At 40.1% G+C, this 134,293-nt stretch overlaps 1 protein-coding gene across 5 annotated transcripts; it reads left to right on the forward strand.

The window, feature by feature from the left end:
* Window positions 1–23,201: 23,201 nt before the first annotated feature.
* On the forward strand, window positions 23,202–107,987 carry GOLIM4 (golgi integral membrane protein 4). Of its 5 annotated transcripts, none has more exons than XM_021702600.1 (16): window positions 23,202–23,775; window positions 68,860–68,934; window positions 70,485–70,534; window positions 71,840–71,893; window positions 73,209–73,359; window positions 77,245–77,327; window positions 77,855–77,938; window positions 82,014–82,169; window positions 84,990–85,322; window positions 86,978–87,225; window positions 87,944–88,026; window positions 95,442–95,551; window positions 98,115–98,282; window positions 98,614–98,682; window positions 105,886–105,966; window positions 106,280–107,987. In XM_021702600.1, exons 1-16 carry the CDS (start codon window positions 23,589–23,591, stop codon window positions 106,427–106,429), a joined length of 2,082 nt encoding a protein of 693 aa, XP_021558275.1. In that variant the 5' UTR covers window positions 23,202–23,588; the 3' UTR covers window positions 106,430–107,987. The 5 variants fall into 5 exon arrangements, with proteins under 5 accessions (XP_021558275.1, XP_021558276.1, XP_021558277.1 ...); XM_021702601.1 differs by having other exon boundaries at window positions 87,944–88,023; XM_021702602.1 differs by lacking the exon at window positions 77,855–77,938.
* Window positions 107,988–134,293: the final 26,306 nt, after the last annotated feature.

The following is a 134,293-nucleotide window of genomic DNA, read 5'->3' on the forward strand; positions in this document are numbered from 1 at the left end:
AATTTTGTTTTGCTTTGTTTTGTTTTGTCTTTACATGGCCAATCTGGAAACAAAAAAACACATCAGTTTGACATTGGTGGAACATAGGTAGGTGTTAAGTAGAACTTAAAGAGAAGGTTGAAAGGTGGGGACTAGATTATGGATTGCCTCAAATTCCAGGCTAAGAAATATGGACTTTGTTCTGTGTTTAATGCAGGGAAATAATTGGGGAAGCCATTGAAGGATTTTGGATAGAATAGTGAAGTTGTGGGGTGCCTGGGTGGCTCAGTCGTTAAGCGTCTGCCTTCGGCTCAGGTCTTGATCCCAGGCTTCTGGGATCAAGTCCCACATCGGGCTCCCTGCTCAGCGGGAAGCCTGCTTCTCCCTCTCCCACTCCCCCTGCTTGTGTTCCCTCTCTTGCTGTGTCTCTTTCTGTCAAATAAATAAAATCTTGAAAAAAAAAAAAGAATAGTGAAGTTGTAGTCAGTGTTTCAGGTGAATTAAATTTAGACTACAGGTTGGGGATATATTCAAGGAGCAGAAACTAGCAAATAGCAAACAATTAATAGATCATTTGAGTAGTGCAGAGAAGATGGACCGTAAGATAGAAAGCAAAGGAGAGATTTGGGAGGGTTTTGTTTTGGTTTGGTTTGGTTTGGTTTTTAAAGAAAAAGAAGGAAAGGCAAGAAAGAGGGATTTTATGAATCTCTTATGAAAGAAATATGTGCCCTGGGACCTATTATTATTATTTAGATAGAGAATAAAGGACAAAAATTACATTTCCTTCAGATCACTCCCAATGACTTTACTGTTGGCAGTTGTATAGCTTTTTACAGTAATTTCAAATATATTATTCCATTTGGTTATAGATACTTCTTGAAATCATGAAATTAAACAATGTCCTAAGCTTATCTGAAATATAGAAATTGCAATTCATTACCTAAAATAGAGTACAGTTTAGAATTCTAATGACAACTCTTCCTATGTCTATTTGGACCAGAAGAGAATGAATGGTGAGTAGCACCAGCATGTCAAAATCAGACTTTTCATGTGTTTTGGATCCCATTCTTCTTCAGGGAACTTGTTCCCTATCTTTCCTCTTCTCATCACTGAGTTGCCCTTCAGCATTTCAGAAAAACATTCTTTAACCACCTGGGGTATCTCCTCACTTTCCAACAGTCCAAGCTACTGGTACAGAAAGTGTACATTTCATGTCTCGTTCTCCTTTGCACTCAGTCACTTCTCAGTCCATCCCACCTCTGCAACCTTTCTCCCTGAAGATAACGCAAACCTCCTATTTGTTATTTCTGTTGGACAATTTTCAGTATTTACCATCTTTGACCTCTCTATAGTGGATAATAGTTTTCTTTTCCTTCATTCTTTAAACTCCTGCCTTGGGTTCCTGGTCTCATTCTGTCTAAACTGTGTTGCCTCTATGCCCTTGACTTTCTCCTGTGCTTTCATGTTAATAATCCTCCAGGATTCCATCCTTCACACTCTACTCTTTCTCATTATATACACTTTATCTGGGGAATTTCATTCACTCCTAAAGCTTATATACTGATAGCTGTCAACTCTATATCTCTAATCCAGATCTAAAGCCATGTATTTACAATTGGATGTTCCACACATGCTCCACAAAACATGTCTAACACTGAACTTCTTACCAGTACAAGTCTCTTCCAGATTTATGGAACCACCATTAATGCAAGGGACTATGATAGAAAACAGAGTGGTCCTTTCTTCTCCATCCTCCATGTGATAGTTAGTTTTATGTGTCAACATGATTGGGCCACAGGGTACACAGATATTTGATTAAACATTTCTGGTTGTGTCTGTGAGGGTGTTTCCAGATGAGATTAACATCAAAATTGGTAGACTTAATAAAACAGATTTCCCTTCCCCTATCTAATCCATGAAAGGCCTGAATAGAATAAAAGGCTGAGTAAGAAAGAATTCTTAATCTTGGCCTTAAGGTCTTCAACTTGAAACATCAGTCTTCTACCTTCGGACTCAAACTCAGCCTGAGACCTACATCAACTGCTCCCCTCGTTCACAGGCCTTTGGACTCAGACTGGAAATTTACCCTCAGTTCTTCTGGGTCTCCAGCTTACTGATTGCAGATCTTGAACTCAGTCTCCCTAATCACATGAGACACCTCTTTCTATAGAAAAGTATATATATGTATATATATACTTTTGGTTTTCTTTCTCTGGAGAACTCTGACTAGTTCAGATTTTGGTACCAAGAATAGATCTAGAGGACCACAATTTTAAGGAAGAGTAGTTGTGAGGTTTCTGAAATTGGTTCTCTAATCTCATTAGATTGAAAGATGGTAATGACCCTATTTCCAGTAGTGAAGAAAGCGCTGATAGTCCCTGGCAAGATCTGGCAATAGAGATATGCAAAATATCTTCGTTAGATATTCTAATCAACCACTTTAAGAAGTAAGGAGCTTGGTGACTGCATATATGATACTTTCAAATGTTTTTGCAAATCCAGTGAATTTAATGAGGTTGGTTGGTTGCTCATAACTTTGCTGGAGAAAGTGATGAAAGAAAGGATGAGCTCAGGGATGTAAATTCTCAGTTCCAGTGTCACATAAATGACCTAAACACTTCTGTGTGTGCCCTAAAGTAGACCCTTATCTCCTGGAGCCTCAGGGCTGAGATTGTTGAAAAGCACAGAATTTCATCCTACAGTTGGCTGAATTACAACACTAGTGGAACTCCCAGCTCTACAGGGAGTCTACTGTTCAAATGAGGGCATTGATTGGGAAAGAATAGAATCCTGTAAATTGGAATGGGGACCTGTAGGAAGAGCCTGATGAGGCTGGGGATATTAAGCCTCTGAAATCTGGCTAGTCTTCTTTCCCAGTGTAAGTGGCCTCCTCACTCCCAGTGGTATTGGCTTCTCCAGCTCCCCCTTAATCCCCATTGGAGGGAATTCTGCGTTACCTGAGGAAACTGTAACGGTATGCAATACAAAGCTGATTCTCCTTAGGACCCACATCTACTGCCCCTCTTTGCTTCTAGACCTATAACTAGACTCAAATTCCAGAAGGTCCCTAAGGATGAGATACAAAGTGTGACCTATGAGGAGGTGTGCTACACTCCAAAAGAATTATGTGACTTTTCTAATTTATATAGACTAAAATCTGGAAAATATGTATGGGAATGGATACTGAGGGCATGGCATAATGATGGAAGAAGCAGAGCTGGATCAGGTTGATATTATCAATATGGGCTTACTAAGCAAAGATCCTGGATTTAACATTGTAGCTCAGGGAGTTGGAAAGGGTTCTAACAGTTTTAGTTGATTGGATGAAACATGGACCAAAAAGTGGCCTACTATGAGCAAACTAGAAATACTTGACCTACCTTGCTTAAATGTAGAGGGAGGGATTCAAACGCTTAGGAAGTTTGGGATGCAGATTTGTCAAATTAGTGGATTTGTCAGTTAAGACTTACCCACTCTGAGAGTCCAGGTGACATACCAGAGTCCAGAAGACACCTTTCACCACTACTCTGAGAAAAAAAATTGTGAATAGAGCCCTAACATCCTTAAAGAGCTCTGTAATCACTCTTCTTTGTAGGCCAGTCCTTAGAGTGGGGACTACAGTCACTGAATCAGGACACCTAAATGCAATGGGAGTAATTGGATCCTGGGGTAGCAACGGCCAAATGGCAGCATTCAACCACCAAAGGCAAAGTGGGCATGGTTACCATAATGGATAGCAGTCAAGCAGCAATCAGAATAGTCTGACTTGCACAAAACTGTGGCATTGGCTGGTTGATCGTGGTGTTCCAAGAAGTGAGATAGGTAGGAAGCCTGCTATATTCTCACTTGATCTATCACAACAGAAAAGTTTTAGGTCAAGTAGCAAAAGTGTAACCTGAATCATAAAAATAGAGTCATGGCTTCTCAACCAATTCCTGGACTTGATCAATTTTTAGGCCCAGAACCTGTTGAATAGAGAAGACACTGAGTCCCCTTGAGACAGAGTCCCTGTATACTGCCAAAAATTTATAATCTTTCTTCAAGCCTTCACCGAAAGGACCTCCAGGCTTTTACCAGGGTAATTGGGCATTGAGGAAAGAAAATAATGAAACTTTTAGGGATTACTGGACATTGGCTTTGAACTGACACGCTAATTCTAGAAGACCTGAAATATCACTGTGATTCACCTGTTGGAGGAGGGGCTTATGGAGGTCAGGTAGTCTGGGGACTTAGCTCAGTTCCCTCTTACAGTGGGTCCGTGGATCCTTGAACCCATCCTGTGGCTATTTTTCCAGTTCTGTGATGCATAATTGGAATAGATATAATTTAGCGGCAGGCGGACTCCCTGCACTGGCTCCTTGACCTGTGGAGTGAGGACTATTATGGTGGGAAAGTCCAAGTGGAAGCCTCTATAACCTCCTCTAACTAGGAAAATAGTAAACCAAAGCAATATTACATCCATGAAGGGACTGCAGAGATTTGTGCCAATATCAAGGATACAGGTGTGGCAATTCCATGACATTCCCATTCAACTCACCTATTTGGTCTGTGCTGAAGACAGATGGATACTAGCGCATAACAGTTGATTTTGTAAGCTTTAACCAGGTGGTGACTGACTACAGCTGCTATACCAGTTATGGGTTCAAATTGTTGAGCAAATTAACACATCCCCTGATAGCAGATATGCAGCTATTGATATGGCAAGTGCTTTTTCTCCATACCTGTTAGTAGGAACCAGCAGAAGCTACCTGTCATGAACTGGATGTTATCTGACCCACCAAGCCATAAAGTTAACATGTACAACAGCACTCCACCAACAAGTAGAAATGGTATGTATGTGGTGTGTTTTAAATGTACTGAGACTCATTTATATCTCAGAATATGGTCCATTTTGGTAAATGGTCCATAAGCACTTAAAAAGAATGTGATTCTGTTGTTGAGTGGAATGTTCTATAAATGTCAATTAGGTCTTGGTTGATAATGTTGTTCAGGTCTTTTATATCCTTACAGATTATCTGGCTACTTCTTTCATCAAGTACCAGGAGAAAAGTGTTGAAGTCTCCAACTGTAGTTGTGGATTGGTCTATTTCTCCTTGTTCTATTAGTTTTTGCTTCATGTATTTAGAAGGTCTACTATTAGGCACATAATCATTTTGGATTATTAGGTCCTCTTGATAAATGAACCCCTTTATCATTACGAAATGATCGTCTTTCTTCTTGATAATATTTTTTTCTCTAAAATCGACTTTCTCTAAAAAAATTAAAAAATAAAGTAAAATCTCCTTTCTCTGTTATTAACATCACCACTCCATCTTTATTTTGATTAGCATTCTCACAGTCTATATTTTCCCTTTTGGGCATTTTTAACACTTTTTATTTTGAAGTAATTTTAGACTAACAGAAAAATTGCAAAAATCATTCTCCTTTACCAACTTCCCCTCACACAGAATGTCTCTTCAATCTGCCAGGGTTTTTGTCTCCTGTTGGGGAGATGGCCATGCTCCACCTGGGCTCCCCCTTCTCTATGCAGCAGCCTTCTGGCCAGACAGTCGTGAGAACAGTCATTACCTCTTTTGTTTTCTCTCTCTCTAGAAGCACTCTTTCCAGATGCCTTATGGATGAACCATTGTATCATATATTTTGTTCAGTTTTTTAGTTAGTTCAGGCTATAGTGCAAATCTGGTCTCCTTATACAGTATTTTGTATCTTGTTTTTGTTTTTTTCTCATTTAGCATTCATCATATCATGGTCTGTTCTTTATGAACACAGGTTAGCAGATATGTCACCGCCCCATGCATATTTGCTGGGAAACCTTTGCCATTTTCCTTCCCCCCCCCACCACCCCCGGGCTGCTGGTGTGCTTCACTGCTGTGGTAGCCAGTGTCTGGGACTCGGGCTGCTGTGGCCATTTTGCTGTTTGCACAGAGGACAGGGAAATTTCTGGGACTTTACGCCCCTCAACCAAACCCTTAATTAATGACTCCATGGAGCAGTGATATAAATATGCCAGCTCTCTTGCTCCTTATGGGAACAACTCTGAGTATGATCTAAACTTTTTCCAGAGCTCTTCTGAGTGAGCAAAAGTTCCTTTGGGATTGCTCATTTGCCATCCTTCCTGCTATCCTGATTTTTCATGAGAATTCTTCCTAATAACTTTCTTCCACATGAAAGCTTTCTTCAGGGTACCTTTCTGAAGGTTCCAAGCTAAACAACTAGTTTTAATGTCTGCTTAATATTTCTTTTAGAGATTCTGGACCCAATTCCAGCGTGGGGGTGTGTTCCTCCCACCCACAACACCAAGCAATTCTTGGACAGCAGCAGGCAGTCCGAAAATTCAACTCAAGTCTGATCCTACCTAGGGGCACCTGGGTGGCTCAGTCAGTAACCAATGGTAAGCATCGGCCTTCAGCTCGGGTCATGATCCTGGGGCCCTGGGATCAAGCCCCTCGTCTGGCTCCCTGCTCAGCCAGAAGCCAGCTTCTGCCTGCCACTCCACCCTGCTTGTGCTCTCTCTCTCTCTCTCTGTCAAATAAATAAATAAAATCTTAAAAAAAAAAGTCTTGGGGTGCCTGAGTGGCTCAGTCCTTGGGCATCTGCCTTCGGCTCAGGTCATGGTCCCAGGGTCCTGGGATGGAGCCCCATATCGGGCTCCCTGCTCTGCAGGAAGCCTGCTTCTCCCTCTCCCGACTCCCCCTGCTTGTGTTCCCTCTCTTGCTGTGTCTCTCTCTGTCAAATAAATAAATAAAATCTTAAAAAAAAAAAAAGTCTGATCCTATCTATCCAGAGATAGCATCAGATTTCACAGGTTGAAGGCTCAGTCCCACAAGACTATACCCCGACTCCCAACCCTTCAGACACTTGTCTCAAGCTGTTACTTGTGCTTTTGACCAACCTGTTACAAATTGGTGGTTCCAACAATCTCCTACTTAAATCTGACTAATTTGCTAGAGCGGCTCACAGAACCCAGGAAAACACTTACTTACGTTTACCAGTTTATTAGAGGATATGATAAAAGATACAAATCAACAGCTAAATGAAGAGATCCATAGGGCAAGGTATGAGGAAAGGTAGGGAGCTTCCATGCCCACTCTAAGCATGCCACTCTCCCCAAAGCTCCACCTGTCTACCAACCAGGAAGCTCTCTGAAATAAAGGACCAAAAAGCTGTCTTAGGTTTTTCTGGAGGCTTCATTACATAGTCATCATTGCCTAAGTCATTGCCCATTGGCTGATTCAATCTCCAGCCCCTTACCCTGACATTGGAGGATGGGACTGAGAGTTTCAATCCTTTAATTACACGTTTGGTCCTCCTGGCAACTAGTCCCCGACTTTGACCTCGGGCCGGGTCCAAAAGTCACCTTCATTCTTAACAAGACACCCATTTCACCTTTATGGCTCTGAAGCATTTTCAGGAACTGTGGATAGAGACCAAATATATCTGAGAAATATATTTTGGTCATCTGAATGACTAACTGTATATTTCTTATAAATCATTATATTGCAATGTTCTATTCTTTTTTTTTTAAGATTTTATTTATTTATTTGACAGATAGAGACATAGCAAGAAAGGGAGCACAAGCAGGGGGAGTGGGAGAGGGAGAAGCAGGCTTCCCACCGAGCAGGGAGCTCAATGTGGGGCTGGATCCCAGGACCCTGAGATCATGACCTGAGCCAAAGGCAGACGCTTAACCGACTGAGCTACCCAGGCGCCCCTATACTATTCCTTATATACCATTTATACTATAATTTATTGAACTATTTCCAAATAGTTCGGCATTTAGTTTGTTTCTACTTTTTTTACAATAACTAATTTTGTGATAATCATCTTTGTTTTGTTGTTGTCATTGTTTTAAGTTTATTTATTTATTTAAGTAATCTCTACATCCAACATGGGGCTCAAATTCAGGACCCTGAAGTCAAGAGTTATATGCTCTACCAACTATATTTCTACAGATAATTATCTTTGCAAATGTTTTCTTGAGTTCTAGACTACTTCCTATGGATAGATTCCTAGAAGAGAAATTATTGAAAAAAGGTATGAATATTTTATGTCCTTGATCTGAATTGCCAATTTGCCTTCCAGAAAATGTATCAATTCATAGTTCCTTTTGCAGCATATCTTTGTTTAAAATATTTTGACCACATGAAGCCAATCTTAATGTAAACTTTTTAAAAACCCTTGCTATTTTTATTAGTTATAAGATTATTAGTATTGTTTTCATTTCTTTGATTACTGATATTGAATACTTTCTCACATATTTACTGGTTGTTTACCTGCTTATGAACTGTTTATGAACTGTTATCTGTTTATGAACTTTGCAATTTTTTATTATCTTAGTGTTTTAACAATATGCATACAATTATATAAAGTTGTTAGATCTATGTAATTTATGCAATCTATTTAATCTATGCAAATATTCTCTGTATATGTCTGCTTTTAAACTTTTTAGTATTGTTTGAAGTGTGACAATTTTGAATTTCAAGTAATCCAATGTATTTATTTCTTTTCATTTCTGATTTCTCCTAAGGCTTCCCTACTTAGAAACTGCACTACATTTAAAATCAGATAAATTTTATTCTACATTTTTCCCAAGATTTTTTTCTTTCTTTCTATCTCTTTATCTTGTAAACTCCCCTGTTATTTATTCTGATCTTTGTCAGAGAACAAAAATAGATTTCATTGTGTGCTAAGTTTATTCACTCACTCACTTAAATGTGTTCAGTGTTTACTAGGTACTAGGCGTAGTGCTAGAGACATTGTTGGTAAAGGCAGATGTTGAGAGGGACACTGAAGTCACATCTGAAGCTGATGTGACTGGGTCTGGCTGGCTGGGTCTGCGGGACCCAGGGGGTCCCACAGGACCAGCCAAAAAGGTCCTTGACTTTGTGCACTGGATAGAAATCAAACGTGAGCCAAGAGGAAGTGAGAGCAGAGTTTATTAAGAGAGAGAAAGAGTGTAGAGACAGAGCATCTGAGAACCTCAGAAAGGAAAGAAAAGTGAATTTTGTCTTTGCTTGGGGCCTGGGGTTTTTATTGGGGGTTGTGGTCTGGTGTGCAGTGTCTTCTCAAGGATCCAGGAACAAAGATGAGGGTCTAGGTGCTCTCCATAAGTCACTTACGCCCTGGAGCCAAGGGTCTTGTTGAGTCAGTGGTCTCAGGAAACATTCATGACAACCCCACCTAGTCACTCTTAGATGTTATTTATTGTGCTGGAAGTCTCAAAAAAAAAAAAATCATTAAATCCTTGACTTTCACAAAGAGGACATACACTCTCTGTTTTATAAGGCACGTGTAAGGTGGGGTGTAGGTCCTAGCAAACATAGAAGCAAGAGGGGGAGGAGCAAGATGGCAGAAGTGTAGGAGACCTAAATTTCATCTGGTCTCAGGAATTCAGCTGGATAGGGATCAAACCATTCCGAACACCTATAAACTCAACAGGAGATTAAAGAAAAGAATAGCAGCAACTCTCTGAACAGAAAAGGGACCACTTTCTGGGAGGTAGGACGTGCGGAGACGTGAATCCGAGGTGATATTTGGGAGGATAGACGGAGGGGGACAGGGCCTCTGTTGGCCACTACCCGCAAGTGATAAAGCAGCGGAACACAAAATCAGAACATTTAGAAGTCGGCTCCACTGAGGGACGTCGCTCCGGTGGCTCAGCGGGGGGTGGAACCCTGGTGGGACAGTGTGGACTCAGGACCCTCGGGGTCACAGAAAGACGGGGGTGCCTGAGTGCAGCAGAGCTCCCAGGTATTGGAGCAGGGAAGCCAGCTATAGAGACAGAGCCGAGGCGCAGGCTCTCAGCTTGGGGTTGCCATAAACTGTGATCCACGGCACAGTCGGGCCACTGCTCCTCCAGCAGGGACCCAACAAGTGGCAGATCCGGGGAGACTCCCCTTCCTCCCCCAGGAGGAGCGGTGTGGGAGCACACTGCAGGGATCTTCCGGGTTTGGAGACTCCACATGGGGTCGGGTGCCAGAGATAGAAATGCTTGGTCACAGGCCAGGTGAGCACGGAGTGCGGCCAGAGACTGGGGAGACGGGAGTGATTGACTGCTTTTCTCTGGGGGTGCACTGAGGAGTGGGGCCCCACGCTCTTGGCTCCTCCGAGGCGGAGACTGGGAGGCCGCCACTTTCACTCTCGTCCTCCAAAGCTGAGCGGGAAGCTTGCAGGGAACAAAAGCTCCCGAGAGCAAACCCGAGCAGATTACTTAGCCCGGACTGGCAAGGGCGGGGCAATTCCACCTCCGGCAAAGACATTTGGGAACCACAGCAACAGGCCCCTCCCCCAGAAGATCAGCAAGAACAGCCAGCCAAGACCAAGTTTACTGATCAATGAGAACAGCAGAACTCCAGCACTAGGGGAATACGGCACATAGAATCCATGGCTTTTTTACCATGATTCTTTAGTCTTTCAAAGTTAATTTTTTTTAACTGTCTTTTTTCTGTTGTTTTTGAATTTTTCTTTTTCCCTTTTTTAACCACATCTTATCAATCCCTTTTTTAAAAAATATTTTTTATTTTTCATTTTTAGAATCATATCCTATCCCTTCATAGTAGTTAACCTTATTTTTGGTATATATATATATACATATATATATATAAGTTGCTCTCTCTTTAAAATTTTGGGATACAGTCTCTTCTAACAGACCAAGCTATACCCTAAATCTCTAGTGTATGGCTTTGTTCTAGTCTCCTGACTGATCACATTCTCTCCCTTTTTTTTCCTTTTTTAAATCCTCTTCTTTCTTTTTTCAACCAACATCTTATCAATTCCTTTTATAAAATCTTTTATAATTTTCATATTTACAGTCATATTCCATCCCTTCATCGTATTTATCCTTATTTTTGTACATATATAAGGTTTTCTTTCTTTAAAATTTTGGGAGGCACTTTCTTCTAACAGACCAAAATATGCCCCAAATCTAGTGTGTGGCACTGATCTATGCACCAGCCTGATCATATTTGATCATATTCTGTTTTTTTGTTGTTGTTTGTTTGTTTTTATCTTTATCTTTTTCTTTTTTTTTCCTCTTTTTTCTTTCTTTCCCTTTCTTTTCCTCTGGTTTCAGGTCTCTTCTGATTTGTTTAGTGCATATTTTTCTGGGGTCGTTGTTACCCCGTTAGCATTTTGTTCTCTCATTCATCTATTCTCCTCTGGACAAAATGACAAGATGGAAAAAATCACCTCAACAAAAAGAACAAGAGGCAGAACCAACTGCCAGGGACCTAATCAATATGGACATTAGTAAGATGTCAGAACTAGAGTTCAGAATGACGATTTTAAAGATACTAGCTGGGCTTGAAAAAAGCATGGAAGATATTAGAGAAACGTTTTCTGGAGAAATAAAAGAACTAAAATCTAACCAAGTCAAAATCAAAAAGGCTATTAAGGAGGTGCAATCAAAAATGGAGGCTCTAGCTGCTAGGATAAATGAGGCAGAAGAGAGGATTAGTGATATAGAAGACCAAATGATGGAAAATAAAGAAGCTGAGAAAAAGAGAGATAAACAACTACTGGATAATGAGGGCAGAATTCGAGAGATAAGTGATACCATAAGACGAAATAATATTAGAATAATTGGGATCCCAGAAGAAGAAGAAAGAGAGAGAGGGGCAGAAGGTATATTGGAGCAAAGTATAGCAGAGAACTTCCCTAATTTGGGGAAGGAAACAGGCATCAAAATCCAGGAGGCACAGAGAACCCCTCTCAAAATCAATAAAAATAGGTCAACACCCCGACATCTAATAGTAAAACTTACCAGTCTCAGAGACAAAAAGAAAATCCTGAAAGCAGCTCAGGAGAAGAGATCTGTAACCTACAATGGTAGAAACATTAGATTGGCAACAGACATATCCACAGACACCTGGCAGGCCAGAAAGGACTGGCATGATATATTCAGAGCACTAAATGAGGAAAATATGCACCCAAGAATACTATATCCAGCTAGGCTGTCATTGAAAATAGAAGGAGAGATAAAAAGCTTCCAGGACAAACAAAAACTAAAGGAATTTGCAAACATGAAACCAGCCCTACAAGAAATACTGAAAGGGGTCCTCTAAGCAAAGAGAGAGCCTAAAAGGAACATAGACCAGAAAGGAACACAGACAATATATGGTAACAGTCACCTTACAGGCAATACAATGGCACTAAATTCATATCTTTCAATAGTTACCCTGAATGTAAATGGGCTAAATGCCCCAATCAAAAGACACAGGCTATCAGATTGGATAAAAAAACAAGACCCATTGATATGCTGTCTGCAAGAGACTCATTTTAGACCCAAAGACACCCCCAGATTGAAAGTGAGGGGGTGGAAAACCATTTACCATGCTAATGGACACCAAAAGAAAGCTGGGGTGGCAATCCTTACATCAGACAAATTAGATTTTCAACCAAAGACTATAATAAGAGATGAGGAAGGACACTATATCCTACTTAAAGGGTCTATCCAACAAGAAGATCTAACAATTTTAAATTTCATAGCCATCTATGAAAAACCCACAGTGAATATCATTCTCAATGGGGAAAAACTGAGAGCTTTCCCCCTAAGGTCAGGAACATGGCAGGTGTGTCCACTATCACCACTGCTATTCAACATAGTATTAGAAGTCCTAGCCACAGCAATCAGACAACAAAAAGAAATAAAAGGCATCCGAATCGGCAAAGAAGTCAAACTCTCACTGTTTGCAGATGATATGATACTTTATGTGGAAAACCCAAAAGACTCCACCCCAAAACTGCTAGAACTCATACAGGAATTCAGTAAAGTGGCTGGATATAGAATCAATGCACAGAAATCAGTGGCATTCCTATACACCAACAATAAGACAGAAGAAAGAGAAATTAAGAGTCGATCCCATTTACAATTGCACCCCAAACCATAAGATACCTAGGAATAAATCTAACCAAAGAGGCAAAGAATCTGTACTCAGAAAACTATAAAATACTCATGAAAGAAATTGAGGAAGACGCAAAGAAATGGAAAAACGTTCCATGCTCACGGATTGGAAGAACAAATATTGTGAAGATGTCAATGCTACCTAGAGCAATCTACACATTCGATGCAATCCTTATCAAAATACCATCAACTTTATTCAAAGAAATGGAGCAAATAATCCTGAAATTTGTATGGAACCAGAAAAGACCCGAATAGCCAGGGGAATGTTGAAAAAGAAAAGCAAAGCTGGTGGCATCACAATTCCAGATTTCAAGCTCTATTACAAAGCTGTAGTCATCAAGACAGTATGGTACTGGCACAAAAACAGACACATAGATCAATGGAACAAAATAGAGAGCCCAGAAATGGACCCTCAACTCTATGGTCAACTAATCTTTGACAAAGCAGGAAAGAATGTCCAATGGAAAAAAGACAGTCTCTTCAATGAATGGTGTTGGGAAAATTGGACAGCCACATTCAGAAGAATGAAACTGGACCATTTCCTTACACCACACACAAAAATAGACTCAAAATGGTTGAAAGACCTCAATGTGAGACAGGAGTCCATCAAAATCCTAAAGGAGAACACAGGCAGCAACCTCTTTGACCTCAGCCGCAGCAACTTCTTCCTAGAAACATCACCAAAGGCAAGGGAAGCAAGGGCAAAAATGAACTATTGGGACTTCATCAGGATAAAAAGCTTTTGCACAGCAAAAGAAATAGTCAACAAAACCAAAAGACAACCGACAGAATGGGAGAAGATATTTGCAAAGGACATATCAGATAAAGGGCTAGTATCCAAAATCTATAAAGAACTTATCAAACTCAACACCCAAAGGACAAATGATCCAATCAAGAAATGGGCAGAAGACATGAACAGACATTTTTCCAAAGAAGACATCCAAATGGCCAACAGACACATGAAAAAGTGCTCAACATCGTTCGGCATCAGGGAAATCCAAATCAAAACCTCAATGAGGGCGCCTGGGTGGCTCAGTTGGTTGAGCGACTGCCTTCGGCTCAGGTCATGATCCTGGAGTCCCTGGATCGAGTCCCGCATCGGGCTCCCTGCTCGGCAGGGAGCCTGCTTCTCCCTCTGACCCTCCCCCGTCGCATGTGCTGTCTCTCTCATTCTCGCTGTCTCAAATAAATAAATAAAATCTTAAAAAAAAAAAAAAAAAAGAAGACATCAACTAAATACCACCTCACACCAGTCAGAATGGCTAAAATTAACAAGTCATGAAACAACAGATGTTGGCAGGGATGCGGAGAAAGGGGAACCCTCCTACACTGTTGGTGGGAATGCAAGCTGGTGCAGCCACTCTGGAAAACAGTATGGAAGTTCTTCAAAAAGTTGAAAATAGAGCTACCATACGACCCAGCAATTGCACTACTGGGTATTTACCCCAAAGATACAAATGTAATGATCCGAAGGGGTACATGCACCCCAATGTTTATAGCAGCAATGTCCACAATAGCCAAACTATGGAAAAAGCCAAGATGTCCATTGACAGAGGAATGGATAAAGAAGATGTGGTATATATATACAATGGAATTTTATGCAGCCATCAAAAGGAATGAAATCTTGCCATTTGCCATGACGTGGATGGAACTGGAGGATTATGCTGAGTGAAATAAGTCAATCAGAGAAAGACATGTATCATATGATCTCACTGATATGAGGAATTCTTAATCTCAGGAAACCCACTGAGGGTTGCTGGAGTGGTGGGGGGTGGGAGGGATGTGGTGGCTGGGTGATAGACATTGGGGAGGGTATGTGCTATGGTAAGCCCTGTGAATTGTGTAAGACTGTTGAATCATAGACCTGTACCTCTGAAGCAAATAATACATTATATGTTAAAAAATAAAAAGAAGAAGATACCAGGAAGGGAAGAATGAAGGGGGGGAAATCGGAGGGGGAGAGGACCATGAGAGACTATGGACCCTGAGAAACAAACTGAGGGTTCTAGAGGGGAGGGGGTGGGGGATGGGTTAGCCTGGTGATGGGTATTAAAGAGGGCACATAACTGCATGGAGCACTGGGTGTTATGCGCAAACAATGAATCATGGAACACTACATCAAAAACTAATGATGTAATGTATAGTGATTAACATAACATAATAAAAAAATTTAAAAAAAAAAGAATAGAAGCAAGAAAAGGAGCAAAAACAGTTTATCATTGGGTTGCTTTAGCTTCCCTGTCCCAGTCACTCAGTGAGACAGTTCACTTAATTCATTACTGATAATGGAAGAGAGAGAAGGAAGACGTGTGTGGAATAATGCCTGCCCAGGGCTGAGTATTTTACTCTCCTTTTTCATTGTGTGATATCAACTCACTCCTTATAGAAAAACAGATCTTATGATCAGGGATATATTCAACAATTTTAAAACCAGCAAATGAGTAGAAAGCATCATTATCCTGAAGAGAAAAGATTTTTATGAGTTATTGAAAATATCCACCTTTTCCCCGTCTTAATCTAATTACTTAAAAGTAGCAATATATAACAAATTATTTTTTCCATAAGCATTTTAAGATGATTGCAATAATATTGTTTATGCAATTTCACATTTTCCTTTTTTCATTTAATGTTATGAAGCATTTGTAAAAGTCATAAACTACTAAGTAAACATATCTAACAGTTATACATAAAAGGTTTTAAATGGACCAATTACTGTTATTCAAAGCGGAGTCCATTTTTCTTTCTAAATAAATACATACTGTTTTACAGATTCTCTATTTGGGATATTATCATACAACAGTGCCCATTTTGGGGGGTGTGCACATTTAATCAGAGTGAATTAATACAAGTACACACCACCTTAGGCCCTCAAACAAATTTCTTTTTCAATTAGCCAGGCAATCTTTTCAATTCTCTTCCTCTTAGTGACTCTTAAGACCATTCATTCCATAATTTATTGAGCCTCTAAAATGGAAAATGAACTATAATAGGGCACTGCCTTAAGAAGTAACGTTCCAGACATTCCAATGTATTTAATGTGACACTTCAAATCTTTAACCTATCCCTCTCTACTAGCTCCTTGAAAAAATTCTTGTGTGTGCTAATCCAAAAACAAAAGCCCCCACAGCAAACTTTCCCTCAACCCCATTGTCTCCCCAAGCTCCACCCAATCTATCTTCCTTTGCAGGCAAACTATCAAAAGCAGAGTTCACCCTACTACTCCTCTTCCCTTATTTACCTGTCACCCATTTATTCCCCAGCCCACTGTAATCTTCCACCCCTCCCCTAATCAGTTCCTTCTACAGCCTCCTTGTAGTCTTTATCCCAACTTCCTTTTGGTAATTCTACCAATAATGCTCAAAGTTCTCTTCTTAATACCTTTGGTTTCCCTGTTACTTCTTTCACATACCTTTTCTTGATCACCAGTTCTTCCTTTTACCTCACTAGTCATTTCAACGTATGGTAGAGGCCCTTAATTCCACTTAACCAACTCACTGGATGACAGGAGGCCTTCCCCCCTGCGCACTTCAGGGCTGAGGACTCCTGGCACTTAAACTAATCTCCGCTTGGCCTGTGTTTGCCCCCTTTACTGAATGCTTCATAGAAACTAGTGGTTTGTTCTAAAAGCTGTTTATGCAATTTCACTTGCTATTTTAATTATGTAATTTAATCAACTGTTATGTAAACTAATGAAATATGAGAGTGAAAAAAATGAAAGAGTTGTTTCTATGAAAATTAAGATAAGTGATTTGGAAAAGCTCCATAATGGCTGGTGTCCGAAAGAAAAATTGCAGTCAAATTAGGTGAAAAACAAAACCTTCCTTTCTCAACGTATTTCTAGAAAGAAAAATCTCCTTCCAATGTAGACGTATTTACATTGAATGAGTTTACCGTACAAATATCCTGAAGATCTTGCCCCACTCAACGAAGCTGAAACTGGAATCTGAACGATGTTCTTTGGCTTAAGTGGCTAAGCTGAGCTCCAACCAAAAACAGATCCCCACACAAAGCCAAGGCCTTGCCCTTCATCAAAAGAGAATGAAAGCAAAGTAACATTTCTATGTTTGGAGGGGTCTATGCATCACTTTTCTTTTTCCCAGCTTGAACTGCCTCTACTGATTAACCGATACCATTGCTTTCTCTAACAGGCCTCCTTCTCTAGAAATCATGATTACATCATGAGGCCTCCTGTTCTCTTGCTCTGTTCTCTCCTTGCGTAACTTAATTTCCAACCAGAGCTCCAATTTAGCCTTTAAATCAACAAGTACCAAATACACAAGCTCTTCACCAAAACGGTCCATGGTTCATTCATCATTATATCCTCCACCTTTCATTTCCCTCCCCGCATTGTGCCTTGCATACAATAACTACTTGAGAAAATTGTTGACATATAAAGCCTAATGAAAACATTAGTCCAGGGGTGCCTGGGTGGCTCAGTCGGTGAAGCGTCTGCCTTCGGCTCAGGTCATGATCCCAGGGTCCTGGGATCGAGCCTTGCTTCGGGTTCCCTGCTCCGCGGGAAGCCTGCTTCTCCCTCTCCCACTTCCCCTGCTTGTGTTCCTGCTCTCTCTGTCTGTCAAATAAATACATTAAAAAAGAAAAAAAGAAAGAAAACATTAGTCCATAAATTATAACCCAAGAATTAGAAATCTAGCTTGAATAAGCGGATTACAAGAAAAGTCCCCTAATGTCATAATTCATCCCTTCTCAACTATTAAAGAAGCTCAATTAATAATTATGATTGGAAAATTATCATTCTAAAATGGGTAGCTGATTTTTTTTTAATCAACTGTTAGTTTTCCAGAAATGTACAAATTTAGGTCGACAGTGACAGTATCACTACAACATTCAATTTTATTTCAATGAAGTCCAGAGTTTGTCTTGTTCTCTTGAATCCTGTGGGTTTATTCTCTCTGAAGCTAGCCAGCACAGATATGATTATCCCTTGCATTTTACAGATGAGAGAATTAAGGTCCTAACAGTTCCTGACTTACTGTTGACCTCATAGATAGTTTGTAACTTAAATGGGATTTGTATCCTGGCAGTAGGCATCTTGAGTCACCTTTGAATGTTCCTGAATCCCTTTACAAGTGGGCAGGAGAATCAGGGACTAAGTAGCAAAAAGTGAAACTCTTCTATCCATAATTATGACTCATCTGCTCACCAGCCTGTCTAGGATTATGCCATTAGAGTTCAGTCCTTTGGCTTGATATATTTTCTCACAAAATTCTTGAAAGCAATAATAAGTTAATAATTCATCTGTTAATATCTTCCTATTAATTAATGTATTCAATTTGCTTTCCTTTGAATAACTGATTACTTGAAGGACAGTAATAGGTGTTTTGAGGAAGATTATTTTAGATTTTTGTCCTTTGTCTTCAAGAAGGGAAGGACAATGTATATGTATGTGGGTGGGTAGTAGGGAGTGAGGGTCATAGTCCTAGACAAGGATCCTGGGAAACAAAAGGAAGCTACATTCAAGGTATTCTGTTTTTTTGATTACTGGGATGTTGGATGCCAAGATTTGAAGAGTTGCACTAGAGAGTAGAATGAGGAGGAGCAGAATGAGGGAAGACATGTGTTTTTATTTCACAATTTTAATATGAGCTGAACTTAATGCTGAGGTAACTCGACTCATGATCTTTTTCTTTTTTTGAAAGTTTGCTCTACTTTATTTCTGAGTAAAACCATTGATAGTCCCTTTGTTTTGACTCAAAATATTCCTGAAACTAGAGCATAAAAAATATTTATGGAGCAGATTATGATTTCCCTTAGGAATAGTTCTGAAATTGAATGTTGAATTTCTGACCCAGGACTTAGCATTGGATACATGATAAATATGATCAGCCATGTCTCATGACAATTAAGAAATTACTACACATACCTATCATATAACATTAAAATTTTAATACCGATTCTATAAAATGGTCATGGATAAACCAAGCACATCTTTTATACAAAGCAATCCAATAAACTATACATTTTGGGGGGAACGTTAAAAGTGTCATGTTTCATTGACTACTGATCTTCCCACCCTTTGTTTGTCTGAAATCTCTGAGTTACTGAAGACAGTGAGCTGGTGAAAAGCAGCCTGAATGAGTCAATGGAAGATTTGGGAAGTCCAGTTTACCTGAGTCTCACATATGGTCCTTTTCCATATATTCAAATATTCTATGAAACTAAACTCTTTTCAGGACGCCTGGGTGGCTCAGATGGTTAAGCGTCTGCCTTCGGCTCAGGTCAAGATCCCAGCGTCCTGGGATCGAGTCCCACATCGGGCTCCCTGCTCCGCGGGGAGCCTGCTTCTCCCTCTGCCTCTCTCTCTGTCTCTCATGAATAAATAAATAAAATCTTTAAAATATATATATGTTTAAAAAAAATAAACTCTTTTCTAAAAGTAATATGCTAGCTATAATAAACATTAAGCAACAAATTCAAAATAATCTCTTATGCCACCTTAGAATTTGGAAGAGTTTATGGTATGCTAGATTGTCCTGACTTGGAAGGATGTTAAAGACATTTGAAATGAGAGTTCTTATTTCTTTAGTCTAGCTACACATCTACACATTTAGGGGCTCCTAAGTAATTTTCATTTTTTAATTATGAAATAATTTTCATACTTTGTTAATCTGCTAACAATTACCACCAGGTCATTAGCAAAATTTTGTGGAAAAGGAGTTTCAAAACATCTCTCACAGAGTCCTCAAAAAAACAGAATACCTTGAATGTAGCTTCCTTACCTCTCAAAACAGAGTATATATAAGTGGCAAGCAGGAAGCCTTGTGTTAATTAGGTGATAGCAAATGGGTGAAGTGGCAAAAAGGCAGAGATGGAGAGTGTAGTTTTCTACAGAGGAAAAAGGATAGTTGATTTCTGCAAGATTTACATGAAAAGGTTAAAGCTGTGCTTTATTAATACTGAAACACCATTTACAATTTTATTTTTTTACTGATATATAATTGACATATAACACTATTATTTTTAGGTGTATGAAATAATGATTCAATATAAATATTTATTGCAAAATGATCACCACAATAATTCTAATTAACATCCATCACCACACAGCTACAAATTTTTAAAAAAATTATTTAACATTCATCACCTTTTCTTAGGTGTTGATGTCTCTTGCAAACTATTGAATTCAATTTGTAGTAAAGAGATTTAATTTAAAAATTTCACAGACAATGGAAACTACTTACTCTAGGGTGGGTCATCTATTTTTATAAATTATACACCTGCAGTATCCCTCAACTATATTTTTCTTGCCTTCCCCTATTTTGAAAATGAACAAATTTTATTGAAATGATAAATTTAGTAAAACTGGAAAGAATGCTAAGGTTTCCAAATATTACCTTAGTCCTTCTCAAATGTAAGACCTTGAATCTTTAATTTCTTCCTGCCTTAGAAATAAAATATTAAACTGGTGAAATACCTCAGGATATATAATTTTAAAATTATATATATTGTTAAATATATGGCATATAGAAATATAATTATATAATACTATTTAAAAAATGATAAATAAAAATAAAATAGAACTAACAATGGACCTCACAAGACCAGTAGAAATAGCTCATCTATTACAAGTTCTACCCAAAGGCAATGTTATGTAAATTAAATTTATAGGCCCTGGATAGCTTCCCCAATGTTGGCCTCTCAAAAGCTTTATACTGATATTTTTAAGAAACTAGCAGCATACTTCACCTTGGAAAAGTAATTTTATAAAGACACTGCCATTAGTGATTTTATATACTTCTGCATACCCTTCCTGAATTGGAAATAATGGATAAGTCCAGGTAATTATTTTTGTTCTCTTTCAAATTTTATGACTAAAATATTGAGTTGTGTTTTATGGCCTACATTTATTATATTCTGTAGAGTCAGCCAGCAGCTTTAGGCAAAGAATACCTTTGGATTCTGAATCAGATGCAAAGGAATCAGATTTTTAAAATGAGTAATCATGTATCCTAGAAGCATAGGATTTTCCAAAGATTCTGAAATACAACTAAATATTGCATACTGTGTAATGTAGGAGTAATAATTTTCCAATCCTCTGTACAATTTCTTCCTTCCTTTCTCTCTCTCTCTTTCTTTTTTCCTTTGTCTGTCTTTCCTTCCCTCCCTCCCTCCCTTCCTTCCTTTTCAGTTAAGGTAATTTTCTCTCCTATTATGGGCCAGGATTGTTGCTATAAAACTTCATTTCCAGAGTAGTTTTGGTAGTACTTTTGGAAGAAGTGTTTATTTAGCAAATTGTACACTGATAATACTAAGGACTTTTTATAAGGAATTTTAACAAGGTTGCAGGAATTATCCAGTCTCAATTTTTAAGAGTAAAACTGAACGAGGGAAATTTAAACAGTGGTAGATTGAATAATGAGTAAGGCTATATAATATCTGTATGACAGAACAAAATTCTAAAACTTCCTTAAATAATTTTCTTTTCTCATTTTAACGGACCAGACACAGTTTGTTAATATCATTTGTTTAAAAAGAATGAGAACTTGGCTTCCACAGGAGAAAGAGATAAAAATAGCAGGATTCTAACCTAGATCTACTGCTGAACTCCTTTCTGCATGTGGAATGTAGGTCCTAGAGCTATTACAGTCCCTTTAATAAACTTTAGTTTCTTTACCAAACTGTGAGGCGAATACTTAATCTGGGTGTGATAAGTGAGATAGTGTATTTGTAAATGAAAGCATTTTGAACAATTATTGTTATATTGTAAGTTATTGTTTATTAGGGAAAAGCAGATGCCAGGCAAACTTAGTTTTCATGGTAGTATAAATGTCATAGGCTTGCTAGGTTGTAATGAGGTTTATTTTATGGTTTAGCATTCTCTAATTTCAGAGTCTACCTAAAAAAGTTCTGCACCAGAGACCACCTTTATGTTTAATTGGCTATGCAGATCTACCCTCATTTTGAGCACCCATTGGCTATTATTGTGATAACTAAAGTCTGGTTAGAATATCATAAAAATTATGCAGCATAAAATAAATTCCATGACATTTCTGAGGCATTTGAGAAATAATTTACTTTCTTAGAAGTCAGGTCAAGAGCAGAAACAAAATTATCATTTATGCCTAACCTCAATTTTTCCCCCTCAAGTACATAAAAAGAACAAAAGCACTGTTTTCTTTGAATTTGATTTTCTTTGAAGAGGTTTGTGGTTATTAAGTTTTACTTTTACACAGGGAACCTTTGTTGGCCTTTAAAATGTAATTTAGCAATGTAACTGATGTACAATCCAGCAAATACATATGACAAAATGTATGCATACTTATTTCAGCCTCTGAGATCTGTTTTTAAATTATTCTGTTCGGAGCCCGGGGAAGAATATGAGATCATTTCTTTCCCCTCTGCCAAAAGCAAGCTGATTTCCCCAACCCACATGGACAGTTGAGCAGTAAGTCTACCGTGTTAGCGTGGCTGACTCTCCCGACTCGTGTCCTGCCATCAGTGAGCACACACGCATTCACGCTAGCACGCGGGATGGGGCAAGAGTCCATTGGCAAGACATCGCCGGTTCGGCTACGCAGCTTATGCTGACGGTGTAGCTATGCTACGTGTCTGCCGCATCTGCCCAGTGGCTGGGGTAAGAAAGAAAGAAAGGGTATTTGGTAGAGTGTAAGCAGTTGCTCCCACCCACTCTCTCCCACTTATATACACTGTACTCCTCTCCCCACGTGCATTCCGAGTGCTGGGTCACGCACACACTCACTTGCACTCTCACACACGTGCGCACCGTAGCTCGCCCAGCCGCAAGCCGGGACACGTCGCCCGGGCACCCCAACCTCCCCGCCCCCGGTTTGGCGACCTCTCCCCATCCACCCGCGCTCCACGTGGGCGCACCCTGGCGCCAGGCGGCCGCTCTGCCCACGGAGCCCCCCGCGGGCCCCCGCGGTGGGAGGGAAGGCGCGGCCCGGGGTCGGACGGACAAAGCGGGCGTCCAATCGAGCCCCGCACTGCCTCCCCGAAGGGAGGGAGCGGCGGCTCGGACGGGCCCAATGAGCGGGGAGCCCGAGTGGGACTTCCTCCCGGAATCCCGTTGGCCAGAATAGCGGGGCCGTGGGTGACACGTAAGTTGGGTGGGAGGCGGCGGCGGCCGAGGTGCGGCAGCCCCGTCAGTGTGACACCGGCCCGCCGTCCCCCAAACCCAGCCGGGCCAGTCGGCCCCCGCCCATCCACCTACCCCCGCAAGCCGCGCACGGAGGCGCCGCCGGGAGCCGGGTCCCTTTGTTGGGCGCGCACCCCCTCCTTTTGGTGGCAACAAAGTCGCGCAGTGGGGAGCCGCCGCGAGGGGGCGGGGAGCGGCCGGGGCGGGACTCCGAGCGCCGCCGGGGGCAGCCGAGCCAAAAAGTGGGGAGGAGGAAAAAAGGCAGGCGGCGTCTGGGGACCGGCGCGGGCAGAGCCCGCTCGGAAGTATGCGGAGGGCCCACTCTCGGGCCCGTGCACTCGCGGAGAGCCAGCCTCGCAAAAGTTTGGCGGCCGCTGCCCAGGCGGCGTCGATGGCTGTGCGCCCCGCGGCGCGCGGGGGCTGAGCGGGCGCCACTTCCCCTCGGGCCCCGCTTTTGTGTCTCGCGTCTTCTCCTTATGCTGCGTCCGGCCACCTCCTGCGGCGGCCGCTGCTGAGGCGCTCCGCCCAGGCAGAGGGGAGGAAGGGACGGCGGCGGCGGGGGCGGCCGCGGCGCGGGGTCCAGGCGGGACTATGGGAAACGGGATGTGCTCCCGAAAGCAAAAGCGGATTTTCCAGACGCTGCTGCTGCTGACCGTGGTGTTCGGCTTTCTCTACGGCGCGATGCTCTACTACGAGCTGCAGACGCAGCTGCGGAAAGCCGAGGCGGTGGCGCTCAAGTACCAGCAGCACCAGGAGTCCCTTTCCGCCCAGTTACAAGGTACGGTTAACGGGACGCGCGCGGCCGGTGGCCAACTTCGCCCCGCGCCTCCCGCCCCGGCTGGAAAAGTGGCATTGGTGAAACGCTGGCACTGCGGGTGCCACTTCTGACCATCACGGACATCAGAGGCGAGCCCTGCAGGGCCGCCGGGTCCCCGAAGTGTCAAGGGAGATGACATCCCCACCTCCCACTTCCTCCGGCGGTTACGTTTGAAATGGGTAGCATCAGCGGCCGGGCGCGCCGGGCGTTGGATGGGACGGTGCCCACTGAGCGCTTTACCCCAGCACTTGTCAGTGGCCCAGCTGTAGTCTGGGCAGGCCGACCAGTAGCCCTTCCTCCGTTTCTGCCAGCCCATCCCGGGGTGGGGCGGGGGGCATGGTCTCCGTTGCTGGGTATTCGCTTTGAGTTGACTTTGTCAATAGCGTAAGAAATGGAGATTGGCCGTGATTATTCAAACTATGCTGTTTTTTCAAGGGAAATTTAGCCATGACCTAGCTGCCCAAACCAATGGCCCAATCGAATGGAACCTAGACCTGCTAGTTTCTGTTAACTTAATAGGGTGATTTTAGCGATGTTGGAAGTGTTGGAAAAGCCCACACTACTACTGTTCACCATCCTGCAGGTATGTTTTTTGCGGAAAAAAAAAGTTTGTCTTCCTGAGTAACTTTTAGTTTATCGCAGAGGTAAGGGTGTCTGTGTGTTGTGTATTTTACAGTTAGCCTTGAGAAGTCCAAGGGGAGAAACACAGTTTTTCATTCTATCAGATACAGTGAACACAACTTGAGCAAGACCTGCAGAAAGATTTAAAATTCCTATCCTTCTATTTTAGAATCTCATTTAATGTAAATTTCAGAAACATAAATGATGCAGGACTGCAAACTAAGCACCATGTGGTCTTAAGAGCATTGTCATCCTATACATATTTTTTTGAAAGCTTTTACTTGTACTTGTGTCTAGTTTTCAGCAGTCATGCAGTCTTCTCCCCAACCAAAAAAAATAATACTAGAAAGCTGTGAGTAGTGAAAGGTTGACAGCCTTTGCTGATAATGCAAATATTGCTTATTTCATGTTACTGGGAAGATACAAGCTGGATGGATGTTTGTGTCAGGGTATGTGTATACAAATGGAAAACAGATGCCTTTTCGTTGCTTCAGCTATTTTGAGTGTTTTCTAGTAAAAAAAAATTAAAATGAGAGAAAATGATATGCGGCTGATTGCTTGGTCTTATTTTCTCTTCCCAACTTAGAAGAAAGGGAAGTATTTTTAGCTTACTGAAGCTGCATAGCCACAGGCAGTGAAAATATGTGAGCTGGGTTTGGTTCAAAAGGAAGACCTGTTTTGATACAGACTTCGGTTAAGAAAATTTTTCTTTAAACTTGTTGAAATTTACCCATGACTTACTGTTGGTATACAAATTTTGGGTATTTATGTATTTACTTATTTTACTTAGAAGACATTAGTGGTTTCCCTATGAAGTTCAGTACAGTTAGACAAAGGGAAAAAATTTGCCATCTAATACTACAAGGGCAGGACTGGATTTTCCCACATGTGGCTGGAAGGGGCGTGTATGGTGGATGATATGAGGTTGGTGCCTTGGTGTCTTAGTTGAGGAGACCCAAGCAAACAGACATGGTCAAGTTCACCAATACATCCTCAGCAGTGCACAGTGCCTGACACTCATGAAGGAATCAATATATATTTATTCAGTCAACAAACGAGCTAGTTATCCTGAACTGTGGTGAGAAGATTAATTCTGCGCTCTTTTGTCTGCTTTCTCAGGCTTCACTTCCCTGTTTCTGCTTTTTGAAAAGCAAAACAAAACAAAATAATAACGAAATATTTTGCCCAAGTAGAGCTTCTGCCTCAGCAGCCAATGCTGGAACTGACTGACTGAGGCCCTGATTTCTGAGTCATGGCCTGTATTTGCAGTATTTCATCTTGAAAATCAATCTCAATTTCTTTTCTCCTTTTATTTGCCTTCGTTTGGTGGTGGTAGTGGGGGAGACTGGTGGCAAGTGGTAATACAAGGCCATTAAAATATACAACATTTGTTTTGTAGCAGGAGATGAAAAAAATAGCTAGTTTGAGTGGACCTAACGTCCGTTTCTTAATGTATTTTGCCATTTCCTCTTGAATTGTGCTGCAACAATTATAATACGGTTATGCATGAAGAATTATTTCCTAAGCAGGCTATAGTTTCTTTTTTTAATGGATTCACGATTGACTTCTAGAGCATGTATTTTGTATTTCGCATCTGCAGGCCATTTAATGAAGATTTTTCTGATGGTATGCAGCTTTTGCTTCCCTTTTCAAATGACAAATGACACTTTCCTCGGCAGCGCTATGTTGTACCATGTGCATAGATTTGTTTTGAGGGCATTAGGCTCTCCATTCTTAGGAATCGTTTAGTTAAGTGAGATCTCTTGACCTGGGTTGGATTAAGATCAGAGTTAATTATGAGTGGCCTTCTTTAAAAATATATATATATATATATGTATATATGACTCTTGAAATGTTTAAGTAGTTTGGCCCTGTAATTTGAAGGTATACATTTGTTAAGTGAGCATATTTAGGTCATCTTCCGTTTAAGAATGGGTTGTACTCCAGAGATTATTTTGAGAGTAGGTTACGTCTAACTGCACGTGCCTTTTGTAGTAGACCTGTTCCATAAATAGGAGATGGTGAGGGGTGACCTGGGGCAAGTTCCAAGACTAAGCAACGTCCTCTCCAGTAAAAACAAATGTCTGTCTGCCAGCCAGTATGTCTCTTTCCTCCACTATCTCCCGCTTCTGCCGCACATTAATTCTACTGAGTAGTGGGGCAGAGGTTACGTATAGGTGGCAGAGGCAGTGGTTACAACCTTTGACCAGCACAGTGTTTAGTTAACCTCTTAAATTTTTTTTTAAAACTGCTTTCAGGTGGGCCATGCCCCACCCTCTGTGTCTATACACAGTGGTTCTTAGCTCTGACTGCCCCTAAGAATCACGTGGGCAGCTCCCAAACTCAATCACTCAAAATCTGTGGGGGTGAAACCCACATGGTGTCTTCCCCAGGTGATTACAGTATGCAGCCAAGGTTGAGAATTGCAGCCCTGTAATCTTAAAACTGAGCCACTTCACACATTTACTTTACTTGCTTGGCCGCAAAGACGTCCGAGGGTTTTATTGTTGCTTTTACCCCAGCATGTGATTCAAATTCTAGTCCTGCAACTATCTGGGTGAACTTGGCCCTCATTTTTCTGATTTAGACGATGGAGATTAGAATGATCTATTTCGTAGGGATAATGTGAGGATAAAATAATGAATACCTATGAAGCTCCTAGCACATACCTGGCACACACTAGGTACTGCTCATTAAAGATGATCTGTTATTATTATCATCATGGTCCCTGTTTGAAGTAAGATAGTTCACATCTTTCTCTTCCCAGGTTTGTCATGGGTAAAAGTTTTAAAACTGACAAAATTTGTTTTTATAATTAGCTACCTCCTTTTATTGTACCTGATTGAACATCAAAGGAAACAGGTAAACGGACATGAATCCAAGTACTTTCCTCTGGAGAAGGGACCTTCACTGACAATTTGAACTTAAAAAATTAAAGTAGGGTTACTGATTAACTCTCTTCTGTGTCATATCAGATAAGAAGAAGGTGTAACTCCTAGGGTAGGCAATAACCTTGTGTAATAGGATCTGGAATAGAGATAGAACTATTTAAATTTTTTAAAAGTAGGGGCAAATAGCCCCTCATTCCTGAAACACTGTATTACATTTTTGCAGTGCTTTTGGTCCTCCCAGTGATGGCCAGAAACCATTAAGAAAAGGTTTATATAATGTTTCCTACGCTCCTGTTCCAGATAAGTGTATTACAGCTATTTAAAGTAAAAAAAAGTGGGCGCCTGGGTGGCTCAGTCGGTTAAGCGTCTGCCTTTGGCTCAGGTCATGATCCCAGGGTTCTGAGATAGAGCCACCTGTCAGGCTTTCTGCTCATTGAGGGGGAGGGGGTCTGCTTCTCCCTCTGCCCCTCCCCTGCTCATGCACCTGAGCTCTCTTTAAAAAAAAAAAATTAAAAAGTTTGGTGCTTCTAAGGCTCATACTGTTATTTAAGTTAGTTGTCCCTAGCATTGTGTTCTCCTAACACAGGATGGCACGCTAGCCTGAGCGTGAACCTATCACATTGGAACTGGTGACTTCTTTGTTTTTAACCTACCCTGAATCTGCTTAAAAAAGAGTTAAGAGTCTCCTTCAGCTCAGGGCCAGGCTTTCTTTCATCTCCAGTGCGTGCTTCCTGGCATATAGTAAGCGCTCAGTAGAGAGTAGGTCTGTAGCTTCGTGGTATTCTCTGCTTATGAATGTGCTTCTATACAGTGGGCAGGGAAGTGTAGTGGCTACAGGCTGAGGGGTCAGAATACTTAGGTTTCAAGTCTTGCTGTCTTTTTTTTTTTACCGTCTGTATGATCTTGGGCAAATTACTTCTCTGTGACCCACTTTTATCATACGTAATAATCAGAATAATAATGCTTGTAATAGGTTGTCAGGAGGATCAATCATGTTACCCGGCATACAGTGCTTGGAAGTATAAGGCTTACATTTTGGACGGTACAACAGAGTGGTTCACAGAACTCAGTGATTTAGACCCAGGAGTGTGGGCTGTATGTGGTTAGGTATACTCATTTTCAAGTGCAAAGTTAGGCCTTAAAAACATCAACTAGATACTGTTCATTACATGAACATTTTCATCTAAAAAACAGAATTAAATATTCTTTAACTTCAGTAGTTTTTATTTATATGTAAACCCCTGCCTTAAAATGCGCTCCCTGAATAAAAGATGAAAGCTTCTAGGTACTTTGTGAAAATCTGACTCAATTAAGCGTTCTGTTAAATATATATGATTTGCACAAATTTGTAAGATTCTACATATTGTGTCTGCCTTAGTCATCTGTATAAATTGGAACATGCCCATATTGGTTGACCACATAAGAGGATTTCTCATTATTTGTGAGCCTTTAGTTTAAGTCCCAGATAAACTGGAAGACTTACCTTGACTTTATTCTCTTCTGCCTTTCCGAGGACAGTTTCTTATAGGGCTGGGGCACAAGACAGGTTTTAGCAACTGTCAACGAATGAGTGACTTGGCGTTGGAGAACTGATATGCAACAGATTTGAGAGAAACTAAAAGAAGGGAAAGAGGGAACGGGACTGCTATCAGTTTATGACTTTTCAAAGCACTGAGGAATATTCTTGCTCACGTGTTTATGTCTAAAAAGAGAGAAACGGACTAGTGAAGGGAGGTTGGTTTTGGCATCAAGTACTGTTTGAATACAGCTCTGGTGTTCACAGGTAGAGGCCTTGAACAGGCAAGAAACGCCTCTGGACTTCAGTTTCTTCATGTTGAACTGGGGATAACAATGTCTATTTTGCACACTTGTATAGATTGTAAATAATACATCCAAAATGACTAGCACAGGTCCCGGAGCACTACTACATTTATTAGGTGACCAGGACTGCTGTTGCTGGATTAGCATTGGACTGCTTTTTATTTTGCTCATTGTTTACTGCATCTAGTAGGCAATAGTGTTATTAGTTGTGGTCTAAATGTGGCTCTTTTCAGAATTAAGTGCCCAACTTGGCTGAAACTTTTATTTAAGACATTGTCACTCTGTCTTTTCTGCCGTATTGACCCTTTCTTTTCTTTTTCTTTTTCTTTTTTTTTAAGAAAGAAAAGGCCTGTGTACACTTAGGTGGTATCAATTAAGAGCGCTCTTTTTCTTTTTGACAAATAAGTGTTTTTATTTTATCATTGAGGACAAAATGTTTTTGCTACTTTTGCCAGTCAGTGCTTTATGGATTTTGTAGCTTCGGAAGTAAAAGTTATATATAATACAACTTTATTATAAAAGAAAAGTGGCAAACTATTTTTTTTTTCCCTTTCAAGCCACTGTTATTTAAAGGGAATGTATTTTGATAGAATTTTGAAAATTTATTTGAAGAAATTATTTTATTTTTTTATTTTTTTTTTTTTTAAGATTTTATTTATTTAACAGAGAGAGAGACACAGTGAGAGAGGGAACACAAGCAGGGGGAGTGGGAGAGAGATAAGCAGGCTTCCCACCGAGCAGAGAGCCCGATGCAGGGCTCGATCCCAGGACCCTGGGATCATGACCTGAGCCGAAGGCAGATGCTTAACGACTGAGCCACGCAGGCGCCCCGAAATTAAATTATTTTAAATACATAATATTTGTTGAATGTCTGCCAGGTTCAGGTGCCGTGTTAAGCATGTTACATGCATTTTTTTTCTTTTAACAGTGACATAAGCACGTTAATGTGAGTGAGCATTCTGAGGATCAGAGGGGTTAATTAACTTGCTAGTGTCAAGGTCAAATCTAATGAAACTGAGCTTAGAACCCTAATGTAACTTCCCAGCCATGTTCTTTTCACAGTACTCCATTGCCCTCAAAATTATTTTCGTGTGTCTCATGACAATATCGATGGCTTGGGAAAGTAGGTTAGGTGGGTCGTATGAAGAGTCAAGATAAAATTTAGAATCAGAAGTAACAGGGTGATTATTTGATGCAGAGTGTAGGACATATGCTGCTGTTACAAAAGGTAATTTTGGTTGACATGGAGTTGATTTTGGTTGGTATGCAGATGCTGCATTAAATAACATTGAATCATATAATAAAAACCTTAAGCCCTTTTGATTTCCCTTTCACTGTTTTCTTGACAAGTCAAGGAGAAACTCTCAGTTTGATGCTAGAATCTCTCTCTTAGATATAGTTACTCATTTGTTTTTCTCAGAGAGCTGAATAAGGTCAGCCCACAGTTTGATAGCTGGAATTTAATAATTGTTTGTTGTTTTATTGCATTTTAAATTTACAGTCACTATATCCATTAATACCATATAAATCATATTTTCCATTTACAAGGTAGTAGTGTACAGGGTTTTTTTTTTTTTTCAGAAGTTTGTTTTAGGGGAAAAAGTGAAATTTGGCAATCCATAGTACCTGTGCAGGTTTTGCATGCATAAAGTAAGAAGTCCTGTTTGAGTACCTGCATGTCTGTAGTTCAGGAATGCGTTAACTGAATCTGAAACAGACATTGAATTTTATAGCTAAAGAAACAGTTCTGAAGCGGATTAATCATTTATCATATATCTCAAGTCCACGTATCCTGACTTCCAAAACAGCATAGCATTCCTCTACTGTGCTCTGCCCTCTCTGGAGACCAGTACCCTCTTCTCAGTTCCAGCAGAAATGGGTGTTGCTATTTTTAAACAATGCTATGTATTTCTGAATGGCATATTTGAGTTCTTTGTTTTTATTGGCCAGTGAGTGCTTATTCAGAGGACATGCCAGTCATTGCCCTTCACTAATAAACCTCACTAAATAGACTCATAGCCTGGAGGGATGTGGGCATGAAATAAATTGTTCTTTAAAACAGTATGACATTTTAAAAAATATTGCCTTAACTATTTTTTTCATATATAAAAATGTCACAATATGATAGATTGTGAATAGAAAAGTAAAAGATGGCCTGTCATTCTGAAAGATAAGGCATTATAGCACATTTGAATGACACTATTTCCTTTCTGTTGAGAGCGAGTTTAAGAAAAATATATAATCATTTTAGGAGAGTCGAACATTTTATTTCCCATTTCACATATCATTTAAACCCCTTCTTTAAGTGGAATTTTTATTACAAACAACAACAAAAAAATCTGCAAATCAAGATATTTAAGAGAGCTTTGACATTGCTTGTATGATCTTAACAATAGCTATGATGCTATATAGTAGATATTCTAAGCAGATTAAAATTGGGTGGCTGTTAATTACTTTTTTACTTAACTTTGTTATGTAGAATAGTTTAAGTTTTACATTAGTGAGATTAAATCTATAATCTCTCAACCTATTAATGCATTGATTTTTAAAAGAATTTTATATCCTTTTTAAAGGTTTGATGCTATAAAACACGTTAATTTGCACTGATGTCAAGCATCACTTTCATGAGAAGATGAAAAATAACTTGTCTTCACTATGTAGGTGAGCATCGGCTCTAAATCCAGAAGTCATCTAAGTTTGATCTGGGTGTGGGTGAGGCTCCTTGGGTATAGTTCTCAAGTACAGTTCCTTGTCATCTCTATATCTGTGAAACTAGAGTCAAGATACTGACCTCAATACAAGCAGCCTACAGCAATGAGGCTGGCATAAGATACCTACGTGTTCTTGTTCAAAAAAGGGTAACATGCATGGTATGTAGGAGTCACTGGTCCATAGCAGTTCTGAAATCCAGCTAGGCAGATGTTCCTTGACTAAGTTTCCAGACCTGGGGATAATTCTCCATGGCTTTTGATTCTACTCCTTGGGCTGTTGGCTCTACTCTCTGAGTCATCTTTCCTTTTTTTCATGAAAGGTAGCATGTGTTTTACAGCCGAGTTTTCTCAGCCTGCTGCCTGACAGTAGAATTGGGGGTTATATGGCCTTTTTTCATTTAGTACAGTCTCTGGTCCTTTCATTCTAAACCGGCAGGGTTTCTGCTGATCAAATCCTCTCAAAACTTTTGTCAGTCTCCTGTGAAACTTGGGGTTTACTCTGTTAGACAAAAACCACACCCACATATTTTTTGGAGATAAATCCTTCTCTACCTGGGGCTTCTGCTGAGACAAGGGATAGGCAGTGACCTTTCCCTTTCCAAAGGCCTGTTGATAGGCTCTCTGTGTCATAACCTTAAGCTTTTAGGAGACTTACAGTCTGACTGAATAGCTCTTTAAGAGGCCACATTTCTGGGGCGCCTGGGTGGCTCAGTCATTTGCACCTCCGATTCTTGGTTTCGACTCAGGTCATGATCTCAGGGTACTGAGATCGAGCCCTGTGTCAGGCTCCATGCTGGGTGTGGAGCCTGCTTGGGATTCTCTCTGTCCCTCTGTCCCTGTCCCCCCCCAACTTGCACATGCATGCTCTCACTCTCTCTCTCTCAAAAAAAAGGGGGGGGGGCACATTTCTAAGGTCTTAACAAGGATTTCTGAAGCCACATCTTCTGTCTCATCTTTAGACCATGTATTCTCTGACAATTTTCTGGAATTGATCTTTGCGTGGAAGCTGTTTCTTAATTTCAGCATTGTTTGCTGTCCAGAGACGCTGAGAATTTTCAAAACTATCAAGTCCTGCCTCCTTTTTGTTCAGCAGTCCTTCCCTCAATTTATCTTCTCACAGTTTACTATAATCAGCAAGAAGAAACCAGGTAGCATCTTCAGCACTTTGCTGGGAAATCTTAGCTAAATTACCCAGTTCATTCAGCACATTTTTTTTTTTTTACTTCTTATATAGCTGCAAGTGACTGCAGGTTATGTAACTCTGCATAAATGTGGGTATTGTTAAACCTTTTGCCACTACATAATTTCCAGTTTCCAATAAAATTTTCCTCATTTTCATTTATGCCCTTCCTCGCAATCTCTTCAAAGTCCAAAATTCTGTGAATATGGTTAAGGCACTTTGCATGTTGACTCACACTCTTCTTAAGGCCCATTGCACAGTTCCAAAGCTGTTTACCTTTCAGATTTTTGTGATGGCAGCACCCTATTCCAAAATCTGTATTGGTTATCTTATTGCAGAGCCAATTATCCCCAAACTGAATTGGCTTAGAACAACAAATGTTATCTCACAGTTACTATGGGAAAGTAACCTGGGCTTAGCTGGGTGATTTTTTCCAAGATCTCTCATGATGTTGCAGTCAAGCTGCTGACCAGGGTTTTAGTCATCTTAAAACTTGCCTGGGATTGAATGATCTGCTTCAGAATTCACTATTGTGTTTGTTGGTAGGCCTCAGAAGATCCGCTTTTAATCTCAGTCATCTGGGCCTTTCCCTAGGACTTTCTACAGTTCCACCGGGGAACTTAAAAAATGATAGCGGGCTTTCCTCAGGGCAAAAGATCCAAGGGAGAGCTAAAGAGAGAGTATGCAAGAACCTAAGATGAAAGTGAAAGTATTTTAATAACCTCAATCTTGAAAGTGATAACCCATCACTTCTGCCATGTTCTGTTCATTAGAATTGAATCACTAAGTTCAGTCCATGCTCAAGGGAAGGGGTTTGTGAGGGCCCGAATAACAGAAGGTGGAGGTCATTGGGGTCATCTTAGGAGCTGCCTACCACAAAGTGGCAGGTAATAATGTCATTATTGTCATTGTTGGCAGTATCATTACCAAGGTCATCATAAACTAACATTCACTGAGCACTTGCTCTGTAGCAGGCACTGTTCTAAATTATTTTCTTGGATGATCCAACATAATACTTTCGTAAAAATGTGTTACTACATATTTTAATGTGATTTATTATTTAATTTGAAGTGTATTAGCAAGAAGTGGCATTTGAAATCATGGCACTTTAGAGAGAAATTATCTGGTATTTAAACCATTTGACCTGTAAAGATTGAAATTAAGAGTCCCATGCAACTCTCTGAAATATAAACCCAACTAGTAAACTGCCAAGGGAAATCCCATAGTGGAAAGGATCATGTCCTTGAGGAATTTCAAAATCTATTGGCAATATGTGAAAAGGTCTCACTCATACAATATTTGTATTTTTTTGGCAAGTACATAAGAATGCAGTGCAGTGTGTTTGTTCATATAATATTTTTACTTCTGACTGTTCCTTCTGATTTTATAGACTGCAGTCCTTGGTGAAGACCTTGTTATTTGATGGTCAGAAGATAAATTTGGAAGGGATGGGTTTTACTGGTCTTAGAAAGATAAATATCTTTGATTTATTTATTTATTTATAAAGATTTTATTTATTTGACAGAGAGAGACACAGCGAGAGAGGGAACACAAGCAGGGGGAGTGGGAGAGGGAGAAGCAGGCTTCCCTCAGAGCAGGGAGCCCTATGCGGGATTCGATCCCAGGACCCTGGGATCATGACCTGAGCCAAAGGCAGACGCTTAACGACTGAGCCACCCAGGTGCCCCAATATCTTTGATTTAAAGAAAGAACATTAATTGCATGACTGGTGATTTCAACTTGTTCATTGGTCTCTTTGAAAATCAAGTTTAAAAAATTACAATAGAAGAGTATTCTTTCATAATATTAATAAAAATAGATTATAAGAGCATATTATGAAAAAGACATTAAATGTTTTCTAAACAATTGGTATTCCAAATTCATGATACGACCTCACCCTTCTTAACATATTTTATAATTACAAGTAATTTAGAAATTACGAGTAAATACGAGATCAGTATTTCTCACAACCCTGAGATCAAGATGGGAGCTGTGATCAGGAGTCAGACAATTAACCAACCGAGCCCCAAATATTTCTGTTTTCCATTTGACTTCTGTTATACCTTCCTAAATAAATTTCTGTGAGAGATAGGATTGGGAAGTGGATAGGGAATATCTTGTCAAAATGTGTTTGAGGCCATATGCCATTCAAGAATCAAGAAGAGTTCTCTCCTTGTCAGTGAAAAGTTGCTGTTGAATTTCTGTGAAATTCTGTGAATTGCTTCTTTCTGCAAAGGAAGATGATTCTCTTCCTGCCCCACTGATACCTATGTGGGTGCCAGATTGCTGCCATCATATTCACTGATACTCTGGGCTGCTGTGGACATCTTTTCCTTTGTGATATTCACATGGATACCATTAAGTCCCTTGTGATATGTGGTCATGTTACAGGATTTCTTTTCCTTTAGTCATGCCACTTTGAAGAATGAAGAGGTAGACCAGACAGAGTGGTGGGGAACAAAGCAAAGTTTGTTGAGTGATAGTACAAAGCTCCTGAAGAGGGAAGGGACACAAGAGAGTTGCCACCGGAGTTTCTAAGTCTAGGAATTTTTTTTTTTTTAAGATTTTATTTATTAGTGAGTGAGAGAGCACAAGCAGGGGCAGAGGGAGAGAGAGAGAGAGAGAAGCAGACTCCCCTGCTGAGCAGGGAGCTCGACGCAGGGCTGGATCCCAGGACCTTGGGATCATGACTTGAGCCAAAGGCAGATGCTTAACTGACTGAGCCACCCAGGTGCCCCAGTCTAGGGGCTTTTATGGGCTTGTTGGGCTGGTTTAATCCTGTTAACCCTCCATGAGCCTGTTACCCAATCAGGTTTTTGTCATCTATCACGTGGGAAAGGGTGGAGTTCTCCTTCCAGGGTGTCATAAAATCCTTTTAAGGGTGGTTTCCTCTTAGGGTTGGGGTGGGGTGGGGCAACGGGAGGGCCTTGTTCCTGCCTGCCTTTCTTCTAGCTATCCTTCATCAGTCTTCATTCTATGTCCCCAAAACCAAAATGTAAAAAATTCTCTACATGTTCTACAATGCAGTATTAACATGTGCAGTGTGGTTCTTAGGGAGACTTAATAGGTTGCATAATTTTTTTTCTCATGTATCTTTTGCTCCATTGGTTGATTAGTACCCATTCGGATTAAGCTAGAGGATGTACTCTGTTGTTAAACTGTCCAAGGAAGTAGTAACTACTAACCCGGTTAGCTAGAATGATGCTTTTGTGAGTGATTATCAGACTCCTTATTTAGACCCTAAGAAGTCTTCATCTGAGGGTCCCATGGTAGCAGTACTTTGAGTAGAGGCTGAGTCTTTAAAGAAAGACTACTTTGTTTTATTGTAGGCCTCCAGCTGTTCTCAAAACTGCCTTCTACCCAGCAATAGCTCATTCCTAAGGCCATATTGTGTGTCTCATCTGTGACCCTCTCTTCTTTAAGGGTGGCATTTTCAATTTGGGATCCATGGGGGTCCATGAACTTCCTGAAAATATATGTCAGCTCCTTAAATGTGCCTTTTTCCAAGACAGAAGCCATAGCTTTTATCAGCTCCTCAAAGCATCAGTGACCTAAAATAAAAAAGGTTATGGTTTAGGGCAAATTCCTTTTTCTGAGGTCTTTTTAAGTCCATCTTGGAATTTGAGCTCCCTTGGTCCTACCCCATGAATCCTCTAGAAAGTGGCTGAATTTGTAATGGGGTAGTCAGTGGCTATTTCCCTAAAGCCCTAATCTACTCCGCCCATCTCAAATTTGAGATTCTGATTAGGGACTTAAATGGCACTTTATATACTGCATTCCTAGAATCCACTAGTAATTGCTTAGTAAATAATAAAAAATACCTTGTAATTACATGAGAAATTTATATCTTCCAAATTTATATTCATGATATCATTTGGTCCTGGAAGCAAGATATAGAGAAAAGCAATACGCTGTATTATTACCATTTTAAATTTGAGGAAACAGAAGTCACACAGCATGACAGTGACACACTTGGGATTAATGTTCAAATTGCTTGAATCCTAACTCAGGGCCCTTAGTTATCCTTGGTTTCCAAGGTCCTCTCACCCTGGAACCAAAATGAGGTTTTAACAATATTCACAGAACAGAGTTTCTGACTTCATCTCTTCAGAGGGAACTCTATCCTTTTTCGATTCTGCTAAGCAGTTAAAAATATTCCCAGATGGTGACTCACCTGGCTAGAGGACTGGTCTCCTTGGAGTCCACCTGCCACGGTAGCCAAACCAATGAGAGTTTGTCCACCTGATACACAGCAAGCCAGTACAAACTGACATTGGGCTTCTGCAGTGAAGAAAGATAGGCTGTTCATTGGTGTGGCACCACCCAGGAGAATGGAAAACTAATGCTCAGAAGCCTGGAACTCCTTGATTGCTTGCATGTGAAGGTTTTTAAGGACAAAATTGGGGACAGAGGTCTTCTGAGAAGGTGGATGCTGTTGATTGGAGGCCCATGGGGTCATGGTAGCACATGTTCCTTAATAACTTATGGCGCCACTTCATCTGGTCCCCCCATGGTCTGTTCTGTCTCAAGAGACTTGGAATCTGAGAAATATCTTTGTTCCATATGTGAGAGCTTTCATTAGTGCTGATTAATTACTTGTCCTACAGGTTCCTTTGAATGATAAGCAAGCATTCCTATCCCTTGAGCCTAGGCCTATGTGTTCCTTGGTTGTCAGGTCCTTCCTGGGGGTGATAGGACCCCTAGTGTTCATTCTTACATCTGAACTGGTGAATTCCAGCTCCACTCCCTGCCCCTCCCCGCTTTGTCCACAGAAGGTACCAGTAGCTGCCCAAGCTGCTACTTCCTGCTTCACCTCTGCAGCTTTCCAAAGTCAGTGGCAAGTTTACCTTTTTTGTTTTTTGGATCTTACATGCCCTGGAGGATCCAAGCAGGCTCCATAGGGACTGGGCCCCAGGGCAAGAAGAGTGATATTCACTGTGATAAACTTGGCTTCATTACCCGTTCCATCTATCTCTGGCACATTGCCCTTGACCCAGAAAGTAGGGTGTTAGGCTGTCCCTTACCTTAATAATAAGTAATTCTTTTTTTAGACTCCTCTGCATCCTGGGGTGTAGACAGAGCTTAAGCTCACACTGGGATCCTGCTTTCACCAGAGGCTGTCACCTCCTGCTAGCATCTGTAGCTTCACCTTGACTTCACAGGGGGGGCTTTGAATCTCACCACTCAATTGATTCTCCAGCTGTGCTTTTTAGCTTCCAGATGTAGAAGTCAGATCACTCCTAAATAAATCATAGATTGGTAGAGCAGGAAAGAATGTTTATAGAACCCAGGTTGCAAAGAGTAGCATATGGATATGTTTTGGTTTGCCCCACACAGTGCTCTGAAAAATTTCACAGGAATTGTCTACACGGAAAAAGAAAGATATTTTATGTAAACATCCACATTTCTGACTGTATTTGAAAAGGCCAAAGATCCCTTGACACTGGTCTGCATTCCTGCATGGTGAGTGGCCCACATTTTGATTGGGGCATATGGGCTTCAGTTGGCAGAAATTCTCACTGGGAATTCTGTATGTTGGACAATAACTTCTTTAGTTGATCAATGAAGAAAGTGAAGCTTCAAGAGATGGAATGATCTGACACTTGTGCTGTCCAATATGGTAGCCCCTGGTCATGTGTGGTAGAGCATTAAAATGCAGCTGGTATGACTGAGAAACTGAATTTCAAATTTTAGCTAATTTAAACTCAGTAGTTAAAACTAAAGCATTGTTGGGGTGCCTGGGTGGCTCTGTTGGTTAAGCATCAGGCTTCTGATTTCTGCTCAGGTCATGATCTCGGTCCTGAGATCAAGCCCTGTGTCAGGCTCCACTCTCAGCGTGGAGTTAGCTTGAGATTCTCTCTCCTCTGCCTGTGCCCCTCCCCCTGCTCGTGCTTGCTCGCCCTCTCTCTCTCTGAATAAATAAATAAATAAAATTAAAAAAAATCACAAAACTAAAGCATTGTGAAATATTTTTCTGGAAAACACGACCTTATTGTTTTGGTGGCACTACATTTTGGCGAAGTGCTGTGTCGCATTCGATATTATCGGTATATTACAGTGAACATATACTTCTTACTTTTTAAAATGTGGCTACTAGAAATTTAAATATCACAAATGTGATTCACAGTGTATTTCTGTTGGACGGTGCTGATCTGACAGAGTTCACACAGACCCCCCAGTCTGGAATTTGTCAGCAGATATCCACAGTTCTAACCATACTTTTTCTCCATTTCTAAAGTAGTGTCCTTTTTTTTTTTCCATAATTCTCAAAACCTTTTTTCATTATAACATATACTCTCACAAACTCCTATGGGAATTTGTTTTTCCTAATTTTTACATGGTACATAATACAGAAGTGATTTTATATAAAAGAAAATTTAGCTCTGTATATTAACAATTTTATAATAAAGCTAACTTTAAAGATAATAAAACTAATATTCATGACATATAAAGACTATTTTCAATTTTTTTCTCATTGTTAGTGACACATTTTCTCTGAATTATTTGTGTTAGAAAACATTTTTTTCAGAGGACAATTTTTAATACATTCAAAATAATATTGTGTTTGATTTTGGCACAGGTGTATATTAACATGTAGTCTAAAATTAGTTACCTATTGTAACTTTAAAATAAGGCAAAATTACTTTTAGACCTATTATATTTTCTTATATTTGACATGGTAAGAAAGAATCAAATACTTTGCATATAAAACATTGGGCATGTGAATAGCTCAGTCAAATCTAACACTTTTTTTTGACATTTTAGTTATTGAACCATGAATTTTAACTTATATACATAAAAATGCACAGATTGTAAGCATACAGCTTCGCAAACTTTCACAAACATGTTTGTGTAACCAGCAACCAGATCAAAACACGTAGCAATATCAGCAGCAGGTAGTTTTGTTGAGCCCCTTCAAGTCACTAACTGCCCCTCCCTCTGTGGATAATCACCGTGGATTAATTTGCCTGTTTTTGTACTGTACATAAACGAATTCAAACGATAGATACTCTTGTGTCTGGCCTCTTTTTTTTTTTAAGATTTTATGTATTTGCGAGAGAGAGAATGAGAGACAGAGAACATGAGATGGGGGAGGGTCAGAGAGAGAAGCAGACTCCCTGCTGAGCAGGGAGCCCTATGCGGGACTCGATCCCGGGACTCCAGGATCACGACCTGAGCCGAAGGCAGTCGCTTAACCAACTGAGCCACCCAGGCGCCCCTGGCCTCTTTTGTTTAACATTGTTTGTGAGATTCATCCAAGCTGTTACATGCAGTAACAGATTGTTCATTTCTCTTAGTATGCCATTAGAATTTATTCATTCTTCTATTGATGGACATTTGGATAATATCAATTCCTGCTGCTATGAATGCTCCGGTTCTTTTGCCTTATTTAGGACTAGCAGCTTCTCGATGTGCTTGATGACTATTTTGAGTAAGATGATGCCACTTAAGGACTATTTTGAGTGTATTTGTAAAGTCATTATTATTGCCCCTCTACTAGTGCTAATTTAATATTCTTACGCATCTTGTCTACAAATGCTGGTCTATTATCAGTACAGATTTAAAAATATAACCCAAGTAAGAACAACTATAACTTAATGTTCAAGACACAAGCAGTGGTATCATTGTTCTGCCAAGTATACGCTGCCCATGGGACTGCCTGGGTATGAATTGGCCTATCGGTTCTCGTGTTAATTATCATTCATGCTCATTTGGTACATTTTTTTTCCTGTTTGTATTGTGTAAAGGGGTCATCTAAAATTAATTAATTTTTTTTTAAAAAGTAGAAATTACAATAGGCCCAATTACTGCCTTTTGCTAAATTAATTTACTGAAACATAGTGGCAATCCCACTAGTTTGGAAACACTGCCTCTCACTGGAAAGGTCCAAAGTATAACCGAGCATTCCGGAGGAATGGTATGGAGTTAACTCAAATATCTGGTGGGTAATTGAACTAACCTTAAAATTCCTTCTAAGTGGGGCGCCTGGGTGGCTCAGTCCTTAAGCGTCTGCCTTCGGCTGGCTCAGGTCATGATCCCAGGGTCCTGGAATCGAGCCCCGCATCGGGCTCCCTGCTCGGCAGGAAGCCTGCTTCTCCCTCTCCCACTCCCCCTGCTGTGTTCCCTCTCTCGCTGTGTCTCTCTGTCAAATAAATAAATAAAATCTTAAAAAAAAAAGATTCCTTCTAAGCTAAAATTTTGTGATTTTTAAATTCTGAGATGCTAGCTTAAGTGAATAATAATGAAAATAATAATTACCTGTAGTGACTCCTACTTACTAATACACAGTTTTCACAGTATCGCCTTGCTTTATTATATATAAATGGCAGAAAGGGCAATGACATTCTTGGAATTGATCCCTGAAAATCTCATTAATATTACTTTTATAATGTGATAACTGAACTTCATTCAAATTATGACAGAAAAAATTAATAAAATATCTGTGTAAACAAAAATCTGCCCCATTTTTTAAAACAACAGATTTCTAAATCCTTTAGGAATATGAAAAGATATCCTCCTAACCCAAGAATTAACAGATGATTCCCTTCTAGTTTCAGGCAGGCCCTGAAAGTATTAGTCCTCAAAAGTAATAAAATTGCACATACCAAAAACTTCTTCAAGACTTTTGCTAATTCATACTAGCTTCTCCTCCCAACATGAGTTAGTTCGCACATGAGGTTTTGAGAAACTGCTCAAACAAAACAAAACAAAAAACAGGCAAAAAAGTTCTAGAGTATATCAGACATTTAAGGAGGTGCTTTATGTTCAATTCACTTGGAGGACTGCTTGGTAAATTAGAGAAACATCTGAGGTTACAAAATTATAACTTGAATGTCTTAAAATATAGTTTATTCAGTTTATTATAGTTTATTTCTGGAAATTACACTTCAGTTATAGAACAAATGTCTTTCTATGACAATGTTTTTCTTAAAAAAATTCCTTTATTAAAAAAAATCTGATTTTCTGAAATGGAAGATATAGCCCAAGAAAATGACTGTTTGGGATAGGTAAATCACAAAGGTGTGGTTCAGAGCAACTAATGTTACATGAGTCGTCGTGTAAAGATACTGAGAGTCAGTACACTAGTTTTTGTTTTGTATTGATTGCAAAATCTTAGTGTCTTATAATAACAAACATATTCATGTTGAAGTTCTGCAGTTTGGCTGTGGTTTGGCCATCAGGGACTGGGCTTGGCTGGGCCTGACTTGTGTGAACCTAGGCCTGGGCAACAGGTTTTTGGTTAGTTTCAAGTAGACTCTGAATGCCTCCTTTCTACAGCCTGCTAAAAGGATTCCATCTACCTGGGGGTGCCCTCCTCAGTGGATTACAGGAGCACAAGAGGGTGAGTGTTAACATACAATGCCTCTTAAAGCCTGGGCGAGGAGCTGGCGAGCGGTCAGTGTTGTCCACTTCCCATTGGCCACAAAAGTCACGTGGTCAATCCCAACATGAGTGGATTGGGATGCAGAAGAATCCCCTGCCTGTGGCAGTAAGTGCATAGTAGGGTGTGGATGTAGTACAGTAGTAAGGGATGAAGGATTTAGAATAATGACTCCATCTACCCCATCAGTCAATTTCAAAATTGGTACAATGTGAGATAAAGGAAGAAAGCTGCTTTTATTTGAAGAATCATTTTGCAGTGATTTGATGTAGACTTTTTAAAAGAGTAACGTTAAATAACAATTTTAGTTATTTTTGTGTATTTCTTAGAAAAGGATATGTTTAGGGGCGCCTGGGTGGCTCAGTCGTTAAGCGTCTGCCTTCGGCTCAGGTCATGATCCCAGGGTCCTGGAATCGAGCCCCGCATGGGGCTCCCTGCTCCGTGGGAAGCCTGCTTCTCCCTCTCCCACTCCCCCTGCTGTGTTTCCTCTCTCCTGTTTCTCTCTGTCAAATAAATAAATAAAAATCTTTAAAAAAGAAGAGAGAGAGATAGAATGTATGACTGATCATTCACTGACATAGAGTAAGTAGAACTTCTCTACCAAAGCATTTCAACATTTAATATAATGATTTTAGCAGCAAAAGCAGATACGATAAAACATAGAATTATTTTTATATACTAATTTATGTGGGTTAAAAAAACTAAAGCAATTTAGAACATGGCCCCATGAATAGGATTGGGCATTTTAATTTTTTTTGTACACTCCTTATGAACATATGTAATACTTTTTTTTTTTTTTTAAGATTTTATTTATTTATTTGACAGAGAGAGACACAGCGAGAGAGGGAATACAAGCAGGGGGAATGGGAGAGGGAGAAGCAGGCTTCCCGCGGAGCAGGGAGCCCGATGCGGGGCTCGATCCCAGGACCCCGGGATCATGACCTGAGCCGAAGGCAGACGCTTAACGACTGAGCCACCCAGGCGCCCCCATATGTAATACTTTTTTAAAAAAAAATTTGGTGCATATTCACTGAGATTCTTTTGTAAAAAAAATTAAATGAAAAAATATTCAATTAGTATTTATTTAAAGGTTCTAGCACCCACTGTGGTAACCATATATGTTTATACCCAAGGCCTTGGGAAAAAACTACAGAAAATTCATACAGACAAATGTTCTTTTTTGTCTTTCTTTTAGAGAACTTACCTGATTTTAAACATTTCTTTTAAAAAGTTGCACATTCATGGGGTGCCTGGGTGGCTCAGTCCCCTAAGTGTCCAACTCCTGATTTTGGCTCAGGTCATGATCTCAGGGTCGTGAGATCAAGCCTTGAGTCCTGTGGGGAGCCCTGTGTCGGGCTCTGTGCTGGGCATAGATCCTGCTTAAGATTCTCTCTCCCTCCGCCCGCCCGCCTGCTTTGCTGGCGTATGCACACGTGCTCTCTCTCTCTCTAAAAAAAAAAAGTTGCACATACTTTCCATTTAATGTGAGATTGTGTGTGTATATGATTGTATATATGTGTGTGTATGTAATTGTTAATTATATTGTCCTCTTCAGTAAGCTAAGCCTAATAGCAATTTGTTTAGGTTTTTACTTTTTAAAGCTTGATTTTTCATGTCTCAGCCTAAGAATATCAGAACTCTGTACTAAAAAAGGGAAGCTGAAGGCTGGTCCCTAGGTATACAAATATGGCCTTGATTTGGAAATGGATATTTCCTGTGAGTCGTCCTGACATGCTTTTTGTGCACATAATAGAAGAAGCAGTAAGAAGAGGCAAGGTTTTTTTCTGACAAGTTCATTTATGTACTTTTTGTGGACATTGCCCGCTCAGAAAATTTGCAGAGTAGGAACATGTAGATTCTTGTCAAGCTCTAATAAGTAAAGCTCTAAGGCTCTATGAAACCACTGAATAGTCTGCAAGTTACTAGTTTAAGTATTCTCTTACTTAAATACTTTTCGTCATTAACTTTGTTCCTTTGGAAATACGTTGATGTAGAAGGAAAATCAGGCTTTATTTTTGGTCTTCCTCATCTCTTGTTTTATTACTTTTTTTTTTTTTCTTTTTAACCTCACTAGTTGATTGCTTAAACAACTTTTTTTTTTTAACAGTCTGGTTGGCACCAATCAGAATAGACACTGAAAAGAACATTTCAATTGACTGCTTAATTCTTTCCATTTCTCACTAAATTTTAACTCCAAGAGGTTAGTTTTTAACTACCCCACCTAAAATTATTTTTTGAAATTTGAGTTATATTTCAAGTAGGTCATATCTCCGTTACCCTTTTTCTTTTTTTTTTTTCTTTTAAAGATTTTTTATTTATTTATCTGAGAGAGAGAATGGGAGACACAGAGCATGAGAGGGAGGAGGGTCAGAGGGAGAAGCAGACTCCCCGCCGAGCAGGGAGCCCGATGCGGGACTCGATCCCGGGACTCCAGGATCATGACCTGAGCCGAAGGCAGTCGCTTAACCAACTGAGCCACCCAGGCGCCCCTCCGTTACCCTTTTTCTGGGGGTGGTTCTGGTTTTATCCAGGTCACTCAAAAACCAGAACCTATTGGCATGGTGTAATCTACATGGATAAGTTTTTCATATAGTTGTGCTGACTCTTCTTTCAAAATATATATCCTGAATTGTGGGGCGCCTGGGTGTCTCAGTCAGTTGAGCATCCAACTCTTGGTTTCAGCTCAGGTCATGATCTCAGAGGTTGTGGGATTGAGCCCCACATTGGGCTATGCGCTCAGTACAGAGTCAACTTCAAATTCTTTCTCTCTCTCCCTCTGCACTTTCCTGCTAGTGTTCTCTCTCTCAAATAAATAAATAAATAAAATAACTTATATATATATTATATATATATATATATATCTCCTGAATTTTACCAATCTAGAATATTTCTAACATCCTAGTCTGACCATCATCTCTTAACTGGACTAATTGTAGTAGGCTTCCACCTGGTTTTCTTACTCCCACCCTTACGTCCCACATAGTGGTCAGTAGTTTACAAAGGTTATTTATTTATTTATTTTTTAAAAAGATTTTATTTATTTATTTGACAGAGAGAATACAAGCAGGGGGAGTGGCAGAGGGAGAGGGAGAAGCAGGCTTCCTGCTGAGGCTCCATCCTAGGACTCTGGGATCATGACCTGAGCCAAAGACAGACACTTAACCAACTGAGCCATCCAGGCGCCCCAAAGGTTATTCTTTATAAGATATAAATTATGTAATGCTATCTTTCATTTCTCTTTGGAGAAATTTCACCTCTTACTACTTTATTGTACTTTACTAACAAAATTCTAGCCACGTGGGCCTTTTAGCTATTTGAAGTGACACTGCAAGCTCACATTCTAATTCTTAGGGTCTTTATACTTGCTGTTTTCTCTGTCAGGAATATTCTTCCCTGAGATCTATTCTTCACTAGCTCCGATTTATTTAGGCCTCAGCTCAGATATCAAGTACTAGAAGGGTAGCTGTATTATCTGTTGCTACATAACAAATTACCCGCAAACTTAGCACCATTAAGCAACAAGCATATAAATATTAGCTATTTCACAGAGTTCCCTGAGGTCATGAATCCAGGAGCAGCTTTGCTGGATGGTTCTGGCTCAGAGTCTCTCATGAGCCTATAACTAAGCTGTTGGCTGGGCTTCAGTATCTAAGAATCAGTTGGGGAGGATCTACTTTCAAGCCCACTCGCATGGTTGTTGGTAGGCCTTAGTTTCTCCCTATGGAATACCCTTGCATAGATTGCCCGAGTGACCTCATAACCTGGCAGCTGGCATCCCACAGGGTGAGGGATCTAAGAGAGGAAGAGCCCAACGTGGAAGCCATAGTCTTTCATAACCTAATTTTGGAAGGGAGATAACATCGCTTGTGCTGGATGCTATTAGTCACACCGACCAACCTACTACAGTGTTAGAAGGGAGTACACAGGATTTGAGTACCAGGAGGTGGGGATCACAGGAAACAGTCTGAAAGCCTGCCAACTACTGCAGCCCTGCCTCCCATTGTGATTTCCCTGGTTACTTTCAAGAAGCCTGCACCCTTCATATTTTTTACCTCTGAACAATCTATAGAAGTTGTAACTACCTCTCTTCCTTGATATAAGGTAATACCCCATATAAGCAGAAAAATGATAATAGTTCTTCTACCCAAGTACTCTATCCCATTATTCTCCATGATTTTCTTATTTGTGCTGATGACTATCTGAAATGTTGTATCTCCAAGTTGTCTGTCTTCCTCTGTAAGATTATAGGACCTTGAATTCAGAACACTGGTATTTCATGTCTGCTGTTTTAATCCTTGAGCTCAGAATAGTGTCTGAAATGTAATAGTTATTTGATAAATGAACAATAGGTTTGCCTTTTCAAGCCCTAGAAGTGTTTTTTTTTTTTTTAAGATTTTATTTCTTTATTTGAGAAAGAAAGAGAGCGAGAGAGCACAAGTGGGGGAAGGGGCAGAAGGACAAGCAGACTCCCCACTGAGCATGGAGCCCAATATGAGGCTCGATCGCAGGACTCTGAGATCATGATTGAAGTCAGATGCTTAACAGACCGAGCCCCCAGGAGCCGCTCAAGCCCAGAAGTTTTATGTTAACCATTTTATATGGAAATGTTTCTACATGCCTCCCTATATTCTAGAATTGAGTATATTGTGCATAAATTTCACTAGTTTAATATTTGCTGAGTTTACCTTACGTAGAAGGCACTGTGCTAGATACTCTGAAGTTACAAACACAAGTAAGACATGGTCCCTGCCCCCACAAGAGTCTCGTTAGTAAGGAAGGGCAGACTGTGGTGTGGGTCATATGAGAACAAGTAAACTAGAGGAGAGGGAAGAACTGTAGGGCCGAGGGAATGATGACACTTGGAGGAGGCTACACAGTGGAATGCCCTGTAGGTGTCTGAGGGTCAGTCCAGTTATTTTATGCTGTAATACTATGTTCCTTTTAGCACATTCAGAAGGTAAGAAGCAAAGAGACCATATTTTTTTTTTTAAAGGTTTTATTTATTTATTTGACAGAGAGAGACACAGCGAGAGAGGGAACACAAGCAGGGGAGTGGGAGAGGGAGAAGCAGGCTTCCCGCGGAGCAGGGAGCCCGATGCGGGGCTCGATCCCAGGACCCTGGGATCATGACCTGAGCCGAAGGCAGACGCTTAACGACTGAGGCACCCAGGCACCCCGAGACAATGACAAATTGAGAAATAGAAATAAATAGAAATGGTAGATTTATTTATGTATTTGTAACAATCATCTTGCTGAAATGACTAAAAATATATGGAATTGTGTTTCATTCTGTGTGGTCATATGTAGAGCAGTGTGCCTGTGCATCAGGTAGCTCTAGACCAGTGTATCTGTGGAATTAGTTCTCTGAATAGTGATTATTTTGATAGTGTTCTCTGCTGTTAGCGTGTTCCTGTCATCCTTCTGTCTCTGTCTTCTTAAAGTTGCTTCACCTCATTGCTGTGGATTTGAAAGCCCAGTAACCAAACTTGATAGAATTATATATAAGAAGAATAAATAACTCTCAAAGTTTTCTTTTCAAAGAAGTTTTCAGGGAGGTGTTAATTTTTAGTTTAACCATTTGTGGCCCATTTTTACATCTTTCTAGTACTCTCCTCGTTCAGTCCCACTTCCCTTAATAGACAGGAGGTTATCTTACCTTAGGTTTTCTCTTAAACTTTTTGTCTCATGCAGTATATCAGAGTTGGTTAAAGTCAGACTGACTCCTAGTTCTGCCAGATTTTAGCTTTATGTCCTTAAGTAAATGTTGGATCTTTCTGAGTTCCATTAAAAAAAAAAAAAAAAAAAGTCAGATCTTCCTCACAGGGTGAGTGTGAAGAGTAAATGAATATGGCCAGGCCCTAGAATGTGACCTAGAATGTGGCAGTCTGTTTCCTGCTTTCCTCCTTTGCCAGTTATTTCCCAGCAGGTTGAATAGGTTTCACACTCCATCACCTAGTGCCTCATGACAGATACCTTGGTAAGCAGCATCCATAATGCATGATCCCTTTCACAGGGATGTCCTGGCTTATCTCTGGCAGTGTAGGGCTGGGCCAGGAAGAGCAGGCCTGCAGACACCTTTGTTTCCTAAGATTGGCAGCATAACTCAGGGAGTGATCCAAGGTTGAGGTTCACAGCAGAGTGGTACCAGTGACTTGGCCCTATAGAAAATCCAGTCTGAGACTGGCCATAAAAGTAAACATGCTCTTTAGGTATCCATCAGAGATTTGATCCCCATAAGCAGGTTTAACTGCTGTTTGGTATTTTATTCCCTACCCTGGGTTTACAGCAGTGGAACTCAGAGGCATCTCAGCCTTTGAGAAGAGTAAGGCCGTGGAGGTTTTATGGGAGGATGAATCACTCACGGTACATACTCAAAGTTAACAAAGCTTTCAGAGCAAGGAATTTTTTAATTAAAGTAAGTTCTACAATATCCTTGTAATTACTTACATTTTTCTACTGCCTCACATGTTTTCTCAGCTTACCCACCCTTGTGACTCATTCAGTAGCAAAATCAGTGAAATCAGCATTCTCTTCTAGTCATCAAGCAAAAGTGGGTCATCTCCCTGGCCTACTGGATTGTCTGGTATGCCCCAGAGAAGCTCATTTCAGCTGAGCCTCTCCTTGCTTCCATGTTTCCTTGCTTTCCGCTTGGACTGGCTTCCACCGACCATCAAGAACTCCTCACCATGGCCAGCTCCTTCACTCCAGGTTGCTCTTGCCTCAGTGTTGCATTTCTTGTATTCATTTACCTCCATGCCCTGAGAAAACTGCTCAGATTCAGCCTTTTTCTTGTTGTAAATTCAGCTGAAATTCATTGGGTACCTATTACGTGCCACACGCTGAATTAGGTCCTGATACTTACATTATGGATTAGAAGAATGAGGTTCAGAACGGTTATGTGTCCAGAATGACAAAAGTAATAAATGGTAGAAGGAATTTGAATGCAAATCTGCTGACTCCAAAGGCAGTTTTACTTCCTTTTAATTTAGCACACCCCCTGCCCCCCTTTCCTCCAGGCCAATGTTGAGAAACACTGATGATGTGAGCTGGAAGACTTCATTAGGTCATGCTTGAGTCTGTACCACTGGCCATCACCTCCTGTCCAGCTTTGGCAACTGCTGTAAGCGGCATGTGGCAGGTGTGCAGGGGCTAGGTCTATAGAATGGAGAGAAAGATAGCGTCACCATTGATTTGAAAAAAAAAAGGTTGGTCTTAAAAGTAGATTTAGCAATTCAAGATAGAAAACCTCCACTCACTAAGGAGAGTAGACTTACTAAATTTAAAGAAGTTGGGAGAACTCCTTGACTTCGGTTTATTCAGAATATGGATTTAATCTTTAATCAGAAAAGTAGAAAGGTGTTACCTGTTACATTGAGTAAGCATTCCCTTTCAAGTTTTAAAGCGATATGCCTCTGTCTAGACTGGTCACAGAAATTGTTTTTTCTTTTTTCAACTTCTTACATAACCTTAATGAAAATGAAGGTGGTTTCTATGAGTTGAAAAATAGGTAGTTATTGATTAATTGTATTATTGGAGGGCAATATTAAAGATAATTCATTTTGGGTTTCACAGTGTGATTTTTGAGTTTACCTTAGAATCTGTATTTGATGACATAGAAGATTACATCGGAGACTTTAATGAAGCCACAGTGTGAACACCCAGCTCAGGAAGATGAGGAAACTATGCACTTCCCCAAAATTTGGAATGAATATAAACCTGGGTTGAAATTTGGACTCCATAATTAAATACTTGGATGACCCTTGGCAAGTTACCTAGCCACTTGGGCTGTTTCATTTGCCTATTCAAATAAGGGCTACACCTGCTTGCTTTCTGGAGTTAGGAGTCTGATGAAGGCATCTGTCTTGTGCCTAGTACATGGTAGACATTGCAAAAGTCCACCATTTTGATTAGTTGATAAATGACAATTACTAGAAAAACAAAGTATTTGGCTTACTAATGGTGAGTTGGTAATTTCATCTTGAAGGAAAGGCTTCATAGTTCAAAATTTGCTACATTACATCAAAGGTTTTATGTAACACTAACTTAGGAAGTGAAAATAGAGACAGCCTAAAGCTCTAATGACACCCTTTTAAAATTCCCATTAAGGAAAGTAAGTTTAACATAAGACATGATGTTTTTAACAGGCATTTTTATTTTTCTCAGGAAGTATATTTTGGAATGATGTTTGAAAGGCTTCCATTTCAATCGTTAATTCATTTTACTCAGAGACTTTGAACATCAAAGTCCCAAAACTCAATTAAGTGAAATAGTCAGGAACTAGAATATTCTGGTGAATTTAGTTGTCAGTGTTAAATAGAAAACTTATTATATTCTCCACCCATATGATTTCTGGTCTCTGTATTTAAATCATTCTGTTCAATTTGAGTTTATATTGAAAGGTCTGTGGCAAGTTTGTTTGTTTGTTTTTCTGGACAAAGGAAGGGAAATCAAAGAAAATCCTTTTTGTTTCAAGTTATATTACTGAAAAGCATTCCAAAATACACTGATTGCTTTACTTCATTGGTAAGAATGGTGACCATTGGAAACATCAGTTTTCTTCCAGTGCCAGAAATATAGATTAGATATAAAGAAGATTCAACTTAAATGAGCATAGCAATGAACTGACTTACCAGTGAATTTTTATCTTTCCTTTCCTTCTGGAACTTGAGTGCCAAAAAAAAAAAAAATCCACTCAGTTAAGTTACGGTGAAATGAGCATCAGCATAATTAATCGATAGGCTATAGACTTGAAAGAGTAGCTTATGTTTGTGTAGAAATTTGGAAAGTGCAGAAAATTTTTAAGAAGCAAAAGAAAAAAGTCATTGATAATCTCAACAACCAGAGCAATCTTGTAATACTTCAGGTTTAGTCTTTTTTTTTTTTTTTAAGATTTTATTTATTTACTTGAGAGAGAGAACACAAGAGCAGGGGAGAGGGGCAGAGGGAGAGGGAAAAGCAGACTCCCTGTTGAGCAGGGAGCCCGACGTGGGGATCGATCCCAGGACCCTGGGATCATGACCTGAGCCAAAGCAGGCACTTACCTGACTGAGGCACCCACGTGCTCCCAGGGTTTAGTCTTTACCTATAGAATAAAGGCAAATGGATGTGCAGTTCTTCTTCTTTTTTCTTTTTTTTTAACAAGTTTAAGTTTTTTTAAACCTGCTTAAGTTGGTGTTTTGCTTTATGTATTCTTATTTCTGAGTTTTAAAGAAATTATAAGAAAAAATGGATGAAAAGAGCAGGAATAAAGCTTTCCTTTTATGCTTAAAAAAAAAAAAAATCTGTCCTTAATCAGCATTGCTGTATCTTAATGGGTATACAGAAAAAGATAAATTATTTTTAAAAGTTTTTTGTTCTGGGGCACCTGGGTGGCTCAGTCGGTTAAGTGTCCGACTCTTGGTTTCAGCTCAGGTCATGATCTCAGGGTTATGAGATGGAGCCCTGCATCAGCTCTGAGCTCTGCAGGGAGTCTGCTTAAGATTCTCTCTCTCCCTCTCCCTCTGTCCCTCCTGCTCATGCACACTCTCTCTCTCTCTCTCAAATAAATAAATGTAAAAAAGTTTTTTGTTCTACAAGAAGTTGATATGTAAGTAGTAAATCATACACTCCTTTCAGAATTCAGTGGGAAAAAAATGTTCTAAAAAATAGGAGCATTCAGAACCCAAATTTTAAGATTTTTTGTTTTATTTTGTTTTTTTGCCTTATTTTCTTCCTCAGAGTGTTGAATGAATTGTTTCATCATAGTAATTTTTTGTTTGTTTACTTTCAAGGTTTTTTTTTTTTGATAGTAGGAAATGTAAGCTTGACAGAAAAATGCATCCATGAATTATCAATATATCTTAACATAGATTAATTCCTGATCATTGACTTTGTGAGGAATATTTTGTGAAAGTTATTCTAATTCTATAATGCAGTATTATCAGATATGTATTTTTATCATATATATGTAGTGATATTTTATAAACTCATTTAGATTTAGAATAGAAATTAAGCTCATGGCAACCATTATTTCTTAGTTCTATAGTTAAGGAATTATAAAATTATTTTTGTATATTCCTGGTGAAATAGCAGGCCAGAAAATAATATGCTCTGTAAGATTTCATCTGTGTTCTTTTCAGATTCATGGAACTCTGGAAGAAAGATGATAGAAATACTCACTTTCTGCACTTCACATAAATATCATGTATATTTCCATATTGATAATGTAGAATTGTTCTTTTTACCTTTTTTTTAGAGTCTTGGCCTTTTTTTCATTTCTTGAATGGCTGTGTTGTATTCTCTGGTGCATTTAGTATGGGGATGATTTACTGAATTCTGTCAGTTCCTTGGCAACTACATTTCAGATCAGAGGTTGTTTGGTTTTGGTTTTGCTATGTCACTTGTGTGTGTGTTTGGTAGCCTTGGAGGAAAAGCTAATAACTATTTAGTTCTGTTTTTTGTTTGCCTACATATACTACTAATTATATATTTATTTAGGTAACCGCTCAATGTGTATTCCTAGGTTTATTGCTTTGGATCAAAGGCTAGAATTCTTAATTAATAAATTTGTGGTGCTGAAGGCATAGGCTACTTGTAAGTACTGTAGTTTTCCCCCCCCGCCATCGAGTAAGTAATAAAGTAGGCACACAATTATCTTCGTTGAAAGTAGCACTCAAAAATGGGTTCTTTAAATGTTAAACAAAAAATTTACCTAATGTGTTCTCAAGATTCTAAAGCAAAGATGAGAGAACCGAGGATGAATATTAACTAAAAATTGTCCTAATTTTTCTGTGATGATTTGTACTCAGCGTAATTACAAAATTTTTTTCTTTTATCTATATACTTCTATTCATACAGCTTGATGGGGGCCTATGTTGTATAAACGATTTTAAGGTAAATTTAAAGATAATAGTCTCTTTTCTTTCCCACAGTCTCTTGGATGACACCCACAAAATTACCATAGTAAGTGGATTCCTTTTCTAATGAAGTAACTCTTAAGGAATTCAGAATAATGGAACAAGACTATACCAAATCACCAGAAAGTTTAATACTTTTTAAGTAAATGCATTTTTAAATACTGTAAATGTAAGATGAACTAATGGCTAAAGAAAGGTCACTGTATCTTCTAATGAATAGATGGGAGTAATTTCTTATTAGCACCTTGTTCCCTCACAAATTACATGTGATTGGATGTAAAAGCTCTTTGTATATAAACTGTAAAGGGCTACACAAACATAATTTGTTATGATTGCTATGAAAGTAGGTTTTAAGAGACCTTTCTTCCCCCTGAATATATGAACACTCATTTACAAATATTTTTAACCTCTTAGTGACAGTTTTATTTACAAGATGATAAAGAATAGAACTGAGATCTTTAGGAAATAACTGCTCTTCCTGAGAAATTCTGATTTACACTTTGTCAATGGAGAAATAACATAAAAATGAGAGGCGAAGTGTCTAGTATGCTAATGAGTTTTATTTTAAGGGCTGTGGTTATAATTAGTTTTGTTCTCTACTGCTTGAAAAAAACTATTATTATTTGTAATAATAAATGTCAGTTACTTAAGTCCAAAGTATTATAAATATTGAATTGGTTGAATCTGGAACTAGTGAGGTTATTCTGTGCCTGAACTTCCTGTTTTCACCTACCTCCCAATTACTTGCAGCTGTCAAAATAATTTTAATCATTTTCAGATACTTTGCAAAAGAAAAGGGTCTTAAGCCCTTCAGCCAAAAAGGTGTTGCCCCTTCTCTTCTCCTCTTCCTTTAGAGCCCTGCTGGGTCCCTCTGTTGTAGTCAGGCCAGCATTCTTTCTGAACATCACCATTACGCTCTAAGATCTTAAACATTTATCCAGGTCATTCCACAGTTCTGATCCCGTGTCCTTGCCTGCTCAACCACATCAGAGAATCAGAATTTTAGAGCTAGGACAGGCCTTAGTAATCAGTTGGTAAGCCCTCTCATTTTGCCAATGATGAAACATAAGACATTAAATAAATACTTCTCAGATTAAAAATTAAACCCAAATCTCTGGACTTCTAGCCTTTGGCCCCTTCCACCATCACCTGTTGCCTGCAGATAAATGCAAGTAGGCATGAACAAAGTAACACTAGCAATCTCCCATCTCGGTGTCCAGGCTGTCCACCAGATATGCCTGGTTATGTCCCAGTATGTATAAGAGCTATTTTGGGGATTAAAAAAAAAGTTATTATGGGAGACCACATTGAAACATATATTGGGCAGGGGAAAAATGAGCAAGCCCACTTCTTAGATCAATTTGCGATTAGAGTAGCAGTTGTATTTTGCTGCTTTTATTATTCATTCATTATTATTCATTCAGTGTCAGAAAAGGAAAACGTGTTTGTATTTTTCACAGCCAAATCTATGAAAAAGGAGAGCTCCACTATAGGACACCTTAAGTATGGCACAGGGTCTTAGCTTGTATGTATATTTTCAACTTTTTGAAAATCGTGGGAAACAGATAAATCTGCAGTTGTGTTCTTCTGTCAAAAGCTTTTTCCTAAAAAAAATCAGAGCCTTTCTCAGCATTTTGCTAAACTGGGTCCTTTCTCGCTTGTATTTAAATTTAATATATTGAAAATATACAATACCAATTTGAAATGATTTATGTATTGTCAGTGTCACCACTCTTCTAGTAATTACTGCAAATACGCATGGTTAGAATTTTAGCACTGGAAGGACCTTGGCCACTCAACTGTCCAACTGCATTTTATTGCTGAGGAAACAGACTTAGAAAGGTGAAGTTTCTTGGTTGTGAGCATAGAACTGGTTAGTGTCAGGTAGCATGGATCTCAGGAATCTTGGCTCAGGCCAGTGGTATTTTCCCTAAATTATTTGAAAAATCCTCTAAATTATCTCTTGTCTCCATCTAATTCTATTTGTCAGCCTGTCTCCTTTTTCTTTGTTGCCTTTGTCTTTCAGTAGAATTCATCTCAGTCCTCTTTATTTTCAATGGATTTAATCTGAATTCTAACTATGGAATGAAGTTGAGAAGAAAAATCGGAAGTCTGACTCTAATTAGAATGCTGATACCATCAAAGATTTTTTCTTTTTTTCTTTCAGCATCCAGTCATGCTCCTTACTACAGATCAGGACTGTTTATTGACTTTTCTGTGCTTTCAAAAGTCCCCATGTACTTTGTTAATTTAAACAATATAGATATATTTTTTTCTACCTTTGATAGAGAAACTTTAGAGGTTGCCAGTGAATTCCCATGCTTCTTTTGGTGCAAGTCAGCTGTATCAAATTTAAAGTGTCTTAAAAGAGGGCTCTTGGAAGTCCACCATGATATGTAACCATAAGGCTTTACATACATAAATTTTATGGAACAGTTGATATGCAGAGTACATTATTAACATCACGTGCAGCCTTCGACCCTGACATTCATTTGTCTGCATTAGTTCAGTCACTTAATAAACATTTAATAGGTACCCATTTTGTACCAGACCCAGGCTAGTGTCCAAATAATAAAGAGACCAACTCTCTCATAAGTAATCCACAGTGCAATAGAAGTGGCAAATCTATATATAAAATGATAATAAGACTGTGGGTAGAACTATGCCTAGGGCCCTGTGGGAGGGAGAAGGAAGGGCATCCATACTGCTCAGAGAGGCCTCCAGGGATCACAGTGAAGGCAGATGCTGATCATCTTGAGGGTTGGGTGTCATGTCATGCATGACTTTATTTACATGACGCAGACCAGTATGATGGAAGTATCCCAAGGACTGCTCACCAGGATATGCTTTCACAAAACCCTCTATATCCTTCTTGCATTATACCATCATCAAAAATCTCTCACTGTCACCCTCAAGCCCACAGCTCCTAGTAAGTAGTGTGCCTTTTCTTAAAGGATGAAGAAAGGATAACACTTTTATATTTGACCTTTGAGGGTCTCACCCAGTGATCCCAGCCCTGCTCTAGTTTAAGGACTTCTACGTAGTGTTCAGTGATTAATGACTAAATGGTAACTCGCTGCTCCAAGTTGGGCAGTGCCCAACATCTCAGTGCAGAAGATATTCCTGTTGAGAGCCACATGTGTTCTTCTTAAACCACTAGGAAAATATTCATTTTCTGTAGCAGAAAGTATAAGGAAATATACTTAATTATATTTTTATCCCAAAGGAAAGCTTAAAAATGAATGGCCAAAAGTGAAAATAGAATTCAGGCTATCAGTAGGAATTCCAGTGAAACTGGTAAAGTAACTTTTAGACATTGAGTGCTGACTTTATTCCCACAGTCCCTTATTTTATTATTATTATGTAAGTTCCCTCCGTTGTAACCATAAGTACTCAGGCCATTTGTTGGCAGTAGGACAAAGACATGTCAGGAAGAGTAGGATTGGCTGTGGGGAATAGGCTGAGGTTCGCCTCAGAGGATCCTTGTGTTGGCCTTAGACCTGTAAGAGATGGTGAAATGGCCCTTCCCAGCAAGGAACTTCTCTCTGCCAGCAACATGGGAGTTTCTTAGATTACTCTTTAAATTTCTCTGTGCTATCTGGATATTCCTATCAAACATTAAACATGTCTAACAGGTGACACATGATTTGCCCCACCCCAGGCCTCCTTGATCCTGGACCCATCTTTCACACGGTAGCCTAAGGCAAAAATATTTGTACCATCCTTGGATCCACTCTCATGGTGCACTTTGAATCAGTCACTCAGGCATTTTGATTTGATTTCCTTAAATATATTTTGTTTCTGGGCATTCCTTTCCCTGTGTCAATGATTATTGCATATGCTTGAATATTATAACGCAAGGTTCCCTTCATCCTGCAAAATTACTCCTCAGAAAAAGAGGGAGTGTTGTTGTATTGGAGTGAACACAAAGCCTCTGCTATTTCTGGGTGCGTTCCCAACTGCTTTATTTTAAACAGCAGAGTACTGTGTGAGGAAGACACATTAGCCCAAAATGACCTCGTTTGATGTGGTTAGATATTTATGGAAGGCACCTGACCAATTTTTTTTTTTTTTTAAGGATGAAATAGCACTTAGAATGGTCTATTTATTCCCAGGACTGTGTCCTCCAATTGCAAATGCAAAATGTTTTTATAAACAAGCCTTTTTACTACCAACCCCCCAAAAGCACTGCAGTACATTCGAGTTAATGATACAGAAAGCATGAATGTACACCTATAGGACAAATGAAACTATCAGCTCTCCTAATTTTTACCAGATGTCTGCAGCTTAGGATGTTTCCTGTGATAGCATCAGACCGAGATTCCACAAATGCTGTGTCTCCAGTGAAGTTGGGTATGCTTCAGAAAACTCAGAGGACTAAAATTCTGACTTGTGATACTACAGACATGGACGTCAGACAAACGCATGAAGAGTTTGAATCATGGTGTTTGGAGAGATGTGGGTCGAAAAAAAGTGACATATCTAAATGTGTTTTATATTTCATTGTGACTTGAACTGAAAATAAATACCCTTATATAAACAAGTATACATTCAGAAAAGTAGAGGAATCATAAGTATAGAGCTCAGTGGATTTTCACAAAGCAGACAGTGTATCCAGCACTCAGACCAAGAACCGGAACATTTCCCTCACCCAAAAATGCTCCCTCTTGTTCTCTCCCGGTCCCTGGCTGCCCGCCTCCTCCTGCCATATGCGCACTGTGAACAGCATCCCATCTCCTAGCACCACGGATTAGCTTTGCTTTTTGAACTGCTTATAAGTAGAATTATTTAGTAAGTACCACTTTGCTGCCTGGCTTCTTTCCTCAACATTATGTCTGTGAAATTCATCTATGTTCTTACAGTTAGTTTGTTCACATTGCTGAGTGATACTTAATTTTTTTCAACAACCGCAACCTATTCATTCTCCTATGGTAGGTGATTGTGTTATTTCCAGTTTGGGACTATTATGAATAGTGCTGCTCTTAAGACTCTAGAGCTATGTGACTTCTGGTTAACTAAATTAATGTATTTGGTTGGGGACATGCCTAGGCATGGGATTTATTGGCCACAAGGTCTGTGTTCGTCAGCTCTGGCAGGCACTGTCAAACAGTTTTCTAAAGTGGTTGGACTGACTCACACATCCATCAGCAAAGTCTTGCCAACCTTTGGTATTGTCTGTCTTTTAAAATTTTAGCCATTTTGATGGGAGAATGGTGGTATTACATTATGATTTAATTTGATTTCCCTGATGATTAATTTAGTTGACCACTTTTTTGTACATTTAATCACTGTAAGAATATCTTTAATCACTTTAGAATATCTGTAAGTGTTAGAATATCTTTCACTGCTCTAAAATTTTGTATATTCCAGTTGGGAAAACAATCAACTTTTTAAAATTGGATTGTCTTATTGGCATAACTGGAGATCATCTCATATTCAGGCAATATGGAATTTTAACCTTCATGTTACTTTATTTTAGGTTATTGCAATGACCTCCTAAACTAATCCATCAACCTCGACACTCTCTTGGATTCTCTATCTTCTGCACCACCCATAAACTTATTTTTTGGCAACCATGCAGATCTGATCGAGTCAATGGCAGCCCTGCCTCACTCATTCTCTCCCCACCTGCCCACTTTCCTATCATCCCTATGCTAAACAGCATTTCCAGAACTCCCTTATAAAAGCACATGGAGGGGGGGGCAGGTGGTACACACTTGCTAGATATTCAGATTCTTGGGTATCTTCCCTGGAAATTCTGATTCAGTAGATGCAGGTTGGGCCCCAGGAATCTGTGCTATTAAGAAAGTTACTCTTATTCAGTTTGAGTAATACCATAAACAGATTTTTTTTTTTAAATCTTATTTCTTTATTTGAAAGAGAGAGAGAAAGCAGAAGCAGGGGGAACAGCAGATGGAGAAGGAGAAGCAGGCTCCCTGCTAAGCAAGGAGCCCAATGCAGGGCTCGATCCCAGGACCCTGGGATCATGACCTGAGCCGAAGGCAGACGCTTAACCAACTGAGCCACCCAGGTGCTCCCAGATTTTTTGTTTTTGCCTCAGTGCTCTTGCATGTTCTTTCTCCACTGTCTGTATTTTTCTGTCTTCTTTCCTCCATTGTCATCTCTCAACATCCACACAAGATGTTACTTGTAGGAGTCTTTCCTGCAGGCTGAGTAAATCACTCTGTAATCCATAAATTGCTTATTCCAGATCTTCCTCACAAACCTATTTCACTAGTAACCTTCCCCATCTCAGCTGGTAACATGCACTGGTTTTATTCTCAGTATAAATGCAGAATCTGCCATAGCCTGCACATTGGTCCTATTCTCCCATTACCTCATGCCTGGATTACTGCAGAAACCTGCTAATAACTGCTTTCCCTGCTTGCATCTTGCACCCATGCGGTCAGAGTGATCATTATTTTAAGATCTAAGTCATCACTCTGTACTCCTGCTCAAACTCTCCAAAGCGTTTTAGAGTAAAAGCTAGAGTCTTCACTAGGTTCTATGAGGCCCATCCCAATTTGTCCCCTTTCCCACCTTCGCCCTTTGATCTTCCAGCTCACTCTACCTCAGCTACCCTGACTTCGTACTTTTCTTAGAACATCCCAAGTATGCTTGCCCGGTAGAGCTTTTGCCTTGCCCATTCCTTATATCTAGAACATTTTCCTCTAGATGTCTGTAGTAGTAACTTGCACTTTTATCAAGTCTTGGCTCAGATGTCTTCTCAGTGAGTCATGCCTTGAATACCCGATTTAGAAATGTGACCCATCCTCCCCATACCTCCAGTCTCTTTTACCCTGTTCCCAACTCCTCCCCCTGCCGCTGACACTCATTAGCTCCTAATCATTTATATATCTGCTGGAATATGAGCTCCCCAAAGGCAAATATTTTTTTTTACTGTTGAGTTCATAACGTATTTCCCAAATATCAGAACCAGTGCCTGGTACATAATAAGTGTTCACTGAATACTTGTTTGATTTGTTGAGTGAAGTATTCAGGATGCAATAGATATGTAACCTTAAATAATATCTCTGTATAAGCCAGATTTTTATGAAACCTTTTCCAAGATATATTGCATAATTTCACATCTTGAGGTGAAAATGTGACATTGGGAGTTTGGATGAAGATGGGGTTGCTTGTGTACTGTTGTGTTGATTTGAAGAAGTCAGTTGTAGCCTGGCTCATCCTGCCCTCCTTGTGGTTATGCTCTGCCGTGCAGGTTTATACAGAGTAAAAACCTCTTAGGGGTTGATACTTGAGTACTTTACTTTAGGTTGTTTCCTCTTTCTGGTGTTGGTGGAAGTGTCCATAGGGACAGGTTCCCATGATGAAATCAGATCACTTAGGAAAATGAAATGTCTTTTCTGGTTGGTTCAAGCACATCAGTTTTGAAAAGTATATGCATAAATGCATAGTCCTTTATAAAACCAATGTGCTTTTGCATATTTTAGCCCATCTAAAGAGCATTCTTCTACATCCTTGCACCAGTTTGGGATGACCAGAAGCCTCTCTCCCTCTTTTTCTTTCTCTCATTCATTATTTCCTGAAACACTGGGATGCTGTCCTGCTAAAATCTGACTGCTAGATAAGAAAAGTATTACTGTACAGGGTCTATTTATATACATCTAATTTTAGAATAATTTTGCTTCTATTAACTGTGAGTCCTTAAGTTTCTAATATATATGCATATGTATGTATAATTTATATATATAATTTTTGCTTTGTAGAGTGCAACAGGAGGATATTTTTCCTCTCCTCTTACAAAGAGAATCTGTTTAAAAATCTGCTGGCTCAGCAAGTCATTATGTCAGCTCACCTAACCTTTGGTGAGCTCTAATTGTCTTCTTACTGTTTTACCTGACTTTGCCTCTTCTCACAGCCCGAATTTATTGATTATAAGCTTTTTATAAGAGTCAGTCCTACACTTTTGTGTTTCCCAAGGTGCCTGGAACACTGCTGGGCTGTAATATAATAGCTCTGAGGACGTAAGAGAAGAATCCTTTCATGAGAAGTGAATAGATTTCATCTAATAATAAGAATGATTATTAGTAGCTCACCACTTGAAAGAAGACTCGTATGAAGAAATTTATCTTAAGTCAGCTAATGTAATCATAATGTAATGAAAAAGCCAAATCTCTGATAGTGTCATGAGGGAAAGCCTGGGTATAGTTTTATCCAAAATAGAAAAGGCAGTTAAGCACCACTCAAATCATGGTTAAAATTTCCATTTGAACGACTTCATAACCTGTATGCATTAGCAAACTTAAAAATAGACACTTGTGTGAGCTATTATAGGAACTTTATTGTGCAGCAAACAAAAAACAAAACAAAACAAAAAAACCCCCAGAAAACCTTCAATTGCCATGCAGTAGAAAAATACCTAATCAGACTGTCCTTTTTTTCTCTCAGCATCCTGTAAGCGTCTATATTCCAGGGCTATGATTTAACTAATGCTAATCTTATGAAACTGCACATCAACAGATAAATTTATATTTAATCTCTATTCTGTTACTTCTCTCTTCTCTGCGATACACGAGTACTAATGAGCCAACAAATGTGGAAATTTAGTTTAAAAGTGCCTGGACATAAAGGATGGCAGACAAATGAGCAAAAGTATGAAGTCTCTTCTAAATGCACTCATTCATTTAACAGCTATTGAATACCACTAGATATTAGGAACTGGGGTATTGGGACGGAAGTAGTAATGAAGGTTTGGGATATAGAAGAGGAAGTTTAAGGAGATAGCCAATCCCAGCCTTCGAGGCACATATAGTTCATTCATTCATTTCTTATCTATCGAATGTCGAATCCAATGTGCCAGGGATATAGGAATGAAAGAAGGCAAACCGGAAATTCTTACCCTGACTAAACTTATATTCTAGTGGGATAGAAAGGCAATAAATAAGACAAATTAAGTAAAAAAAAAAAAAAAAAAATACTGTAGAGTGTTATGTGCTAAGGAGAAAAATAAAGTAGGAATGGAGACCAAAAGTGTTGAGGGTGGGGAGCAGGTTGCAATTCTCGGTAGGTTGTCCAGGAAAGGACTTGGTGAGAAGGTATCCTTTTAGTAAAGATCTGCAGGAAATGAGGGAGTCAGTCGTGCAGGTGCCTGGAGAAGGAGCAGTGGAGGTGCCAGCAAGAGGCAGTTCAAGGTGCTGAGGTGAGAGGGGGCCTGGAGCAGGACAACAATCTGGTGAAGCCCTGAGAGGGGGTTGGGTTTCACTCAGAGTGTGATGGGAAGCCACTGTGAGGTTTTCCCCCCGGCGTGGAATGTGAATAATGTAATTTAGTAAAGGGAGCTAACCATAGGAAAAGGTTAATTAATAATTGAATTCAGCTATAAATTGTCAAGCAGACTGGAAAGGTTAAGTTGTACTAGAAGATGTAAAACTAGGATGAGTGAGAAGTAAAAGCTGGACTTAACTGTGACAGATCATAGTGAAGTTATGAAGACAGTGCAGGAGTCGGGCTAAGTGCCGACGGCAGACTTAGGGTGCCCTTGCCTGCCCCCTGGGGGCTGGAGGGAGGATCCAGTGAGATCCTCAGAATGTCGCCACACTCTTATTTTACTTAGTTGTTTTATATGGGTTATTTTCCAAGGAGATCTCCTCTGTTTTTTCTCAGACTCCTTATGAGGTAAAATGATGAAGGAAGGAAAGATAATTGGAAAACTGTATCTATGATGTTGTCTTCTTGTTAATTACCAAGTCCTTGTTCTACAGAAGAGGGGGCGGCTGTCCTCCGTCCCACGTCTGGTGAGTTAGAACCACAACAGAAAACTGTTCTTAAAGACTGTAATAAATATCTACTATTTTAGGCCTAAAAACAAAGACAAAACAAATCTTCAAAAGTATTATGTTCTGGCAACTAAGGTGATTTCAATTTATCTTCCTTTTTGTCATTCCTCTTGCTATCCTACTTAAAAATCTTCAACCACAGGGGCACCTGGATGGCTCAGTCAGTTAAGTGGCCGAGTCTTGATTTCATGATCAAGGTGATTGTGATCTCAGGGTTGTGAGATTGAGCCCCGCTTCCGGCCCCTCATTCAGCACAGAGTCTGTTTGAGTTTCCCTCTCCCTTTCCCTCTGTCCTTCGTCCTGCTCTCTCTCTCTAAAATAAATAAATAAAATCTTAAAAAAAACCAAACCTTCAACCACAATTGTCAAAAGCACAGATTTTTTCATTTTAATCTTTATCCTCTGTAAAGTGATAAAGGTAATTGCAATTCTTAATGTTTTCACAAGTTGAATTGTGTGACTTTCATACAGTTGTTTGTTTTTTATAAAGCTAAAACCTTTTGTTATTGTCAAGACTGAAAGCAAAATTTTATGGGCTGTGGCTTCTGCCAAAGAAACATTGCCCTCTCTTGGCCTAAGGTGTTAAAACACTTAGCAATGTTTTCTGTCTAATTTTGGAGTGTTGCTTTTTAATTCTGAATTGGAGCAGTTTGCCCTGAAATGTCATGGATATGTATTTTGCCCGTAAGTGGATGTATACAGCTAATTTCTCTTGTGACTTTCAGAGGAAGTCAGAGTTAAAATGGAAAATTGCTGTGGGAAGCTGGCATGATTTTAAACTCTTGAGTGCTTGGAGGAGGAGTAAAACCTCTTTCGACATTCTCCACTCCATGGAAAATATTAAACTCCTTTTCAGGAAGCAGGGGAGATGATGAGTATTACGCATTTTCATCTTTTTCTCATGGGTTCTTGTGATTCAAATCCTATCCCCATTGCAGTGTTACTCTGCATTAAAAATCTTGAATGCCAAGACTGAATCATTATTTTTGTCCTTAGTTTTCCTTAAACTTGTCTGGTGCTTTGAGAATATTCATTATGTACCTTTTTTGTTGTAGAGGTTCTAGCAGTATTAGCTCATCTTCACTGATGCCCTGGACTTCAGAGTATAAATAGAAAAATAGAGATAGGTGACAAGGATTGATTAGCGGATCCTCCTTCTAAGTGAAACAGTAAACCTATCTAGATAAATCACTAGCTCAAAGGCCTGGAAAATGCATGTTAAAAGAATTAAGGGGAGTGTGGGTGTATGTGTGTGTGTATGTTTAGTTGATAGGGAATTTTTCTAGAAGAACTAAAAGGACACGAAAAATTCTATCTGGTCTGTTTTACTGTCTTTCAGTTTATATTAAAAAAAGGCTTATGAGTTTTGGAGCTGTTGGACTGATTATTTACTTTTTTTTTTTAAGGGAAAAATTTCTTTTAAGTAACAGGGAACCGAGATTAATATTTTATTGCCTTTTCGAGTCCCCCGCCCTCTCTCCGTATTATATATATATACACACACACATATATATATATAATTACTTCATTATTATTAGACTTTAATTATAGGTTTGAAAGCCTCTGATTCCTTCTCTGGCAATCTTAAGCCACCACAGATAGGAGAAAAAAAGTATTTTAGGATTTTCTAGCATTTACTCTGTGCCAGGTGGTGTTCTAAGCACTTGGCACATATTAACTCATTTAACCCTGACTTCCACCCAGAGACATAGATACTGTCATTATTCCCATAGACGATGTCAGGAAACTAAAGTACAGAGAAGTTCAGCAGCTTGCCCCATAGGGAATGGATCTGGGATTTGAGTCCAGACACCAGACTCCGTGCTCTCAACCACTATGTTACCGCCTGCCTCTTTCTCTGCCTTTCTTTTTCGAATTTGCAATTCCGAGGGTGAATTTTCACGCCCACTTTCCCTTCCCTAATGTGGTGTCCTCAGCTTATCTTTTAAGGCTCCTTTTGGCTTTGTTTTCCTGAACTTGAGGAAGGAACGGCACTTCTGGCACTTCTCCCACCTCTCGACTCTGCGAGTTGCTGCCGCTCCCTTTTCTCCCCTCCCCCTTGCTGGTGGTCTTCCACCCTGACGCCATTTCTGCGTTCTTAAGTTATTTTACGTCAGGACTAGAAACTGGTGCTCTACCAATGGCTTGACCAGTTCTGAGTAAGAAAACATGAATAGTACGACTACCTCATGGTTTGTGTGTATATCCTCTCTTCCTGTTTACCGCATCTTTGTTCACTGCTTTTGCAAAACCATAATCTTCATGCCTTAGATCTTGCTACTAGTGATGCCATCTTATTCATCCGTGAATATCTCAAGATTTCTCAAGACCTTTGAATTTTGACTGGAATCCGCAAACGTCCTTCTCTTAGTGGACATTGTGTAGCATCTGTTTAGGTTATTGATGAAAGTTTGTAACTGTGTATCCAAGGATTTTCTGGCTTTTGAGACAACACTGCTATTAATATGTTGAGTGTGTAAATTCCCATTGAGCATAAAACTGTCAAAGACAGTTGTATGAGTCAGTATGATAAATGGGTACTTTGGACCAGCTGTTGGCACATTATCTACGTGACCGCATTGCTGGGAAGAGACTAAAGAGTGGAGCACTGTCTCCCACCCTCTCATCGCATCCCCTATACTCCCTCTCTACTTGCTGTAATCTAGTGGACCCTCCACTCTTACTGAAGATGAAATAATACTGATGAGTTTTCTGCTTCCCAGTGCAAAGACAGTCATTACCTGATTACCAAGTCCCATACAAGCCTGACTTTGCAACAGCAAGATTGTAGTGATTGCAGCTGTATCTTAAGTAAAGAATTTCACCAGATTGTGATTTGCAAATGCAGCGTTCCCCTCTATTATTTCCCATCTATCATTACCATTCCATAACAAGATTTACTACTTAGAGTCTGAGGTGCCTGGCGATAGGTGGTGAGCAGTCCTCTCCTGTTAGTTTTGTTGATTATACTGCTGTCTTTTAAAATTATGGATGTTTCTAGGCTGGAATCGCTTCCCTCTAGTGGTCCTGACTACCAAGGGGTCCTTGGGAGCCCCTAAACTTGGGCCCTCCCCACCCCCACTGCCACTTCAGTTCCATTGGAAAAAAGATCTATTCTTCCTGTTCCTTTCTTTGAAAGTGATGCACGTGCTTGCTAAAATCATCTGTGATATATCCACTTTGTGCACCACAATTCCATTTTAAGTGGCATGTTTATGTTTCCATGACCCTACCCAGACCTGGGAACTTTGGCCAGTGGATTAGAGGAGAGGGAGTATATTTCCTTCCAGCTGGGGGGCTCAGGTGTTCCTCTGCCATCCTATTCTTGCCTCTGGGATATCAGGATAGCATTGTAATAGACCTGGTTCCCACCTGACTGAAATTCTCAAAGACTGTAAGCATGCGGTTTAGGGCGTGGCTTAGTGAGATCCTTAAAGTGCTAATCTTTTTTTCCTCTGCCGTGTTCCAAACATCATTCCAGATGATACTGTTAGTACCAATTCAAGGAACTTCTTGGTTTTAATAGGCTTTTAGAAATCGGCAGAGGGACTTATATACCGTACAGATTTGTTTGGGAAAAAATGTAATTTCTCAACAATGGACTTACAACCAAGCTTTTTAGAGTTCAGCTACCTTTAGCCCAATTTCCGACCTCTGTGCCTTTGTCCCTGTGATGTCTTCCAGAGATGCCTTTCTCCCGTGGCACCCTTTTCTATCAAATTGCTCTTCATTCTCAAAGCCAGCCAAGAGATGAGTACCTCTGATGACTACCTCACCCCTCTCCCATCCAGAGCTCATCCTTGTCTTTCCTTGGGCTTAAATATACTTTTATTATGCTAAATGTATTTAGCTCTAATTATATAAAAATTACCTAACCTATCTACTGTGTTAGGCTTGAGCTGCTTGTGGCCAAGGCCCATGTCTATTCATTTTGCATTTCTACACATAATGTGGTTCCAGATACATAGTAGGGGCTCAATAAATGCAGACTTATATTGGATCCTTTATAATAATAGCACGGGGAGGGGGGGTAGGGGTCATCTGGCAAAAAAAAATTGAACCCGGACGGAGAAAAAGACTGGGACAGGGATTGTTAGGATGCCTTGTGGGAGGCTGAGGCTGCGGGGGAAGCTGAGATTGGGGCACACATGCTGTGGGGGAGGACACCATGCCAGCTCGGGTGGTGGCAGGCATTCTAAGGGGGTGTGCACAGAGAGGTTAGCAGAAGTGTGAGTAGAGGGTAGGGGCTGTGGTAGTTGTAGAGGGAGCCCTGGAAATGGAAAGTTTCTGTGGGATGGCAAGATGAGACATGCAGCATGGGGAGAAGGTGGAGGACCCAGAAGATGCTGGGCATGTTGGAAGGAGGACAGCAGTGGTTGGTAACTGGCAGCTGGGACACTGGGGAAAGGGCAGGCAGCAAGGAGTTATAGCAGGTGTGAGGGAGGGGAGTGGCTGTGACCTTGGCCCTTTGGGATGGCCAGTAGTGCTGGGCAGCTGGATGTGTTGTACCTGGCAAGTCAGTGATTGATGATTAAATTGTATCTTAGGTAGCCAAAGGCAGCTAAAGACTGGTCGAAGAACCAAATGACATCTTGGGCTTAGTCTGGCAAGGAATGAGATCATAGGTGACCATAATGCTGCACAAATAGGATTCAGAGCATACCTCAGAAATTCAATTTTTGCCTTTTTTCCCCATCTTTGCCTTTTACAAACCACTCTGTGAGGCTGGGTTTTCTGTCCCAGAATGAAAACACAGACTTGGATACTTCTCAACTTCTCTCAGATTAAAAAAAAAAGTATTTGTAACTTTTATCCATAAACACAGTCTCGGTCTAGTAAGTATTATGTCTGGTCTAGTCCATATGCATACATTTTATTATATAAATAAAATACCTATTTTCTTATTTTGTTCATTCAAAAGCAGAGCTTTTCCCACTCTTCAAGCTCCTGTTTGCTGTAGATGTGAAGCCAGAGGTGGGGAAGAGAGTTCTGATAAGCTTCTCCTCCCTGTTTTTCCCCTAGGACATCCACACTTCCTCTCTACTCGCCGGCTGGCTTCTAAAGAGTAGACAGGGCAGGTAGGGGGAACCGTGGTACCATGGCAGATGTGAACCTGACTTTCATAGGTTCTCTGTAGAGTCCCTCCCTCTTCATTTCTCTGGCTCTCTCACCTGTGTTTTCCTTGATGTGGGGGAATACACCATCTCTTTCATGCCGATGGGGTGCTGAGGTTTTCTCACGGGTCCGGCAGCCTTAGTTCCGATTCAGATCATGTGGACTTGGCAGTACTTAAGGGATAACTAGGTGGAAGAACCCTGGAGTCTTTAGGAAATGCTGTGCTAGTACCTAAGAGAGAGGTGGGAGCTAGAAATATAGATGTGGGGCTAACTGCTGTGCAGTGGTAGAAGTCAAGAGAGTGGACACATTTACCCAGGAAAAGACATGGAACCTCACAGAGGAGGTTTTGAGAAGCAGGAGAAGGAGCAGGGGCTGGTAAAGAAGATGGAAGGAAACCTCTTTCAGAGTATTGCTTATTATTGCTTCTATAAAGGGGTGGACCGTGCAGAAGTCAGCTCAGACTGTTGTGGCTATTTTTTACCCAGCATGTGGAACTTATAAACGCATACATTTTTATTTTAATTGTGAAGACCCTAAAGTGTTCACCCCCCATTTTGAAAATTGATGTGAATTTTACTTTAGAATTTCTAATTCTTTGCAGACAAATTTTAACTTTTTTCTTTCAGTTGTGTATGAACACAGATCAAGATTAGAGAAATCCTTGCAAAAGGAAAGACTTGAACACAAGAAAGCAAAAGAAGGTAAATATAAAATGCAGTTTGTATTCTGTGTTTTTATCATACTTTGAAACATCATGTGCTTCCTTTACTTTTTTGTTGTTGTTGTTAAGAAATGTCTCAAATCAACCCTAAGTCATTTTTATAGGTAGACAGAGAAAGTCAAGCCCTATGTTTTGCATTGTACAACACAGTAATTCCTGCTTAAGACTGGATTCTGAATCTTTCATTCAGTGTGCTGCAACCTTGGGGTAGTTCGCATTATTAGTTACACATATTCTATCAGAAATAAACAGCTTTTCATCTGGATATTACACACATATGTTACTCATACCTGAAAATTCTGTCCATAGATAGTAAGTAACAGCATGTTGTCCAGAATATGACAGATTTTATACATTCATATACACACACATGCGTACATACATACATATATGTACATTTACAACATAATAAATTGATCACATTGTATGGCGTCTCTTTTTTTTGTATGGTGTCTTTTAAGTTACGCACTTATTTTCATCTTGTGAAGACTTACTGGCGCAGCTGATCGGTTCAAATTGAAAAATTAGCATCTAGCACAAGCATTGGGCAATGCTATTGATTTTTATCAGAATTTTTCTATATAGCATAGGCTTTGTACAGCTTGTTCTTTGAAATTATCCGCATTCTTATTTTTACTTATGAGCTCATTTCTTGTGAGGAAATATAAGTTAGGTATTCTGTCTGACTATGTTGGTGTGGGGTAGAGAGAGGGAAACTGAGAGGGCAGTATGGGTTAGGATGTTTTACTGACCCTTGGATTAAGCCTGTATGAGGAATAGGAGTTTAACATCATGAAAATGCTTTGATGGGATTTGGATTTTCCTTGTCTTTAAATGCAGAGTGATTTTATAGAGCCATCTAGTGGATAATAAAGCTTTAAGAGCATTAAAGATGGTTTCCACTGTTTGCTTTCTCTTTTCGAGTCCTGAATGATTTTAGCGTGCCATCTAGTGGACAGCAATAAATCATCTCTGTCTTTCGGTATGCCTCTTTTTTTTTTTTCTCCTAAATTTCAAGGAGAGTTAATCACAGAGTGCACATTCTAAATTCACTTCTAATTAATTGGTTATAATGTGTATTTTCTTTATTCAAGATATACAGCTTTAAAATAAAGCTGAAAATTATGTAATAGTTTTTTTTTTCCAACTCTTTCTAAAAAGGCCTTAAGAGGCAAAATAAAGTATGTTACCAAGCAGATTGCTTTTATTTTTATTTTTTAAAAATATTTTATTTGTTTATTTGACAGAGAGAGACAGCGAGAGAGGGAACATAAGCAGGGGGAGTGGGAGAGGGAGAAGCAGGCTCCCCGCGGAGCAGGGAGCCCAATGCGGGACTCGATTCCAGGACCCTGGGACCATGACCTGAGCTGAAGGCAGACGCTCAACGACTGAGCCACTCAGGCGCCCCCAAGCAGATTGTTTTTAAAACTAAAATATTTTTCACAAGTCTGAACAAAATTTGCTTTTATTCTTTTGAAAATTCCATGATGAGTTAATCACACCTAATTTTCTCCATTTTTTATTTTCTAGATTTTCTTGTTTATAAGTTAGAAGCACAAGAAACACTAAATAAAGGAAGGGTAAGTTTTGGATTTTTTCTTGATTATTTTATGAAACTTAAGGAGAGGGAAATAATAGTGGCAAAATCTTTTACTATGTTGATCGTTAGGACCGAAAGGCTGAAATATACACACATATGTATATGTATATGTGTGTGTGTGTATATACACACACACACACACGTACGTATATATGTATGTATGTATTTATTGCTGCCAAAAAAATCCTGCAATGTTACTGTCACTTGCACAGTCCAAATTAACTGGAGAAAAGCAAGTTTTTCTCTTACTCCAAGAAGAATATATAACCATGAGTTGAATGAAACACTGGCATTTTGGAGTATTAAAACTGAGAAGAGTCAGTTCCTCGGATAGCTGGGAGACTGTCAGCTTTCAACTCTTACCGCCTTTAAAAGCCCCAGCCAAAACTGTGTGCTTTCTGTTGTGCATTTCATAATGCAGTTTCTTTGTAAAGTAAAAGAGTAAAGCAATAAAATAAAGCAATAGAGTAAAAATGCAGTTCATCTTAGAAATGGTAAAAAAATGAAAGAAACAACTGGTTGCGGGTGTGCTTGTGCTGGAGCCGAAGCAGGGCTGTGGGGGGTCAGATGGAAGAGCCCCACATGGGGAGAGAAAATGGTTGGGTGTCTCGTGTACACACTGCTCCCGGCTGCCCAGGACTCTGCACATGTGTGAGGTCCACGTGTCAGGCTGTTCTGCTGGGACACACATGTACACCACTGGAACATGGCTTAGGCTCAAGTGTCAGTCCTGGCTCTGCTACTAAAGGAAGTGTTTGCCCTCAGCTTATTCCTTCTCCTTTCTCCATTTCTTCGCTCTGTAAAATGGGAGTCTCCTTTGGGTAAAGTAATAATATGGAGAATTCCTTACGCACTGAAGCTCAGGGAAGGAAAGCGCCTCTTCTCTTGCAAAGCTTGCGAGGCCTGGACCTAGTCCCCTCCGAGCACCTGGCACAGTGTATCAGCCATGCACAGTGACAAGGTCCTTGTGCATTGGAGCCTCGGTTCTTCTCAGCTTGAGAGGGGAAGTAAATCATTTCCAGGGCCCCTGCTAAGCTGCTTTTTTACAATTCCATGTCTTGCTTTTTCTTCACTAAACTCTAGCAAACTTAGAGGAATGTTAAGACTTCATTCCAGCCATTAAATAAAGAGATGGCTCTAGAGACATCCTGGTTCAAGCATAGAATTCATTGTAGCTTATGTAAGTGAAATAAATGGAATTCTTCTGTTAAGTGCATTAAGCTATGTTTAGCAAGAGAGCCAGATTCATTATCTTTGTGTTAACTATTTTCTTTTCAATTTACAGCAAGATTCCAATAGCAGATACAGTGCGTTGAATGTGCAACATCAGATGTTGAAAGTGAGTAATTTAAAGTTGTTCCTCATGAATGCATGAATAAAAGAATTAACTGAGTAACTTAAGTGATTAAGGAAAGCTTACGAAAAATTGATCTGTATGGTAGGATGGTACATTAAAGTCATATTTCACTAAAAATGCTGTGGAATTGTAATGTTCCCTCCTCTTACCACCCAATTACAACAATCCTAATCATCTTATTATACATTTTCTTATAAATCTGTCTGGTCACCTAATTTTTAATTTTATTCTATTTCTCTTTTAAGGCTTTCTTGTTTGTGTTTGCTTGCTTAGTTTCTCACAGTGGTTTTCCTCATATGTTTCTTTTTATCTTAGGCACACTGGAGGCAGTAGAATGATTAAACGCCTCCTTCATGTTACTAATATTTCATGTGTCCTTTTATCTACCACAGGAACACAATTTATGTTTAAAGATTCTCCTTCCTTGGTTCTTGGGTAAAACTCATTATTTGTGTCGAGAAGACTTGGAACGAGAGAGAGTGGAGGGGAGAGAGTCATGATTTCTGTCAAGCTAGGAGAGAGGAGTGGAGCCATCAAGCGTTCTGCACAGCAGGAAAACCCTGTCACGATCTCCGCACCTCCAACCTCCCTCCCTTGCCTGCCTCGCTTTTTGTTTGGTGTTGTCTTTCCTCCTGTATCAGGAGAACAAGCGCTTTTTATTGAAGCCAGAACCGTTCCTAGTATCAAGAAAGTAGTGCGTGGATTAAAGCAGATCACCCTTTCACATTAGCATTTGGAGACTGTGGGTTTTATCTAGATTGTGATTCCAGTGTAGTAGTATGAAGAGGAGTAAGGTAAATAAGAATCATTCTATAAACAATGTATTACTTCCCCCAAAAGGAAATAACTCTCTTTTTTTTTTTTAAATTAGGTTACCAGGAAGGCTGAAAATTAAAGAAGGGAAATAAAAAAATGTTGCTTGGAAAACATCAGATTGAAAGAGGAAGTCTGGAATAGCCGTGGAGGGATAATTTTTCCGTTCGCTTTACCTTGTTTCCACAGCAATTTGAGTCCCTGGGAGTTTCCCCAATCCTTCCCCTTTCCATCTCCCATGGCTAACTTCTAACTTCTTGTTGTTTTTACCGATGTTCAAAATTAAGGAGAAAATTATTTCTGACCATGATCCCAAACCCTTGATTTGAAATGTAAGGGAAATGCAGGGGAGCTGCCCCAATTCAAAGCAACCTGAGGAAAACAAAGCCTCCTGCTGCAACTGTTCTTTCTTGAGAGAGAAAGGCTCTAGACTGTGGTATAATTTAGAGAATGTACATCTCTGCTCAGGTTCTCATCTTTGCAGAGTCAACACGAGGAGCTGAAGAAACAGCACAGCGACTTGGAGGAGGAGCATCGCAAACAAGGAGAAGACTTCAGTAGGACGTTTAATGACCATAAGCAGAAGTACCTGCAGCTACAGCAGGAGAAAGAACAAGAACTTTCTAAGCTAAAAGGTATTTGGAAGTCTGATTAGCTAGTTTATATGGAAATAACTACTCAGTGTAATGTTTCAGTAAAGCAATAGAATCGTGTTTGTTTGCATGGCAATTGATTCACATTTACCATGTGGTGCTTTACCAGCCACTTACTTCTACAATTATCCTTATCTCTTTGGGTTTGTTTAGGAAACAGAATAGAATACTTGGTGTTTCTCAATGGGGCACATTGGCCACATCGGGCAAGAAAGTTCTCTTTTTATGTGTGTTGTACGATATTTAGTATCTCTGACCCCTACTCACAAAATGCCATCAGTGCTCCACATTCAATATGATGATCAGAGTCGCCCCATGCATTTCCTAATCTCCAAGGGGCCAAAAAACTACCTGTTGATCACTAGCAGTAGCTTTGAAAAGCTCAGGATCTAGAGTCAGACTGCCCTGGTGAGTCTTGGCCTCTTCAATTTCTAGTTATAGGACCATGGACAAATTGTATGATCACCACAGGCCTCATTGTCATCATCTGTAGAATTGGGATATTCATAAAAAGCTATTCAACCTCATAGGGTTGGATTAAATAATTTATGTAAAGCACCTAGCACAGTTACTGATATGTGATCAGTGTCAGCATGAGGTATTTTCATAGTATTATGAAACAAATTGTATCACTCTGAGTATATGTAAATTCTGAAAAAGGGAAATATTCTACAATCACCTATTCAGGTGCTAAATAAGTTTGAAGTGTGAGAATTGGTTTAAAAAGTCACATGGTGCTTGCGAAAAAACAATGGTGAAATCCGAGGAAGGTCTGTGGTCCAGTTAATTATACTGTGCCAAACAATATTTTTATTTTATATAAGATATCATCATAGAAGGAAGCTGAGTGATAGGTATTTTGGTCCTCTCTGTATTTTTATTTGCAATATTTTGTCTATAAGTATTTCACAATAGTAAGTCATAACAAAAAGGCACATGAGAGTTAAGTAGCCATTGAGGCAGAGTATTAAGGGTTAGGGTGGTCTTGAAAGTGTTGGGCCAGGTGTCAGCAGATGATACCCGAGAGCTGTAGACGTGCAGGGGCGTTGGTTGGCTGTTGGTGATATGGCAGATGGTGGGGGTCGTTAAGATAACAGACAGAGAAACGTCCTCACAAAGGAAATATAAAGCATGTTTTCTTGCATCTCCTCTATATTCCTTTCTTTGAAACAAAGTGCATTTAGAGCAAAATTTTAACAAATTATATGTAGAAGTAGTAAATCAGAACCGTGGAAAATAGGAGGACACATGTATGCGAGTTCTGCGTACTGAGATAATTTAAGCCTCATAACCTGGTCTGAACTTCCTGGTAGCCACGACCGAAAGGGAAATGCAGTAAGTTTTGGGGCTCTTATCATCAGAAAGAGAATATACCTATCCTGTGCGTGGGGCAAGGCAGGGAGAAAGACAAGGAGAAAGAAAGAGAAGGGGTGAGAGAGAACTGTATTTCTGGTATCAGTTAATTTTTGGAAGAAATTTCTCAGAGGCCTTAAACAATAGGGTGTGACAGTGCCTTTGACACTTTACTGAGCAGTTTCTACGTCAGCACTTTTGTTTGATTATGATCCTTTGGTAAAAGCTTCGGATAGTGAGTTAAAGCACATGGTGACAGATGCAGGTCAGTAGTGACAACTCAGACATATAACCCAGGTAGTCTCGGGTTAAGTTTAATGTGATACCAGGAGGGAATTTAGAATTCCTGGGAGATAAACTGGTAACGTAGAAGCTTAGATAATTATTCTTTTCATTTCTGTTCTAATAATAGCTGACACTCAGCACATGTTCACCATGTGCTAGTACCAGGTGAAACTTTTCATGCAATTATTTTATTTAATTCTCATAACAACCTGTAAACAAGGCATTGTGTTTAGCCTAATTTAACAAAGGAAGAAACTGAGCCTTCATAAAGTTAAATAACTTACTCAAGGCAATACAGTTAAGGCACAGAAGCAACTGCCATTAAGTTTATGACCTCAAACTCCTTTAGAAGCTAGCAGTTTGGGTATTTGTGTGTGTGTGTATGCATGCGTGCATGTGTGTATGCATATGTGTGTGTGCGTGCGTACATGTGTGTATGCCTATGTGTGTGCGTGTGTGTATGTGTGTGAATGTGTGCGTGCAGGTGTGTATGTGTATACGTGTATGTATGCATGCGTGCATGTGTTTGCGCGTGCGTGTATGTGTATGCGTGCGTGCATGTGTGTATGCGTATGTGTGTGCGTTGTGTGTGAATGTGTGCGTGCAGGTGTGTATGTGTATGTGTGTACGTGTATGTATGCATGCGTGCATGTGTGCGCGTGCATGTGTGTATGTGTGTGTGAACGCGTGCGTGCATGTGTGCGCGCGTATGCGTGTATGTGTGTGCACGTATGTGTGCGTGTGTATGCATGCGTGCATGTGTGTATGCGTATGTGTGCGTTTGCGTGTATGTGTGCATGCATATGTGTATGCGTATGTGTGTGCGCGTGCGTGCATGTGTGTATGCGTGTGTGTGTGTGTGTGTGTGTGTGTGTGTGTGTTTACTGAAGCCCTCTCCAGCCAACAACGCACTGACAGTCTCCTTGGATCTCCAGTGGTGTCCTATTTTGACCTTTGCATCAGAACCTTTCCCACCTTGTTCTTGACCTCTCCCTGACACCTAGTCAGCCATCCAGAGCTCAGGGGTGAGGCAGGGATGATAAAGGTGTAAAAGTGGACAGAAAATAGGGTGAGAGATGGGGGCGGGCACTTTTTTTCAGTGCTGAGTGCCACGTCGGAGAGCTAAGGTTTTGTCTGAGGAGGGTGGCTGCCACCCAGGGATAATTTGCCTGGCACACTGTAGACCCAGACCTGCTGTGTCAGCATCATTATTAACAGCCTCCCCTTTCACTTTCAAAGGTATCTCCCATTGAAAAATGAATTATATTGTCACCTGCCACCATTCAACTTCTGCTGACTCTTGTCACATGAGAATTGGCCTCATGTTGCCAGATCTTAGTAGACCCAGATCCTTGATTTTTAAATGGTGCCAACTATTCATATGTGGAACACTCTGCATAGGCCAACACTGCAGGGGCCAGGAGAAAAAAAAAGAAAAGAAAAAAAGTGTGAGCTGGATTCAGCCCCGGGGCTGCCAGTTTATAACATCTAATGGCCAGATGCAGCGAAAGTAAGAAATTCACCCAGTGGGTAGGAGAGGTGGGCCTGGAATCTTTAAGTCACCGAGGCTGTTCCCTGAACAGTAGGCTTAAAGATTGGAGAGATTAGAGGGCTTCACTGAGACAGCTACAGCCTCACATTGTAGGCCTGGGGAAACTGCCCTATCGCTATTGGAAGGGGGAATTTGTATCAGGCAAGAACTCAGTACCAGGGGAAAGAAAATATACTTAGAATTTTTAAGCAGGTAAGTGGGGTTTCTCTCTGTCTCTTCTTTTATTTCTTGAGTTGTCCTTGCAATTGAAATACCTTTTGGGGTCCATGGAAATTATTCATGCCATGAGAAATAGGGTTTGTACTAATTTTGATAACTTTAATTTGTGGAGAGACTCAAATCTTATACCATCCCTGCCTGTTACATTTTATTCCTGAGGACTTGCTTACTACAGAAATACTTCATTTTTAACTCCTGAGTAATTAGAAATCCTTAACTTCCACACTGTGTAGCTTCCTTAAAAGTATTTAAACTACCGAACCAGATTGTATTGGAATGGCAAGCTGAATCCATGTCACATCCCAAAATGATAGAATTTTTGTTGATTTGGCATACTATGTCAAAATTCAAAACAAATCCTAAAAATAGTTATGTGAAGTTGTAGATATGACAATAATGGAATCAAAAGCCAGAAAAATCTCAAGGCTTTATGCATAATTTTCTTTCTCCACAAATAGAAACTGTGTACAATTTGAGAGAAGAGAATAGACAGCTAAGGAAGGCACACCAGGACATGCATACACAGCTTCAAGACGTCAAGGTAAAACAAACCCGGGCATTTGACTGCTTAGTATTGGCCTGCTTTACTTTGTAGAATAGCTTTACAAGTCATTCCCTAATTGACCTGCATTCAAATCCACATTGTTATTTTGGACTTTGCATAAACTGGATTGTGCTCACTACTTCTACCGCATCTGCATTGTAAGCTAAAAGATGGTCTGAAAATCCAAACATTTTCATTAGTACCGAAATGATTCTTTGGCTAGATGGTTGCATTTTAATAAGCTTTTTATTTATAGAGGTTTATTAATAATGAAGTATTTGTTTCTTTGGTTTTGATTTCATTGTAAGGGATTGTGATATTTAGGTAGCACGTTTTAGATTTCAGAATACTATCTTATTATCTATCGTCTTCTCTCTACAATGATTTTTAAACTCAGCAAGTGCTACAAGAACAGCAAACAAACAGGCAAGCAAGCTACGTTTGGGTGCTCATAGCACTATCAGCCGAAGAAGAATCTGTCTTAGAATGTTAAATCTCAACATGTAAAATTCTTTTTTGTGTAGCAACAGCATAAGAATTTACTCTCCGAGCATGAACAACTTGTAGTGACTTTGGAAGACCACAAGAGTGCGCTAGCTGCTGCACAGGTTAGAAGGGTAGCAGCCTCTATGGGTTCTCCTTACAATCTGCTTAACATTTCCCAATTCCTTTATGCATGTAGTCTCTTACAAGCCAATCTTCAGTGAGTTCTTAGGACAGAGCTCTCCTGATCCTGAGGCTCATGCATGCTTTCAAAATTCAATCAAGAGAATATTAAATAAGCCTTTGATTATTTTTTTGCACTGGTAGTGTGGTTGGTACCTATGACTATTTCTACCCTCCACCAGCCCCTACATGCAATGGTCAAATGCTTGTTTAAACCACAGAAATTATCCCATATATATGGTCTTCCGCCACTCTCTGACCTGTGGTAACTCTTCTTATAGGATCTATAGGATTTTATGGTGCTAGCTACCAAATAAGTTATTGTCAGACTTTTTCTTCCATCCCTCCCTCCCTTGCTTCCGTAACCCAGCCTACACACACTCCTTTTAGGACTAGCCTTATGTGTTCTTGGCCAAATTACAGAAAATAAGAGATCTCATGTCAATGGAGAAGGAAAAACAAGATTCGTAAGTTCCGTTTTTCAAAGCCTAGAACAGTCCCTGGCACAAAGTAAGCCCTCAGTGGTTATTTACTGAATGTACAAACGAACGAATACAAGTGTTGGAGAGCCTTTTAAAGAATACCATACTGTGTTTTACAGCTTTCTAGGAGAAGCAAACAAACAGGAATGGCTAGCTTAGTCACTAGGTTTGTACTTCTCTTCAGTTGGAAGAATTAAGAGGAAAACCAGCTATCTGTCTTTACCAGGAGACCATTTTTTTTTGTATTATATTTTGTCTTTATAAAATTAGGAAAAGTATAACATGCTGGGCCTTGACACATCTCATTGGCTGTAGCATCTGTATCTGTGGGACTCCTTTTCAAGGTAGTCATTGATTATCCCCCTTTGAAACTGTGCCTGTGTGGTAATTTTTTACAGGTGTACAGATTAAATTGACTTTAGGAGATTATTTCATTCAAAACCCTCTTTATAAAATTTTTACCAAATACTATTTTATTTGAGGCTGCTTTTCATGCTGAAAAATGTGACAAACCAATTTGAATATTCTGTGTGCTATGATGGCCACAAATATTAGACTAAGCAGCAATTTGAAAATCCAGAGAAATGTAAATTAAAATAATGCATTTAATGACCAAGACTGAATTTTGTAGTAAGCACACCGGCAGTATTATGGACAAGATTTTGTAATGGAAAAAAATATTTTTATGTAACTTATGTATAGTATTCTATTTCTTTAAAAATATATTCTGCTCCTTTGAGAAGGGGCTCAAGTTGTCCTGCCCACCAACCACCCCCTTTAAATCATTATGCCAGAACTAGGTGTAGTACTTAGAGTCCCACCTCAGATCCCCATATTAATACTGCTTCAAGCATCTACATTTCTTATGTAAATCATCTTATGAGACTGAGACTTGACATCCTGATTTTTTCTTAAAGATTTATTTATTTATTTGAGAGCATGCATGGTAGGAGGGGCAGAGGGAGAGAGAGAATCTTGAGCAGACTCTGAGCTGAGCATGGAGCCTGACACGGGGCACGATCTCACGACCCTGAGATCATAACCTGAGCCGAATCCAAAAGTTGGACGCTCAACCGACTGAGCCACCCAGGTGCCCCAACAACCCAATTTTTAAATGTAGTTGAGTGGGGGGACAGCAAGAACAGAATAGAGGGACGTGTGGGTGGCTCAGACAGTTAAGCGTCTGCCTTCAGCTCAGGTCTTGATCCCAGGGTCCTGGGATTGAGTCCCACATCGGAACCCTGGCTCAGCAGGGAGCCTGCTTCTCCCTCTCCCTCTGCCGCTCCCCCTGCTTGTGCCCCCTCTTTCTCTCTCTGACAAATAAATAAATAAAATCTTAAAAAAAAAAAAACAAAAAACAGAATTTTGAGTTTACAGTGTGTCAAGGATCATGATAAGAACTTTTTATACAGGACTTTAATGTTCACAGTCAACTGAGTTATATAACATTGTGTCCTTTTTATTTTTTTTAATTTATTTTTTTTTAACATTGTGTCCTTTTTATAACTAAATAAAAGGAGGTCAAAGGGAAATAAAACAGCTGGCCCAAGATCAGCGACCAGACTGAGCTTAGAGTTTAGGTGCTCTTGACATCATGGTCATGTGTAACTCTTAAACTGTTGTTTTTGGAGACTATCCTGCATCACAGTTACCTGGCCTTGCCCCAGACCTACTGAATCATAATTTCTAGGGTGAGGGGCCAAGGAGATTGCACTTTTAACATGATCCTTTCGTGGTTCTCAATTCACACTAATATTTGAGAACTGAGCATAACTGCTTTCAAATATAATATCTCTAGGAGGAGGAGAAAAAAGAAATATTTATTAAAAGTATCACTATGTGGATGTCTTTTTTAAAAATTTTCTTTGGGGACGCCTGGGTGGCTCAGTCGGTTAAGTGTCTGCCTTCGGCTCAGGTCATGATCTCAGGGTCCTGAGATCTAGTCCCGCATTGGGCTCCCTGCTCAGTGGGGAGTCTGCTTCTCCCTCTGCCTTCTGCTCCCCCTGCTTGTACTCTTTCTGACAAATAAATAAAATCTTAAAAAATAAAAAAATAAAAATTTTCTTTGACCTCCAAAGTTGGTTTGCAAATGTTTTGATAGATTTCTGGGATAAGGGCCACTATTAGCCATATGGCATACCTTTGTACAAATTACAAGGATGCACTCCTCTGAGATAGATTTAGCAAGAAAACTTCTTCACCTTTGTGTGAACTGGAAAAAAATAAAAAGGCCCCCCTTCGTTGGGGTGGAAGAGCACTCTGCCAGGGTGCACGGCTAGGGCAGTGCGGGTGCCAGCTGGGTTCCAGCCTCCACTCACCCGCTCTGCTGTGCCCACTGGCTGGAAACTTGTCCAGAATGGATTTCTGTGTTTCTTGGATGTGTTTATGTAGGTGTGTGTTTATACACACAGCATTTCTGTTTTAGGATAACAGTGTTGGTGCATATGATGAGCTAAGTATGAGCAGTGTCTATTGATTTTCTTAGTGAAGGTATTTGATTTTTTTTCTGTCTTTCTAGCTCCTTGTATTAAAAATATCGTGCATGCACACACACATACACACCACCACCACATATACACAGATACACCTGGATGAGTGTACTGTAGTTTAATACTTACATTAGCGCCTTTATCACCTTACAAGAAAGGAGGTTCACAATTGAGGAATAAAAATCTAGGCTCATTTCATGCCTATGCTATTGCTTTCCTGAATCTTCAGAGCACAATACCAAAAGCATTCTGGAAAGTTAGGGACCCTATTTGAGCACAGGTTGATGGCGGGGGGGGGGTATGGGGGGTAGGTGGCCTGAGTGATTTTATAAATAAATAACTAAATATATATATACTTAGTTACTTATTTTGAACTTATGATTCCTTTTCACTGAAAAACGTTACTCAGACCATATTGGTAAAAGATATCTGCACTTGTATTTATATAATTGTGTGAATTTTTTTTTTTTTTTTTTTTTTAAAGATTTTATTTATTTATTTGAGAGAGAATGAGAGAGAGCACATGAGAGGGGGGAGGGTCAGAGGGAGAAGCAGACTCCCTGCCGAGCAGGGAGCCCGATGCGGGACTCGATCCCGGGACTCCAGGATCATGACCTGAGCCGAAGGCAGTCGCTTAACCAACTGAGCCACCCAGGCGCCCTAATTGTGTGAATTTTTAAACAGATTTTTTAATGCTATAAAACTGATTGCAAACTGTGTTTTAATAATGATATTTATACCAGAAAGTTATTTATAAAAATTCTGACTGTTTAACATAGCATGAAAAGCTAACATCTGTCTTAGATTTTTTTTTTTCTCCGTTCCCTTTATATCTAATTCTCATTTGCATGTGCTTAAAAATGGTTAAGCATGTCCAAGTAAGAATAGCTAATGCATGGAAATAATCTGCATATTTTTCCTAACTTGTACTTAGGTATAATATTTTAGTCTAGTCTTCCAGTGAACCCTAGTGTCCATCCATGAACGATATCTCTTTCCCTCCTCAAATTGTACAATTTGTATCCAATTGTGCAATTTATACACAGACACAGGTTGCAGAATATAAACAATTGAAAGATACTCTGAATAGGATTCCAAGCCTTCGAAAGCCAGAGAAAGCAGAGCAGCAGAATGTTACCCAGGGGACACATTCTCCACGAGGTGACAACACAGCGAGGGAGGACGCAGCCGGAGAGCCGGAGGTAAGAGGCGTGAACTGGTATTCTGTGATAGGGTCACTTTCCCCGTCAAGCTGTTATCAGGTGAACTGCTCTAAATATTGCCAACTCTGCCTCCAGAACAGTGGTTCTCAAATTTTAGCATATATCAGAATCCGCAGCAGAGCTGTTAGAACGCAGATAGTTGGGCCCTAGGCCAGAATTTCCAGTTCAGTTATTTTGGGATGAGGCCTGAAGATTTGCATTTCTAACTGATTCAGCTGGTCTGGGGAGGATGCTCAGAGAACTACTGCTATAGTATTTTCTGGGAAAGACTTTACTGGCTTTATTTTTTTGGAGGGGGCTGTTGTATCTGAATTTTTAAATTTTCTTTTTGTTCTTGTTGTTTGGCTTTTTGGGGGGTAGAGTGAGAAGTTTAAATGATCATGAGGCTGTTCTATGACAGCCCACTCAAGTATTACAGTTGGTAATATAGTTGAACTTGATGCAGTGCTAGGTCCACACAGAACAAGCCAAAAATTGTATTTAAGAGGTCTTTATAAAACTATCAAAGGTATGAGTGCTAGTCTCTTAATCTACTTTTTTTTTTTTTTTTTTTTTTTTGCATTCCTGCTCTTCATAAAAATTGAGCCTTGCTTAAGAGTGTCTCCTAAGTGGGACATCAAAAGTAGGGTCACCCTTATCCTCAAGTCTAACATAGTTGTTTTAATCACATGCATAATACAAATGGCAAATATGGGTGTCTTTCTCCCTGAAAAAGTTGTTTTTAACAGTGAATGTTTGAGAGTGTGTGTCCTGCATGACCATCTTACGGGAGTAATTAAGTTGCTGTGAGTAGACTTGATCGAAGTCTTTAGTCTTGCAGAGCATTCCTTCACAGACAGAACCTTCTGTGTCTTCATGGACCCTTCTTTGTTACTATTAAGAAAACATGACCAGATCCCTGGCCTGGGAACTAGTCCTCTTCCCTGTCCTAGTCTAACTACCTGTTTCCTGGATTAATTAATCTTTTAATGACTCAGACCTTTAGTTTTTTCATCTGTGAGGTGGAGATAGTAGTTATCTGCTATAACCTTTCTCACAGGAATTCTGTGGAGATAAATGGCAGGTATTTGAAAGCACTTAAGGCTCTTTAGAGAAATATTTTATATTTCTCTAAGAGCAGTATTATGTCCAACCTGCCAGGTATGTGAGGATGTTGGTAAGACATACATCTCCAGAAGTTGTCCTCAGATGTCTGAGAGAGGACTTTCTTCCTCCATTTATTTATTTACTTATTCATTCATTCATTCATTCATTCTGATTTCTCAGTTATAGTTCTGTCAATTTAAGAAGAGGGCTTCCCATTTATTTCAATTTGGAGGAGCAATCTGACCAAATAAGTTATTTTTCCCAATAAATAAGGTTGGAGGCGGGAAGGAGTGATAAATTTTCGTATGATATTATATCATCTTTTTTTTTTTTCCCCTCTTTTCTAAGTAATGAAGATCACGTGGAAATCTCTGAAATTTTAAATCCAGGAACACCAATTTAAACCAACCAATTTTAGAAGAGGAGTTCTCTGTAAAAAAAGACATTTTTTTATGTTGAATTTTATGTATTAACAATATAAAATATTTACAAAGGATTCCCTCTGATTTATGAAGAAATACTACTCTAATGTGTTAAAAAATATTTTATTGTATGGGGCACCTGGGTGGCTCAGATGGTTGAGCGTCTGCCTTCGGCTCGGGTCATGATCCCAGGGTCCTGGGATCGAACCCCACATCGGGCTCCCTGCTCCTCGGGAAGCCTGCTTCTCCCCCTCCCTCTGCCACTCCCCTTGCTTGTGTTCCCTCTCTCGCTGTGTCTCTCTCTGTCAAATAAATAAATAAAATCTTTAAAATATATATATATATTTTATTGTATCTGGTTTAATGGGCACAAATATTTTTAGCTAACATGGATGCCTATTAGTAATGGCATTCTTTTTTTTAATTAGTCAGTAAAAAATAAACCCAACTCATCTTCAATTTGATCTTGTCCTTCTCTTTCCAAATCATTATATTTTTTAAAAGTTCTATTCTTAATTTAAGTAAGCTCTACACCCCTCCCCCACCCGTGGGGCTCAAACTCACAACCCTGCGATCAAGAGTCGCATGTTCTGGGCGCCTGTGTGGCTCAGTTGTTTAAGCGACTGCCTTCGGCTCAGGACATGATCCTGGGGTCCTGGGACTCTCAGGTCATGATCCTGGAGTCCTGGGATTGAGTCCCCCATTGGGCTCCCTGCTCAGTGGGGAGTCTGCGTCTCTCTCTGTCTCTCCCCCTCTCATGCTCTCTCTCTATCACTGTCTCTCTCAATAAATAAATAAAAATCTTAAAAAAAAAAGATTTTATTAAAAAAAAAAAGAGAGAGCCGCATGTTCTTGCAACTGAGCCAGCCAGGTGTCCCACTTTTCAAATCATTATTGAAAACAAAATTTACATTGAAGAAAATTACATAAACACCTCATCACTTGAAGGTTGAGGGGTTTTTCCTTTTTGTTTTAAGGGAAAACAGGAGTTAGATTGCTTTTGAGGGACGGGTCTGCTGAGATGTGGTCACGTATAGGCTTTACTTTTAAATTACTTACTGTATTCTTCCCGGGATGAAATTGTGCTTATGTTATCTCTATTTTATAGGTGAGATTACAGAGTGAGAAGAGTTAAGTGACTCCATTGCAGCCATACTTTTCAGTCAGGACTCTGTATTTCTAGACTCCAGGATTTTGCTTATGTTGTAACCCCATAGACATGGTAATAAAGAGATTATATCACTGCTTTCAAAATGGAAGAGTGTCATTTCCAGTGATGTGCTTGGCCTAGGTGTCTCGAAATAGTGTTGGGTGGCAGACACATGAAGCAGTTCCTAGAAGAATGGAAGAAACAAAACTTTACCGTCCCACCCGGAAGGAGGCGGAGTTTCAGGCTCCGGCAGAGCTGAAGCCGCATGAAGCTGAAGGCAGAGAGCCCGAGGAGCGGCAGGTGGAAGAGGAGCATAGAAAGGCCCTGGAGGAGGAGGCGATGGAGCAGGTCGGGCAGGCCGAACGTCTGGAAGAGGAGCATGATCCATCACCCGAGGAACAGGATCGGGAATGGAAGGAACGGCGTGAACCTCGAGAAGACGCCACCCTTCTGGGAGGGCACGCGCCCAACGAGGTACAAGGTCATCCGCTTCATGTCCACCAGGGTTATGTTTTGTCGGCTGGGACGGGGAGCGTGGCTTTGTTCTTAAATATTGAAAAAGCCTCCCCATAGATGACAGTCCCTAAAATAAAATCTGAGTGAGTTCGCTAAATGTTATATGCACGTATTTTAGTTTTCTATTGTCATGCTCATAGCATAGCTGCCCAGGTACCTCAGAAAGGTGCCTGGGGGAAGGAGAAGGCTGTTGGTGTGTGTATTTTTTTTGTCAGTAGTTCCAAACAAGGGAGCTCCGTGCTGCCCTCCCTTGAGCAGTAAAAGGAGGGATGAGCGCCTGATGGGGCACTTCCTGGAACGTGCTCAAGTCCCACGGGCATCGTGAGGCCGAGAAAGGTCTCATTTTCTGTGATCAAAAGTCTCCTTCTCCCTGTTCATTTACTATCAAATGATAGGTTGGCTTTTGCACATTCATCTTCAAGGTGGTTATTGTTGTCAAAAGTCTGATCTTATCACTTAAGGATGCCCCACTGGGGGAGAGTATGTATGTTTAACCAGGCTCTGCTCAGGTTCCCCCTACAGAGCACACCCGTCTTACATAAATAAGGTTTTTTCCCTTTAAAAAATCCATTATTATTAGAAATCATACTCATAAAAGAACTTGAAACAACCCTGAACGCAGAAGCTGAGCTGTCTCTTCTTTTGCTGTCTCTAAACGGATACCTAACAATGGGCTACTTAGCCTTTACATAGATGCTGATCACCTTTTATTTATGACTCTGAAGTTGTGTTTGGCCCCAGACTTTCTAAGACTTCAAGCTGGTTGAGGCTTTAGGCTGAGTAGATGTGAAGTCCTCTATCGCACTTCTATATTGTTGCAAACTTAGCATGGAGAAGCCTCTGCCGGTCTAGCTTTCTTCAAAAGTAATCCCCCTTGTGGGTTTGATTTTCCTTACCCCTGCACCTTCTTTCTGTTGGTGAAAATTGCATGTGCTCATGTTGGTTGAGAGAGAGGGTGGCAGAGGAGAGAGCAGCGGGTAGCTCAGTGGGAAGCAGAGTTTAAGAATTCCTGTATCAGTTTTTCCTTTCGTTAGAAGGTATTATGTTTGCCCCCATTCTCTTTTTCTTTGAAGAAAATGGTTCTCTGCCTCTCCACCCTTACCTGAAATTTGGCTTTTTTTGCTTGCTTGCTATGGTTAACCTGAGGCTGGCTGTGCATCCCTAGAATTAATTGGTGTCCCTGCATCTTAAACTCTTCATGGAAAATCCTTAGCCACAGCTTTAGCCCACAAATTGCCCCAACTAATGGGAGGTCACCAAGTGCCCCCTTAGGGCAGAGCCTCTTGAACATAACATTTAATTAAGGCCCCAAACTGATTTTTTTCTGTTGTGCCCTCTTCCACATGAGAGGGAGCACATTGAAAATCTGCCACAATGCCAGGAAATCAGGAAGATCAGTAGCTGAAAGAAGCCAAGGGCGACTAAGGGAGTTGGGAAATAGGAGTTCTGGCTCTGGGTGACCTTGGAGCCAGGGTATAATCACAGTTCACCCGACAGATGGGGATTAAGGAAACAAGCCAGCCCTGCCTCCCGAGTTTGTCGTGAGAATCAGAGGAAGAGAGAACCCAGAGGTCCCGACTACCCTTGCTCAGCACCTGCTCGTTTTCCCTCAGGTATATCCTTCAGCCAAGCCGGTCACCAGGGTCCGGTCGCCGTCTGAGGAGCAGTTGGAAGCGCGGAGAGTGGCCGCCAGGCGGGCGGAGGAGGCCCAGCCGCGGAGGGAGCAGCAGGAGGCTCTGCACCAGCAGAGGCTGCAGGGACACTTGTGGAGTCCGCAGCAGCAGCTTCTCGCCAGAGAGGTGGCCCGGCAGAGGCAGGCCGGCCCACAGGAGGGGCGGCCGCGGCCCCCGGAGCAGCCCCGGTAGCCTCCTCCTGATGGGCGCAGACAGCCCCTCCTCTTGTTCTCTTTGGTTTTATTTATTTATTTATTTATATTTATTTTAAAGATTTTATTTATTTATTTGACAGAGAGAGAGACACAGCAAGAGAGGGAACACAAGCAGGGGGAGGGGGAGAGGGAGAAGCAGGCTTCCCGCAGAGCAGGGAGCCCGATGTGGGGCTCGATCCCAGGACCCTGGGATCATGACCTGAGCCGAAGGCAGACGCCTAACGACTGAGCCACCCAGGCGCCCCGCTCCCCTTGTTCTTACAAGCAGGTGGCAAACAGTTTTGTGTATTTATTACCTGTGAGCTTGGGTGTCTCTTGTGGCTGGGGCAGAACAACAGCTTGAGAATTAAATTTCCAAATATTTAATTTCTAAAATAATCAACATTTTTAACCCCTGATTAAAAATGTTAGGTCTCCCAGCTTAGTTTAGGTCTCAAAATAACTAGCAGATTTTGTGCTAACTTTATTGTACTTTATCACACATGAAAGGTGTTTTATCTCTTTCAAAGTATCCTTTGAAATTGTATCTGGAATCTTTATGAAACCTAATAGCACAAGGTTGAAAAAAAATTTATGACTTTTTAAAAAACGTTGAAAAATTTGTTTATCGCTACCTTTAAATATAAATTACTTATGGCCAGTTGTGCCACTTAATCTGTCGCTGAATTGATAACGTTTGTGTCCCTTACAGGCAGCAAGCTCATTATGATGCTATGGATCATGATATCGTTCAGGGAGCCGAGGACCAGGGCATCCAAGAAGAGGAAGGAGGTGGTGAGGCTTCTTAGATGATGAATATGTTAATAAGATTACTTGGTAACATGTAATATCAACTCAGAGTAGTGCGCACGTCTGAGTACACACAAAGGAGATCTGTGTACTGTGTGTCTTTTGTTGTTGTTGCTGTTGTGTTTTTAGTATTCCTCCCAACCAGTGCACATTGGTGGCCCAGACAGCTCGAGATCATCTATTTCCTTTCTAATGTTTTTCCCGTCGTTTAAGCTTTTTTGTATACTTTTTGTATACTGAATTGTTACTTCTGACACATTATCATAGGGCTGTTATACTCTGGGAAATGGCTCCATTTTCACCTTACTTTGGAAGCCTTTGGATCATTGCCTTTAAAAGTTTTTCAAATTAAGGCAATAGTAGCTTTCACTTGTGGTGAGCATTTCCTATGTAATTTATCAAATATCACTTACTGTATAATAGAACTAGAGAGTAACAGTCTCTCTGGCAAATCTAACACTCAGATATGTATCCTTTTTTTAAAGAGCCTAAAAGAAGATGATTACCCAAACTCCCTCTATAGCCTGTTCTGATATTTTATAGCCCTTCTAGTCAAGAAATTGTTTTCCTTATGTCCCCCTGTACAGCACTTTAAGGTTTTTTGTTCCATTATCAGTAAGACGAGAGAACAGTTTGTTCTCTTATTTATTTAATGAATCCCTTGGTACACTTGAACCTGATGGTAAGTTACCTTGCATCCTTATTTTCTTTTTCTTTTTTTTTTTTTTAATTTTATTATGTTATATTAGTCACCATACAATACATCATTGGTTTTTGATGTGGTGATCCATGATCCATTGTTTTCGTATAACACCCAGTGCTCCATGCAGTACGTGCCCTCCTCAATACCCATCACTAGGATAACCAGTCCCCCCTCCCCCCTCCCCTCTAAACACTGTTTGTTTCTCAGAGTCCATAGTCTCTCATGGTTCATCTCTCCCTCCAATTCCCCCTGCCCATTTTCCCCTTCCTTCTCCTAATGTCCTCCATGTTATTCCTTATGTTCCACAAATAAGTGAAACCATGTGATAATTGACTTTCTTTGCCTGACTTATTTCACTTAGCATAATCTCCTCCAGTCCCATCCATGTTGATGTAAAAGTTGGGTATTCATCCTTTCTGATGGCTGAGTAATATTCCATTGTATATATGGACCACATCTTTATCCATTCATCTGTTGAAGGGCATCTCGGCTCTTTCCACAGTTTGGCTATTGTGGACATTGCTGCTATGAACATTGGGGTGCATATGGCCCTTCTTTTCACTATATCTGTGTCTTTGGGGTAAAAACCCAGGAGTGTAATTGCTGGGTCATAGGGTAGCTCTATTTTTAAATTTTTGAGCAACCTCCACAGTTTTCCAAAGTGGCTGTACCAACTTGCATGCCCACCAACAGTGTAAGAGGGTTCCCCTTTCTCCACAACCTCTCCAACATTTGTTGTTTCTTTCCTTGTCCATTTTTGCCATTCTTACTGGTGTTAGGTGGTATCTCAGTGTGGTTTTGATTTGGATTTCCCTGATGGCTAATGATGATGAACATTTTTTCATGTGTCTGTTAGCCATTTGTATGTCTTCTTCAGAGAAGTGTCTTTTCATATCTTCTGCCCACTTTTTGACTTGATTATTTGTTTTTTGGGTAATGAGTTTGAGAAGTTCTTTATAGATCTTGGATTCCAGCCCTTTATCTGTAGTGTCATTTGCAAATATCTTCTCCCATTCTGTGGGTTGCCTCCTTGTTTTGTTGACTGTTTCCTTTGCTGTGCAGAAGCTTTTTATCTTGATGAAGTCCCAAAAGTTCACTTTTGCTTTTGTTTCACTAGCTTTTGGAGATGTATCTTGAAAGAAGTTGCTGTGGGCGATGTCAAAGAGGTTACTGCCTATGTTCTCCTCTAGGATTTGGATGGATTCCTGTCTCACATTGAGGTCTTTCATCCACTCTGAGTTTGTATTTGTGAATGGTGTTAGAGAATGGTTGAGTTTCATTCTTCTGCATGTGGCTGTCCAATTTTCCCAGCACCATTTATTGAAGAGATTGTCTTTTTTTCCATTGCATGTTTTTTCCTGCTTTGTCAAAGATTATTTGACCATAGAGTTGAGGGTCCATATCTGGGTTCTCTATTCTGTTCCATTGGCCTATATATCTGTTTTTGTGCCAGTACCATGCTGTCTTGGTGATCACAGCTTTGTAATATAGCTTGAAATCGGGCAACGTGATGCCCCCAGCTTTGTTTTTCTTTTTCAACATTTCCTTGGCGATTCAGGGTCTTTTCTGATTCCATACAAATTTTAGGATTGTTTGTTCCAGCACTTTGAAAAATGTCATTGGAATTTTGATTGGGATGGCATTGAAGGTATAGATTGCTCTGGGTAGCATAGACATTTTAACAATGTTTATTCTTCCAATCCATGAGCAGGGAATATTTTTCCATCTTTTTGTGTCTTCTTCAATTTCTTTCATGAGTGTTTTGTAGTTCCTAGAGTATAGATCCTTTACCTCTTTGGTTAGATTTATTCCGAGGTATCTTATGGTTTTTGGTGCTATTGTAAATGGAATCATTTCTCTAATTTCTCTTTCTACAGTTGCGTTGTTAGTGTATAAGAAAGCTACTGATTTCTGTGCATTGATTTTGTATCCTGCCACATTACTGAATTGCTGGATGAGTTCTAGTAATTTGGGGGTGGAGTCTTTTGGGTTTTCCACATAAAGTATCATGTCATCTGCGAAAAGAGAGAGTTTGACTTCTCTGCCAATTTGAATACCTTTTATTTCTTTTTGTTGTCTGACTGCTGTTGCTAGGACTTCTAGTACTATGTTGAACAATAGTTGCAAGAGTGGGCATCCTTGGCGTGTTCCTGATCTTAAGGGAAAGGCTCTCAGCTTTTCCCCATTGAGGATGATATTCGCTGTGGGTTTTTCATAGATGGATTTTATGAGCTTGAGGAATGTTCCCTCTATCCCTATACTCTGGAGAGTTTTAATCAGGAAAGGATGTTGTATTTTGTCAAATGCTTTTTCTGCATCAATTGAGAGGACCATATGGTTCTTCTCCCTCCTCTTATTAATGTGTTCTATCACATTGATTGATTTGCGAATGTTGAACCACCCTTGCATGCCGGGGATAAATCCCACTTGGTCGTGGTGGATGATCCTTTTAATGTATTGTTGGATCCTATTAGCTAGGATTTTGTTGAGGATTTTGGAATCCATATTCATCAGGGATATCGGCCTGAAATTCTCCTTTTTGATGGGGTCTTTGCCTGGTTTGGGGATTAAGGTAATGCTGGCCTCATAGAATGAGTTTGGAAGTTTTCCTTCTGTTTCTATTTTTGGAAACAGCTTCAGGAGAAAAGGTATTATTTCTTCTTTGAATGTTTGGTAGAATTTCCCCGGGAATCCATCAGGCCCTGGACTCTTGTGTTTTGGGAGGTTTTTGATCGCTTCTCCAATCTCGTTACTGGTTATTGGCATATTCACGTTGTCAGTTTTGTCCTGTTTCAGTCTTGGCAGCTTATAGGTTTCCAGGAAGGCCTCCACTTCATCCAGATTGCTCAGTTTATTGGCATATAGTTGTTGATAATAATTTCTAATAATTGTTTCTATTTCCTTGGTGTTAGTCGTGATCTCTCCTCTTTCATTCATAATTTTATTAATTTGTGTTTTTTCTCTTTTCTTTTGGATAAGTCTGGCCAGTGGTTTATCGATCTTATTAATTCTTTCAAAGAACCCCAACTTCTAGTTTCGTTGATCTGATCTACTCTGTTTCTGGTTTCTAATCCATTGATTTCTGCTCTAATTTTAATTATTCCTCTTCTAATGTGTGGCTTAGGCATCATTTCTTGCTTTTTCTCTAGTTCTTTAAGATGTAGAGTTAGTTGGTGAATTCGGGATTTTTCTATTTTTTTGAGTGAGGCTTGGATGGCTATGTATTTCCCACTTAGAACTGCCTTTGCAGTATCCCATAGGTTTTGGACCAATGTGTTTTCGTTCTCATCTGTTTCCATGAATTGTTTAAGTTCTTCTTTGATTTCCTGGTTGACCCAGCCATTCTTGAGCAGAGTGGTCTTTAGCTTCCAAGTATTTGAATTTCTGCCCAATTTTTTCTTGTGATTGAGCTCCAGTTTTAGAGCATTGTGGTCTGAGAATATGCAGGGAATAATCTCAGTCTTTTGGTATCGGTTGACACCTGATTTGTGACCCAGTATATGGTCTATTCTGGAGAAAGTTCCATGTGCACTCGAGAAGAATGAGTATTCTGTTGTTTTAGGGTGGAATGTTCTATATATATCTATGAGGTCCATCTGGTCCAATGTATCATTCAAAGCTCTTGTTTCCTTGTTGATTTTCTGCTTAGATGATCTGTCCATTGCTGAGAGTGGAGTATTGAGGTCTCCTACAATTAACATATTGTTATCAATATGACTCTTTATTTTGGTTAACAGTTGGCTTATGAAGATAGCTGCTCCCATGTTGAGGGCATAGATATTTACAATTGTTAGATCTTCTTGTTGGGTAGACCCTTTAAGAATGATATAGTGTCCTTCTGTGTCTCTTATTATAGACTTTAGTTTAAAATCTAATTTGTCTGATATAAGAATTGCTACCCCAGCTTTCTTTTGAGGTCCGCTGGCATGGAAGACGGATCTCCATCCCTTCACTTTCAGTCTGGATGTATCTTTAGGTTCAAAATGAGTCTCTTGTAGGCAGCATATGGATGGGTCCTGTCTTTTTATCCAGTCTGCAACCCTGTGCCGTTTTATGGGAGCGTTTAGGCCATTCACGTTGAGAGTGATTATTGAAAGATATGAATTAACTGTCATCATGTTGCCTGTGAAGACGTTGTTTTTATAGATTGTCCCTGTAAATTTGTGTTGTATACCACTCTTGGGGTCTTTCTCCTTTTATAGAACCCCCCTTAGTATTTCTTGCAGGGCCGGCTTAGTGGTCACACATTCTCTCAGTTTCTGCCGGTCGTGGAAGCTCTGCATCTCTCCATCCATTCTAAACGAAAGCCTTGTCGGATAAAGTATTCTTGGCCGCATGTTCTTCTCATTTAGTACCCTGAATATGTCTTGCCAGGCCTTTCTGGCTTGCCAGGTCTCTGTGGATAGGTCTGACGTTATTCTGATGTTCCTCCCCCTGTATGTAAGGAATCTCTTCCCCCTAACTGCCCTTAAGATGGTTTCCTTGGTTCTAAGATTTGCAAGTTTTACTATTACATGCCAGGGTGTTGGCCTGTTTTCCTTGATCTTAGGAGGGGTCCTCTCTGCCTCTAGGACGGGAATGTTTGTTTCATTCCCCAGATTAGGGAAGTTCTCAGCTATGATTTGCTCAGATACATCTTCTAGTCCTCTCTCTCTCTCCACTCCCTCCGGGATTCTTATTATTCTGACATTGGAATGCTTCATGATGTCACTTATTTCTCTGATTCTATTTTCATGGATTCTGAGTTGTTTTTCCCTGGCCTCCTCTTTTCCCTTTTTATTGATTATGTTGTCTTCCAGGTCGCTTATTCGCTCTTCTGCCTCAGTTACCCTAGCTGTTAGATTATCTAGATTGGATTGGATCTCATTGATAGCATTTTTAAATTCTGCCAATTCAGCTTTCATTTCTGCCCTTAGAGACTCTATGTTGCCATTAATTAATTTCTCCATTCTAGCCATTGTCTTCACAATTGCTAGCCTGAATTCCATCTCTGACATCTTGGTTATATCTGCATCCATTTGTAAATCTGCAGCATAAGTCATAATCTCTGAGTCTTTTCTGTTTTGGGGGCTCCTCCTCCTAGTCACTCTGTTGATGGGTGTTTGAGGGAATGTATAGAGTCCAAATTATTGACCAGAACCCAAGCAATATGCACCTGTTTTCTTGGGACCTTAGGGTTGCTGGCCTCTTGTTTTCCCAGCCTGACTTCTGTGGGAGGGGCTTGCCGTGCTGTTACTCAGGCAACCCTGTTTGGGCGGAGTTGCCCTGTGCCCCTGTGGTGGGGGATGGGCTCAGTGAGAATCAGTTTTTGGGGCTTTTGTTCTCTGGCGGCTTTTCTGGCGGCTTTCCGCGTCTCTTCCACGAGTCAGAGCAGAAGAGACCGTTTCCAACCCTCTGCCTCAGAGCAGAGATCGCAGTCTATTCTTCAGTGAGCTCTCCAGGCCACACTGTCTCTGTTTCTGTCTGTGCTGTTATAAACTGCAGCGTCCTGGGTTGTGCACCCCTCTGCAGCGCTCCCAGTCCTGCCTCCAGTTCGGAGCACGTCTCTGCCCTTTGTTCTCCTAAAATCTCCAGCCGCCCCCAGATCGCACGCACGCGACCCTGCCACTCCGGGTTTCCATCCCGGGGGCTGCAGTTCGCAGGTGCGACCCCGCTGCTCCGGGTTTCCACCCCAGGGGCTGCCCTAAAGTCCTTTACCCGCCACTACCGGTCTGTGAGTCTGTGCCCATCCGCAGCACGCGAGGCTGTCGCTCACCAGTGGTGTAGGATCCCCACGGCCAGGCACCCTCCCGCTGCCTTTTATCCTCCGATATCTGCCCGCGGAATCACAGCTCCCTGCTTTGTACCTCAAATCCAACCGCCTGCGATATTCTATTTGTAGAGATCCAGATCTTCTTACACCTCAGGCTGGTTTCATGGGTGCTCAGAGTGGTCCAGTAGATATCCAGCTCAATTCCGGGAACCAGTTGAAATAGGGTCCCCTACTCCTCCGTCCTCTTTCCCCCTCCTCGCATCCTTATTTTCTATAAGCTAAATACTCTCCATGTACTTAACCTTTCCTCTTACATCTTACTTAAAAAGTTGTTTGTTCTTCTCTTTGTATGCTCTTATCTAAATTCCCTTTATGGAAATTTTTTTTTCCAAAAGCTGCAAGTAAATGTCTGTGGGAGCTGAAATGTGAGATATATGTCTGGTGGCAGCCCTCATCAGTGCCATATCAGACGACACACGATCAGCTGGATTTGATTTGAGCTCCACAGATGGAGTTGTTCTTTCTTTCATTTCCTGAGACGTTTTTGGTTTCTTCTTTTGGTACCTTGCTATTTCCTCTGATATTACCAAATTTTAATAATTTTGGCAGTGTCCAGTTGACTGGGCTTTCTTTTATTGGGAAAGTTTTGGTTATTGTTTTTTTGCGTAACAAGGGGGAGAATGCAGCTGCTGTTATAAACATCTGTTTCAGAAGGTAAGAATGGTGTCACTCACCCACGCCATCTCCTTAGACACACGGTCTGGGAAAAGGACATAGGTTCCTTCAGAAAAGCTGAGATATATGCCACATGGTAAATTAACCTTTCTGGAGGAGAGATTGGGAGAAATGGTCTGGAGGAAAGCCCACCAGTGGCTTTTCTTTGAGTGAAAGGACGGAATCCTGTCTGGTTCATCTGCACTAATGTTAGTTCCTTCCATTTGCTAGCCTATGAGAGAGACAACCAGCACCAAGATGAGGCAGAAGATGACCCAGAGAATGGACATGAGCCTCAGGATCAGGGGCCCCACGAAACTGATCCAGAATCTGAGGCAGATGTAAGTGTCCTCTCTTTTGGTCACAACACTTGGAAACCCCCAAAGCGGAAAGGAAACTTGAAGGTTTGCCTGACGCCAGGCCTCTGGCTCCAGCTCTTGCTCCAGATGTGTCTGTTATTTCGTCAGTGCCGGAGGAAGGTGGCTTGCATAATTACATGGGCAGTGTTGTTAACTGTAAACCGGGGGCATGTGTGTGTGATGAGACCGGCTCAAAAGTTGTTCTGGGAAAACATAAAAGGAGTTTCCCTTTGCCAACTTTAATAAAATTAAAACTGAGAAAAGCAAAATTGAGAAGCATTGAAATATGTAGTCATTCTGAAAGATGGAAAAAAAAAAAAAAAGCAAGTGTGGGAGTTAGAGAACCGGAGAAAGGAAATGGACCGTTATGGAGCCTGTTGAACAGTCCACTAGCGCGTTATGTATGTCTTGTGACTCTGTCATCTCCCACCAGTCAGGCCCAGCAGTCAGGGGCCATTTTAATCAATATGTGGATGGATAAGGATGCGTGGCTTGAGAAGTAAAAGAAAAATCTGCTCAGGTGCCATGGTGCTATAGAAAAATTAGAATATAAATTGGTAGAGACCTACTAACTGGGAGTATTCTTTGGGTTTACCGAAGAAGGACCCTGGACTCTTAGTTCAGCTGTGTGGCCCAGGACCTGAGGCAAGCAAGGGTCCGGTGAGCGTGTTCTTGTGCAGATGTGTAGAGGAGTTTCACTGCTCACTTTAGCTCTCCTGTCATCTTTTGCTAGTAAATCAACCATCATGTTTATGAAATCCAGTCTATGCTACCATATGGGTCCTGTTTGTATGGAAAGGAGGATCCATATCCTTCCTTGGTAATCATTGAGAAAGGCTTCCTGATAGCTGCCTGAAGCCCCTTGGATGGAAATGGCTTTTCTACTTGCGCGGGGGTGTGGCAAACACATTCGCCTGCAGCCTGTGGATCAGCACTTGTGAAAGTATGCTCAGGAAAGAGCAGGAGCTCCAGAGAGCAGGAGAGCTGGAGGGAGTTTGAGACTGTGAAAGGGCAAGAGAGTGTCTTGCAAGAGGAGCAAGAAAGCAGTGTGTGCCTGACAGGGATTGAGGGGCAGCAAAAGGATGCCTGTTCCAGTGGCCCCCACCCCACCCCGGGAGGTGCTGTATACTTCGAGTACTGGACTGTGTAACCCTTTACTTTCCCATCAGCGGTTTACAGAGGACCCGCTGCTGGCCTTCCTCCCATCCCTTCTTTTAATTAGAAATTGTTAGCCTACTTGTCTCTCTTTGTCTCATCTATTTTATTTTTTTTTAAAATTTTGTCCAGCTTCATTGAGTTATAATTGACCGTCTGTTTTATTTGAACATAACAACCGTGCCTATTAAACTTTACTTGTTACTTGGTTAGAGTGGGACCCAGTGTGTACATTTTGTGGGCATTTGCAAAAGCTTTTGGTACTTTTTTTTCTGAAGAGAATGTGTTAAATTTTTCCTTTGTTTCCACACAAATTATTGATAATGCATGAAAACAAATCTATAGAATGAGATTGTGGAGTAATTGGCATTGTGTGAAGGTGATGATTTGTCACCCTGTATTCCCAAGAAGAGCGTCATCTGCACTTGCGTGAAGTGTATAACCAGGGGTGTGCACATCATAAGTCAGCTGAGACTGCGGTGCGCCCTTGATTATATTCAAGGCCCCGAAGTGAATTGAAGTAGAGTCCTGTTGTCTGGAGAACAGCAATTAGAGACTCAGTCTCACTCTGAGGCCTCATCTCTGGGAAGCATTTGCTGCTTCCGTTAAGTGTTCTGTTGGTGACCCTGGAGGCATCGGGAGGCTCCTGCAGGCGTTACCGTATCTGCCCAGCTTGGGCTTTAAACTCTGAATCTTTATGAGGACATGTATTATTTTGAAAGGTGCTTCGGGAGTTTGAGTGGAAAATAGAGATAATTCTCAAGTTGATCATATGAAGGGCATTTGTTGAACCCCGTCCCTGAGAGCTGCCGGAGCGGGGTTAGGGAGGGATTTTTCAAGATATACTGCCGGAGACTGGGTTAGCCCCTTCTTGTCTCCCTCACAGCCCCTTTCTTAGGTTCTTTCCAGTGGGGCCTTCTCACTCTTCGATGGTTGTCCACCCACTTAACGTGAGAAATCACTGGCAGAGGAAGGTTTGTCTGTATAAAAATCAACATACTCATGAAAGAAGTTACAATTTGCCTATCTAAATCTCTCATTTTAATGATTTCTCCTACTTGGTCTTTCGGCTTTTATTAGCTGTTTTTCTTGTTGTCTATTTAGTTATGCTCACATTTCTTGTGACAGAATTTGGAGGACTGTTTTGGAATCGCTTGCAGAAAACAAGTGCTGTTTGTATTGCATTCTGATTCATTCAGCCTCTGACAAATAAAGCAAGTTTTCTCTTTTGACAGTGGGATGTGTACTTGCGAGTCCTGGCAAGGATGGATCTGCACAATCTGGTGGAGGACGATTTCATTTTCTGCCAGTGTGTGTGTGGCCTTTCAAATGAAATTAAGTTTGATCCTGGATTTTGAAGTAGTGGTTGCTTTTTATTAAAATTTTGCAGAGGGCAGCTGTAGAGGATATAAACCCAGCAGATGACCCTAATAATCAAGGCGAAGATGAATTTGAGGAAGCTGAGCAAGTGAGAGAAGAAAATTTGCCAGATGAAAATGAAGAGCCAAAACAAAGTAATCAAAAGCAAGAGAATGCAGAGATGGAGGAGCATTTGGTGGTAAGCAGACGCTAGTGCAGAGGGTGGTTTTAACCTGGGCATCTTAAGAACTGCCTGGTTTATGCAAAAAGTTAGTCCTAACGCATGCTGACAGAAGGTTTGCCTCTTTGGTTGGGGTTTAGGCCATTATGTGAAACGATATGCCCCCACTCAGAGAGAGAGGGTAACACACCTCCTAGGTTTTGTGTTGGAAAGGATTATTCATCATTTCCTGGCCACTGATGCATTGCAAGTACATTTTTTATGGCTGCGAGCTTGCTCTTTGTCTCGGTGTACTGTAAAACACATCTCCAGTGTTCAGTAACCTGAGCTTCCCCTTTTGTTTCAACAGATGGCAGGAAACCCAGACCAGCAGGAGGATAATGTTGACGAGCAGTACCAGGAAGAGGGAGAGGAGGAGGTAGGGAGGCGGAATGCAGGAAACTCGTCAGGATGCTTGGTGCATCGCACTCCCCTTAAGTGGCGGCATCGGCTTTGACACGCCTTCTGTAGACACCTTCAGAAAGACATAGGTGGGATGAGAGAGGGTGCTTGCAAGAGGAAATGGACCGTGGAAGTAGAGACATTTGGTTAGGAGGGGACAAAAACAGGGTCATAAAATCCTTCCTTCTGGTTCGCATTAGAAATTTTGAACTGAAAGAAGACATTTGGCCTTCTAGGAATGGTGGACTTAGGTCTATGTGATCTCTGTAAGAATATTTTCTCCTGTTTCTTTCCCTCATAAAAGGTAGAAGAACAAAGCTTTGCCTATTGAGGGGGGTCTGGAATGACCCCTGTAACTTGCTCTGTAGACATTGCCACAGTTCTGCCTCATAGCGGTGCCCGGCCCCACAGTGTCCGTCAGAATACACTTAACGCCTTCCAGAAAAGTTTTTGAGTCTCTACTTTTTGCCTGTCTTACCTCCTAAGAATTTAGTGTCATAATGAAATTTAACAATAAAGAAAAGGAAAAATACATAAGAAGCTCAGTTGAATAAAATGCATTTGGGTGGAATTTCTTTTCTTTTTTTTTAAAGATTTATTTTATTTTAGAGAGAGAGAGCATGGGGTGGGGAGGAGCAGAGGGAGAGGGAGAGAGAATCTCAAGCAGACTCCATGCTGAGCGCATAGCCTGACACAGGGCTCGATCTCACAACCCTGAGATCATGACCTGAGCCAAAATCAAGAGTCAGCTGCTTTAACCAACTGCACCACCTAGGCACTCCATGGGTGGAATCAATCTTTCTTTCTTTCTTTCTTTCTTTCTTTCTTTCTTTCTTTCTTTCTTTCTTTCTTTCTTTCTTTTCTTTCTTTCTTTCTTTCTTTCTCTTTCTTTCTTTCAGATTTGATTTATTTATTTGTTAGAAAGAGAGAGAGAGAGTGAGCACAAGCAGGGGGAATGGCAGGCAGAGGGAGAAGCAGGCTCCCCACCGAGCACAGAGCCTGATGCGGGGCTCGATCCCAGGATCCTGGGGATCATGACCTGAGCTGAAGTCAGATACTTAACCGACTGAGCCACCCAGGCATCCCTCCATGGGTGGAATTTCTTAAATTTCATTTTAGTTTACTTTTTATTGTAAACTTCTGGCAGATTATTGTTAATTAGTTTCAAGGAGCACCTATCATGGTGACACATCTGTGTAAGTGATGGATGAATGCGAATGGTTGGAGCTGGTTAGTCACAGTGCTCTGCTGTGTGGACCACTGAAGCTCCATACCTGGGGATATGCTCTGAATGAGGCCCTGTGTTTAGTCTCTCTCTGGCCCAGTGAAGCTCTGGTTCAGAGGGGTTTGTCAGCCAGGCTTCCTGCCGACATGGGGCTTTAGCCCCAAGGGGGACTGCATGAATGGATGGACAGATACCCCCACCCCTGGGGACCCTGCTCAGAATACATGTGCTACTATACTCGTGTGCATAGTTCCCTGCATTTTCAGTTTTGTTGAATTTGTCCTCCACTTCTCAGAGCTAATGCTAAAATTTGCACTTATACCAGAGAAACAGAAAGGGATGTTGCTCTTTACAGCCATTGGCAATGTATAGCTCTAGTCATGGGCACTCTGGCTTGATCTTTTTATTCTTTCTCTGTTCTCATCCTGCTGTTCATCCTGATCAAGATCCTGAGCTGTGGTATCACAAGAGAGCATTAGGAAAACTGGAAGCCTTGAATATTAAGACATTTTGCAAGAAAAAGGTATTCATCTGGACTTGTCTTGTAACAGGATGTCTGGACAAATATTATTCTGTTTCATTATGTCAGATGCCACATATCTGTGAGGGATTAAAAGAGAGGAGGTTCACCTTGGCTTCTTTTTAAAAATACAGGAGGGTAAACATAAAATTTTAATCCGTATTTACTGATTACTTTTTTACCTTCATATTATGTCAGTTAAAGTGGAGAGAGCACTCCTGTGATCCAAGCGGGGTCAAGGATAGGGAAAAAACAAAGAGACAGGAAGGGAAGAGAGTGGTGACAGGCCGAGGTGAGGACTGCTGCTCTTCGTGTCCCTTAGGTCGGCTGAGCCCACCGGAGCCCTTTTTTCTCCCTGCAGCGGGGCCTGCGTCTCTTTCTCTGGTTCCCTGCTCTGAATTCCTGTCTGGCGTCTCTGCCCCTCTTTCGGACCTCCTCTTGCATAGGCTCGAGGTCGTGCACCCTGCCATGTAGGAGTGCTCTCAGCCTGCCTTTCTCCTTCCTCGGGTGACTCCCCTCTCTGCCCCTGAGTGGCCCTTACACAGACTGTGGTGCTTCCTCGGGCAGTTCCTGCGATGCTTAGCTATTGGATCTTCCCACCTTTTCCCATTGTTCCCAGTTCTTCCCTGGAGGAGGGAGAAGAGTGGTTCCCAAATACCATTTAAGGACTAGTAATAGAGACGAAGTTCTCACCAGACTGCAGCAAAATGAGAAAGAAAGGAATGCAATACATGAGAACCCATTTCATGTTTATAAGTGATGCACGTGAGACATTTGTGGGACACTCCGAAAGCCATGCAGGGCCGTGTCATACATGTCCTTCTTCTCTGCATTGAGCCTCAGAGTACACCGACTACAGGCCCATTGCTGTCGTTGCTTCCCCTCCCGTGAGTCCCACGTCACCTGACTTCCATCAGCATTTGCTCCTAGGGAGGAAATGCATCTTGCTGGGGTCCTCCCATCAGACTTGTGACTTGAGCTCAGACAGTGGGACCCGAGATAAGTGGGCTTTTTGGACATTTGCACTATCCCTGCCTTCTTTTATCTTAGTTCAATAGCGTTACCCTTCTACGACATAAAAACGATGGGTATGAACAAGTGTTCATGGCTCACTGCTTGGGACATTCATATGGGCATCCCATCCCCGTGTTGCTTACTTTCCAGATTTTTTATCTACTTACGAGCAAACAAGACAAATTAATGGCATTGCCAGAAAGTGCTATGGGTGCTTAAAAGTGGTTTAAATGTTCAAAAAGATATATGTTACATAGATAGATAGGTAAGCTTGAAAACTCTGAGTGCTCATTTTCTCCAAATACAATTGAAAATAGATGGATCTGCACACTCGTGGGAGAGCACACACAGGGTCGCTCAGCTGCTGGTAGGCGGACTGCCAGCCTGTGAGTCACCACAGCACGGAGTTGGTGAGGCGCACAGCTCCTGCTAACTGAGACTCAGCCAGCTATGGTGTCCCTCACGAGAGCTGCTGGTGCCGAAGGCCTTTCCTTTGTCCCACTCCATCCACATCTGTAGATTCTAGCAATATGCACTACTTCAAGTTCAGTCTTCTGGTTCCTGTCTCATCCCATGACATCTTTGATGTGAAAGCCAAAGCCCATTTCGGACTCAGTAGATCCGTCTTATTTTGGCGATTAAACTTTGCTACATCACATAGGGACCATTTCTAAAATGCCTAAGACATTAGATTTCAGTGACTAAAAATGAGTAATGAGGAACAGTATTGGGAAATCTTTGACAAAATGTTTGCGTCAGCTTTATCAGGGTACTAAAGAGGGTCGAATGTGGAAGACATAATTGGTGTGTCTCCATTATAAAAGAGTAACATTTGGCTTCTGTTATTAGTCTAAGCATATCTGAAAATTAGAAACTCCGTATCATTTTGTTTCTTTTCAGTAATGCCTTTTAAGATGAGTTTGCATTACTTTTGTTCCAAACACAAAGAATATATTACCAGAATAATAATGTATATCTATAAATTTGAAAATTACAAAATTTTCATTTGTGGGTTTCCTAGATTAAAGAGTAATTTACATCAGGGTTTCTTACCTCAGATTCTATTGACAACTGATAAACAACCCAAATTTTCTACAATAGATCTCCAGGGAAGAGAAGAAAGAATTTAGGTAAGGGTGTTTATCTCTCTAGCCAGAGACACTCTTAACCCTGCACTCATTGTCACTCAAGCTAGTAGCTCTCAGTTTTTGCTGTGGCTAAGAATCACCTTGGAGAGAGTGTGTGAAAGGTACAAATTCCTGGATCGGACCTTACCCTTGGAGATTTTGATCTTATCTGTGCTGGGGACTAGGAATCAGAGCTCCAGGAACACACTGTTTGGAGAAGCATTCCTAGAACAGGTGGCCACAGGTGGACTCGGGAAGTCTGAACCTCCTGAAAATTCTATGTTACATTATGTGTATCTGTGCCTATTTGCTTAAATTTGCATTTCTTCCCAAGGTCTTAAAAGGGTTCATGACTCCCCTCCCCCGCCACAAAATTAAAAATCACTGATTTTTATCAAACCCTTTTATTTTACAGATAAGAAATTTGAGCCTTAGAGAGGTTAGCTAAGTTTCTGAAAGTCATACAGCTTGTTATTTTTGCAACCATGATTAGAGCTCACCTAGATCTTTAACTTCTTTTATAAGAAATGTGGGGGGCTGGAGGAATGAGTTAGGTGATACCTCAGAGAAGCCAATGAATCCAGAGTGTGGGTCATTCTACAGGAAAACAAGTCAATAGCATTAAGGGAAAAAGAGGGGAGCAGAACTGCTGTTAGGTATAGCCTTTGTTTGGATGATGATTAGGCCAAACCAAATGTAAATAGACAGTTTTGGGTTTTTTTTGTTTTGTTTTTGTTTTTTGTTTTTTATTTTTATTTATTTGACAGAGAGAAAGAGCATGAGCGGGGTGGGGGCAGGGAGGAGTCAGAGGAGAGGGAAAAGCAAGCTCCCCACCGAACAGGGAACCTGATGCGGGGCTCCATCCCAGGACTCTGGGATCATGACCTGAGCCAAAGGCAGATGCTTAACCAACTAAGCCACCCAGGTGCCCGACATGTTGAAGATAATCAGGAAAATATTAAGTCGGAACTAGACATTAGATGATACCATGGGATTATTTATCAGGCGTGATAATGGCATTGTGGTTCTATAAGAAAAATCCATTGTTTTTAGGGATACATACTGAGATGGGTAAGGATGAAATTACATGATATCTAGAATTTTTAAGAATAGGTCATCAAAAAAAAAAAAAAAACCACACTGATAGGTGATGCAAGGGTGGCAACATTGAGCTAACTTTTGAACCTTGGTAATGGCTGTAAGGAGTTCCCGAATTATTTGCTTTATTTGTATGTGCTGGCAAATTTTCATAATAGATTTTTATATAGCTAGCATTTGGGAGCCATGGTTTAAATCCAGGTCTCTCTAAATCTACAGCCTGTGTTAGGGTTTGGCAGATTATAGGCCTCGGTCCATTTTGTAAGTCAGGTCTCATTGGAACATGGCTTTTTGTTTACGTATTGTCCAAGGCTGCTTCTGCACCCCAACGGTAGGGTTGAGTAGCTGCTCCAGAGACTTTATGGCTGAGCAAGCCTGAATATTTACTAAGTCTGGCCTTTTATAAAAAAAAAATCTGTGCACCCTGGTTTATACATTCTTTCCCACCATATTGCAGTTTCAAGGCAGTTCCTTCCCAACCCCAACTAAACCAAGTTTGGTGTTCACTAGTATATTTTCATTATTAAGACTACATAAGATGTGCCTTTGTTCACTGAAATTGATGGGAATGCTTCGGCAACTTAACGATGTTTCAATTAGTGAGGCTTTAATATATGTAGTCTGAAATTAGTAATGCAGTGTTTTCATCTCAAGTGTTGTCATGAGATTCTTTGACAAAGGGCAGAAGAGATGTCACGGACCACTGATAAGAGCCTGTAGGTGAGACTAGGGTGTCTTCTCTTTAGCTCGCACCACTGGGACATGTGAATACAAAAAAAGCCTTATGCCACTGTCCCCAGAATGTATTTATTTGGTTCTATTGTAGTTTAGGGGCTGTGAGTCAGGCTGACGTTGGGCTGATTAGAAGAGGTTCAATAAAGCTGGGCTTTGTCTAGGCCTCTTTGAAGGGTCATCTTTGTCAGCTCTTAACAAGCCAGGTTCCTACCAAAGCTCGTGTGGTGGGTTGTGGTTCATTCCTCTCACACCTGGGCTGGACACTTTGAGGCAGCCTTAATTTGTTCCTCTTTAAGTGTAACACCTGTGTGCTTTCCTTCCCTTGCCCATTTCTGGGATTTTTAACACCCCCTTCCCCACCTCCACCCCCAAACTGGTAATTCTGTGTGTTATTCAGGAAGACCTACTCTTATACCACTGTCCTAGGACAGGTCAGGTTTTCTTTTAGTCCCAGGACACTACTTGATGCTTAATGGATGGGCAGCAATTTTTTTGAAATTCAAGCGACTTCAATCTTTTGGCATGCATACAGTTTTCAAAATAGTTAAGTTAGAAAATATATTTTACCTTGTATTTTTGTGGAATGTAATCATTAAATAGAGGTTATTTTGCAAAAATATTTGAGTACTTTCTTTGATTTACATTTTGAAAAAAATAATTGGGATCAGTGACAGACACGTAATAGTAATAGCACACATAAAAGAAAACTACTTGAAACAGAAATGTCGTGTTAGAACATTGAAGAGATGTAGGGATTTGGGGCAGTTTAGTAACTATTTCGTGAAGAAATTGAAATGATTGTGTTCTATGTTCTAGATATTTTAGCCAGAGAACTTTATTCTTAATTATAGGATTATATATATACATTTTCTCTGTTTTCTACTACATCATGTATAGTTAATGGTGTCTGTTTTCTGTGCCTTTACAGAGCAGGTATTTTTTGCATTGATTCACTTATTCATTCATTGACTGATGCATTCACCAGTATTTATTAAGCAATTGCCATGTGCCAGGTACACATCTAGGTACTAAAGACAGTTGAGTAAGACAGATGGTTCCTGTCATCCTGGAATTTACATTCTGTCAGAGCCTTCAGACTTCTGCAGTTCTCGCATCTTCTAGGTTGGCCTGTTAAACTGCTCCCATTTTAATTTTATAAGCTGAATTTCCTCAGGTGTTATACTTGCAGGGTTAACACTTATTTAAAGAAATGAGAAATTCAAACACAAAAGTCCTAGCTCTGAATCAATGGCATTGATTTTTTGTAGGAGGTGTATTATACATCTCTTCGTAGCTAATAGACAAATCTTTGACTCAAAAAGACTTTTGTTTTTTTTTCAAATTTATTTTTAGTTTAATTTTGTTTCTGTTCTTTTTAATGAGCTGTTTGGAGATCAAAATATGTTGTTGCAAGTGTTTAAATGATAAAAAGGGTCACCTAGTATCTCTGGTTTCTTTCAGGTTCAGGAAGATTTGACTGAAGAGAAAAAAAGGGAATTGGAGCACAATGCTGAAGAGACCTATGGTGAAAATGAGGAGAACGTATGTATGGGCCAGAGATGGCTCCTGCTCGTGTGCGCATGCGTGGGAGATACGTCTGGTCAGTTGGGTAGAGATACCAGCGGGTACGTCTCAGGTGCCGAGCAGTTTAACAGGCCAACCTAGAGTTAGGAAAACCTGTGACAACGTGAAGATTAGGAAAGACTAGCGCCATTGCCTGTCGGAACTTATTCCTCCAGTCGTTTCCTTTCTCTAAAAATGAGTAACTTCACTTTTTTTTTTAAAGGGGGGAATTATGTATATCACTAGCTCTATACCCTACCTCTTCGTTTTCCCTTTTTCTTTTACCTTTAAGGCCAATGAAAAAAACAATGATGGCGAAGAACAAGAAGTTCGAGATGACAACCGCCCCAAAGGCCGAGAGGAACCCTATGAGGAGGAGGAAGAAGAGGAAGAGGACGGGGCCGCCGCTGCGGAGAAATCACGGCGAAGAGCGGAAATGTAGCGGCGCCCGACCGCACGGACAGTGCGCAGCCAACCGAGTCTTTTCAAGCTGCTCAGAAATAAATCTGCCTACTGAACTCTAGGATATTTAATTACAAAAATTAAGAATTTAGACTTTTTTTAACTTTTGTATTAGAAATGCTCATACATTTATATGAATATATTTTGATAACCTAGGTTAGAGCTTCTTTTATATTCAAGCTACACACGAACAAGAAGACAAACAATAAAGCAACCCTTAGCCTTTGAATCTCATTTTTCATAGATTATGTGATGTTAGAAAGGGCACCGATTTTGTATATTTCAGCTTGTTACTTCTCTATCTTCTAGTTTCCAGGTGTTCTGTTGTTTGCCTTTAATAAGATACAGGATTTCAAATAGGGAATACTGCAAAATGCTGTATAGCCTTTAAGGAGAATGGCCGGTTTATTAACTGCTGCCTTTCTGAGGTTCTTGTGTATAGTTCGGATGAAATTTTCACCCCTCTGTCTCTCGAATAAGATCCGCGTACAGACTGACATAAATTGGAAAGGCATTTTGGTTATAAAGACACTGTTTTTCAGACTTCTCGTATCAGTTAGAAAAATGTTTGGCTTTACTTCAAATCACAGCTCTTCTCGAATTAGATTTTAAAATGAGATGGTACTAAAACTCATGACACAGTATTCTGGACTTTGATATTCCAGTATTCAAACAAGGTAGGACACATCAGTGTATTAACCTTCCTGAAGGACTGACACCTTGTTTAGTAACTAATTTAGTGTGTGTGGGTGCTATTTTCTACATGAGCACCCATTCAGTTCTTTTTTTTTCTGAAATCATCTAGTGATATCCTTGTTTCAATATCTAGTTCTCTACAGTAATATAGATTTCCCCCATAAGCTCTGTTCCTCAATATGTAATCACTTTGATGACAAGTATGAATATGAAGGCATTCCAAATTATACAGTTGAATAGGGTTATTTTTTGAAAACTATACAGTGAAATACCCATGGTGATATGATAGACCATCATGACTTTTCTGTTTGCTGGGATCGGAGCCTGTGTTATGCCCATGTATGGCATTTTAATGACTACAAAAGTCCCCTAAAATAAAAAAATTAAAAATCAAAAATTTCTTTTGGGATCAAGACATATTTGTCTCTCTACATAAAGATTTTTAAATATATAGAATTAGGTTATATAATTCATATGTGTGTGGTTTTGTAATAATACTCTCAAATTAATAAGGACATTTAATTTCTACCATTGTATGAATGTAATGTTAGTTTTTAATAACCACACTCATATATGATTTTGATTATCCCAGTGGAGTGATTATGTATGTATGCATAGGAATGTTTTGTTCAAATGTATTTTGGATTTTCAATAATCATAAATCAAATTTTACCTTTATGTATAAAAACCCTTTATGTAATGTAAAATGTATAATATTGTACATAATATTCAGAATACAATTATTTTGGTAAATTAGTTTGTATTTTTAATGTCCCAGTTGCAGTATTTAATTATTTGAACCATATTGAAACTTCGTAATAGTCAATAAAGCTATAAAAAGTGGTAAATCTCTTGAAGTCTGTGATTTCTTATTAGTTTCTGATCCTGTTGTTCAGTCCTCTTTCATAAAAGGAAAAATTTTAGGAGGTACCAGTATAGATTAATGAATTATAAAATGCCTTTCCAACCTTTTCCTACTTTCCTTATCTCTCTCTCTTAACTGGATTGGTACTTGATTTTCTTTCCCCCTCTCCTAAAGAAAGAGCTAAGAATTGTCATTTTATTTGAGCTAGTTCTTGGGGAAGAAAATATAAATAGATAGAGAAATGTAAGAGACTGTGAGCACACACGAAACAAGGAAACACATTTTAAATTCCCCCTAGGAAAGCAACCAGCCCAAACCATCCTACTCTGTATGGCACCAAGTGTTTAGAAGAGAACTAATCAGTCAGAGTTGAGCTATATTAATGAGATGTGCAGAAATAAAATGTCACTTGTATTTATCTTGCCAATTAATCTGTGACTTTTTGTGCAGTCAATAAATCAAAGGATTTGGGCCCAGTGACATAATCAGAAGGGGGGAAAAAGGCACATTTATTAAGGACAAGGACAGTGGAACACAAAAAAACTACCGTAGTACAATGTAATGACTATGTATTTGTAAGCGTGATTTTAAAAGATCCTGGAGGAAGGGTATATTCTGAACCACAGGTAAGTCACAGCAACTTACTTTCATAAAGGAAAATTACTGACATTTATTGAATGCCTTCATAATGCAGGCAGTGTGTGAATAGGACCCACTTTACCCCACAGCGATCCTTTAATGTTGATGGAATCCCCCTTCTCACAGCTGAAGAATTTTGCCCTCCTGGAACATTTGACATCATGTAACTGCTTTGAGTTCTGTTTTGTCTTCAGTTCTCTCATGACGTTGCGGTACATCTATACTGTGGCATGTTGCACAGCTGTTAAAAAAGTCAATTTCTAGTCTCGAATCTTATTTTGCCTTCTATTGTACTGTCTCTTCCTAGTATTCCTCTTACCATCCTGGCTACCTTATCTCAATCTTTTTTTTTTTTTTTTTTTGCAGGATTCTCTTCTTATGCCTGCCCTTAAATATTAGTGTTCTTCAGCTTTTGTCCTAAAGGTCTTTCCTCTACAGCCCTCTCCCCATCGATGCCTTAGACACATGTCTCCCGATTTATTTCTTCAGCCTAGCTTTCTATGACTCATTCCGCCTCAAATTTATAATTTTCAAAGCCGAATTTGCCTTTTTTCCCCACCAAAAACCTGCTTCTAGGTTCAGTATCCCAGTTCGCTAAGCTTCCCAAAACAGAAACAAAGTTTGTCCTTAATTCTGTCTTCACTCCCTACAGATGCTACCAAAATATCTTTAAATTGGCCCATTTTTTTTTTTTCCATCCGTACTATTCTGGTTCAGGCCACTGTTACCTTTTACCTGAACTATTACAACAGTCCCTTAACTCTCTCATTTGCTCTTTCCTACCAATCCCTAAAATCTGTGCCAGTGTGACCTTTCTAAAGGTAACTAAGGATTATAATCCTATAATCTCCGCCATTATAAAATTATTTAATAAATTGCTCTTCCACGTAGGGAAAATTCCCAACTCTTTAATAGAACCTACATAATCATGATCTGGCCCCATCTCATCGCTTCAACCTTCTGATTTACATTCTAGTACTGAATCATAAATTTGGCTCCTTTTTATGAAGCACATTCCTCTCTTAATAATGTCTTAGTAACCAGCCTTTACCAATGCCAAAGCTATTGTGTTGTTAATTTAGGATAGCTGGTGTCCATTTTCTCGGTTGGGTGGAGTCTATGGAAGTAGAGAACAAAACTAACCTACAAAGAGAAACCAAAAGCACAGACAGAGGTGAGGGTTGTGCCATTTTTTCAGTCCCTATATCTTGCCATCCTTGATGCCAGCCAAGTCTACCCATAGCTTGATTAATGAGCAAATAAATCCTACTTTTTCATTTGAGCTAGTTGGGAATGGATTTGTCACTTGCCATCTGAATATTCCTGACTAATACTTAATATTCAGTTCTTTTAAATCATGCTTCCTTGTATCATGGTAAATTTACTACCTACTCTCCCCAGAAACACTGTTCAATTGCTATTCACTCTCTTTGCCTGACTCATTGCTTTAGGTGTCCCCTTAGATACCATTTCCTCTGGGAAGGGGATACCTTCCACTCACCCCCCCGGCGGGCCTCAGTCTAGGTGGCATACCTTTTCTGTGTCCCTCTGTAACATCCTGTATTTCATATCCCAGTACTTACCACAGTGAATGGAAACAGCCTATAACGTAATCTATACTCTTCTTGACATACATGTTCGGTGAGGGTGGAGACCTTATTTCTCTTTTTTATCATTGCAATCAAACACCAATACCTTCAAATATTCAATATTTACTAGACAAATGAATATCTTACAGTCCTCATCTAAGAATATTGATTATTTCAAGATGATACAATGAATAAGTGGCAGAGCTAGGATTCCTTCCCAGGTGAATCTGATTCCAATGTTAATTCCAAATATAGCCGGGGTTGAATGGATCACTATCCAGTGTCACATTCTGAGTTTCATATATTAAGAAGGTGTGCTTTAAATTCTGTAAAAACAAATCTAGTGGGAGTCAAAAATTTAAAAAAATGAGCAAAATCTCAGCCATAGGGTCTTAAGGAGGAACCAAGAAATTGGAATTATTTGATCAGAGAAAGATACATGGTCAAAGGAAAATGTAACATTGTATGTCTATCTTCTTAGAAGCATCCACTGTAGTGTGAGGAATAAAGAATTTTTTGAGAAACAGGTTGGTGGAGTTACAAAATCTAGAGAGGTTTTCAAATCAGAATACATTAATCAGTTAAGACTTAAAAGAGCCCCGCCCAAGCCAAGGATTAGATGCAATATTCTCTTAGAATGTCCTTGGGTCTTGTGACTGCCTGCTGCGGAGGGCCAGTTGGTATGATGGAGTAGTCCATGTGTTCATCCTCTGGTTGTCCTTTTGTCTGCATACCATTCCCTTCTGCTCTTCATTTGTAGAAAGGCCTAATCCTGTAACCACAGAATTAGTTCCCAAACCAACCATTGTTCCTTCTTTTTTTTATTTTTTTTAAGATTTTGTGTATTCATTTGAGAGAGAGAGAGGAGACAGAGCACAAGTTTGTGTGGGCCAGGAATCCAGGAATGACTTGTCTAGGTGGTTCTGGTTCTGGGTTTCCAATGAGGTTACATTCAACTTGTAGTCTGATGGCTAGACAGAGTACAAGCAGGGGAAGAGGTAGAGGCAGAGGGAGAACAGACTCCCTGCTGAGCTGGGAGCCCTATGTGGGGCTCGATCCCAGGACCCTGGGATCATGACCTGAACCGAAGGCAGGCACTTAACCCTCTGAGCCACCCAGGCGCCCCATTCTAGGATTTCTATATGAGGCTTGATAAGAGAAATTCTCTCTGGCTGCTGACGGTGGAAGGAAATATACATTTGGAGCTTCCAGGAGTCATCATCCTCATGACCTGGAGAACACCCAGTTGCAGAAGGAAGAAATGAAGCTAATACAGAATGAGGGGCAGGATTGGATATCAGGGAGGAAGAAGAAAAGTGGGAAAGGGAGAGAGACAGAGACAGAATGATAAGGAGAATGGTATTCAAATTCCCAGGTTCTGACTTCCTTTGGTTTCCCTCCCTTTTTTTTTCTTCAGCAAGTTTGAGGTTCATTTCAATCACATACAACCTAAAGAATACTGATTACTTCAGCATTATATATAAATTACAGTATTCTGTATCAGCTTTATTTCTTCCTGCTACAACTGAGTGTTCCCAGGTCACAAGAAGTAAGACTCCTGGAAGCTCCAGATGTATATTAAATAGAGAGATGATAGATGATAGATAGATAGATAGATTGATAGATTAGATAGATCGATAGATTAGATAGATTGATAGATTAGATAGATTGATAGATTAGATTGATAGATTAGATAGATTGATAGATTGATAGATTAGATAGATAGATGGATAGATTAAATAGATAGAAGATTAGGCTGAGAGAAAATCCTTGGCATTAACTTTTAGTCATATTGCCCTAAAGGTAACAAGTTTTAATAAATAATGACATACTTTTTGCCAGTCTCTTGTTCTTCTTGTTTTCTCTTGAATCTGTCTTTAAGTCCCAGAGAATCTGTGTTGAAAGCTGGGGATTATTTTAATGACGTTAAGAATACTCATATATCCTCCTTCTTTAGTCTACACCAAAGATTGGCAAACTTTTTCTGTAAAGGACCAGACAGTAAATCTTTTAGTTGTTGTGGACCAGAGACCCTCTTCTGAAACTACTCACCTCTGCCATTGTACTGTAAAAGTAGCCAGAGACAGTACATAAAGGAATGAGTATAGCCGTATTCCGATAAAACTTTGTTTACATAAACAGAAAGCATGCCAGATTTGGCCTGCAGACTGTAGACATCTGTTATATATGATCTGAATGCTTGCTGTAAAAACAATTATTTCAATAGAAAATAGAGCATTTTGGATTTTCAGGTATCGTAAGGCTTTCTATTTCTTTCCTATAATCCCTTCTATTTTAAGTTGGCAAGCATTCAATATTATCTCAGCTGCTGCATTTGTACACTATTTTAAGTAATTGGAATGAAATACTTTTGTCCTTCACCATCTTGGCTGACCTTGTTCTTACCATTCCCTATATGTTACTAATGGAGCTTGAAATTAAATGTCATTTCTGTTTGTCTGTTAACACATACACAGAATTCCGTATAAGGTACATGCCTTTAAAAGAACTGATCCATTGGAAAACATGGGTTTGAGCAAGATGAGATGACTTCTTTTGATCTGTGTGTTCTTTCTCCTTTTAAGACTTAAGGAATGAGAACCAATTACCACAACTGCCCATTAATACATTAATGATAATCAAATTTGTGATCTCAACTCCAAATGTTTTTTGGGGGGATGAGGGTTTCTGTAGGTGCTCTGATTCTTGTTAAGTTTATGTATCCTAATAGAATTAGACTTCTTTTTTTCCATAAAGGCAATTTGAACACCTTTACCATCCCTTAGCTCTGCCAATTACCTCCTGTGGTGGTTTTAAGGTTTATCCACAAAATCTGTAATAGTCATCCCTTTAAGAGCTGGAATCTAGTTCCCGTACCCTTGAGCATGGACTAGACTTAGTCACTGACTTCTAACAAATAAAATTGAAGGAAAGTGATGGTGTGTGACTCAGAGATTAGGTCACAAAGACAATGCAGCGTCCTCCATGTTCTCTCTTAGAAGCCAGCTACTGTGTCATGAGGATATTTGAACAGCCTTCTGTTGAGACCTACGTTTGTGTGGCAAGAAACTGAGGCCTCTAGCCAGCCAACAACCAGTGAGAAACTGAGGCCTCCTGCCCACAGCCACCTGAGTGAGTTTGGAGCAGACCCTCCAGCCCCAGTCTAGCTATCAGACTACAAGTTGAATGTAACCTCATTGGAAACCCGGAACCAGAACCACCCAGACAAGTCATTCCTGGATTCCTGGCCCACACAAACTTGAGATAATAAATGTTTATTCTTTTAGGGTTTGGAGTAATTGGTTACACAGCCGTAGATAACTAATACATCTTCTAAGGAGTGTTTATAACTCCAAGTGGAGAGACCAGTGGTGGATATGATGTGCAGCTGCATGGTGGAACTGGGCATCTAGCCAGTTGCTTTGCTGGAAGTCCAGTCTAGATGCAATGGTGACAGAAGATGAAGTTCAACTTACTGAGTTAAATAAATTTAACCGAATTTATTTGTTCGAATTATTAGATTATTTTTTAACACAGTGTTACTCAACATGGATTCACAGCCGAAGAATTTCTAAACTAGTGATACCTGGGCTCCACGTCCAGGGACTCTGAATTACTGGCCCTGGGGTGTAGTCTAGGCATCAGGATTTTAAATTTCCTCAGGTGTTTCTAAAGTGCAGCTAAGATTAAGTTAAAAGTAGGAAAGGAATATTCCCTCCCCAACATCTCCCTACCAGATGATAAATTACAATTTAAATTCTTGGATTTTTATATGAGGCTTGATAAGAGAAATGCTCTCTGGCAGCTCTGATGATTAAAACAAGTCTCAGACCAAATCTGCAAAGCACATATTTATAGGCAAGCACACACAGACATTAAGCTTTCCTGAATTCTCCATGAAGCACAGATCCTTATCCTTTTAGACATTCTAGACAGGCAAAAGGTGTGAAAGAATTGCTCAGGACAGATTCTATAATACCCCAGGCACAGAATTCAGCTAGATTTCTGGCCAGATCCTGCACCTGACAGACTTATTTAAGAGGCCCAAGTCCTCTTGCAATGGGTGCTAGGCTTACCAGGTGCTCAGACCTCTCGGGGGAGGGGGAGGGGCCAGTACCTATACAAGACTTCCTCCAGTTCACCCACCGATTTTGAAATACAATTCATTCATTTCTAGAATGAAAAAAAAATGTCTTTAATACCCATGGTACCATCTAACAAAATAGGGCTGATTTAAGTGAAGAGTTAAGTAAAAGATATTGTGATAGTGGCTTCTGGAGGGTGGGCCCTGATGAGACCACCAGTTCCTCAGCCCTGGTTGCATATCAGAGCCACCAAAGACACTTTTTATAAAGAGTCCTGTCCTGACCCCAGTCTAATTAAATCAGAAACTCGGAGGGTAGAGCCTGGGCATTGGTCTTTTTAAAAGGCCTCTCGATAAGTCATGATTATGAAGGGTTAGGGTGGCAGGGAGGTGCAACCCTAAAGGGGTAGTACACCTAATGGAGTGTTTTGGGTGATGAAACTCTTCTCTATTCTGACTGTGGGAATGTTATGCAAATCTATACAGGTATGAGGGCTCTCAGAACTGTACAACAAAAGAGAAGCTCAAGCTTATTGTATGATTTTAAAAATATATAATTCTTAAATTCTTTTTTTAATCTTTTTTTTACAGATTTTGTTTATTTATTTGAGAGACAGAGCATGAGAAAGAGAGCACACGCAGGGGGAGCAGCAGGGAGAGAGGGAGAAGCATAATCCCCACTGAGCAGGGAGCCTGATGCAGGACTTGATCCCAGGATCCTGGGATCAGGACCTGAGCCAAAGGCAGTTGCTTAACGGACTGAGCCACCTAGGTGCCCCACTATTAAATTCTTTTTAAAAACCTCAGATAATTCTAATGTACAGCCAGCCTTGGGAGATCACTGGATTAGATTCCTTCAAGGGATGATCCACCATCTTTGGGACATGTCTTCATAGTTAGGGCACCAGCAGCGGGTGAACTTCCTGCATTAACAAGCCGCCCCTACCCCACATATGCACGTAGATGAGCACACCATACTGTCTATGCTGAAGTATTCTAAAGTAAATTAAAAATGCTGTAATACTGAGATACAGCTGTCTTTCCCACCTTCACACTGGGGAATGTCAAAACATGGCAGTGGAGAATTGCTCGAGTCAATAGTTCTATTAATCTCTGCTCTTGGAGAAAAAATTCATAATGCAATTGCTTTGCCTCAAAAAACAGTTTCTCAAACCCATAAACTGTGGTTTTTATAGAATAACAAAGAATCCCAAAAGGAGAGTAGTTTGGCAGTTTAATTAGTTTCATTTCTGAGTAGGATCATAGGAAGAAATAAATACATTTTATATCACAAAACAGTGCATAAATATGTGTGTGTATATCAATGACATAAAAGTTTCAAGAAACAGCTCATGCCATTCCTATTTTATTCTATTTCATGGCAGTGTCAGTCATGACTCAGTCTCTTGATATCAAGATGCACTAATGGTGAGAAAATCACAGTTAAAGTACTCTGGGAGAAAATAACCATGTGTCTGTGCTTCTTCCTGCCTCCTGACAAGGAAACAGACAGGAATTTGACCTCTGGTTGCACCATTCTCTAGTTTTCTGAAATGAGGCAAGTTTCTTGATCTTTGTGCGCCTCCACTTTCTCACTTATAAAATGGGAACAATTGTAGCAGCCTTCGGGTTGTGGCTGGGACCCCTGAATCCTCATCTGAAGCGCTCTATTCCAAAGTTTCTCTTCCCTTCTTTACGTTTAAGACTCACTGAGAAAGAGACGGGACATGGAAGCCATGAATTGTTTCTTAGCTTAGAGGCCAGAAGACTAAACCTAACCTTTTTTTTTTTTTAAGATTTTATTTATTTATTTGAGAGACAAAGCGAGCATGAGCAGGGGGGAGGAGCATAGGGAAAGGGAGAAGTAGGCTCTCCGTTGAGCAAGGAAATTGATACTGCACTGAATATCTCCGTAAAAATATTTTTACATGCATTATAATTCCTTCGGATAAACCCCTAGAAGTGGAATTATTGAATCAAAAGTAATCTACATTTCCAACGTCTTTGATAAATTTTGTAAAATTGTCCTTCAGAAAAAGTGTGCCAGTTTTCTCTCCCATCTTCAGGGTATAAGAGAGTTCTGGGGGCGAAGGGTCCTCAAAAGCCAGTGTGTTGCCTATGTTTTAACAAGTTCATTATTAAGAGAGAAAGCCAGGGCACCTGTGTGGCTCAGTTGGTTAAGCAGCTGCCTTTGGCTCAGGTCGTGATCCCAATCCTGGGATCGAGTCCTGCATTGGGCTCCTTGCTTAGCGGGGATCCTGCTTCTCCCTCTGCCCCTCCACCTGCTTGTGCTGTTTCTCTCTCTCAAAAAAATAAGTAAAATCTTTTAAAAATTAAAAAAAGAGAGAGAAAGAAAGCCAGAGAAGCAAATTATGAGCTCTGAATTCACACATCAAAATTCTAAATGCCATGTTACCCCAGTCCTCAGTATGCAAGTTCTTTTTCTTTTTCTTTTTAAAATTTATTTATTTGAGAGAGAGCGTGCAAGTAGGGAGGAGGGGCAGAGGGAGAGGGAGAAGCAGACTCCCCACTGAGCAGGGAAGCCGGACCAAAGCTGAGGTTGATCCCAGGACCCCGGGATCATGACCTGAGCCAAAGGCAGATGCTCAACCGAATGAGCCACCCAGGTGCACCTGAGACTAAACCTAACTTATTGTTGTCTCTTTATGTTGAAAAATAATTTTTGTTTTTTTAAATTATTTTTAAATCATTTTTAATTCCAGTGTAGTTAACATACAGTGTTATATCAGTTCCTGGGTACAATATAGTGATTCAACAATTCTATACATTACTCAGTGCTCATGGTGATACATGTACTCTTAATCCCCAACACCTATTTCACCCATCCCCCCACCAACCTCACCTCCCCTCTGGCCACCATCAGTTTGTTATCTAGAAATACAAACAATGAATCATGGAACACTACATCAAAAACTAATGATGTCATGAATGGTGACTAACATAATAAAATAAAATTTAAAAAAAAAGTCTATTTTTTGGTTTGTCTCTTTTTTTCTTTTTGTTTAACTTCTACACACAAATGAAATCATATGGTATTTGTCTTTCTTGGACTGTATTGTTTTTCTTTTTTTTTTCTTTTTTTTCAGATTTCTTTATTTATTTGAGAGAGACAGAGAGAGCACAGGAACATGGAGGAGCAGAGGGAGAGAATCTCAAGCAGACACCCTGCTGAGCATGGAGCCTGATGGAAGGGTTCAATCTCACGACCTGGAGATCATGATCTGAGCCAAAACCAAGAGACACTTAACCAACTGAGCCACCCAGGTGTCCCTTATTGTTTTTAATGATGGTATGTGGTAACTAGGTCTTATCAGAGCTTTCAATATATTAAATATTCAAATATCTTAAAAATAGTATACATTCTTTAGTCTCCAATGATTCAGGACACTCTGGCTAGAGTCAGAAAAACAAGTTAAGCAGTTGTTCTGGCCAAAGAGGATTGAGTAGTTAATACAAACTGATCAGCCCATCCATATCCTTACTTTAACCAGAAAAGTTTCACTTTTATGGGTTTGCCTTATGGAAAACTAGTAGTATAGGAGGGAAAATGAGATGATCATCCTAGCTGAGGAAAAAGTTGTGCCAAGAGTCTCAGTAGAAGTTCTGGGAATGACCACACAAAACAGCCCAGTTGAATTCCTCATGGTTAACTCACCTCCACAGCATCTCAGGGCATTTGAGGACCTAGCGAACGAAGCAAAGTATATTCAAATATTCACAAGGGCACTTCCTAAAATTTAGAGATTGGAAAATATGCGATATGTACAAAAATATAAGTCATACAAAATGCAAGTTAGTGCCATGAAGTAAACCACAAGACAAAGCAGCTACTTGGCTCTCTCTCTTTTTTGTTATTTGGGGCGGGGGCAGGGCGGGGTAGGGGCAGGGACTATTTATTCACAGTGCGGACTGCCATACTAACTCCTGAATGCATGCTGTTCAGTGTCTACTCAAGCCAAGACCAGAAACTTTTCTGAGACAGGGAGGAAAACATAATGACCCCACAAATTTCGTGGTACTTAGGGTAGTTCAATAGATTTCAATCTCCAAGCTGGCTTTTAGATCGCAAAAGCTATGGAAAAGGCTGCTGATCCTGAGAGAAAAGCAGGTGTTGGTTCACGACCTCGGGAGTGCCCCAGTGAACTTTGTAATTGGCCCCTGCATGGGGAGGGCAGGGAGGGCCGGAAGAAAGAGGCAGGCCGTGTTGGTCGGTGGCCGGTTTAATAAGCAAGGGAACTTCCACGGGAGGCTTGTGTTTGTTAGGCGCTGCAAGGGAAGGAAAGCTCCACACCTGCCCGCCAAGTCCTAAACGTGTAGATAGAGGCCTTCACTGACTCCAGTCACGCACACGGTCCAGGTGATCCCAACAACACATCACATCTGCCCGCGGCGTCCTCGCGAAGGGCTGGGGCGGTGGGAACCGCGGGCAGAAGGAACATTTCCAGGGCAGCGGCGGGGCGCAGAACCTCCGCCTGCCTGGGTCCAGCTCAAGGGTCAACCGTGGTCACCTCCTCTCGACGACTTCCTCCAACAGCAGGTGAAATATGTTATTTGAAGTGCAACAAAATCACCGAGGTGGATAAAAAGCACAATACATGTTTAATAAGAAACTGGATTGGGAGGAAAATCAGCTATTACCGTACATTTGGAAAGGGAAGGAACCTGCACCCCGTAGGTTTAATCTGCTTGGAGGCATGCAGGAGAGGACTGCAAAATGAAATCTTGGCTTCTCACTTTGAAGATGCATTTGGATTTCCGGTGCACCTCTATCTACATTGAAGTTTGGACTTTCTCATACTGCCAGTTGGTTACACCGCAAGACGGCCTGTGGTCAGGAGCATCTCCGTGGGAATGCCCTGGCAACCTTTTCCTGGCCTCTCGGAGCCTCACCTGTACGTTATCTCCCAGCGTTGCTGGAACGTCAGGGAACCACACCAGGTACTCCCTGTTGTCCTTTTCCTTCTCGTTGTTGTTTTCTTCTTCTTTTTGTGCTAATCCGCTTACTAATGTTTGAAATGCCTTAACACTAGGACTTGAAGTTCTCAAGGAGGGTTGAAGGATTTGGCGCATGGTTCTGGATGAAGTAGGTTCTCTACCTGCAGAGAATCGCAGGTAACTAAAATGTGTATCCCATGTGTATGTGCATCTTGGTGGTGTGGGGTTGGGATGCTGCTGGGGAATGAGCCAAGAGTCTGCTGGCTGCCTTGGGCCTGGGGAAAGAGGAAAGGGCACCGCAGACCCATTTGCCTAGAGCCTGCCCACCTTGTTTGTCTTTAGCGGTGATGAAAGTAATGAAAATATTTTTCATTACAGTTCAAAGATGATGACCCTTTGCAAACTCTAGGAGTAGTTACTTTCATCCAATGGATTGCTGACTTTGATTCCTTCAGTGGTTTAGTAATTCTGTTCTGTACCTCTCTTTGGAATGAGTTTTCAGAGCCCATGGGAGCCTCTTCTGGTTCCCTTTTCATAGTATCTTGGCTTCCATTAGCTCAGAGCTGTAGGAAGACACACAGGTACCATCAAGGCTAATGGGATGGAGACCATGATTCCAATTCCTTTTCTCTGCTGTTTCTTCCTTCAGCTTCACGTCTATAAATATTCTTGGTTTTTGAGGACGGACAGCTGAATTAACAAACAGTGCATCTATGCAAATAGCACAACAAGGACCCGTCTGGGCTTTAACCCTTTCAGCACTTCCCTGTGCTCTGGTCTCAGCTCTTGAATTCATGTGTGCTCCCCGCTTACAGGCAGACTTGGCTGTGGCCCCCCAGCCTCTCTATCCCGCTATCCATTCTTCTTTCCCTAGCAATCTGGTGAAGTCAAGATTTTGTGAGTCAGGATTCACTGCAAAAGACCAGCTGGCCACTGGCCAACATCCCGTGGCTTCCTGGCCTATTTTTTGTTTTATTTGATATCATAAGAGTAATAAGTAAGACAGAGTTTACACTAAGTCAAAGAACTGGCTTCTGGAAGGAATCTTAATGTTATACTTTTTCTTTTTAGATAGCTTAGAAAAGCAAATATTCTATGGCTGGATATCAGTACTAATTTTTTTTAAAAAATTATTTATTTATTTGAGAGAGAGAGTGTGTGACTTCACACACATGCATGTGGGGTGTTGGGGGGGTGGTGGAGGGGAAAAGAAGCAGGCTCCCGGCTGAGCAGGGAGGCAGAAGAAGCAGAAGAAGCAGCGGGTCTCCATCAGAGGACCCTGACTGAGATCATGACCTGAGCCGAAATCAAGAGCCAGACACTTAACCAACTGAGCACCCAGGCGCCCCTCAGTACTAATTTTTATATAATGTCTATGTTCTAGAGAGGGTCCTCATTTAATATAAAATGCTCAGCCACTTAAGATAGCCATAGACATTAAATATATTCTATGAAAACTTCAAAATATAGCATTAATTTTATGTATATCTGAGAGCCTGATATAAACACAGGATCTATTTTAATGAAGAGGTAACTCAACAACCTCATCCATATGTAGAATTGTTGAATTAAGAGGGAATATAATATTGTGTATATTCCCTAGCCCACAAATTGAGGAGAAATCATTCAATTATTAAACTCCCTCTCTAATACTTTTTTCCATTTTAGAAATTACAATTACGCCTTTACCTTACATATGAAAAATTAATGAACTGTCATTTATATTTTGATGGCTAGGATAAAAAACTAGTCAGCACCTTCATCTCATATTCTCATCTCATATTCTTGTAGCTTTCTGTTATTTCCCCAGGGATACAGGGCCAGTATATCTTTAAATCTATAGGTGATGCCAACAGCAAGTAAGCTTTTCTGGTGATTCAAACACTCTCAAGTCCCAAATGTAAAATTTGAAAAAAATATCCAACTGTAAATATTACTTTTGTGCCAGCTGAAAATCATATATGTCTCCCTGTTGCTTAGAAATGTACTTAGCCTTTTAGGTGATACTGCTTAGAAAGTGAAGAAATTGCTAAAATTAAAAAAAAAATTAGTTCTAGGTTCCAATTAATATTGTCATTATTTTTAAGTATATTTGCGTTGTGTTTTCAGAATTTAATGTACTTGCCAAGTGATATCAGAAGCAAAGTCTAAATGAATAATTTTTCTTTGTCCTTCTTGTTTCAAACTGAAAATATTCTTGGGGTAAAAAGGGAGGGACATGAGTGAGAAAATAAAAGGTTCATGTGTTTTTGTATAATCACAAATGGCTTCATATATTTAGAACTGACTTTAGCAATTTTTTTCTGTTGTCAACTTAGTAAAATTATTGCCACATTCATTATTCAACAATTTAACATTTAATTAATTAATGGATTAACTGTAGCTTTTGAAATTATTTCCAAAGCTATTGTATATTTTTATGAACAACCAAGAAGGAAAGGTCATCATTTCGAAAAGATAATGGGAGAAGGTCTGACTTGTCTTTTACTAAAGGTTCTATCAAATTGTACAATATGAGAAACCTAAAGCATCATCTGTCAGGCAGGAATGAAATGGTCTATTGTTAATGGAGAAAATATAGTATTAGTTTCACATCACCATATAGCAACAAATAATTGGCAGAGGTAGGTTATTCAAAAGCTTAAATAAGATACTTACATACTGCTTTGAAAAGTGATCATTTTAGATAAATGAAGATCATGTATGTTTACAAGAGAAAAGAGTGATATCGTAAAACAACAACAACAACAAAAAACCAGTAGTTTTCCTGGTTAATGTTAAAACAATTAAGGCATCAGCAAATTTCTATCTAACAATGAACCGTACCAAAATTTGGCATTAGTGTCTCCATTAGCTTCCTAGGGCTGCCAATAGCAAATTAGCACAACAGAAATGTATTCTCTCTCAGTTGTGGAGGCTAGAAGTCCAAAGTCAAGGTGTCTGCAAGCTTCGTTCCTTCTGTTTTGAGGGAGGTTCTGAGGGAGAATGTGTTCCAGGCCTCTCTCAGCTTCTGGTGGTTGCCAGAAATCCTTGGTTTTTCTTAGCTTATAGGTGCATCACCTTCACATCTGTCTCTGTCAACATGTGGTGTTTTCCCTGTAAGTCTCTGTGTTGTCACATGACCTTTTTATAAGGGCATGCACCTTTGGGGCCCTGTGTGTTCTAGTACGATTTTGTCTTAACCAATTACTTCTGCAAATACCCTATTTCCAAATAAGTTCATATTCTGAGGATCTGGGTGGACATTTTGGAGGGACAATCCAGTAGAGAATCTTAACTGTTGGAAAGAAAAAATGAGCAGTTTAAAAAAGTGGCTCAGAATGTTTTTGGTATTCATGGGCTTAAACTGACAGTTAAACAATTTTATTTGGGAAGTACGTTATTAAATTTTTATTCAATTTTATTAGACTAAACTAGGAAATAATACTATTTGTAGGAAATGTTGGTATAGTCTCTATCCACATTATCAGAAAGCATCAATAAATATTTATTGAACATTTACTATGCCCCAGGCACATCTTTGTAGAACATTGGTCTTTCATCTATCTGAAACATAACTACTATTGATTAAAATATTTATTATATCCATTCTTGATTGCTTGTAATACATAAAGTAGGGCATGAATTGTTGGAAAAAGGAAAACAAGAAAGACCTAGTACTTGTCCTCAAAAGTTTTCAAATAAAGACCTACTCTATTGTAAAGAAAGGTGCAATTTGGTAAGTGAGGGCATGACAGGCTGTTACCTACTAGCCAGGTGATCATAGGCAGGTTAGTAAACTTCTCTGCATCCACTTTCTTTATCTGTAAATAGGGATGGTGATATTTGTATCTCAGAAGATTGTTAGGATTGAATGAGTACATGCATCAAAAGCGTTCAGAACCATGCCTGGACACAGGAAGCTCTGTATAGGTGTTAGCTACTATTACAAAAGAAAAAAAAAAACAAAAGCTGGTGCATACCAACATTTAAGGATGATGTGGGACAATATTGTAAAGTCTTTTTGGGACCCAAATATTCTCCAGAAAATGGTTTCCAGAGAACACTGAGTAACTTGGTAGCTATAAATAATTTATTTGAGGCAGCAGTTGACTTTCTTATTGGCAGGAGTCATTGGTCTGTTTTAATGCAATGAGTGGGATTTCCTTGGATAATGATTTATTCTGGAGGTGAGCTTGCTGTTAAAAGTGAATCAGGTGGAAAACTTAAAGTACTTGACAAATTTGAGTTCTATTGGTGTGTTTTTGATATCTGTGGGTTTGAATGTTTCCTGCTGTGATGTCCTGGGACAATGGTTGTGACAGAAATCTGTACTTGCCCTCGTTCACCCCATCAAAAGAAACACTGGCCCAAGCAAAATAGGACAGTCGCCTTGAGCGCACACTAGTCATGGGTTCCTTTCTCCAAAGCTGCTATTCCCCTCTCAGACCGACTACACTTCCTGGGACATGTATTGCCACCGACAAAAACATGCCACCCTAGAGCACCCTAGAGCAGGTAAATTACTCTGGTTCTGATGTTTTCTTCCGCCAGCCCAGCTAAGGCTGGTAGGAGAATTGAATGGAGACTCGGTGACCACAAAACTTGTATGAGTGCAGTCCTACCATTGACTACGAGGCAGTGTTTGTTTTGTTTTGTTTTGTTTTGTTTTGTTTTGGCATTGACCAGCAATATTCAAGGGGGGGTTATAGGTGGTAAGTAGTGCGAGGAAGTGAATTTAGGTGCTTAAGATAGCGGCAAGCAAAATCTAAGGATTGCAGCTCTGAACCCCCCAGTGCATTCATTAATGTGCAGCTGAGTTGAGAAAGCTATGGTAGACTTGGTTCCACAGCCCCCTGGAGGATGGCAGACTAGATGATCCAGAGCTACGATTTCACAATGTCCATAACCTGGAAAAGAGGCTGCGCAGTGCGTCCTTCTCCTATATGTTTAAATGTGTCTGCAGTTTCTTCTATTATGCCTACTTCCTGCAAGTGATTTTTATGGTTCCTACGAAGAAAAGGATAAGAATAAATTTTCACAAAATTAAACTATGTCAGATACTGTCTTAAGTATTAATTAGGAAAGCTGTAAAATATTTTTAGGGGATTGATACATGTTCTAGGTTAAACGGATTTCACGGTAAAGTAAGTTTGGGAAACAGGTTAAACTGTTAAACTAAAATTGTTAGGGTACCCATCTAATTTGTTGTCCAAACTAAGATACTTTTGAGAGAGAAGGGGAACACTGTTGATAATTATGCCAGAACAAAGGCATCAACCAGGACTGTCCCAGGCAAAAATTGATGTATGGTCACCCAACTTATCGTACATCATATTAGAACCTTTAGAGTAATAGTAAACATTTGCTTAGGAAGAAAATAATCCAGGATATTTCCCCCAAAATATGTACAGAACATGTTGACGGTCTGGGTGGAATAGTATTTGTGAAATGTCAGTTTTAAATACGTACTTAGAAACAGTGGATTCTGCATCCCCATCCTCATTTCAAATTTAAAAAGAAACTACATAAAAACCAAAGGGAATTACCATCTCTATATAAATTTAAATGTCTATGGATGATGTTAAATTCTTTAATGAGGACTTTAATTGTGTAATATAAATCCTTGGGATTAAAGGCTTCTAAGGGTGGCTGATACCCTATTAACTTTTTAATAATGTTATAATGCCCCAGGAGGAAATTAGGTTTGTTCCTAAAGAGCATTAGAACAGTCTGCCTATTTTGCCTACATTTTTATCATGGTGACTTTTGATTCTAAGAGTCTTTTACAGTTGTTTCAGGAAAATGCTTTATTGTAAGTCCCATTCATTTATGGGCATAAGATCATTTAAGTGCAGATTTCCTTGTTGCTGGAGCTATCCCTCTTATGGTCCTAGCAAAAGTTTCCAACTTTATAAAATGATAATGAGAGTTTAATGGCTTTCTTCACCCTCAGGAAAAATGGTTTCTAGCACATGAGAGATAGAGGACTTCACTTTCTATGGGAAGACAAAAACCAAAATTGACCCCAGTTCTCAAGCTTTAATTCTCCGATGGTGAATTGGATACTATTCTTTGCATGTTTCAATCTGTTTTCAAGGAGCCCCAACTCACTGATTAAAAACTAGCAAGTGGAAGGAAAGAGCAGAGATTCATGGCCTGAAGCATGAAGAAATTAGGACACTGTAGTTCAAAAGAGAATTAACAGTCTTTCAAACATTGGAACAGCATGAGGAGACTTGTGCTATTAGCTATACCTAGAACACTGGCTTAAAGCAAGGTAGGCAAAGGAAGGCCACCAGGGTGGTGAGAGGCAGGAGCATGGGAAAAGTTAGAGGGTACTGGGGCAGAGTACAAGTTACGGGGAAAACTCAGCGTGCCTTAGATTAGCAGCGGGAACATTGCAGGCACTCCACAAACAGGTCAGTGTTCAGTGAGTGTTGAATGAATGAACGGCTCACAGTAATCAGATCTTCCCTCAGTGTTTTGCTAATGTTAACACGTTGATTAGGAAATGCTGTTTGAATATAGAGATAAAATGATAGTTTCAAACAGTTATTCTGACTTTCTTAAGATCCTGAAATAGAGAAGATAAAATGTGCATATCCTTCTTTTTCCCTTGAGCAAGTTATTGAGATTCAGATTCTTCGCAGTTTTAGAGATGGTAATATTTGCTATATCTTCCTCACCTGTTTGTTTGAGGATCAAATGAGATAGTTGTAAGAACGTGTTATGAAAGCATATTGGATTTTTACTCTAAGGGAATATCAATGATTTATTTTAAAGAGGCTTTTCTCATCCAGCAAGTGATCAAATCTCTGCACACACAGGAGAGGCAAGGCAGAGCTTTCTGGTTGGTGCATGTGTATATGCTGTTAATGGAGCAGCATGAACCAGTGGTTCTGAATTTTCCAGCATGCATTAGATTCACCTGGACAGCTTTTACAGCATACCTGTGTCTGTGTCTTGCTCCAAGAAATTCTGATTTAATTAGTCTGAATAGGGCCCAGGAACAGGTATATTTCTAAAGCTCCCTAGATAATTCTGTTTGTAAGCAGAGTTGAGAACTACTGTTTTAGACCGAAGCTGGGGGTGGGGAGAGAGAGAAAAGAGAGGGAAATAGAACCGATTGTTTTTTCCTATATTAATTCAGCAAAAATTTACTGACTATCTGTTATGTGCCAGACATTGTTCTAGGCATTGGGCACATATTAATGATTAACATAGAATCCATACCTTCCTCTTGAGTTTATATTCTAGCTGGGGAAGGCAGACAATAAATACATCTTTCATTGATTTTAAGACACATCTATTTCCCATAATTTAAAATCTCTAAAATTATTATGCAGTTCACAGTGGATATGGTGATAAAGCATTGCAACGTATAGTTATTATTTTTTTCTTCGTGGTAAATAGAATAATGGCACCTTTTTTCATTTTTGAGATCTTAGTTCCAATGGAATATAATTATATAATAAAACTTTAGAGTCAAGGAGACAAACCTCTCCATAATCAACAAAACATCATCATATAATCCAAAAGTTGAAAATCTTAATTAACATTAAATAATCTTAATTATTAACAAGGCAATCATTAATAAATTATTAACCTAAAAAAAACACTGCGATCTCTTCAACAAGGTTTTACTTCTCTGGATCAGCATTATAATGCTTTCATAAATCTTACATATTTTACTGAACAAATATTGTGAACCTTTTCAACGTATGTAATCAGTTTTGGGACACAATTATCCATGAGTTTCTCATGTTCTCCACATCTTGAGAAGTGAGGCATTGACTACCTCTTGTTTCAATTATCTTTTAAAGGATGTTTGCATAGCAAACAGCCTTGGAAGATAGAGGTAGTGTTCCTCTCCAAAGGAAAGGGCAGGCATCCTTACTGTCTAGTGTAATAAAGATAATGTCTCTCTCTAAAACAAGGAATAATTCTCTTATTTTTCACCATAAAATATTCAAGTTCCCTAAGCTCAGGGTTCCTCTCCTATTGCACATCCTGCTGCATGGTCAGGCTTCATCTTACCTCTTTTGCATTCCCTTTTGGGAGATGGGGTTTAAGGAACCAGCACAAAAGATGCTTATATTCTGGCTACTACTACTGTTGCTATGAATAACAAACCATTCTGTGTCTCTGACCAAGAAGTCTTACATCTTCAATAGACACTCATGAAATTGTGGTTGGTTGATTTGTTAGCATGCAAGGAATAAAAAATTGCCGATTTTCCTAGCTCTTATCAAGTAGTATCCCTTTCAAAGAGCCTTTTTGAATTTTGCTAATTTAGGATATGGAGATGATTAATAGAATACAGTATCCTATGGGGCAAGATAGAAGGCAGCCAACATAGATACTACAAAATGTACATAGTCAAAAGAAATCAACGATGGGAGACTGAGGGCAGTCTCCCCAGTAAAAAGTCATAATCTCTTGCCTGATTTCCAGAAATGAGCCAGTTTTCAAACCCAGAGCCCATTTAGTAAAATGAAGGTTGAGTTCCCAGGAGAAAGGGCACTGAAGGACATGTGGTAACAATGCCCCAGTATTGGCCCAAAGGGACCCACAAAGTAGCAACATATAATTTCCCTGTTACAGTTGGGCTAGTTGGGAGTCAGACAATAAATGGAATCTTGGCCCAGGTCCTATTCATAATAGTCCCTAGAACAACACATGGTCATTTTCCCATTCCCAGATGAATAATTATAACAGGCATACTCAGCAGTTGGAAGAACCTCCATATTGATTGCTTGGTCTGTGGAATAAGAATTGTCATAAGGGAGAAGGCCAGTTGGAACTCTCCTATCCCCTGCCAAAATAGTAAGCCACAATTATTTTAAGTTTCATGGGGGAATGGCAGGGATTATTGCTGCCTTTCAACTAGATGCAGAATTGATGGTCCCCATCATATTCTATTTAAACCAGAAAAATCCTGAAGAATGAGAGTACGTTGTGCCAGATGTGTGATATCTTTGCCAAAGCAGGATACCTGGCATAATGTAGATAATGTGCAGCTTTTGATATGGTGAATTTATCCTTTTTCAATCCTTTAGGAAGAGGGTCAGAAATAGTTTGCATTCACTTGGGATGGATAAGAGTATACACTTATGATTTTGTTCCAGATCTATGTTAAATTTTCTCTTCTGTCATAATATAGTCAAAAGGACCTGGGCTGTTGAGATGATCTGCAGAACATCACATTGGTTCATCATATCAGTTACTTGTTATTTTGACCAGATATGCAAGAATCAGCAAATGCATCCAATACCGGAAAGGGAGAAAATAAAACCCTTTAGGGTCTTGTCCTCAACAGTGTAGGATATAAGACTTCTGTATTCTGGGGCATGTTGGGATGTCCCCTCAGAAATAAAGAACACATTTTTGTACCTCCCACCATTTAGAAGGAATCACAGTGCCTGGTAGGCCATTTCAGGTCTAAGGACAGTATATTCCAGGGTTGGAAAATGGTTCTAACTTAGCTACCAAGTGACAAAAAGGCTGGGAGCATTGAGACTGGCAGAGGAAACACTTCAAGAAAGGAAGGGAAAGGAGGGAAGAGAGGGGAGGAGAGCAGACGAGAGGGAAGGAGGAGGAGGAGGAGAAAGAGAAAGACCCTGAGGAGGAGAGGATTTTACACGTAGACATTTCTCACAATGTATTTTTTTCTCTCAAAGTGTCCACTCTCCTCCTCACCATGGCTTTGCCAAGGCTATCCTTTTACAAATTAAAACAGGCAAGGTCAGTCTAATATGGGCACATGACAACATTTCCAGAGAGGTGAGCTGCTTGGCCCTCAGGCATAAATAGTACGTTCAATTTAAATATGGTTGAGAGTAGGAAAGAAGAGTTAGATTAGTTTTATTAAGTAGATTTTTATTTTATTTTTATTTTATTAAGTAGATTTTATGAGCTGTATCACAGAATTGTTTCTCACAATATTATTTTTATTATAAAAAATTTAAAATAGCTTAAATGCCAAGGAAAGGAAAATGGCTAAGCAGATTGCTTTGACATACCATGTAGTAATTAACAATAGTGTCTAAGAAAAATGCTCATGTTTTTATCTCTCCCTATATATATATATATATATATATATATATATATATATACACACACACACACACATATATATATCACACCATGTATACAGAAGGTACATAATAAATCATTATCAGCAGTAGCAGCCTCAACATAGTCATATCAGTAAAAAAGAAAGATATCAACCATTTACTTATTCTACAAATAGTTTATTGAGAGCACTAATTGTCAATATAATACCCATGAAAGCAGAGATTTTTTTTTTTTCATTTCCATATTCCCAAAACCTAGAATAGTGCTTGGTCCATTTTTAGGAGCTCAATAGTATTTATTAAGTGATTTTTTGAAAATTTATGATGGTATATGACATAGTTTCAATTGTTCATAATCTCTTTAAAATACTTCATCATGGGGCTCCTGGGTGGCTCAGCCAGTTAAGCCAGTTAAGTAAGTGTCGGACTCTTGACTTTGGCTCAGGTCATGATCTCAGGATTGTGGGATGGAGTCCTGTGTCTACTCCGCATTGAGCATGGAGCCTGCTTGAGATTCTCTCTCTCCATCTGCCCCTCCCTGCTCTCTCTCTCACGCTCTCTCTCAAAAAAATGACAAAAAACTTTGTCATGGACAACATGATATAGATGTGTGTATATCAGTTTTTATTTATAACCCATAGACATTTGGTCAACAATTCAAGGATTCTAATACATATTCCAGAGGTGATTGGTAATATTTGAAAGACATTGACCCATACTCCAGGAGTATCTACACCAGTGTTTCAGATATCACTTTGTGATTTTTTTATTAGAATTCATTATTTAACATAAGGGATGCTAGAGGTATTTTCTCATTGGTGGAATGACTGATGTTCCAACTATGTTGATCAGATAGAAATACTTTATAGACACATGCAAATTTGCCTGAATGGTGTATTGAATCTTCAAATTTTTATTTAAATTTTAGTTAACATAAAGTGCAATATTGGTTTCAGGAGTAGAATTCAGTGATTCATCACTTACATACAACACCCAGTGCTCATCATCACAAGTGCCTTCCTTAATACCCATCACCCATTTAACCCATCCCACCACCCGCCTCCCCTTCAGCAACCCTCAGTTTGTTCTCTGCCTTAAAGGGTCTCTTACAGCTTGTTTCCCTCTCTCTTTTCCCCCCCCCTTCCCCTATGTTCATCTGTTTTGTTTCTTAAATTCCACATGTGAGTGAGATCATATGGTATTTGTCTTCCTCTGACCGACTTATTTCGTTCAGCATAATACACTCTAGCTCCATCCACATTGTGAAAGGCACGATTTCATTCCTTTTGATGGCTGAGTAATATTGCATTGTGTGTGTGTGTGTGTGTATACCACCTCTTCTTTATTCATCAGTTGATGGACATTTGGGCTCTTTCCATAGTTTGGCTATTGTTGATAATGCTGCTATAAACATTGGAAAGCAGGTACCCCTTCAAATCTGTATTTTTGTATCCTTTGGGTAAATACCTAGTAGTGCAATTGCTGGGTCCTAGGGTGTTTCTATTTTTGACTTTTTGGGGAACCTCCATATTGTTTTCCAGTGTGTCTGCACCAGTTTGCATTCCCTGAATGGTGTATTAAATCTTGAGACCCCATCAGCCTGATACCTCTGGAGGAGGGCTTTAGACTTCATGACCTATTCTAATTAGATCACTGCTCCCCACCTTAGCATAGGGTGGCTATCTCTGCCTTAGAGTGACACTTCCATGAAGATTGCTGTGAGGTTTCCTGGAGATAGAGAACTGATGGTCCTGAAAGTTGTGGAATGTTTTCGTGTCTGGCAGAAATCACTGAGACTCGCTCTCATCGTTACAGATCCCGACAGCAAGGTAGCCTGAGAGGAGTCCTGGTTACTGTAGGTCACCAGTATTCACCAACAAGAACCCGACCATTGTGAAGACACACACTCACTTGGGTTAGATCATGACAGACGAACATCAGCATCATCCCCATTTTATAGACAAAGAAGCTAACGGTTAGAGAAATAAGTGATTTGTCAAAGTGATATAAACTTGTCGGCAGGAGAGGTGGATGGGAATTTGGGTATCATTCTAATATCTTTTTCCTTTTACTTAAAGCCGGTGGGGAAAAGATACCAAATTGTGTTCTTACCATGGGAGAAAAGTAACACCAAACCAAAAATTATGCATTAAAAAAAAAAAACCTAAGAGAAATTATAGCAAAATATTACTAACAGTCAGTGGGATGATGGGCAATTGTTTTTCTTTCTACTTTTCTTAATTATATAAAATTTCTGTAGCATTTTTGCATTTATAAAGAGAAAGGAAACCTAAACTTTATCTGATTTCTCTTGAAAACATTTTTGGCTGAAGCAAACTGTTCTATCAATGTTCCTCAAAATAGAATATGTAGAGATAAATATATATTTATAGGCTAAATAAAGTTCTTGTGTCATAGCCCTAAAATATATTTATGCTGTTGACAGAATTTTTGAAATACACAGAATCCCAGCCAATGTATTACTTTTTCTATGAGTAGAGTATTTTTTAATTTTCTATAATTCATTTCTTAAAAGCAGAATATTGGTTTTATTGACTAAAATATAGTGTTACTCATTATTTTAGAGTCACATCAGAAGAAATGTTGAAAAGGAATAGAAATAAATCAAACCTCTCTGTTTTGCTGTAAATTTTCATCTGCATTGTTTATGTGAATATAATAATAAAATGCATTGCAAATGTTGCTAAGGATACCCTGGATGACAGGAGGTTATATTTATGTTTCCTGTTGTTAATAATGGGAGAGCTGTAGTCTGTTTCACTTATATGCTGGCTGGGTTTTATAAGCTGATAAATTGGGACATTACAAATGTGTATATGCCTGACACCACAGATGAATAACTCCAGTGTAGTGAGTCATTATCCAAAACTTTCATTAGAGCAATTACTTGCTCACTAAATTTTGTGTTGTTACTTTTCAATGTGCAAGATACTCTGAAATGTAGGTTTTAAATATGTGAAGAACAAAAACGGAAGCCAATACGATAGTGGGATTTTGTCTGTGAAGGAAGGGTGGATGGGATGACAGCCTTTGATTCTCTGACCCCTCTCTCTCCTTGTTTGTGTTCATCATCATTTTGGTTTACACATGTGTGCTTGAACTACACTTTTGTCTTATTTTGATTAATTTCAATAAACATACTGCCTCATGTTTGAGACATGTTCTGATTCTGGTGACAAAAATCAACAACAAAAATGTCATAACCCCAATTGCTAAGATTGCATTATGTTCTCACATAGTGGACTATTTCTATTTCTTTTATACAAAAGTAAATTAATACATTGATTATGTTATTAATGTCATATATTGATAGGTGTATGAAGACCTATGTTTTTGGAGGTGATGGTTAGAAGATATGAAAGAGCCCATTTGAGACTGACAGACGTAAATAAAACTGCCATTCAGCACTGCCAGGGCAGGAGACCGTAGCTTCAGTAGTGGTCCAGCTGACTGATGAGGAGCACAGCACTAGCCGACGTGGGCCACTAAAGTCTCCATCAGAGCTTAGATTCCAAAGATTTTAAAGCCGCCTGCTCTACAATGTGGGACTATATGCCAGGGAAAAGGCAGTCGTTTGGCTTGGTAGGGTCAAAAATGTGTATAATGGAATATTATGCAGCCGTCAAAAGGAATGAAATCTTGCTATTTGCAATGATGTGGATGGAACTGGAGTGTATTATGCTGAGCGAAATAAGTCAATCAGAGCAAGACATGTATTATATGACCTCACTGGTATGAGGAATTCTTAATCTCAGGAAAGAAACTGAGGGTTGCTGGAGTGGTGGGGGTGGGAGGGATGGGGTGGCTGGGTGATAGACATTGGGGAGGGTATGTGCTATGGTGAGAGCTGTGAATTGTGTAAGTCTGTTGAATCACAGACCTGTACCTCTGAAACAAATAATACATTATATGTTAAAAAAAAGAAAAGATAGCAGGAAGGGAAGAATGAAGGGGGGAAAATCAGAGGGGGAGATGAACCATGAGAGACTATGGACTCTGAGAAACAAACTGAGGGTTCTAGAGGGGAGGGGGGTGGGGGGATGGGTTAGCCTGGTGATGGGTATTAAAGAGGGCATGTACTGAATGGAGCACTGGGTGTTATATGCAAACAATGAATCATGGAACACTACCTCAAAAACTAATGATGTAACGAATGATGATTAATGTAACATAATAATAAAAAAAAGATATCAAAAAAGGAATGTGTACTGGACTACTACGTATGCTAGATAACTTCTCTCCATCTCACTGTAGCGTTCCCTTTTTAAATCTCTTTCATATAAGGCAAACATCACCTTATAAATATTGTCATAGAGCACTTGGGGTCTATTAAAATGCTGCATAATACCTATCCAACTTGAAAAAGCAAACCAAAAAAAAATGAAATAAATTTTATGCTATAAATGAAATTAGGCTAATTTTTGCTTAAATAACTACGGAAGAAAGTCACTTTATCTTTTCCATATAAATGTAACTGATTAGTTTTTGAACCAACAATAACAATGGACTTTGTTTTCTGTTTCATGAAAGATGGAAGAACTTTTCATAAATTATAACTCATTTGTATCTTGGGTTCTCTGTTAGTAAAACTAATAATATTTTTTAAATGTTATGTTTCTTAAGATTTTTTTTATTTGAGGGAGAGACAGAGTGAGAGAAAGAGAAAGAGAGAACATGAGTCAGGTGAGGGGCAGAGGGAGAAGCAGACTCCCTGCTGAGTAGGAAGCCCGATGTGGGGCTCCATCCCAGGGCCCTGGGATCATGACCTGAGCCCAAGGCAGACGATTAACTGACTGAGCCACCCAGGCTCCCCTAAATGTTACAAGTTTCTTTAGTTTGTTTTTAAGATAGCTTTTGTGTGTGTGTCTTGCATTATTTGTTTCAAGTGAAGATTAATCTCCAGTTCCCCAGGCATATCTTAGTCTGCATTGTGTCA

This window comes from Neomonachus schauinslandi, chromosome 1 (assembly GCF_002201575.2).
Source record: "Neomonachus schauinslandi chromosome 1, ASM220157v2, whole genome shotgun sequence".
NCBI lineage: Eukaryota > Metazoa > Chordata > Mammalia > Carnivora > Phocidae > Neomonachus > Neomonachus schauinslandi.

What these genes read in the sequence shown, in the direction of transcription:
- GOLIM4 (XM_021702600.1), top strand. Translation starts at nt 23,589, where the DNA reads ATGGGAAACGGGATGTGCTCCCGAAAGCAAAAGCGGATTTTCCAGACG. An exon ending in AGAACTTTCTAAGCTAAAAG is followed by an intron (nt 73,360 to 77,244) that starts GTATTTGGAAGT and finishes CTCCACAAATAG; the next exon opens with AAACTGTGTACAATTTGAGA. An exon ending in ATGGTGAAAATGAGGAGAAC is followed by an intron (nt 105,967 to 106,279) that starts GTATGTATGGGC and finishes TTTACCTTTAAG; the next exon opens with GCCAATGAAAAAAACAATGA.